This window comes from Pleurodeles waltl, chromosome 7 (genome assembly GCF_031143425.1).
Source record: "Pleurodeles waltl isolate 20211129_DDA chromosome 7, aPleWal1.hap1.20221129, whole genome shotgun sequence".
NCBI lineage: Eukaryota > Metazoa > Chordata > Amphibia > Caudata > Salamandridae > Pleurodeles > Pleurodeles waltl.
Window position 1 is genome coordinate 989535329 of NC_090446.1, and position 144179 is coordinate 989679507.

Sequence of the window (144179 nt, forward strand, 5' to 3'; positions counted from 1 at the left end):
ACCAAACCTGTGCATTTTTTAAAACTAGAGACCTAGGGGAATCCAAGATGGGGTGACTTGTGGGGCTCTGACCAGGTTCTGTTACCCAGAATCCTTTGCAAACCTCAAACTTTGGCTAAAAAAACACATTTTCCTCAAATTTCCGTGACAGAAAGTTCTGGAATCTGAGAGGAGCCACAAATTTCCTTCCATCCAGCGTTCCCCCAAGTCTCCCGATAAAAATGATACCTCACTTGTGTGGGTAGGCCTAGCGCCCGCGACCGGAAACACCCAAAAACACAATGTGGACAAATCAAATTTTTTGAAAGAAAACAGAGGTGTTTTTTGCAAAGTGCCAACCTGTAGATTTTGGCCTCTAGCTCAGCCGGCACCTAGGGAAACCTACCAAACCTGTGCATTTTTGAAAACTAGAGACCTAGGGGAATCCAAGATGGGGTGACTTGTGGGGCTCTGACCAGGTTCAGTTACCCAGAATCCTTTGCAAACCACAAACTTTGGCTAAAAAAACACATTTTCCTCACATTTCGGTGACAGAAAGTTCTGGAATCTGAGAGGAGCCACAAATTTCCTTCCATCCAGCGTTCCCCCAAGTCTCCCAATAAAAATGATACCTCACTTGTGTGGGTAGGCCTAGCGCCCGCGACAGGAGACGCCCCAAAACGCAACGTGGACACATCACATATTTTTAAAGAAAACAGAGGTGTATTTTGCAAAAGTGCCTACCTGTAGATTTTGGCCTCTAGCTCAGCCGGCACCTAGGGAAACCTACCAAACCTGTGCATTTTTGAAAACTAGAGACCTAGGGGAATCCAAGATGGGGTGACTTGTGGGGCTCTGACCAGGTTCTGTTACACAGAATCCTTTACAAACCTCAAACTTTGGCTAATAAAACACATTTTCCTCAAATTTTGGTAACAGAAAGTCCTGGAATCAGAGAGGAGCCACAAGTTTCCTTCCACCCAGCGTTCCCCCAAGTCTCCCGATAAAAATGATACCTCACTTGTGTGGGTAGGCCTAGCGCCCGCGACAGGAAACGCCCCAAAACGCAACATGGACACATCACATTTTTTTAAAGAAAACAGAGGTGTATTTTGCAAAGTGCCTACCTGTAGATTTTGGCCTCTAGCTCAGCCGGCACCTAGGGAAACCTACCAAACCTGTGCATTTTTGAAAACTAGGGACCTAGGGGAATCCAAGATGGGGTGACTTGTGGGGCTCTGACCATGTTCTGTTACACAGAATCCTTTGCAAACCTCAAACTTTGGCTAAAAAAACACATTTTCCTCAAATTTTGGTGACAGAAAGTCCTGGAATCAGAGAGGAGCCACAAATTTCATTCCACGCAGCGTTCCCCCAAGTCTCCTGATAAAAATGATACCTCACTTGTGTGGGTAGGCCTAGCGCCCGCGACAGGAAACACCCCAACTCGCAACGTGGACACATCACATTTTTTGAAAGAAAACAGAGGTGTATTTTGCAAAGTGCCTACCTGTAGATTTTGGCCTCTAGCTCAGCCGGCACCTAGGGAAACCTACCAAACCTGTGCATTTTTGAAAACTAGAGACCTAGGGGAATCCAAGATGGGGTGACTTGTGGGGCTCTGACCAGGTTCTGTTACACAGAATCCTTTGCAAACCTCAAACTTTGGCTAAAAAAACACATTTTCCTCAAATTTTGGTGACAGAAAGTCCTGGAATCAGAGAGGAGCCACAAATTTCCTTCCACCCAGCATTCCCCCAAGTCTCCCGATAAAAATGATACCTCACTTGTGTGGGTAGGGATAGCGCCCGCGACAGGAAACGCCCCAAAACGCAACGTGGACATATCACATTTTTTTAAAGAAAGCAGAAGTGTATTTTGCAAAGTGCCTACCTGTAGATTTTGGCCTCTAGCTCAGCCGGCACCTAGGGAAACCTACCAAACCTGTGCATTTTTTAAAACTAGAGACCTAGGGGAATCCAAGATGGGGTGACTTGTGGGGCTCTGACCAGGTTCTGTTACCCAGAATCCTATGCAAACCTCAAACTTTGGCTAAAAAAACACATTTTCCTCAAATTTCCGTGACAGAAAGTTCTGGAATATGAGAGGAGCCACAAATTTCCTTCCATCCAGCGTTCCCCCAAGTCTCCCGATAAAAATGATACCTCACTTGTGTGGGTAGGCCTAGCGCCCGCGGGAAACGCCCAAAAACACAATGTGGACAAATCAAATTTTTTGAAAGAAAACAGAGGTGTTTTTTGCAAAGTGCCAACCTGTAGATTTTGGCCTCTAGCTCAGCCGGCACCTAGGGAAACCTACCAAACCTGTGCATTTTTGAAAACTAGAGACCTAGGGGAATCCAAGATGGGGTGACTTGTGGGGCTCTGACCAGGTTCAGTTACCCAGAATCCTTTCCAAACCACAAACTTTGGCTAAAAAAACACATTTTCCTCACATTTCGGTGACAGAAAGTTCTGGAATCTGAGAGGAGCCACAAATTTCCTTCCATCCAGCGTTCCCCCAAGTCTCCCAATAAAAATGATACCTCACTTGTGTGGGTAGGCCTAGCGCCCGCGACAGGAGACGCCCCAAAACGCAACGTGGACACATCACATATTTTTAAAGAAAACAGAGGTGTATTTTGCAAAAGTGCCTACCTGTAGATTTTGGCCTCTAGCTCAGCCGGCACCTAGGGAAACCTACCAAACCTGTGCATTTTTGAAAACTAGAGACCTAGGGGAATCCAAGATGGGGTGACTTGTGGGGCTCTGACCAGGTTCTGTTACACAGAATCCTTTACAAACCTCAAACTTTGGCTAATAAAACACATTTTCCGCAAATTTTGGTAACAAAAAGTCCTGGAATCAGAGAGGAGCCACAAGTTTCCTTCCACCCAGCGTTCCCCCAAGTCTCCCGATAAAAATGATACCTCACTTGTGTGGGTAGGCCTAGCGCCCGCGACAGGAAACGTCCCAAAACGCAACATGGACACATCACATTTTTTTAAAGAAAACAGAGGTGTATTTTGCAAAGTGCCTACCTGTAGATTTTGGCCTCTAGCTCAGCCGGCACCTAGGGAAACCTACCAAACCTGTGCATTTTTTAAAACTAGGGACCTAGGGGAATCCAAGATGGGGTGACTTGTGGGGCTCTGACCATGTTCTGTTACACAGAATCCTTTGCAAACCTCAAACTTTGGCTAAAAAAAACACATTTTCCTCAAATTTTGGTGACAGAAAGTCCTGGAATCAGAGAGGAGCCACAAATTTCATTCCACGCAGCGTTCCCCCAAGTCTCCTGATAAAAATGATACCTCACTTGTGTGGGTAGGCCTAGCGCCCGCGACAGGAAACACCCCAACTCGCAACGTGGACACATCACATTTTTTTAAAGAAAACAGAGGTGTATTTTGCAAAGTGCCTACCTGTAGATTTTGGCCTCTAGCTCAGCCGGCACCTAGGGAAACCTACCAAACCTGTGCATTTTTGAAAACTAGAGACCTAGGGGAATCCAAGATGGGGTGACTTGTGGGGCTTTGACCAGGTTCTGTTACACAGAATCCTTTGCAAACCTCAAACTTTGGCTAAAAAAACACATTTTCCTCAAATTTCCGTGACAGAAAGTTCTGGAATCTGAGAGGAGCCACAAATTTCCTTCCATCCAGCGTTCCCCCAAGTCTCCCGATAAAAATGATACCTCACTTGTGTGGGTAGGCCTAGCGCCCGCGACCGGAAACGCCCAAAAACACAATGTGGACAAATCAAATTTTTTGAAAGAAAACAGAGGTGTTTTTTGCAAAGTGCCAACCTGTAGATTTTGGCCTCTAGCTCAGCCGGCACCTAGGGAAACCTACCAAACCTGTGCATTTTTGAAAACTAGAGACCTAGGGGAATCCAAGATGGGGTGACCTGTGGGGCTCTGACCAGGTTCTGTTACCCAGAATCCTTTGCAAACCTCAAACTTTGGCTAAAATAACACATTTTCCTCACATTTCGGTGACAGAAAGTTCTGCAATCTGAGAGGAGCCACAAATTTCCTTCCACCCAGCGTTCCCCCAAGTCTCCCGATAAAAATGATAACTCACTTGTGTGGGTAGAGCTAGCGCCCGCGACAGGAAACGCCCAAAAACACAACGTGGACAAATCAAATTTTTTGAAAGAAAACAGAGGTGTTTTTTGCAAAGTGCCTACCTGTAGATTTTGGCCTCTAGCTCAGCCGGCACCTGGGGAAACCTACCAAACCTGTGCATTTATGAAAACTAGAGACCTAGGGGAATCCAAGATGGGGTGACTTGTGGGGCTCTGACCAGGTTCTGTTACCCAGAATCCTTTGCAAACCTCAAACTTTGGCTAAAATAACACATTTTCCTCACATTTCTGTGACAGAAAGTTCTGGAATCTGAGAGGAGCCACAAATTTCCTTCCACCCAGCGTTCCCCCAAGTCTCCCGATAAAAATGATACCTCACTTGTGTGGGAAGACCTAGCGCCCGCGACAGGAAACGCCCAAAAACACAACGTGGACAAATCAAATTTTTTGAAAGAAAACAGAGGTGTTTTTTGCAAAGTGCCTACCTGTAGATTTTGGCCTCTAGCTCAGCCGGCAACTAGGGAAACCTACCAAACCTGGGCATTTTTGAAAACTAGAGACCTAGGGGAATCCAAGAAGGGGTGACTTGTGGGGCTCTGACCAGGTTCTGTTACCCAGAATCCTTTGCAAACCTCAAAATTTTGCTAAAAAAACACATGTTCCTGACATTTCTGTGACAGAAAGTTCTGGAATCTGAGAGGAGGCACAAATTTCCTTCCACCCAGCGTTCCCCCAAGTCTCCCGACACAAATGATACCTCACTTGTGTGGGTAGGCCTAGCGCCCGCGACAGGACATACCCCAAAGCACAACGTGCACACATCCCATTTTTTGAAAGAAAACAGAGGTGTTTTTTGCAAAGTGCCTACCTGTAGATTTTGGCCTCTAGCTCAGCCGGCACCTAGGGAAACCTACCAAACCTGTGCATTTTTGAAAACTAGAGACCTAGGGGAATCCAAGATGGGGTGACTTGTGGGGCTCTGACCAGGTTCTGTTACCCAGAATCCTTTGCAAACCTCAAACTTTGGCTAAAAAAAGACATTTTCCTCAAATTTCCGTGACAGAAAGTTCTGGAATCTGAGAGGAGCCACAAATTTCCTTCCATCCAGCGTTCCCCCAAGTCTCCCGATAAAAATGATACCTCACTTGTGTGGGTAGGCCTAGCGCCCGCGACCGGAAACGCCCAAAAACACAATGTGGACAAATCAAATTTTTTGAAAGAAAACAGAGGTGTTTTTTGCAAAGTGCCAACCTGTAGATTTTGGCCTCTAGCTCAGCCGGCACCTAGGGAAACCTACCAAACCTGTTCATTTTTTAAAACTAGAGACCTAGGGGAATCCAAGATGGGGTGACTTGTGGGGCTCTGACCAGGTTCAGTTACCCAGAATCCTTTGCAAACCACAAACTTTGGCTAAAAAAACACATTTTCCTCACATTTCGGTGACAGAAAGTTCTGGAATCTGAGAGGAGCCACAAATTTACTTCCATCCAGCGTTCCCCCAAGTCTCCCAATAAAAATGATACCTCACTTGTGTGGGTAGGCCTAGCGCCCGCGACCGGAAACGCCCCAAAACGCAACGTGGACACATCACATTTTTTTAAAGAAAACAGAGGTGTATTTTGCAAAGTGCCTACCTGTAGATTTTGGCCTCTAGCTCAGCCGGCACCTAGGGAAACCTACCAAACCTGTGCATTTTTGAAAACTAGAGACCTAGGGGAATCCAAGATGGGGTGACCTGTGGGGCTCTGACCAGGTTCTGTTACCCAGAATCCTTTGCAAACCTCAAACTTTGGCTAAAATAACACATTTTCCTCACATTTCGGTGACAGAAAGTTCTGCAATCTGAGAGGAGCCACAAATTTCCTTCCACCCAGCGTTCCCCCAAGTCTCCCGATAAAAATGATACCTCACTTGTGTGGGAAGACCTAGCGCCCGCGACAGGAAACGCCCAAAAACACAACGTGGACAAATCAAATTTTTTGAAAGAAAACAGAGGTGTTTTTTGCAAAGTGCCTACCTGTAGATTTTGGCCTCTAGCTCAGCCGGCACCTGGGGAAACCTACCAAACCTGTGCATTTATGAAAACTAGAGACCTAGGGGAATCCAAGATGGGGTGACTTGTGGGACTCTGACCAGGTTCTGTTACCCAGAATCCTTTGCAAACCTCAAACTTTGGCTAAAATAACACATTTTCCTCACATTTCTGTGACAGAAAGTTCTGGAATCTGAGAGGAGCCACAAATTTCCTTCCACCCAGCGTTCCCCCAAGTCTCCCGATAAAAATGATACCTCACTTGTGTGGGAAGACCTAGCGCCCGCGACAGGAAACGCCCAAAAACACAACGTGGACAAATCAAATTTTTTGAAAGAAAACAGAGGTGTTTTTTGCAAAGTGCCTACCTGTAGATTTTGGCCTCTAGCTCAGCCGGCAACTAGGGAAACCTACCAAACCTGGGCATTTTTGAAAACTAGAGACCTAGGGGAATCCAAGAAGGGGTGACTTGTGGGGCTCTGACCAGGTTCTGTTACCCAGAATCCTTTGCAAACCTCAAAATTTTGCTAAAAAAACACATGTTCCTGACATTTCTGTGACAGAAAGTTCTGGAATCTGAGAGGAGGCACAAATTTCCTTCCACCCAGCGTTCCCCCAAGTCTCCCGATACAAATGATACCTCACTTGTGTGGGTAGGCCTAGCGCCCGCGACAGGAGATACCCCAAAGCACAACGTGCACACATCCCATTTTTTGAAAGAAAACAGAGGTGTTTTTTGCAAAGTGCCTACCTGTAGATTTTGGCCTCTAGCTCAGCCGGCACCTAGGGAAACCTACCAAACCTGTGCATTTTTGAAAACTAGAGACCTAGGGGAATCCAAGATGGGGTGACTTGTGGGGCTCTGACCAGGTTCTGTTACCCAGAATCCTTTGCAAACCTCAAACTTTGGCTAAAAAAACACATTTTCCTCAAATTTCCGTGACAGAAAGTTCTGGAATCTGAGAGGAGCCACAAATTTCCTTCCATCCAGCGTTCCCCCAAGTCTCCCAATAAAAATGATACCTCACTTGTGTGGGTAGGCCTAGCGCCCGCGACAGGAGACGCCCCAAAACGCAACGTGGACACATCACATATTTTTAAAGAAAACAGAGGTGTATTTTGCAAAAGTGCCTACCTGTAGATTTTGGCCTCTAGCTCAGCCGGCACCTAGGGAAACCTACCAAACCTGTGCATTTTTGAACACTAGAGACCTAGGGGAATCCAAGATGGGGTGACTTGTGGGGCTCTGACCAGGTTCTGTTACACAGAATCCTTTACAAACCTCAAACTTTGGCTAATAAAACACATTTTCCTCAAATTTTGGTAACAGAAAGTCCTGGAATCAGAGAGGAGCCACAAGTTTCCTTCCACCCAGCGTTCCCCCAAGTCTCCCGATAAAAATGATACCTCACTTGTGTGGGTAGGCCTAGCGCCCGCGACAGGAAACGCCCCAAAACGCAACATGGACACATCACATTTTTTTAAAGAAAACAGAGGTGTATTTTGCAAAGTGCCTACCTGTAGATTTTGGCCTCTAGCTCAGCCGGCACCTAGGGAAACCTACCAAACCTGTGCATTTTTGAAAACTAGGGACCTAGGGGAATCCAAGATGGGGTGACTTGTGGGGCTCTGACCATGTTCTGTTACACAGAATCCTTTGCAAACCTCAAACTTTGGCTAAAAAAACACATTTTCCTCAAATTTTGGTGACAGAAAGTCCTGGAATCAGAGAGGAGCCACAAATTTCATTCCACGCAGCGTTCCCCCAAGTCTCCTGATAAAAATGATACCTCACTTGTGTGGGTAGGCCTAGCGCCCGCGACAGGAAACACCCCAACTCGCAACGTGGACACATCACATTTTTTGAAAGAAAACAGAGGTGTATTTTGCAAAGTGCCTACCTGTAGATTTTGGCCTCTAGCTCAGCCGGCACCTAGGGAAACCTACCAAACCTGTGCATTTTTGAAAACTAGAGACCTAGGGGAATCCAAGATGGGGTGACTTGTGGGGCTCTGACCAGGTTCTGTTACACAGAATCCTTTGCAAACCTCAAACTTTGGCTAAAAAAACACATTTTCCTCAAATTTTGGTGACAGAAAGTCCTGGAATCAGAGAGGAGCCACAAATTTCCTTCCACCCAGCATTCCCCCAAGTCTCCCGATAAAAATGATACCTCACTTGTGTGGGTAGGGATAGCGCCCGCGACAGGAAACGCCCCAAAACGCAACGTGGACATATCACATTTTTTTAAAGAAAGCAGAAGTGTATTTTGCAAAGTGCCTACCTGTAGATTTTGGCCTCTAGCTCAGCCGGCACCTAGGGAAACCTACCAAACCTGTGCATTTTTTAAAACTAGAGACCTAGGGGAATCCAAGATGGGGTGACTTGTGGGGCTCTGACCAGGTTCTGTTACCCAGAATCCTATGCAAACCTCAAACTTTGGCAAAAAAAACACATTTTCCTCAAATTTCCGTGACAGAAAGTTCTGGAATATGAGAGGAGCCACAAATTTCCTTCCATCCAGCGTTCCCCCAAGTCTCCCGATAAAAATGATACCTCACTTGTGTGGGTAGGCCTAGCGCCCGCGACCGGAAACGCCCAAAAACACAATGTGGACAAATCAAATTTTTTGAAAGAAAACAGAGGTGTTTTTTGCAAAGTGCCAACCTGTAGATTTTGGCCTCTAGCTCAGCCGGCACCTAGGGAAACCTACCAAACCTGTGCATTTTTGAAAACTAGAGACCTAGGGGAATCCAAGATGGGGTGACTTGTGGGGCTCTGACCAGGTTCAGTTACCCAGAATCCTTTGCAAACCACAAACTTTGGCTAAAAAAACAAATTTTCCTCACATTTCGGTGACAGAAAGTTCTGGAATCTGAGAGGAGCCACAAATTTCCTTCCATCCAGCGTTCCCCCAAGTCTCCCAATAAAAATGATACCTCACTTGTGTGGGTAGGCCTAGCGCCCGCGACAGGAGACGCCCCAAAACGCAACGTGGACACATCACATATTTTTAAAGAAAACAGAGGTGTATTTTGCAAAAGTGCCTACCTGTAGATTTTGGCCTCTAGCTCAGCCGGCACCTAGGGAAACCTACCAAACCTGTGCATTTTTGAAAACTAGAGACCTAGGGGAATCCAAGATGGGGTGACTTGTGGGGCTCTGACCAGGTTCTGTTACACAGAATCCTTTACAAACCTCAAACTTTGGCTAATAAAACACATTTTCCGCAAATTTTGGTAACAGAAAGTCCTGGAATCAGAGAGGAGCCACAAGTTTCCTTCCACCCAGCGTTCCCCCAAGTCTCCCGATAAAAATGATACCTCACTTGTGTGGGTAGGCCTAGCGCCCGCGACAGGAAACGCCCCAAAACGCAACATGGACACATCACATTTTTTTAAAGAAAACAGAGGTGTATTTTGCAAAGTGCCTACCTGTAGATTTTGGCCTCTAGCTCAGCCGGCACCTAGGGAAACCTACCAAACCTGTGCATTTTTGAAAACTAGGGACCTAGGGGAATCCAAGATGGGGTGACTTGTGGGGCTCTGACCATGTTCTGTTACACAGAATCCTTTGCAAACCTCAAACTTTGGCTAAAAAAACACATTTTCCTCAAATTTTGGTGACAGAAAGTCCTGGAATCAGAGAGGAGCCACAAATTTCATTCCACGCAGCGTTCCCCCAAGTCTCCTGATAAAAATGATACCTCACTTGTGTGGGTAGGCCTAGCGCCCGCGACAGGAAACACCCCAACTCGCAACGTGGACACATCACATTTTTTTAAAGAAAACAGAGGTGTATTTTGCAAAGTGCCTACCTGTAGATTTTGGCCTCTAGCTCAGCCGGCACCTAGGGAAACCTACCAAACCTGTGCATTTTTGAAAACTAGAGACCTAGGGGAATCCAAGATGGGGTGACCTGTGGGGCTCTGACCAGGTTCTGTTACCCAGAATCCTTTGCAAACCTCAAACTTTGGCTAAAATAACACATTTTCCTCACATTTCGGTGACAGAAAGTTCTGCAATCTGAGAGGAGCCACAAATTTCCTTCCACCCAGCGTTCCCCCAAGTCTCCCGATAAAAATGATAACTCACTTGTGTGGGTAGAGCTAGCGCCCGCGACAGGAAACGCCCAAAAACACAACGTGGACAAATCAAATTTTTTGAAAGAAAACAGAGGTGTTTTTTGCAAAGTGCCTACCTGTAGATTTTGGCCTCTAGCTCAGCCGGCACCTGGGGAAACCTACCAAACCTGTGCATTTATGAAAACTAGAGACCTAGGGGAATCCAAGATGGGGTGACTTGTGGGGCTCTGACCAGGTTCTGTTACCCAGAATCCTTTGCAAACCTCAAACTTTGGCTAAAATAACACATTTTCCTCACATTTCTGTGACAGAAAGTTCTGGAATCTGAGAGGAGCCACAAATTTCCTTCCACCCAGCGTTCCCCCAAGTCTCCCGATAAAAATGATACCTCACTTGTGTGGGAAGACCTAGCGCCCGCGACAGGAAACGCCCAAAAACACAACGTGGACAAATCAAATTTTTTGAAAGAAAACAGAGGTGTTTTTTGCAAAGTGCCTACCTGTAGATTTTGGCCTCTAGCTCAGCCGGCAACTAGGGAAACCTACCAAACCTGGGCATTTTTGAAAACTAGAGACCTAGGGGAATCCAAGAAGGGGTGACTTGTGGGGCTCTGACCAGGTTCTGTTACCCAGAATCCTTTGCAAACCTCAAAATTTTGCTAAAAAAACACATGTTCCTGACATTTCTGTGACAGAAAGTTCTGGAATCTGAGAGGAGGCACAAATTTCCTTCCACCCAGCGTTCCCCCAAGTCTCCCGACACAAATGATACCTCACTTGTGTGGGTAGGCCTAGCGCCCGCGACAGGACATACCCCAAAGCACAACGTGCACACATCCCATTTTTTGAAAGAAAACAGAGGTGTTTTTTGCAAAGTGCCTACCTGTAGATTTTGGCCTCTAGCTCAGCCGGCACCTAGGGAAACCTACCAAACCTGTGCATTTTTGAAAACTAGAGACCTAGGGGAATCCAAGATGGGGTGACTTGTGGGGCTCTGACCAGGTTCTGTTACCCAGAATCCTTTGCAAACCTCAAACTTTGGCTAAAAAAACACATTTTCCTCAAATTTCCGTGACAGAAAGTTCTGGAATCTGAGAGGAGCCACAAATTTCCTTCCATCCAGCGTTCCCCCAAGTCTCCCGATAAAAATGATACCTCACTTGTGTGGGTAGGCCTAGCGCCCGCGACCGGAAACGCCCAAAAACACAATGTGGACAAATCAAATTTTTTGAAAGAAAACAGAGGTGTTTTTTGCAAAGTGCCAACCTGTAGATTTTGGCCTCTAGCTCAGCCGGCACCTAGGGAAACCTACCAAACCTGTTCATTTTTGAAAACTAGAGACCTAGGGGAATCCAAGATGGGGTGACTTGTGGGGCTCTGACCAGGTTCAGTTACCCAGAATCCTTTGCAAACCACAAACTTTGGCTAAAAAAACACATTTTCCTCACATTTCGGTGACAGAAAGTTCTGGAATCTGAGAGGAGCCACAAATTTCCTTCCATCCAGCGTTCCCCCAAGTCTCCCAATAAAAATGATACCTCACTTGTGTGGGTAGGCCTAGCGCCCGCGACCGGAAACGCCCCAAAACGCAACGTGGACACATCACATTTTTTTAAAGAAAACAGAGGTGTATTTTGCAAAGTGCCTACCTGTAGATTTTGGCCTCTAGCTCAGCCGGCACCTAGGGAAACCTACCAAACCTGTGCATTTTTGAAAACTAGAGACCTAGGGGAATCCAAGATGGGGTGACCTGTGGGGCTCTGACCAGGTTCTGTTACCCAGAATCCTTTGCAAACCTCAAACTTTGGCTAAAATAACACATTTTCCTCACATTTCGGTGACAGAAAGTTCTGCAATCTGAGAGGAGCCACAAATTTCCTTCCACCCAGCGTTCCCCCAAGTCTCCCGATAAAAATGATACCTCACTTGTGTGGGTAGAGCTAGCGCCCGCGACAGGAAACGCCCAAAAACACAACGTGGACAAATCAAATTTTTTGAAAGAAAACAGAGGTGTTTTTTGCAAAGTGCCTACCTGTAGATTTTGGCCTCTAGCTCAGCCGGCACCTGGGGAAACCTACCAAACCTGTGCATTTATGAAAACTAGAGACCTAGGGGAATCCAAGATGGGGTGACTTGTGGGACTCTGACCAGGTTCTGTTACCCAGAATCCTTTGCAAACCTCAAACTTTGGCTAAAATAACACATTTTCCTCACATTTCTGTGACAGAAAGTTCTGGAATCTGAGAGGAGCCACAAATTTCCTTCCACCCAGCGTTCCCCCAAGTCTCCCGATAAAAATGATACCTCACTTGTGTGGGAAGACCTAGCGCCCGCGACAGGAAACGCCCAAAAACACAACGTGGACAAATCAAATTTTTTGAAAGAAAACAGAGGTGTTTTTTGCAAAGTGCCTACCTGTAGATTTTGGCCTCTAGCTCAGCCGGCAACTAGGGAAACCTACCAAACCTGGGCATTTTTGAAAACTAGAGACCTAGGGGAATCCAAGAAGGGGTGACTTGTGGGGCTCTGACCAGGTTCTGTTACCCAGAATCCTTTGCAAACCTCAAAATTTTGCTAAAAAAACACATGTTCCTGACATTTCTGTGACAGAAAGTTCTGGAATCTGAGAGGAGGCACAAATTTCCTTCCACCCAGCGTTCCCCCAAGTCTCCCGATACAAATGATACCTCACTTGTGTGGGTAGGCCTAGCGCCCGCGACAGGAGATACCCCAAAGCACAACGTGCACACATCCCATTTTTTGAAAGAAAACAGAGGTGTTTTTTGCAAAGTGCCTACCTGTAGATTTTGGCCTCTAGCTCAGCCGGCACCTAGGGAAACCTACCAAACCTGTGCATTTTTGAAAACTAGAGACCTAGGGGAATCCAAGATGGGGTGACTTGTGGGGCTCTGACCAGGTTCTGTTACCCAGAATCCTTTGCAAACCTTAAACTTTGGCTAAAAAAACACATTTTCCTCAAATTTCCGTGACAGAAAGTTCTGGAATCTGAGAGGAGTCACAAATTTCCTTCCATCCAGCGTTCCCCCAAGTCTCCCGATAAAAATGATACCTCACTTGTGTGGGTAGGCCTAGCGCCCGCGACCGGAAACACCCAAAAACACAATGTGGACAAATCAAATTTTTTGAAAGAAAACAGAGGTGTTTTTTGCAAAGTGCCAACCTGTAGATTTTGGCCTCTAGCTCAGCCGGCACCTAGGGAAACCTACCAAACCTGTGCATTTTTGAAAACTAGAGACCTAGGGGAATCCAAGATGGGGTGACTTGTGGGGCTCTGACCAGGTTCAGTTACCCAGAATCCTTTGCAAACCACAAACTTTGGCTAAAAAAACACATTTTCCTCACATTTCGGTGACAGAAAGTTCTGGAATCTGAGAGGAGCCACAAATTTCCTTCCATCCAGCGTTCCCCCAAGTCTCCCAATAAAAATGATACCTCACTTGTGTGGGTAGGCCTAGCGCCCGCGACAGGAGACGCCCCAAAACGCAACGTGGACACATCACATATTTTTAAAGAAAACAGAGGTGTATTTTGCAAAAGTGCCTACCTGTAGATTTTGGCCTCTAGCTCAGCCGGCACCTAGGGAAACCTACCAAACCTGTGCATTTTTGAAAACTAGAGACCTAGGGGAATCCAAGATGGGGTGACTTGTGGGGCTCTGACCAGGTTCTGTTACACAGAATCCTTTACAAACCTCAAACTTTGGCTAATAAAACACATTTTCCTCAAATTTTGGTAACAGAAAGTCCTGGAATCAGAGAGGAGCCACAAGTTTCCTTCCACCCAGCGTTCCCCCAAGTCTCCCGATAAAAATGATACCTCACTTGTGTGGGTAGGCCTAGCGCCCGCGACAGGAAACGCCCCAAAACGCAACATGGACACATCACATTTTTTTAAAGAAAACAGAGGTGTATTTTGCAAAGTGCCTACCTGTAGATTTTGGCCTCTAGCTCAGCCGGCACCTAGGGAAACCTACCAAACCTGTGCATTTTTGAAAACTAGGGACCTAGGGGAATCCAAGATGGGGTGACTTGTGGGGCTCTGACCATGTTCTGTTACACAGAATCCTTTGCAAACCTCAAACTTTGGCTAAAAAAACACATTTTCCTCAAATTTTGGTGACAGAAAGTCCTGGAATCAGAGAGGAGCCACAAATTTCATTCCACGCAGCGTTCCCCCAAGTCTCCTGATAAAAATGATACCTCACTTGTGTGGGTAGGCCTAGCGCCCGCGACAGGAAACACCCCAACTCGCAACGTGGACACATCACATTTTTTGAAAGAAAACAGAGGTGTATTTTGCAAAGTGCCTACCTGTAGATTTTGGCCTCTAGCTCAGCCGGCACCTAGGGAAACCTACCAAACCTGTGCATTTTTGAAAACTAGAGACCTAGGGGAATCCAAGATGGGGTGACTTGTGGGGCTCTGACCAGGTTCTGTTACACAGAATCCTTTGCAAACCTCAAACTTTGGCTAAAAAAACACATTTTCCTCAAATTTTGGTGACAGAAAGTCCTGGAATCAGAGAGGAGCCACAAATTTCCTTCCACCCAGCATTCCCCCAAGTCTCCCGATAAAAATGATACCTCACTTGTGTGGGTAGGGATAGCGCCCGCGACAGGAAACGCCCCAAAACGCAACGTGGACATATCACATTTTTTTAAAGAAAGCAGAAGTGTATTTTGCAAAGTGCCTACCTGTAGATTTTGGCCTCTAGCTCAGCCGGCACCTAGGGAAACCTACCAAACCTGCGCATTTTTTAAAACTAGAGACCTAGGGGAATCCAAGATGGGGTGACTTGTGGGGCTCTGACCAGGTTCTGTTACCCAGAATCCTATGCAAACCTCAAACTTTGGCAAAAAAAACACATTTTCCTCAAATTTCCGTGACAGAAAGTTCTGGAATATGAGAGGAGCCACAAATTTCCTTCCATCCAGCGTTCCCCCAAGTCTCCCGATAAAAATGATACCTCACTTGTGTGGGTAGGCCTAGCGCCCGCGACCGGAAACCCCCAAAAACACAATGTGGACAAATCAAATTTTTTGAAAGAAAACAGAGGTGTTTTTTGCAAAGTGCCAACCTGTAGATTTTGGCCTCTAGCTCAGCCGGCACCTAGGGAAACCTACCAAACCTGTGCATTTTTTAAAACTAGAGACCTAGGGGAATCCAAGATGGGGTGACTTGTGGGGCTCTGACCAGGTTCAGTTACCCAGAATCCTTTGCAAACCACAAACTTTGGCTAAAAAAACACATTTTCCTCACATTTCGGTGACAGAAAGTTCTGGAATCTGAGAGGAGCCACAAATTTCCTTCCATCCAGCGTTCCCCCAAGTCTCCCAATAAAAATGATACCTCACTTGTGTGGGTAGGCCTAGCGCCCGCGACAGGAGACGCCCCAAAACGCAACGTGGACACATCACATATTTTTAAAGAAAACAGAGGTGTATTTTGCAAAAGTGCCTACCTGTAGATTTTGGCCTCTAGCTCAGCCGGCACCTAGGGAAACCTACCAAACCTGTGCATTTTTGAAAACTAGAGACCTAGGGGAATCCAAGATGGGGTGACTTGTGGGGCTCTGACCAGGTTCTGTTACACAGAATCCTTTACAAACCTCAAACTTTGGCTAATAAAACACATTTTCCGCAAATTTTGGTAACAGAAAGTCCTGGAATCAGAGAGGAGCCACAAGTTTCCTTCCACCCAGCGTTCCCCCAAGTCTCCCGATAAAAATGATACCTCACTTGTGTGGGTAGGCCTAGCGCCCGCGACAGGAAACGCCCCAAAACGCAACATGGACACATCACATTTTTTTAAAGAAAACAGAGGTGTATTTTGCAAAGTGCCTACCTGTAGATTTTGGCCTCTAGCTCAGCCGGCACCTAGGGAAACCTACCAAACCTGTGCATTTTTGAAAACTAGGGACCTAGGGGAATCCAAGATGGGGTGACTTGTGGGGCTCTGACCATGTTCTGTTACACAGAATCCTTTGCAAACCTCAAACTTTGGCTAAAAAAACACATTTTCCTCAAATTTTGGTGACAGAAAGTCCTGGAATCAGAGAGGAGCCACAAATTTCATTCCACGCAGCGTTCCCCCAAGTCTCCTGATAAAAATGATACCTCACTTGTGTGGGTAGGCCTAGCGCCCGCGACAGGAAACACCCCAACTCGCAACGTGGACACATCACATTTTTTTAAAGAAAACAGAGGTGTATTTTGCAAAGTGCCTACCTGTAGATTTTGGCCTCTAGCTCAGGCGGCACCTAGGGAAACCTACCAAACCTGTGCATTTTTGAAAACTAGAGACCTAGGGGAATCCAAGATGGGGTGACTTGTGGGGCTCTGACCAGGTTCTGTTACACAGAATCCTATGCAAACCTCAAACTTTGGCTAAAAAAACACATTTTCCTCAAATTTCCGTGACAGAAAGTTCTGGAATCTGAGAGGAGCCACAAATTTCCTTCCATCCAGCGTTCCCCCAAGTCTCCCGATAAAAATGATACCTCACTTGTGTGGGTAGGCCTAGCGCCCGCGACCGGAAACGCCCAAAAACACAATGTGGACAAATCAAATTTTTTGAAAGAAAACAGAGGTGTTTTTTGCAAAGTGCCAACCTGTAGATTTTGGCCTCTAGCTCAGCCGGCACCTAGGGAAACCTACCAAACCTGTGCATTTTTGAAAACTAGAGACCTAGGGGAATCCAAGATGGGGTGACTTGTGGGGCTCTGACCAGGTTCAGTTACCCAGAATCCTTTGCAAACCACAAACTTTGGCTAAAAAAACACATTTTCCTCACATTTCGGTGACAGAAAGTTCTGGAATCTGAGAGGAGCCACAAATTTCCTTCCATCCAGCGTTCCCCCAAGTCTCCCAATAAAAATGATACCTCACTTGTGTGGGTAGGCCTAGCGCCCGCCACCGGAAACGCCCCAAAACGCAACGTGGACACATCACATTTTTTTAAAGAAAACAGAGGTGTATTTTGCAAAGTGCCTACCTGTAGATTTTGGCCTCTAGCTCAGCCGGCACCTAGGGAAACCTACCAAACCTGTGCATTTTTGAAAACTAGAGACCTAGGGGAATCCAAGATGGGGTGACCTGTGGGGCTCTGACCAGGTTCTGTTACCCAGAATCCTTTGCAAACCTCAAACTTTGGCTAAAATAACACATTTTCCTCACATTTCGGTGACAGAAAGTTCTGCAATCTGAGAGGAGCCACAAATTTCCTTCCACCCAGCGTTCCCCCAAGTCTCCCGATAAAAATGATAACTCACTTGTGTGGGTAGAGCTAGCGCCCGCGACAGGAAACGCCCAAAAACACAACGTGGACAAATCAAATTTTTTGAAAGAAAACAGAGGTGTTTTTTGCAAAGTGCCTACCTGTAGATTTTGGCCTCTAGCTCAGCCGGCACCTGGGGAAACCTACCAAACCTGTGCATTTATGAAAACTAGAGACCTAGGGGAATCCAAGATGGGGTGACTTGTGGGGCTCTGACCAGGTTCTGTTACCCAGAATCCTTTGCAAACCTCAAACTTTGGCTAAAATAACACATTTTCCTCACATTTCTGTGACAGAAAGTTCTGGAATCTGAGAGGAGCCACAAATTTCCTTCCACCCAGCGTTCCCCCAAGTCTCCCGATAAAAATGATACCTCACTTGTGTGGGAAGACCTAGCGCCCGCGACAGGAAACGCCCAAAAACACAACGTGGACAAATCAAATTTTTTGAAAGAAAACAGAGGTGTTTTTTGCAAAGTGCCTACCTGTAGATTTTGGCCTCTAGCTCAGCCGGCAACTAGGGAAACCTACCAAACCTGGGCATTTTTGAAAACTAGAGACCTAGGGGAATCCAAGAAGGGGTGACTTGTGGGGCTCTGACCAGGTTCTGTTACCCAGAATCCTTTGCAAACCTCAAAATTTTGCTAAAAAAACACATGTTCCTGACATTTCTGTGACAGAAAGTTCTGGAATCTGAGAGGAGGCACAAATTTCCTTCCACCCAGCGTTCCCCCAAGTCTCCCGACACAAATGATACCTCACTTGTGTGGGTAGGCCTAGCGCCCGCGACAGGAGATACCCCAAAGCACAACGTGCACACATCCCATTTTTTGAAAGAAAACAGAGGTGTTTTTTGCAAAGTGCCTACCTGTAGATTTTGGCCTCTAGCTCAGCCGGCACCTAGGGAAACCTACCAAACCTGTGCATTTTTGAAAACTAGAGACCTAGGGGAATCCAAGATGGGGTGACCTGTGGGGCTCTGACCAGGTTCTGTTACCCAGAATCCTTTGCAAACCTCAAACTTTGGCTAAAAAAACACATTTTCCTCAAATTTCCGTGACAGAAAGTTCTGGAATCTGAGAGGAGCCACAAATTTCCTTCCATCCAGCGTTCCCCCAAGTCTCCCGATAAAAATGATACCTCACTTGTGTGGGTAGGCCTAGCGCCCGCGACCGGAAACGCCCAAAAACACAATGTGGACAAATCAAATTTTTTGAAAGAAAACAGAGGTGTTTTTTGCAAAGTGCCAACCTGTAGATTTTGGCCTCTAGCTCAGCCGGCACCTAGGGAAACCTACCAAACCTGTTCATTTTTGAAAACTAGAGACCTAGGGGAATCCAAGATGGGGTGACTTGTGGGGCTCTGACCAGGTTCAGTTACCCAGAATCCTTTGCAAACCACAAACTTTGGCTAAAAAAACACATTTTCCTCACATTTCGGTGACAGAAAGTTCTGGAATCTGAGAGGAGCCACAAATTTCCTTCCATCCAGCGTTCCCCCAAGTCTCCCAATAAAAATGATACCTCACTTGTGTGGGTAGGCCTAGCGCCCGCGACCGGAAACGCCCCAAAACGCAACGTGGACACATCACATTTTTTTAAAGAAAACAGAGGTGTATTTTGCAAAGTGCCTACCTGTAGATTTTGGCCTCTAGCTCAGCCGGCACCTAGGGAAACCTACCAAACCTGTGCATTTTTGAAAACTAGAGACCTAGGGGAATCCAAGATGGGGTGACCTGTGGGGCTCTGACCAGGTTCTGTTACCCAGAATCCTTTGCAAACCTCAAACTTTGGCTAAAATAACACATTTTCCTCACATTTCGGTGACAGAAAGTTCTGCAATCTGAGAGGAGCCACAAATTTCCTTCCACCCAGCGTTCCCCCAAGTCTCCCGATAAAAATGATACCTCACTTGTGTGGGTAGAGCTAGCGCCCGCGACAGGAAACGCCCAAAAACACAACGTGGACAAATCAAATTTTTTGAAAGAAAACAGAGGTGTTTTTTGCAAAGTGCCTACCTGTAGATTTTGGCCTCTAGCTCAGCCGGCACCTGGGGAAACCTACCAAACCTGTGCATTTATGAAAACTAGAGACCTAGGGGAATCCAAGATGGGGTGACTTGTGGGGCTCTGACCAGGTTCTGTTACCCAGAATCCTTTGCAAACCTCAAACTTTGGCTAAAATAACACATTTTCCTCACATTTCTGTGACAGAAAGTTCTGGAATCTGAGAGGAGCCACAAATTTCCTTCCACCCAGCGTTCCCCCAAGTCTCCCGATAAAAATGATACCTCACTTGTGTGGGAAGACCTAGCGCCCGCGACAGGAAACGCCCAAAAACACAACGTGGACAAATCTAATTTTTTGAAAGAAAACAGAGGTGTTTTTTGCAAAGTGCCTACCTGTAGATTTTGGCCTCTAGCTCAGCCGGCAACTAGGGAAACCTACCAAACGTGGGCATTTTTGAAAACTAGAGACCTAGGGGAATCCAAGAAGGGGTGACTTGTGGGGCTCTGACCAGGTTCTGTTACCCAGAATCCTTTGCAAACCTCAAAATTTTGCTAAAAAAACACATGTTCCTGACATTTCTGTGACAGAAAGTTCTGGAATCTGAGAGGAGGCACAAATTTCCTTCCACCCAGCGTTCCCCCAAGTCTCCCGATACAAATGATACCTCACTTGTGTGGGTAGGCCTAGCGCCCGCGACAGGAGATACCCCAAAGCACAACGTGCACACATCCCATTTTTTGAAAGAAAACAGAGGTGTTTTTTGCAAAGTGCCTACCTGTAGATTTTGGCCTCTAGCTCAGCCGGCACCTAGGGAAACCTACCAAACCTGTGCATTTTTGAAAACTAGAGACCTAGGGGAATCCAAGATGGGGTGACTTGTGGGGCTCTGACCAGGTTCTGTTACCCAGAATCCTTTGCAAACCTCAAACTTTGGCTAAAAAAACACATTTTCCTCAAATTTCCGTGACAGAAAGTTCTGGAATCTGAGAGGAGCCACAAATTTCCTTCCATCCAGCGTTCCCCCAAGTCTCCCGATAAAAATGATACCTCACTTGTGTGGGTAGGCCTAGCACCCGCGACCGGAAACACCCAAAAACACAATGTGGACAAATCAAATTTTTTGAAAGAAAACAGAGGTGTTTTTTGCAAAGTGCCAACCTGTAGATTTTGGCCTCTAGCTCAGCCGGCACCTAGGGAAACCTACCAAACCTGTGCATTTTTGAAAACTAGAGACCTAGGGGAATCCAAGATGGGGTGACTTGTGGGGCTCTGACCAGGTTCAGTTACCCAGAATCCTTTGCAAACCACAAACTTTGGCTAAAAAAACACATTTTCCTCACATTTCGGTGACAGAAAGTTCTGGAATCTGAGAGGAGCCACAAATTTCCTTCCATCCAGCGTTCCCCCAAGTCTCCCAATAAAAATGATACCTCACTTGTGTGGGTAGGCCTAGCGCCCGCGACCGGAAACGCCCCAAAACGCAACGTGGACACATCACATTTTTTTAAAGAAAACAGAGGTGTATTTTGCAAAGTGCCTACCTGTAGATTTTGGCCTCTAGCTCAGCCGGCACCTAGGGAAACCTACCAAACCTGTGCATTTTTGAAAACTAGAGACCTAGGGGAATCCAAGATGGGGTGACTTGTGGGGCTCTGACCAGGTTCTGTTACCCAGAATCCTTTGCAAACCTCAAACTTTGCCTAAAATAACACATTTTCCTCACATTTCTGTGACAGAAAGTTCTGGAATCTGAGAGGAGCCACAAATTTCCTTCCACCCAGCGTTCCCCCAAGTCTCCCGATAAAAATGATACCTCACTTGTGTGGGAAGACCTAGCGCCCGCGACAGGAAACGCCCAAAAACACAACGTGGACAAATCAAATTTTTTGAAAGAAAACAGAGGTGTTTTTTGCAAAGTGCCTACCTGTAGATTTTGGCCTCTAGCTCAGCCGGCACCTAGGGAAACCTACCAAACCTGTGCATTTTTTAAAACTAGAGACCTAGGGGAATCCAAGATGGGGTGACTTGTGGGGCTCTGACCAGGTTCTGTTACCCAGAATCCTTTGCAAACCTCAAACTTTGGCTAAAAAAACACATTTTCCTCAAATTTCCGTGACAGAAAGTTCTGGAATCTGAGAGGAGCCACAAATTTCCTTCCATCCAGCGTTCCCCCAAGTCTCCCGATAAAAATGATACCTCACTTGTGTGGGTAGGCCTAGCGCCCGCGACCGGAAACGCCCAAAAACACAATGTGGACAAATCAAATTTTTTGAAAGAAAACAGAGGTGTTTTTTGCAAAGTGCCTACCTGTAGATTTTGGCCTCTAGCTCAGCCGGCACATAGGGAAACCTACCAAACCTGTGCATTTTTGAAAACTAGAGACCTAGGGGAATCCAAGATGGGGTGACTTGTGGGGCTCTGACCAGGTTCAGTAACCCAGAATCCTTTGCAAACCTCAAACTTTGGCTAAAAAAACACATTTTCCTCACATTTCGGTGACAGAAAGTTCTGGAATCTGAGAGGAGCCACAAATTTCCTTCCATCCAGCGTTCCCCCAAGTCTCCCAATAAAAATGATACCTCACTTGTGTGGGTAGGCCTAGCGCCCGCGACCGGAAACGCCCAAAAACACAATGTGGACAAATAAAATTTTTGGAAAGAAAACAGAGGTGTTTTTTGCAAAGTGCCTACCTGTAGATTTTGGCCTGTAGCTCAGCTGGCACCTAGGGAAAACTACCAAACCTGTGCATTTTTGAAAACTAGACACCTAGGGGAATCCAAGATGGGGTGACCTGTGGGGCTCTGACCAGGTTCTGTTACCCAGAATCCTTTGCAAACCTCAAACTTTGGCTAAAATAACAAATTTTCCTCACATTTCGGTGACAGAAAGTTCTGGAATCTGAGAGGAGCCACAAATTTCCTTCCACCCAGCGTTCCCCCAAGTCTCCCGATAAAAATGATACCTCACTTGTGTGGGAAGACCTAGCGCCCGCGACAGGAAACGCCCAAAAACACAACGTGGACAAATCAAATTTTTTGAAAGAAAACAGAGGTGTTTTTTGCAAAGTGCCTACCTGTAGATTTTGGCCTCTAGCTCAGCCGGCACCTAGGGAAACCTACCAAACCTGGGCATTTTTGAAAACTAGAGACCCTGGGGAATCCAAGAAGGGGTGACTTGTGGGGCTCTGACCAGGTTCTGTTACCCAGAATCCTTTGCAAACCTCAAAATTTTGCTAAAAAAACACATGTTCCTGACATTTCTGTGACAGAAAGTTCTGGAATCTGAGCGGAGGCACAAATTTCCTTCCACCCAGCGTTCCCCCAAGTCTCCCGATACAAATGATACCTCACTTGTGTGGGTAGGCCTAGTGCCCGCGACAGGAGATACCCCAAAGCACAACGTGCACACATCCCATTTTTTGAAAGAAAACAGAGGTGTTTTTTGCAAAGTGCCTACCTGTAGATTTTGGCCTCTAGCTCAGCCGGCACCTAGGGAAACCTACCAAACCTGTGCATTTTTGAAAACTAGAGACCTAGGGGAATCCAAGATGGGGTGACTTGTGGGGCTCTGACCAGGTTCTGTTACACAGAATCGTTTGCAAACCTCAAACTTTGGGTAAAAAAACAAATTTTCCTCAAATTTTGGTGACAGAAAGTCCTGGAATCAGAGAGGAGCCACAAATTTCCTTCCACCCAGCATTCCCCCAAGTCTCCCGATAAAAATGATACCTCACTTGTGTGGGTAGGCCTAGCGCCCGCGACAGGAAACGCCCCAAAACGCAACGTGGACATATCACATTTTTTTAAAGAAAGCAGAGGTGTATTTTGCAAAGTGCCTACCTGTAGATTTTGGCCTCTAGCTCAGCCGGCACCTAGGGAAACCTTCCAAACCTGTGCATTTTTGAAAACTAGAGACCTAGGGGAATCCAAGATGGGGTGACTTGTGGGGCTCTGACCAGGTTCTGTTACCCAGAATCCTTTGCAAACCTCAAACTTTGGCTAAAAAAACACATTTTCCTCAAATTTCCGTGACAGAAAGTTCTGGAATCTGAGAGGAGCCACAAATTTCCTTCCATCCAGCGTTCCCCCAAGTCTCCCAATAAAAATGATACCTCACTTGTGTGGGTAGGCCGAGCGCCCGCGACCGGAAACGCCCAAAAACACAATGTGGACAAATCAAATTTTTTGAAAGAAAACAGAGGTGTTTTTTGCAAAGGGCCTACCTGTAGATTTTGGCCTCTAGCTCAGCCGGCACCTAGGGAAACCTAGCAAACCTGTGCTTTTTTGAAAACTAGAGGAATAGGGGAATCCAAGATGGGGTGACTTGTGGGGCTCTGAACAGATTCTGTTATCCAGAATCCTTTGCAAACCTCAAAATTTGTCTAAAAAAACACGTGTTCCTGACATTTCTGTGACAGAAAGTTCTGGAATCTGAGAGGAGGCACAAATTTCCTTCCACCCAGCTTTTCCCCACGTCTCCCGATACAAATGATACCTCACTTGTGTGGGTATGCCTAGCGCCCGCGAAAGGAAATGCCCCAAAGCACAACGTGGACACATCCAATTGTTTGAAAGAAAACAGAGGTGTTTTTTGCAAAGTGCCTACCTGTAGATTTTGGCCTCTAGCTCAGCCGGCACCTAGGGAAACCTACCAAACCTGTGCATTTTTGAAAACTAGAGACCTAGAGGAATCCAAGATGGAGTGACTTGTGGGGCTCTGACCAGGTTCTGTTACCCAGAATCCTTTGCAAACCTCAAACTTTGGCTAAAAAAACACATTTTCCTCAAATTTTGGTGACAGAAAGTCCTGGAATCAGAGAGGAGCCACAAATTTCCTTCCACCCAGCGTTCCCCCAAGTCTCCCGATAAAAATGATACCTCACTTGTGTGGGTAGGCCTAGCGCCCGCGACAGGAGACGCCCCAAAACGCAACGTGGACAAATCACATATTTTTAAAGAAAACAGAGGTGTATTTTGCAAAGTGCCTACCTGTAGATTTTGGCCTCTAGCTCAGCCGGCACCTAGGGAAACCTACCAAACCTGTGCATTTTTGAAAACTAGAGACCTAGGGGAATCCAAGATGGGGTGACTTGTGGGGCTCTGACCATGTTCTGTTACACAGAATCCTTTACAAACCTCAAACTTTGGCTAAAAAAACACATTTTCCTCAAATTTTGGTAACAGAAAGTCCTGGAATCAGAGAGGAGCCACAAGTTTCCTGCCACCCAGCGTTCCCCCAAGTCTCCCGATAAAAATGATACCTCACTTGTGTGGGTAGGCCTAGCGCCCGCGACAGGAAACGCCCCAAAACGCAACATGGACACATCACATTTTTTTAAAGAAAACAGAGGTGTATTTTGCAAAGTGCCTACCTGTAGATTTTGGCCTCTAGCTCAGCCGGCACCTAGGGAAACCTACCAAACCTGTGCATTTTTGAAAACTAGAGACATAGGGGAATCCAAGATGGGGTGACTTGTGGGGCTCTGACCATGTTCTGTTACACAGAATCCTTTGCAAACCTCAAACTTTGGCTAAAAAAACACATTTTCCTCAAATTTTGGTGACAGAAAGTCCTGGAATCAAAGAGGAGCCACAAATTTCATTCCACCCAGCGTTCCCCCAAGTCTCCTGAAAAAAATGATACCTCACTTGTGTGGGTAGGCCTAGCGCCCGCGACAGGAAACACCCCAACACGCAACGTGGACACATCACATTTTTTTAAAGAAAACAGAGGTGTATTTTGCAAAGTGCCTACCTGTAGATTTTGGCCTCTAGCTCAGCCGGCACCTAGGGAAACCTACCAAACCTGTGCATTTTTGAAAACTAGAGACCTAGGGGAATCCAAGATGGGGTGACTTGTGGGGCTCTGACCAGGTTCTGTTACACAGAATCCTTTGCAAACCTCAAACTTTGGCTAAAAAAACACATTTTCCTCAATTCTTTTTTGACAGAAAGTCCTGGAATCAGAGAGGAGCCACAAATTTCCTTCCACCCAGCATTCCCCCAAGTCTCCCGATAAAAATGATACCTCACTTGTGTGGGTAGGCCTAGCGCCCGCGACAGGAGACGCCCCAAAACGCAACGTGGACACATCACATATTTTTAAAGAAAACAGAGGTGTATTTTGCAAAGTGCCTACCTGTAGATTTTGGCCTCTAGCTCAGCCGGCACCTAGGGAAACCTACCAAACCTGTGCATTTTTGAAAACTAGAGACCTAGGGGAATCCAAGATGGGGTGACTTGTGGGGCTCTGACCATGTTCTGTTACACAGAATCCTTTACAAACCTCAAACTTTGGCTAAAAAAACACATTTTCCTCAAATTTTGGTAACAGAAAGTCCTGGAATCAGAGAGGAGCCACAAGTTTCCTGCCACCCAGCGTTCCCCCAAGTCTCCCGATAAAAATTATACCTCACTTGTGTGGGTAGGCCTAGCGCCCGCGACTGGAAACGCCCCAAAACGCAATGTGGACACATCACATTTTTTGAAAGAAAACAGAGGTGTTTTTTGCAAAGTGCCAACCTGTAGATTTTGGCCTCTAGCTCAGCCGGCACCTAGGGAAACCTACCAAACCTGTGCATTTTTAAAAACTAGAGACCTAGGGGAATCCAAGATGGGGTGACTTGTGGGGCTCTGACCAGGTTCAGTTACCCAGAATCCTTTGCAAACCTCAAACTTTGGCTAAAAAAACACATTTTCCTCACATTTCGGTGACAGAAAGTTCTGGAATCTGAGAGGAGCCACAAATTTCCTTCCATCCAGCGTTCCCCCAAGTCTCCCAATAAAAATTATACCTCACTTGTGTGGGTAGGCCTAGCGCCCGCGACCGGAAACGCCCAAAAACACAATGTGGACAAATCAAATTTTTGGAAAGAAAACAGAGGTGTTTTTTGCAAAGTGCCTACCTGTAGATTTTGGCCTCTAGCTCAGCCGGCACCTAGGGAAACCTACCAAACCTGTGCATTTTTGAAAACTAGACACCTAGGGGAATCCAAGATAGGGTGACCTGTGGGGCTCTGACCAGGTTCTGTTACCCAGAATCCTTTGCAAACCTCAAACTTTGGCTAAAATAACAAATTTTCCTCACATTTCGGTGACAGAAAGTTCTGGAATCTGAGAGGAGCCACAAATTTCCTTCCACCCAGCGTTCCCCCAAGTCTCCCGATAAAAATGATACCTCACTTGTGTGGGTAGACCTAGTGCCCGCGACAGGAAACGCCCAAAAACACAACATGGACAAATCAAATTTTTTGAAAGAAAACAGAGGTGTTTTTTGCAAAGTGCCTACCTGTAGATTTTGGCCTCTAGCTCAGCCGGCACCTAGGGAAACCTACCAAACCTGGGCATTTTTGAAAACTAGAGACCTAGGGGAATCCAAGATGGAGTGACCTGTGGGGCTCTGACCAGGTTCTGTTACCCAGAATCCTTTGCAAACCTCAAACTTTGGCTAAGATAACACATTTTCCTCAAATTTTGGTGACAGAAAGTCCTGGAATCAGAGAGGAGCCACAAATTTCATTCCACCCAGCGTTCCCCCAAGTCTCCTGAAAAAAATGATACCTCACTTGTGTGGGTAGGCCTAGCGCCCGCGACAGGAAACACCCCAACACGCAACGTGGACACATCACATTTTTTGAAAGAAAACAGAGGTGTATTTTGCAAAGTGCCTACCTGTAGATTTTGGCCTCTAGCTCAGCCGGCACCGAGGGAAACCTACCAAACCTGTGCATTTTTGAAAACTAGAGACCTAGGGGAATCCAAGATGGGGTGACTTGTGGGGCTCTGACCACGTTCTGTTACACAGAATCCTTTGCAAACCTCAAACTTTGGCTAAAAAAACACATTTTCCTCAAATTTTGGTGACAGAAAGTCCTGGAATCAGAAAGGAGCCACAAATTTAATTCCACCCAGCGTTCCCCCAAGTCTCCTGAAAAAAATGATACCTCACTTGTGTGGGTAGGCCTAGCGCCCGCGACAGGAAACACCCCAACACGCAACGTGGACACATCACATTTTTTGAAAGAAAACAGAGGTGTATTTTGCAAAGTGCCTACCTGTAGATTTTGGCCTCTAGCTCAGCCGGCACCTAGGGAAACCTACCAAACCTGTGCATTTTTGAAAACTAGAGACCTAGGGGAATCCAAGATGGGGTGACTTGTGGGGCTCTGACCAGGTTCTGTTACACAGAATCCTTTGCAAACCTCAAACTTTGGCTAAAAAAACACATTTTCCTCAATTCTTTTTTGACAGAAAGTCCTGGAATCAGAGAGGAGCCACAAATTTCCTTCCACCCAGCATTCCCCCAAGTCTCCCGATAAAAATGATACCTCACTTGTGTGGGTAGGCCTAGCGCCCGCGACAGGAGACGCCCCAAAACGCAACGTGGACACATCAAATATTTTTAAAGAAAACAGAGGTGTATTTTGCAAAGTGCCTACCTGTAGATTTTGGCCTCTAGCTCAGCCGGCACCTAGGGAAACCTACCAAACCTGTGCATTTTTGAAAACTAGAGACCTAGGGGAATCCAAGATGGGGTGACTTGTGGGGCTCTGACCATGTTCTGTTACACAGAATCCTTTACAAACCTCAAACTTTGGCTAAAAAAACACATTTTCCTCAAATTTTGGTAACAGAAAGTCCTGGAATCAGAGAGGAGCCACAAGTTTCCTGCCACCCAGCGTTCCCCCAAGTCTCCCGATAAAAATTATACCTCACTTGTGTGGGTAGGCCTAGCGCCCGCGACTGGAAACGCCCCAAAACGCAATGTGGACACATCACATTTTTTGAAAGAAAACAGAGGTGTTTTTTGCAAAGTGCCAACCTGTAGATTTTGGCCTCTAGCTCAGCCGGCACCTAGGGAAACCTACCAAACCTGTGCATTTTTTAAAACTAGAGACCTAGGGGAATCCAAGATGGGGTGAATTGTGGGGCTCTGACCAGGTTCAGTTACCCAGAATCCTTTGCAAACCTCAAACTTTGGCTAAAAAAACACATTTTCCTCACATTTCGGTGACAGAAAGTTCTGGAATCTGAGAGGAGCCACAAATTACCTTCCATCCAGCGTTCCCCCAAGTCTCCCAATAAAAATGATACCTCACTTGTGTGGGTAGGCCTAGCGCCCGCGACCGGAAACGCCCAAAAACACAATGTGGACAAATCAAATTTTTGGAAAGAAAACAGAGGTGTTTTTTGCAAAGTGCCTACCTGTAGATTTTGGCCTCTAGCTCAGCCGGCACCTAGGGAAACCTACCAAACCTGTGCATTTTTGAAAACTAGACACCTAGGGGAATCCAAGATAGGGTGACCTGTGGGGCTCTGACCAGGTTCTGTTACCCAGAATCCTTTGCAAACCTCAAACTTTGGCTAAAATAACAAATTTTCCTCACATTTCGGTGACAGAAAGTTCTGGAATCTGAGAGGAGCCACAAATTTCCTTCCACCCAGCGTTCCCCCAAGTCTCCCGATAAAAATGATACCTCACTTGTGTGGGTAGACCTAGTGCCCGCGACAGGAAACGCCCAAAAACACAACGTGGACAAATCAAATTTTTTGAAAGAAAACAGAGGTGTTTTTTGCAAAGTGCCTACCTGTAGATTTTGGCCTCTAGCTCAGCCGGCACCTAGGGAAACCTACCAAACCTGGGCATTTTTGAAAACTAGAGACCTAGGGGAATCCAAGATGGAGTGACCTGTGGGGCTCTGACCAGGTTCTGTTACCCAGAATCCTTTGCAAACCTCAAACTTTGGCTAAGATAACACATTTTCCTCATATTTCGCTGACAGAAAGTTCTGGAATCTGAGAGGAGCCACAAATTTCCTTCCACCCAGCGTTCCCCCAAGTCTCCCGATAAAAATTATACCTCACTTGTGTGGGTAGACCTAGCGCCCGCGACAGGAAACGCCCAAAAACACAACGTGGACAAATCAAATTTTTTGAAAGAAAACAGAGGTGTTTTTTGCAAAGTGCCTACCTGTAGATTTTGGCCTCTAGCTCAGCCGGCACCTAGGGAAACCTACCAAACCTGTGCATTTTTGAAAACTAGAGACCTAGGGGAATCCAAGATGGGGTGACTTGTGGGGCTCTGACCAGGTTCTGTTACACAGAATCCTTTACAAACCTCAAACTTTGGCTAAAAAAACACATTTTCCTCAAATTTTGGTAACAGAAAGTCCTGGAATCAGAGAGGAGCCACAAGTTTCCTGCCACCCAGCGTTCCCCCAAGTCTCCCGATAAAAATTATACCTCACTTGTGTGGGTAGGCCTAGCGCCCGCGACTGGAAACGCCCCAAAACGCAATGTGGACACATCACATTTTTTGAAAGAAAACAGAGGTGTTTTTTGCAAAGTGCCAACCTGTAGATTTTGGCCTCTAGCTCAGCCGGCACCTAGGGAAACCTACCAAACCTGTGCATTTTTAAAAACTAGAGACCTAGGGGAATCCAAGATGGGGTGACTTGTGGGGCTCTGACCAGGTTCAGTTACCCAGAATCCTTTGCAAACCTCAAACTTTGGCTAAAAAAACACATTTTCCTCACATTTCGGTGACAGAAAGTTCTGGAATCTGAGAGGAGCCACAAATTTCCTTCCATCCAGCGTTCCCCCAAGTCTCCCAATAAAAATTATACCTCACTTGTGTGGGTAGGCCTAGCGCCCGCGACCGGAAACGCCCAAAAACACAATGTGGACAAATCAAATTTTTGGAAAGAAAACAGAGGTGTTTTTTGCAAAGTGCCTACCTGTAGATTTTGGCCTCTAGCTCAGCCGGCACCTAGGGAAACCTACCAAACCTGTGCATTTTTGAAAACTAGACACCTAGGGGAATCCAAGATAGGGTGACCTGTGGGGCTCTGACCAGGTTCTGTTACCCAGAATCCTTTGCAAACCTCAAACTTTGGCTAAAATAACAAATTTTCCTCACATTTCGGTGACAGAAAGTTCTGGAATCTGAGAGGAGCCACAAATTTCCTTCCACCCAGCGTTCCCCCAAGTCTCCCGATAAAAATGATACCTCACTTGTGTGGGTAGACCTAGTGCCCGCGACAGGAAACGCCCAAAAACACAACATGGACAAATCAAATTTTTTGAAAGAAAACAGAGGTGTTTTTTGCAAAGTGCCTACCTGTAGATTTTGGCCTCTAGCTCAGCCGGCACCTAGGGAAACCTACCAAACCTGGGCATTTTTGAAAACTAGAGACCTAGGGGAATCCAAGATGGAGTGACCTGTGGGGCTCTGACCAGGTTCTGTTACCCAGAATCCTTTGCAAACCTCAAACTTTGGCTAAGATAACACATTTTCCTCAAATTTTGGTGACAGAAAGTCCTGGAATCAGAGAGGAGCCACAAATTTCATTCCACCCAGCGTTCCCCCAAGTCTCCTGAAAAAAATGATACCTCACTTGTGTGGGTAGGCCTAGCGCCCGCGACAGGAAACACCCCAACACGCAACGTGGACACATCACATTTTTTGAAAGAAAACAGAGGTGTATTTTGCAAAGTGCCTACCTGTAGATTTTGGCCTCTAGCTCAGCCGGCACCTAGGGAAACCTACCAAACCTGTGCATTTTTGAAAACTAGAGACCTAGGGGAATCCAAGATGGGGTGACTTGTGGGGCTCTGACCACGTTCTGTTACACAGAATCCTTTGCAAACCTCAAACTTTGGCTAAAAAAACACATTTTCCTCAAATTTTGGTGACAGAAAGTCCTGGAATCAGAGAGGAGCCACAAATTTAATTCCACCCAGCGTTCCCCCAAGTCTCCTGAAAAAAATGATACCTCACTTGTGTGGGTAGGCCTAGCGCCCGCGACAGGAAACACCCCAACACGCAACGTGGACACATCACATTTTTTGAAAGAAAACAGAGGTGTATTTTGCAAAGTGCCTACCTGTAGATTTTGGCCTCTAGCTCAGCCGGCACCTAGGGAAACCTACCAAACCTGTGCATTTTTGAAAACTAGAGACCTAGGGGAATCCAAGATGGGGTGACTTGTGGGGCTCTGACCAGGTTCTGTTACACAGAATCCTTTGCAAACCTCAAACTTTGGCTAAAAAAACACATTTTCCTCAATTCTTTTTTGACAGAAAGTCCTGGAATCAGAGAGGAGCCACAAATTTCCTTCCACCCAGCATTCTCCCAAGTCTCCCGATAAAAATGATACCTCACTTGTGTGGGTAGGCCTAGCGCCCGCGACAGGAGACGCCCCAAAACGCAACGTGGACACATCACATATTTTTAAAGAAAACAGAGGTGTATTTTGCAAAGTGCCTACCTGTAGATTTTGGCCTCTAGCTCAGCCGGCACCTAGGGAAACCTACCAAACCTGTGCATTTTTGAAAACTAGAGACCTAGGGGAATCCAAGATGGGGTGACTTGTGGGGCTCTGACCATGTTCTGTTACACAGAATCCTTTACAAACCTCAAACTTTGGCTAAAAAAACACATTTTCCTCAAATTTTGGTAACAGAAAGTCCTGGAATCAGAGAGGAGCCACAAGTTTCCTGCCACCCAGCGTTCCCCCAAGTCTCCCGATAAAAATTATACCTCACTTGTGTGGGTAGGCCTAGCGCCCGCGACTGGAAACGCCCCAAAACGCAATGTGGACACATCACATTTTTTGAAAGAAAACAGAGGTGTTTTTTGCAAAGTGCCAACCTGTAGATTTTGGCCTCTAGCTCAGCCGGCACCTAGGGAAACCTACCAAACCTGTGCATTTTTTAAAACTAGAGACCTAGGGGAATCCAAGATGGGGTGACTTGTGGGGCTCTGACCAGGTTCAGTTACCCAGAATCCTTTGCAAACCTCAAACTTTGGCTAAAAAAACACATTTTCCTCACATTTCGGTGACAGAAAGTTCTGGAATCTGAGAGGAGCCACAAATTTCCTTCCATCCAGCGTTCCCCCAAGTCTCCCAATAAAAATGATACCTCACTTGTGTGGGTAGGCCTAGCGCCCGCGACCGGAAACGCCCAAAAACACAATGTGGACAAATCAAATTTTTGGAAAGAAAACAGAGGTGTTTTTTGCAAAGTGCCTACCTGTAGATTTTGGCCTCTAGCTCAGCCGGCACCTAGGGAAACCTACCAAACCTGTGCATTTTTGAAAACTAGACACCTAGGGGAATCCAAGATAGGGTGACCTGTGGGGCTCTGACCAGGTTCTGTTACCCAGAATCCTTTGCAAACCTCAAACTTTGGCTAAAATAACAAATTTTCCTCACATTTCGGTGACAGAAAGTTCTGGAATCTGAGAGGAGCCACAAATTTCCTTCCACCCAGCGTTCCCCCAAGTCTCCCGATAAAAATGATACCTCACTTGTGTGGGTAGACCTAGTGCCCGCGACAGGAAACGCCCAAAAACACAACGTGGACAAATCAAATTTTTTGAAAGAAAACAGAGGTGTTTTTTGCAAAGTGCCTACCTGTAGATTTTGGCCTCTAGCTCAGCCGGCACCTAGGGAAACCTACCAAACCTGGGCATTTTTGAAAACTAGAGACCTAGGGGAATCCAAGATGGAGTGACCTGTGGGGCTCTGACCAGGTTCTGTTACCCAGAATCCTTTGCAAACCTCAAACTTTGGCTAAGATAACACATTTTCCTCATATTTCGCTGACAGAAAGTTCTGGAATCTGAGAGGAGCCACAAATTTCCTTCCACCCAGCGTTCCCCCAAGTCTCCCGATAAAAATTATACCTCACTTGTGTGGGTAGACCTAGCGCCCGCGACAGGAAACGCCCAAAAACACAACGTGGACAAATCAAATTTTTTGAAAGAAAACAGAGGTGTTTTTTGCAAAGTGCCTACCTGTAGATTTTGGCCTCTAGCTCAGCCGGCACCTAGGGAAACCTACCAAACCTGTGCATTTTTTAAAACTAGAGACCTAGGGGAATCCAAGATGGGGTGACTTGTGGGGCTCTGACCAGGTTCTGTTACACAGAATCCTTTGCAAACCTCAAACTTTGGCTAAAAAAACACATTTTCCTCAAATTTTGGTGACAGAAAGTCCTGGAATCAGAGAGGAGCCACAAATTTCCTTCCACCCAGCATTCCCCCAAGTCTCCCGATAAAAATGATACCTCACTTGTGTGGGTAGGCCTAGCGCCCGCGACAGGAAACGCCCCAAAACGCAACGTGGACATATCACATTTTTTTAAAGAAAGCAGAGGTGTAATTTGCAAAGTGCCTACCTGTAGATTTTGGCCTCTAGCTCAGCCGGCACCTAGGGAAACCTACCAAACCTGTGCATTTTTGAAAACTAGAGACCTAGGGGAATCCAAGATGGGGTGACTTGTGGGGCTCTGACCAGGTTCTGTTACCCAGAATCCTTTGCAAACCTCAAACTTTGGCTAAAAAAACACATTTTCCTCAAATTTCGGTGACAGAAAGTTCTGGAATCTGAGAGGAGCCACAAATTTCCTTCCATCCAGCGTTCCCCCAAGTCTCCCGATAAAAATGATACCTCACTTGTGTGGGTAGGCCTAGCGCCCGCAACAGGAAACGGCCAAAACACAACATGGACACATCCCATTTTTTGAAAGAAAGCAGAGGTGTTTTTTGCAAAGTGCCTACCTGTAGATTTTGGCCTCTAGCTCAGCCGGCACCTAGGGAAACCTAGCAAACCTGTGCTTTTTTGAAAACTAGAAGAATAGGGGAATCCAAGATGGGGTGACTTGTGGGGCTCTGACCAGATTCTGTTACCCAGAATCCTTTGCAAACCTCAAAATTTGTTTAAAAAAACACGTGTTCCTGACATTTCTGTGACAGAAAGTTCTGGAATCTGAGAGGAGGCACAAATTTCCTTCCACCCAGCGTTTCCCCACGTCTCCCGATACAAATGATACCTCACTTGTGTGGGTATGCCTAGCGCCCGCGAAAGGAAATGCCCCAAAGCACAACGTGGACACATCCAATTTTTTGAAAGAAAACAGAGGTGTTTTTTGCAAAGTGCCTACCTGTAGATTTTGGCCTCTAGCTCAGCCGGCACCTAGGGAAACCTACCAAACCTGTGCATTTTTGAAAACTAGAGACCTAGAGGAATCCAAGATGGAGTGACTTGTGGGGCTCTGACCAGGTTCTGTTACCCAGAATCCTTTGCAAACCTCAAACTTTGGCTAAAAAAACACATTTTCCTCAAATTTTGGTGACAGAAAGTCCTGGAATCAGAGAGGAGCCACAAATTTCCTTCCACCCAGCGTTCCCCCAAGTCTCCCGATAAAAATGATACCTCAGTTGTGTGGGTAGGCCTAGCGCCCGCGACAGGAGACGCCCCAAAACGCAACGTGGACACATCACATATTTTTAAAGAAAACAGAGGTGTATTTTGCAAAGTGCCTACCTGTAGATTTTGGCCTCTAGCTCAGCCGGCACATAGGGAAACCTACCAAACCTGTGCATTTTTTAAAACTAGAGACCTAGGGGAATCCAAGATGGGGTGACTTGTGGGGCTCTGACCATGTTCTGTTACACAGAATCCTTTACAAACCTCAAACTTTGGCTAAAAAAACACATTTTCCTCAAATTTTGGTAACAGAAAGTCCTGGAATCAGAGAGGAGCCACAAGTTTCCTGCCACCCAGCGTTCCCCCAAGTCTCCCGATAAAAATGATACCTCACTTGTGTGGGTAGGCCTAGCGCCCGCGACAGGAAATGCCCCAAAACGCAACATGGACACATCACATTTTTTTAAAGAAAACAGAGGTGTATTTTGCAAAGTGCCTACCTGTAGATTTTGGCCTCTAGCTCAGCCGGCACCTAGGGAAACCTACCAAACCTGTGCATTTTTGAAAACTAGAGACCTAGGGGAATCCAAGATGGGGTGACTTGTGGGGGTCTGACCATGTTCTGTTACACAGAATCCTTTGCAAACCTCAAACTTTGGCTAAAAAAACACATTTTCCTCAAATTTTGGTGACAGAAAGTCCTGGAATCAGAGAGGAGCCACAAATTTCATTCCACCCAGCGTTCCCCCAAGTCTCCTGAAAAAAATGATACCTCACTTGTGTGGGTAGGCCTAGCGCCTGCGACAGGAAACACCCCAACACGCAACGTGGACACATCACATTTTTTGAAAGAAAACAGAGGTGTATTTTGCAAAGTGCCTACCTGTAGATTTTGGCCTCTAGCTCAGCCGGCACATAGGGAAACCTACCAAACCTGTGCATTTTTGAAAACTAGAGACCTAGGGGAATCCAAGATGGGGTGACTTGTGTGGCTCTGACCAGGTTCTGTTACACAGAATCCTTTGCAAACCTCAAACTTTGGCTAAAAAAACACATTTTCCTCAATTTTTTTTTGACAGAAAGTCCTGGAATCAGAGAGGAGCCACAAATTTCCTTCCACCCAGCATTCCCCCCAGTCTCCCGATAAAAATGATACCTCACTTGTGTGGGTAGGCCTAGCGCCCGCGACAGGAAACGCCCCAAAACGCAACGTGGACATATCACATTTTTTTAAAGAAAGCAGAGGTGTATTTTGCAAAGTGCCTACCTGTAGATTTTGGCCTCTAGCTCAGCCGGCACCTAGGGAAACCTACCAAACCTGTGCATTTTTGAAAACTAGAGACATAGGGGAATCCAAGATGGGGTGACTTGTGGGGCTCTGACCAGGTTCTGTTACCCAGAATCCTTTGCAAACCTGAAACTTTGGCTAAAAAAACACATTTTCCTCAAATTTCCGTGACAGAAAGTTCTGGAATCTGAGAGGAGCCACAAATTTCCTTCCATCCAGCGTTCCCCCAAGTCTCCCGATAAAAATGATACCTCACTTGTGTGGGTAGACCTAGCGCCCGCGACAGGAAACGCCCAAAAACACAACGTGGACAAATCAAATTTTTTGAAAGAAAACAGAGGTGTTTTTTGCAAAGTGCCTACCTGTAGATTTTGGCCTCTAGCTCAGCCGGCACCTAGGGAAACCTACCAAACCTGTGCATTTTTGAAAACTAGAGACCTAGGGGAATCAAAGATGGAGTGACCTGTGGGGCTCTGACCAGGTTCTGTTACCCAGAATCCTTTGCAAACCTCAAACTTTGGCTAAGATAACACATTTTCCTCATATTTCGCTGACAGAAAGTTCTGGAATCTGAGAGGAGCCACAAATTTCCTTCCACCCAGCGTTCCCCCAAGTCTCCCGATAAAAATTATACCTCACTTGTGTGGGTAGACCTAGCGCCCGCGACAGGAAACGCCCAAAAACACAACGTGGACAAATCAAATTTTTTGAAAGAAAACAGAGGTGTTTTTTGCAAAGTGCCTACCTGTAGATTTTGGCCTCTAGCTCAGCCGGCACCTAGGGAAACCTACCAAACCTGTGCATTTTTGAAAACTAGAGACCTAGGGGAATCCAAGATGGGGTGACTTGTGGGGCTCTGACCAGGTTCTGTTACACAGAATCCTTTGCAAACCTCAAACTTTGGCTAAAAAAACACATTTTCCTCAAATTTTGGTGACAGAAAGTCCTGGAATCAGAGAGGAGCCACAAATTTCCTTCCACCCAGCATTCCCCCAAGTCTCCCAATAAAAATGATACCTCACTTGTGTGGGTAGGCCTAGCGCCCGCGACAGGAAACGCCCCAAAACGCAACGTGGACATATCACATTTTTTTAAAGAAAGCAGAGGTGTATTTTGCAAAGTGCCTACCTGTAGATTTTGGCCTCTAGCTCAGCCGGCACCTAGGGAAACCTACCAAACCTGTGCATTTTTGAAAACTAGAGACCTAGGGGAATCCAAGATGGGGTGACTTGTGGGGCTCTGACCATGTTCTGTTACACAGAATCCTTTACAAACCTCAAACTTTGGCTAAAAAAACACATTTTCCTCAAATTTTGGTAACAGAAAGTCCTGGAATCAGAGAGGAGCCACAAGTTTCCTGCCACCCAGCGTTCCCCCAAGTCTCCCGATAAAAATGATACCTCACTTGTGTGGGTAGGCCTAGCGCCCGCGACAGGAAATGCCCCAAAACGCAACATGGACACATCACATTTTTTTAAAGAAAACAGAGGTGTATTTTGCAAAGTGCCTACCTGTAGATTTTGGCCTCTAGCTCAGCCGGCACCTAGGGAAACCTACCAAACCTGTGCATTTTTGAAAACTAGAGACCTAGGGGAATCCAAGATGGGGTGACTTGTGGGGGTCTGACCATGTTCTGTTACACAGAATCCTTTGCAAACCTCAAACTTTGGCTAAAAAAACACATTTTCCTCAAATTTTGGTGACAGAAAGTCCTGGAATCAGAGAGGAGCCACAAATTTCATTCCACCCAGCGTTCCCCCAAGTCTCCTGAAAAAAATGATACCTCACTTGTGTGGGTAGGCCTAGCGCCTGCGACAGGAAACACCCCAACACGCAACGTGGACACATCACATTTTTTGAAAGAAAACAGAGGTGTATTTTGCAAAGTGCCTACCTGTAGATTTTGGCCTCTAGCTCAGCCGGCACATAGGGAAACCTACCAAACCTGTGCATTTTTGAAAACTAGAGACCTAGGGGAATCCAAGATGGGGTGACTTGTGTGGCTCTGACCAGGTTCTGTTACACAGAATCCTTTGCAAACCTCAAACTTTGGCTAAAAAAACACATTTTCCTCAATTTTTTTTTGACAGAAAGTCCTGGAATCAGAGAGGAGCCACAAATTTCCTTCCACCCAGCATTCCCCCCAGTCTCCCGATAAAAATGATACCTCACTTGTGTGGGTAGGCCTAGCGCCCGCGACAGGAAACGCCCCAAAACGCAACGTGGACATATCACATTTTTTTAAAGAAAGCAGAGGTGTATTTTGCAAAGTGCCTACCTGTAGATTTTGGCCTCTAGCTCAGCCGGCACCTAGGGAAACCTACCAAACCTGTGCATTTTTGAAAACTAGAGACATAGGGGAATCCAAGATGGGGTGACTTGTGGGGCTCTGACCAGGTTCTGTTACCCAGAATCCTTTGCAAACCTGAAACTTTGGCTAAAAAAACACATTTTCCTCAAATTTCCGTGACAGAAAGTTCTGGAATCTGAGAGGAGCCACAAATTTCCTTCCATCCAGCGTTCCCCCAAGTCTCCCGATAAAAATGATACCTCACTTGTGTGGGTAGACCTAGCGCCCGCGACAGGAAACGCCCAAAAACACAACGTGGACAAATCAAATTTTTTGAAAGAAAACAGAGGTGTTTTTTGCAAAGTGCCTACCTGTAGATTTTGGCCTCTAGCTCAGCCGGCACCTAGGGAAACCTACCAAACCTGTGCATTTTTGAAAACTAGAGACCTAGGGGAATCAAAGATGGAGTGACCTGTGGGGCTCTGACCAGGTTCTGTTACCCAGAATCCTTTGCAAACCTCAAACTTTGGCTAAGATAACACATTTTCCTCATATTTCGCTGACAGAAAGTTCTGGAATCTGAGAGGAGCCACAAATTTCCTTCCACCCAGCGTTCCCCCAAGTCTCCCGATAAAAATTATACCTCACTTGTGTGGGTAGACCTAGCGCCCGCGACAGGAAACGCCCAAAAACACAACGTGGACAAATCAAATTTTTTGAAAGAAAACAGAGGTGTTTTTTGCAAAGTGCCTACCTGTAGATTTTGGCCTCTAGCTCAGCCGGCACCTAGGGAAACCTACCAAACCTGTGCATTTTTGAAAACTAGAGACCTAGGGGAATCCAAGATGGGGTGACTTGTGGGGCTCTGACCAGGTTCTGTTACACAGAATCCTTTGCAAACCTCAAACTTTGGCTAAAAAAACACATTTTCCTCAAATTTTGGTGACAGAAAGTCCTGGAATCAGAGAGGAGCCACAAATTTCCTTCCACCCAGCATTCCCCCAAGTCTCCCGATAAAAATGATACCTCACTTGTGTGGGTAGGCCTAGCGCCCGCGACAGGAAACGCCCCAAAACGCAACGTGGACATATCACATTTTTTTAAAGAAAGCAGAGGTGTATTTTGCAAAGTGCCTACCTGTAGATTTTGGCCTCTAGCTCAGCCGGCACCTAGGGAAACCTACCAAACCTGTGCATTTTTGAAAACTAGAGACCTAGGGGAATCCAAGATGGGGTGACTTGTGGGGCTCTGACCAGGTTCTGTTACCCAGAATCCTTTGCAAACCTCAAACTTTGGCTAAAAAAACACATTTTCCTCAAATTTTGGTGACAGAAAGTCCTGGAATCAGAGAGGAGCCACAAATTTCATTCCACCCAGCGTTCCCCCAAGTCTCCTGAAAAAAATGATACCTCACTTGTGTGGGTAGGCCTAGCGCCTGCGACAGGAAACACCCCAACACGCAACGTGGACACATCACATTTTTTGAAAGAAAACAGAGGTGTATTTTGCAAAGTGCCTACCTGTAGATTTTGGCCTCTAGCTCAGCCGGCACATAGGGAAACCTACCAAACCTGTGCATTTTTGAAAACTAGAGACCTAGGGGAATCCAAGATGGGGTGACTTGTGTGGCTCTGACCAGGTTCTGTTACACAGAATCCTTTGCAAACCTCAAACTTTGGCTAAAAAAACACATTTTCCTCAATTTTTTTTTGACAGAAAGTCCTGGAATCAGAGAGGAGCCACAAATTTCCTTCCACCCAGCATTCCCCCCAGTCTCCCGATAAAAATGATACCTCACTTGTGTGGGTAGGCCTAGCGCCCGCGACAGGAAACGCCCCAAAACGCAACGTGGACATATCACATTTTTTTAAAGAAAGCAGAGGTGTATTTTGCAAAGTGCCTACCTGTAGATTTTGGCCTCTAGCTCAGCCGGCACCTAGGGAAACCTACCAAACCTGTGCATTTTTGAAAACTAGAGACATAGGGGAATCCAAGATGGGGTGACTTGTGGGGCTCTGACCAGGTTCTGTTACCCAGAATCCTTTGCAAACCTGAAACTTTGGCTAAAAAAACACATTTTCCTCAAATTTCCGTGACAGAAAGTTCTGGAATCTGAGAGGAGCCACAAATTTCCTTCCATCCAGCGTTCCCCCAAGTCTCCCGATAAAAATGATACCTCACTTGTGTGGGTAGACCTAGCGCCCGCGACAGGAAACGCCCAAAAACACAACGTGGACAAATCAAATTTTTTGAAAGAAAACAGAGGTGTTTTTTGCAAAGTGCCTACCTGTAGATTTTGGCCTCTAGCTCAGCCGGCACCTAGGGAAACCTACCAAACCTGTGCATTTTTGAAAACTAGAGACCTAGGGGAATCAAAGATGGAGTGACCTGTGGGGCTCTGACCAGGTTCTGTTACCCAGAATCCTTTGCAAACCTCAAACTTTGGCTAAGATAACACATTTTCCTCATATTTCGCTGACAGAAAGTTCTGGAATCTGAGAGGAGCCACAAATTTCCTTCCACCCAGCGTTCCCCCAAGTCTCCCGATAAAAATTATACCTCACTTGTGTGGGTAGACCTAGCGCCCGCGACAGGAAACGCCCAAAAACACAACGTGGACAAATCAAATTTTTTGAAAGAAAACAGAGGTGTTTTTTGCAAAGTGCCTACCTGTAGATTTTGGCCTCTAGCTCAGCCGGCACCTAGGGAAACCTACCAAACCTGTGCATTTTTGAAAACTAGAGACCTAGGGGAATCCAAGATGGGGTGACTTGTGGGGCTCTGACCAGGTTCTGTTACACAGAATCCTTTGCAAACCTCAAACTTTGGCTAAAAAAACACATTTTCCTCAAATTTTGGTGACAGAAAGTCCTGGAATCAGAGAGGAGCCACAAATTTCCTTCCACCCAGCATTCCCCCAAGTCTCCCGATAAAAATGATACCTCACTTGTGTGGGTAGGCCTAGCGCCCGCGACAGGAAACGCCCCAAAACGCAACGTGGACATATCACATTTTTTTAAAGAAAGCAGAGGTGTATTTTGCAAAGTGCCTACCTGTAGATTTTGGCCTCTAGCTCAGCCGGCACCTAGGGAAACCTACCAAACCTGTGCATTTTTGAAAACTAGAGACCTAGGGGAATCCAAGATGGGGTGACTTGTGGGGCTCTGACCAGGTTCTGTTACCCAGAATCCTTTGCAAACCTCAAACTTTGGCTAAAAAAACACATTTTCCTCAAATTTCCGTGACAGAAAGTTCTGGAATCTGAGAGGAGCCACAAATTTCCTTCCATCCAGCGTTCCCCCAAGTCTCCCGATAAAAATGATACCTCACTTGTGTGGGTAGGCCTAGCGCCCGCGACCGGAAACGCCCAAAAACACAATGTGGACAAATCAAATTTTTTGAAAGAAAACAGAGGTGTTTTTTGCAATGGGCCAACCTGTAGATTTTGGCCTCTAGCTCAGCCGGCACCTAGGGAAACCTATCAAACCTGTGCATTTTTGAAAACTAGAGACCTAGGGGAATCCAAGATGGGGTGACTTGTGGGGCTCTGACCAGGTTCAGTTACCCAGAATCCTTTGCAAACTTCAAACTTTGGCTAAAAAAACACATTTTCCTCACATTTCGGTGACAGAAAGTTCTGGAATCTGAGAGGAGCCACAAATTTCCTTCCATCCAGCGTTCCCCCAAGTCTCCCAATAAAAATGATACCTCACTTGTGTGGGTAGGCCTAGCGCCTGCGACCGGAAACGCCCAAAAACACAATGTAGACAAATCAAATTTTTGGAAAGAAAACAGAGGTGTTTTTTGCAAAGTGCCTACCTGTAGATTTTGGCCTCTAGCTCAGCCGGCACCTAGGGAAAACTACCAAACCTGTGCATTTTTTAAAACTAGACACCTAGGGGAATCCAAGATGGGGTGACCTGTGGGGCTCTGACCAGGTTCTGTTACCCAGAATCCTTTGCAAACCTCAAACTTTGGCTAAAATAACACATTTTCCTCACATTTCGGTGACAGAAAGTTCTGGAATCTGAGAGGAGCCACAAATTTCCTTCCACCCAGCGTTCGCCAAGTCTCCCGATAAAAATGATACCTCACTTGTGTGGGTAGACCTAGCGCCCGCGACAGGAAACGCCCAAAAACACTACGTGGACAAATCAAATTTTTTGAAAGAAAACAGAGGTGTTTTTTGCAAAGTGCCTACCTGTAGATTTTGGCCTCTAGCTCAGCCGGCACCTAGGGAAACCTACCAAACCTGTGCATTTTTGAAAACTAGAGACCTAGGGGAATCCAAGATGGAGTGACCTGTGGGACTCTGACCAGGTTCTGTTACCCAGAATCCTTTGCAAACCTCAAACTTTGGCTAAGATAACACATTTTCCTCATATTTCGCTGACAAAAAGTTCTGGAATCTGAGAGGAGCCACAAATTTCCTTCCACCCAGCGTTCCCCCAAGTCTCCCGATAAAAATTATACCTCACTTGTGTGGGTAGACCTAGCGCCCGCGACAGGAAACGCCCAAAAACACAACGTGGACAAATCAATTTTTTTAAAGAAAACAGAGGTGTTTTTTGCATAGTGCCTACCTGTAGATTTTGGCCTCTAGCTCAGCCGGCACCTAGGAAAACCTACCAAACCTGTGCATTTTTGAAAACTAGAGACCTAGGGGAATCCAAGATTGGGTGACTTGTGGGGCTCTGACCAGGTTCTGTTACCCAGAATCCTTTGCAAACCTCAAACTTTGGCTAAAAAAACACATTTTCCTCAAATTTTGGTGACAGAAAGTCCTGGAATCAGAGAGGAGCCACAAATTTCCTTCCACCCAGCGTTCCCCAAAGTCTCCCGATAAAAATGATACCTCACTTGTGTGGGTAGGCCTAGCGCCCGCAACAGGAAACGCCCCAAAACGCAACGTGGACACATCACATTTTGTTAAAGAAAACAGAGGTGTATTTTGCAAAGTGACTACCTGTAGATTTTAGCCTCTAGCTCAGCCGGCACCTAGGAAAACATACCAAACCTGTGCATTTTTGAAAACTAGAGACCTAGGGGAATCCAAGATGGGGTGACTTGTGCGCCTCTGACCAGGTTCTGTTACCCAGAATCCTTTGCAAACCTCAAAATTTGGCTAAAAAAACACATTTTCCTCAAATTTTGGTGACAGAAAGTCCTGGAATCAGAGAGGAGCCACAAATTTCCTTCCACCCAGCGTTCCCCCAAGTCTCCCGATAAAAATGATACCTCACTTGTGTGGGTAGGCCTAGCGCCCGCGACAGGAAACGCCCCAAAACGCAATGTGGACACATCACATTTTTTGAAAGAAAACAGAGGTGTATTTTGCAAAGTGCCTACCTGTAGATTTTGGCCTCTAGCTCAGCCGGCACCTAGGGAAACCTACCAAACCTGTGCATTTTTGAAAACTAGAGACCTAGGGGAATCCAAGATGGGGTGACTTGTGGGGCTCTGACCATGTTCTGTTACACAGAATCCTTTGCAAACCTCAAACTTTGGCTAAAAAAACAAATTTTTCTCAAATTTTGGTGACAGAAAGTCCTGGAATCAGAGAGGAGCCACAAATTTCATTCCACCCAGTGTTCTCCCAAGTCTCCTGATAAAAATGATACCTCACTTGTGTGGGTAGGCCTAGCGCCCGCGACAGGAAACACCCCAACACACAACGTGGACATATCACATTTTTTTAAAGAAAACAGAGGTGTATTTTGCAAAGTGCCTACCTGTAGATTTTGGCCTCTAGCTCAGCCGGCACCTAGGGAAACCTACCAAACCTGTGCATTTTTTAAAACTAGAGACCTAGGGTAATCCAAGATGGTGTGACTTGCGGGGCTCTGACCAGGTTCTGTTACCCAGAATCCTTTGCAAACCTCAAACTTTGGCTAAAAAAACACATTTTCCTCACATTTCGGTGACAGAAAGTTCTGGAATCTGAGAGGAGCAACAAATTTCCTTCCACCCAGCGTTCCCCCAAGTCTCCCGATAGAAATGATACCTCACTTGTGTGGGTAGGCCTAGCGCCCGCGACCGGAAACGCCCAAAAACACAATGTGGACAAATCAAATTTTTGGAAAGAAAACAGAGGTGTTTTTTGCAAAGTGCCTACCTGTAGATTTTGGCCTCTAGCTCAGCCGGCACCTAGGGAAACCTACCAAACCTGTGCATTTTTGAAAACTAGAGACCTAGGGGAATCCAAGATGGGGTGACCTGTGGGGCTCTGACCAGGTTCTGTTACCCAGAATCCGTTGCAAACCTCAAACTTTGGCTAAAATAACACATTTTCCACACATTTCGGTGACAGAAAGTTCTGGAATCTTAGAGGAGCCACAAATTTCCTTCCACCCAGCGTTCCCCCAAGTCTCCCGATAAAAATGATACCTCACTTGTGTGGGTAGAGCTAGCGCCCGCGACAGGAAACGCCCAAAAACACAACGTGGACAAATCAAATTTTTTGAAAGAAAACAGAGGTGTTTTTTGCAAAGTGCCTACCTGTAGATTTTGGCCTCTAGCTCAGCCGGCACCTGGGGAAACCTACCAAACCTGTGCATTTTTGAAAACTAGAGACCTAGGGGAATCCAAGATGGGGTGACCTGTGGGGCTCTGACCAGGTTCTGTTACCCAGAATCCTTTGCAAACCTCAAACTTTGGCTAAAATAACACATTTTCCTCACATTTCGGTGACAGAAAGTTCTGGAATCTAAGAGGAGCCACAAATTTCCTTCCACCCAGCGTTCCCCCAAGTCTCCCGATAGAAATGATACCTCACTTGTGTGGGTAGGCCTAGCGCCCGCAACCGGAAACGCCCAAAAACACAATGTGGACAAATCAAATTTTTGGAAAGAAAACAGAGGTGTTTTTTGCAAAGTGCCTACCTGTAGATTTTGGCCTCTAGCTCAGCCGGCACCTAGGGAAACCTACCAAACCTGTGCATTTTTGAAAACTAGAGACCTAGGGGAATCCAAGATGGGGTGACCTGTGTGGCTCTGACCAGGTTCTGTTACCCAGAATCCGTTGCAAACCTCAAACTTTGGCTAAAATAACACATTTTCCTCACATTTCGGTGACAGAAAGTTCTGGAATCTGAGAGGAGCCACAAATTTCCTTCCACCCAGCGTTCCCCCAAGTCTTCCGATAAAAATGATACCTCACTTGTGTGGGAAGACCTAGCGCCCGCGACAGGAAACGCCCAAAAACACAACGTGGACAAATCAAATTTTTTGAAAGAAAACAGAGGTGTTTTTTGCAAAGTGCCTACCTGTAGATTTTTGCCTCTAGCTCAGCCGGCACCTAGGGAAACCTACAAAACCTGTGCATTTATGAAAACAAGAGATCTAGGGGAATCCAAGAAGGGGTGACTTGTGGGGCTCTGACCAGGTTCTGTTACCCAGAATCCTTTGCAAACCTCAAAATTTTGCTAAAAAAACACATGTTCCTGACATTTCTGTGACAGAAAGTTCTGGAATCTGAGAGGAGGCACAAATTTCCTTCCACCCAGCGTTCCCCCAAGTCTCCCGATACAAATGATACCTCACTTGTGTGGGTAGGCCTAGCGCCCGCAACAGGAGATACCCCAAAGCACAACGTGCACACATCCCATTTTTTGAAAGAAAACAGAGGTGTTTTTTGCAAAGTGCCTACCTGTAGATTTTGGCCTCTAGCTCAGCCGGCACCTAGGGAAACCTACCAAACCTGTGCATTTTTTAAAACTAGAGACCTGGGGGAATCCAAGATGGGGTGACTTGTGGGGTTCTGACCAGGTTCTGTTACCCAGAATCCTTTGCAAACCTCAAAATTTGGCTAAAAAAACACATTTTCCTCACATTTCGGTGACAGAAAGTTCTGGAATATGAGAGGAGCCACAAATTTCCTTCCACCCAGTGTTCCCCCAAGTCTCCCGATACAAATACCTCACTTGTGTGGGTATGCCTAGCGCCCGCGAAAGGAAATGCCCCAAAGCACAACGTGGACACATCCAATTTTTTGAAAGAAAACAGAGGTGTTTTTTGCAAAGTGCCTACCTGTAGATTTTGGCCTCTAGCTCAGCCGGCACCTAGGGAAACCTACCAAACCTGTGCATTTTTGAAAACTAGAGACCTAGAGGAATCCAAGATGGGGTGACTTGTGGGGCTCTGACCAGGTTCTGTTACCCAGAATCCTTTGCAAACCTCAAACTTTGGCTAAAAAAACACATTTTCCTCAAATTTTGGTGACAGAAAGTCCTGGAATCAGAGAGGAGCCACAAATTTCCTTCCACCCAGCGTTCCCCCAAGTCTCCCGATAAAAATGATACCTCACTTGTGTGGGTAGGCCTAGCGCCCGCGACAGGAGACGCCCCAAAACGCAACGTGGACACATCACATATTTTTAAAGAAAACAGAGGTGTATTTTGCAAAGTGCCTACCTGTAGATTTTGGCCTCTAGCTCAGCCGGCACCTAGGGAAACCTACCAAACCTGTGCATTTTTGAAAACTAGAGACCTAGGGGAATCCGAGATGGGGTGACTTGTGGGGCTCTGACCATGTTCTGTTACACAGAATCCTTTACAAACCTCAAACTTTGGCTAAAAAAACACATTTTCCTCAAATTTTGGTAACAGAAAGTCCTGGAATCAGAGAGGAGCCACAAGTTTCCTTCCACCCAGCGTTCCCCCAAGTCTCCCGATAAAAATGATACCTCACTTGTGTGGGTAGGCCTAGCGCCCGCGACAGGAAACGCCCCAAAACGCAACATGGACACATCACATTTTTATAAAGAAAACAGAGGTGTATTTTGCAAAGTGCCTACCTGTAGATTTTGGCCTCTAGCTCAGCCGGCACCTAGGGAAACCTACCAAACCTCTGCATTTTTGAAAACTAGAGACCTAGGGGAATCCAAGATGGGGTGACTTGTGGGGCTCTGACCATGTTCTGTTACACAGAATCCTTTGCAAACCTCAAACTTTGGCTAAAAAAACACATTTTCCTCAAATTTTGGTGACAGAAAGTCCTGGAATCAGAGAGGAGCCACAAATTTCATTCCACCCAGCGTTCCCCCAAGTCTCCTGAAAAAAATGATACCTCACTTGTGTGGGTAGGCCTAGCGCCCGCGACAGGAGACACCCCAACACGCAACGTGGACACATCACATTTTTTGAAAGAAAACAGAGGTGTATTTGCAAAGTGCCTACCTGTAGATTTTGGCCTCTAGCTCAGCCGGCACCCAGGGAAACCTACCAAACCTGTGCATTTTTGAAAACTAGAGACCTAGGGGAATCCAAGATGGGGTGACTTGTGGGGCTCTGACCAGGTTCTGTTACACAGAATCCTTTGCAAACCTCAAACTTTGGCTAAAAAAACACATTTTCCTCAATTTTTTTTTGACAGAAAGTCCTGGAATCAGAGAGGAGCCACAAATTTCCTTCCACCCAGCATTCCCCCAAGTCTCCCGATAAAAATGATACCTCACTTGTGTGGGTAGGCCTAGCGCCCGCGACAGGAAACGCCCCAAAACGCAACATGGACACATCACATTTTTTGAAAGAAAACAGAGGTGTATTTTGCAAAGTGCCTACCTGTAGATTTTGGCCTCTAGCTCAGCCGGCACCTAGGGAAACCTACCAAACCTGTGCATTTTTGAAAACTAGAGACCTAGGGGAATCCAAGATGGGGTGACTTGTGGGGCTCTGATCAGGTTCTGTTACACAGAATCCTTTGCAAACCTCAAACTTTGGCTAAAAAAACACATTTTCCTCACATTTCGGTGACAGAAAGTTCTGGAATATGAGAGGAGCCACAAATTTCCTTCCACCCAGCGTTCCCCAAAGTATCCCGATAAAAATGATACCTCACTTGTGTGGGTAGGCCTAGCGCCCGCGACAGGAGACACCCCAAAGCACAACATGGACACATCACATTTTTTGAAAGAAAACAGAGGTGTATTTTTTGCAAAGTGCCTACCTGTGGATTTTAGCCTCTAGCTCAGCCGGCACCTAGGGAAACCTAGCAAACCTGTGCTTTTTTTAAAACTAGAGACCTAGGGGAATCCAAGATGGGGTGACTTGTGGGGCTCTGACCAGATTCTGTCACCCAGAATCCTTTGCAAACCTCAAAATTTGGCTAAAAAAAACACATTTTCCTCACATTTCGGTGACAGAAAGTTCTGGAATATGAGAGGAGCCACAAATTTCCTTCCACCCAGCGATCCCCCAAGTCTCCCGATAAAAATGATACCTCACTTGTGTGGGTAGGCCTAGCGCCCGCGACAGGAAAAGCCCCAAAACACAACATGGACACATCCCATTTTTTGAATGAAAGCAGATGTGTTTTTTGTAAAGTGCCTACCTGTAGATTTTGGCCTCTAGCTCAGCCGGCACCTAGGGAAACCTACCAAACCTGTGCATTTTTTAAAACTAGAGACCTGGGGGAATCCAAGATAGGATGACTTGTGGGGTTCTGACCAAGTTCTGTTACCCAGAATCCTTTGCAAACCTCAAAATTTGGCTAAAAAAACACATTTCCTCACATTTCGGTGACAGAAAGTTTTGGAATCTGAGAGGAGGCACAAATTTCCTTCCACCCAGCGTTCCCCCACGTCTCCCGATACAAATGATACCTCACTTGTGTGGGTAGGCCTAGCGCCCGCGACAGGAAACGCCCCAAAACACAACATGGACACATCCCATTTTTTGAAAGAAAACAGAGGTGTTTTTTGCAAAGTGCCTACCTGTAGATTTTAGCCTCTAGCTCATCCGGCACCTAGGGAAACCTAGCAAACCTGTGCTTTTTTGAAAACTAGAGACCTAGGGGAATCCAAGATGGGGTGACTCGTGGGGCTCTGACCAGATTCTGTTACCCAGAATCCTTTGCAAACCTCAAAATTTGGCCAAAAAAAAACACATTTTCCTCACATTTCGGTGACAGAAAGTTCTGGAATATGAGAGGAGCCACAAATTTCCTTCCACCCAGCGTTCCCCCAAGTCTCCCGATAAAAATGATACCTCACTTGTGTGGGTAGGCCTAGCGCCCGCGACAGGAAACGCCCCAAAACACAACATGGACACATCCCATTTTTTTTAAGAAAGCAGAGGTGTTTTTTGCAAAGTGCCTACCTGTAGATTTTGGCCTCTAGCTCAGCCGGCACCTAGGGAAACCTACCAAACCTGTGCATTTTTTAAAACTAGAGACCTGGGGGAATCCAAGATGGGATGACTTGTGGGGTTCTGACCAGGTTCTGTTACCCAGAATCCTTTGCAAACCTCAAAATTTGGTTAAAAAAACACATTTCCTCACATTTCGGTGACAGAAAGTTCTGGAATCTGAGATGAGCCACAAATTTCCTTCCACCCAGCGTTCCCCCACGTCTCCCGATACAAATGATACCTCACTTGTGTGGGTAGGCCTAGCGCCCGCGACAGGAAACGCCCCAAAACACAACATGGACATATCCCATTTTTTAAAGAAAACAGAGGTGTTTTTTGCAAAGTGCCTACCTGTAGATTTTAGCCTCTAGCTCATCCGGCTCCTAGGGAAACCTAGCAAACCTGTGCTTTTTTGAAAACTAGAGACCTAGGGGAATCCAAGATGGGGTGACTTGTGGGGCTCTGACCAGATTCTGTTACCCAGAATCCTTTGCAAACCTCAAAATTTGGCTAAAAAAAACACATGTTTCTGAAATTTCTGTGACAGAAAGTTCTGGAATCTGAGAGGAGGCTCAAATTTCCTTTCACCCAGCGTTCCCCCAAGTCTCCCGATAAAAATGATACCTCACTTGTGTGGGTAGGCCTAGCGCCCGCGACAGGAAACGCCCCAAAACACAACATGGACACATCCCATTTTTTGAAAGAAAGCAGAGGTGTTTTTTGCAAAGTGCCTACCTGTAGATTTTGGCCTCTAGCTCAGCCGGCACCTAGGGAAACCTACCAAACCTGTGCATTTTTTAAAACTAGAGACCTGGGGGAATCCAAGATGGGACGACTTGTGGGGTTCTGACCAGGTTCTGTTACCCAGAATCCTTTGCAAACCTCAAAATTTGGCTAAAAAAACACATTTCCTCACATTTCGGTGACAGAAAGTTCTGGAATCTGAGAGGAGGCACAAATTTCCTTCCACCCAGCGTTCCCCCACGTCTCCCGATACAAATGATACCTCACTTGTGTGGGTAGGCCTAGCGCCCGCGACAGGAAACGCCCCAAAACACAACATGGACACATCCCATTTTTTGAAAGAAAACAGAGGTGTTTTTTGCAAAATGCCTACCTGCAGATTTTGGCCTCTAGCTCAGCCGGCACCTAGGGAAACCTAGCAAACCTGTGCTTTTTTGAAAACTAGAGACCTAGGGGAATCCAAGATGGGGTGACCTGTGGGGCTCTGACCAGGTTCTGTTTCCCAGAATCCTTTGCAAACCTCAAACTTTGGCTAAAATAACACATTTTCCTCACATTTCGGTGACAGAAAGTTCTGGAATCTGAGATGAGCCACAAATTTACTTCCACCCAGCGTTCCCCCACGTCTCCCGATAGAAATGATACCTCACTTGTGTGGGTAGGACTAGCGCCCGCGACAGGAAACGCCCCAAAACACAACATGGACACATCCCATTTTTGAAAGAAAACAGAGGTGTTTTTTGCAAAGTGCCTACCTGTAGATTTTAGCCTCTAGCTCATCCGGCACCGAGGGAAACCTAGCAAACCTGTGTTTTTTTTAAAACTAGAGACCTAGGGGAATCCAAGATGGGGTGACTTGTGGGGCTCTGACCAGATTCTGTTACCCAGAATCCTTTGCAAACCTTAAAATTTGGCTTAAAAAAACACATGTTTCTGACATTTCTGTGACAGAAAGTTCTGGAATCTGAGAGGAGGCACAAATTTCATTTCACCCAGCGTTCCCCCAAGTCTCCCGATAAAAATGATACCTCACTTGTGTGGGTAGGCCTAGCGCCCGCGACAGGAAACGCCCCAAAACACAACATGGACACATCCCATTTTTTGAAAGAGAACAGAGGTGTTTTTTGCAAAATGCCTACCTGTAGATTTTGGCCTCTAGCTCAGCCGGCACCTAGGGAAACCTAGCAAACCTGTGCTTTTTTGAAAACTAGAGACCTAGGGGAATCCAAGATGGGGTGACCTGTGGGGCTCTGACCAGGTTCTGTCTCCCAGAATCCTTTGCAAACCTCAAAATTTGGCTAAAAAAAACACATTTTCCTCACATTTCGGTGACAGAAAGTTCTGGAATATGAGAGGAGCCACAAATTTCCTTCCACCCAGCGTTCCCCCAAGTCTCCCGATAAAAATGATACCTCACTTGTGTGGGTAGGCCTAGCGCCCGCGACAGGAAAAGCCCCAAAACACAACATGGACACATCCCATTTTTTGAAAGAAAGCAGAGGTATTTTTTGTAAAGTGCCTACCTGTAGATTTTGGCCTCTAGCTCAGCCGGCACCTAGGGAAACCTACCAAACCTGTGCATTTTTTAAAACTAGAGACCTGGGGGAATCCAAGATGGGGTGACTTGAGGGGTTCTGACCAGGTTCTGTTACCCAGAATCCTTTGCAAACCTCAAAATTTGGCTAAAAAAAACACATGTTTCTGAAATTTCTGTGACAGAAAGTTCTGGAATCTGAGAGGAGGCTCAAATTTCCTTTCACCCAGCGTTCCCCCAAGTCTCCCGATAAAAATGATACCTCACTTGTGTGGGTAGGCCTAGCGCCCGCGACAGGAAACGCCCCAAAACACAACATGGACACATCCCATTTTTTGAAAGAAAGCAGAGGTGTTTTTTGCAAAGTGCCTACCTGTAGATTTTGGCCTCTAGCTCAGCCGGCACCTAGGGAAACCTACCAAACCTGTGCATTTTTTAAAACTAGAGACCTGGGGGAATCCAAGATGGGATGACTTGTGGGGTTCTGACCAGGTTCTGTTACCAAGAATCCTTTGCAAACCTCAAAATTTGGCTAAAAAAACACATTTCCTCACATTTCGGTGACAGAAAGTTCTGGAATCTGAGAGGAGGCACAAATTTCCTTCCACCCAGCGTTCCCCCACGTCTCCCGATACAAATGATACCTCACTTGTGTGGGTAGGCCTAGCGCCCGCGACAGGAAACGCCCCAAAACACAACATGGACACATCCCATTTTTTGAAAGAAAACAGAGGTGTTTTTTGCAAAATGCCTACCTGCAGATTTTGGCCTCTAGCTCAGCCGGCACCTAGGGAAACCTAGCAAACCTGTGCTTTTTTGAAAACTAGAGACCTAGGGGAATCCAAGATGGGGTGACCTGTGGGGCTCTGACCAGGTTCTGTTTCCCAGAATCCTTTGCAAACCTCAAACTTTGGCTAAAATAACACATTTTCCTCACATTTCGGTGACAGAAAGTTCTGGAATCTGAGATGAGCCACAAATTTCCTTCCACCCAGCGTTCCCCCACGTCTCCCGATAGAAATGATACCTCACTTGTGTGGGTAGGCCTAGCGCCCGCGACAGGAAACGCCCCAAAACACAACATGGACACATCCCATTTTTGAAAGAAAACAGAGGTGTTTTTTGCAAAGTGCCTACCTGTAGATTTTAGCCTCTAGCTCATCCGGCACCGAGGAAAACCTAGCAAACCTGTGTTTTTTTGAAAACTAGAGACCTAGGGGAATCCAAGATGGGGTGACTTGTGGGGCTCTGACCAGATTCTGTTACCCAGAATCCTTTGCAAACCTTAAAATTTGGCTTAAAAAAACACATGTTTCTGACATTTCTGTGACAGAAAGTTCTGGAATCTGAGAGGAGGCACAAATTTCATTTCACCCAGCGTTCCCCCAAGTCTCCCGATAAAAATGATACCTCACTTGTGTGGGTAGGCCTAGCGCCCGCGACAGGAAACGCCCCAAAACACAACATGGACACATCCCATTTTTTGAAAGAAAACAGAGGTGTTTTTTGCAAAATGCCTACCTGTAGATTTTGGCCTCTAGCTCAGCCGGCACCTAGGGAAACCTAGCAAACCTGTGCTTTTTTGAAAACTAGAGACCTAGGGGAATCCAAGATGGGGTGACCTGTGGGGCTCTGACCAGGTTCTGTCACCCAGAATCCTTTGCAAACCTCAAAATTTGGCTAAAAAAAACAAATTTTCCTCACATTTCGGTGACAGAAAGTTCTGGAATATGAGAGGAGCCTCAAATTTCCTTCCACCCAGCGTTCCCCCAAGTCTCCCGATAAAAATGATACCTCACTTGTGTGGGTAGGCCTAGCGCCCGCGACAGGAAAAGCCCCAAAACACAACATGGACACATCCCATTTTTTGAAAGAAAGCAGAGGTGTTTTTTGTAAAGAGCCTACCTGTAGATTTTGGCCTCTAGCTCAGCCGGCACCTAGGGAAACCTACCAAACCTGTGCATTTTTTAAAACTAGAGACCTGGGGGAATCCAAGATGGGGTGACTTGAGGGGTTCTGACCAGGTTCTGTTACCCAGAATCCTTTGCAAACCTCAAAATTTGGCTAAAAAAACTCATTTTTCTCACATTTCGGTGACAGAAAGTTCTGGAATATGAGAGGAGCCACAAATTTCCTTCCACCCAGCGTTCCCCCAAGTCTCCCGATAAAAATGATACCTCACTTGTGTGGGTAGGCCTAGCGCCCGCGACAGGAAACGCCCTAAAACACAACATGGACAGATCCCATTTTTTTAAAGAAAACAGAGGTGTTTTTTTTGCAAAGTGCCTACCTGTAGATTTTAGCCTCTAGCTCAGCCGGCACTTATGGAAAACCTAGCAAACCTGTGCTTTTTTGAAAACTAGAGACCTAGGGGAATCCAAGATGGGGTGACTTGTGGGGCTCTGACCAGATTCTGTTACCCAAAATCCTTTGCAAACCTTAAAATTTAGCTTAAAAAAACACATGTTTCTGACATTTCTGTGACAGAAAGTTCTGGAATCTGAGAGGAGGCACAAATTTCCTTTCACCAAGCGTTCCCCCAAGTCTCCCGATAAAAATGATACCTCACTTGTGTGGGTAGGCCTAGCGCCCGCGACAGGAAACGCCCCAAAACACAACATGGACACATCCCATTTTTTTAAAGAAAACAGAGGTGTTTTTTGCAAAATGCCTACCTGTAGATTTTGGCCTCTAGCTCAGCCGGCACCTAGGGAAACCTAGCAAACCTGTGCTTTTTTGAAAACTAGAGACCTAGGGGAATCCAAGATGGGGTGACCTGTGGGGCTCTGACCAGGTTCTGTTACCCAGAATCCTTTGCAAACCTCAAACTTTGGCTAAAATAACACATTTTCCTCACATTTCGGTGACAGAAAGTTCTGGAATCTGAGATGAGCCACAAATTTCCTTCCACCCAGCGTTCCCCCAAGTCTCCCGATAAAAATGATACCTCACTTGTGTGGGTAGACCTAGCGCCCGCGACAGAAAACGCCCAAAAACACAACGTGGACAAATCACAGTTTTTTAAAAAAAACAGAGGTGTATTTTGCAAAGTGCCTACCTGTAGATTTTGGCCTCTAGCTCAGCCGGCACCTAGGGAAACCTACCAAACCTGTGCATTTTTTAAAACTAGAGACCTGGGGGAATCCAAGATGGGGTGACTTGTGGGGTTCTGACCAGGTTCTGTTACCCAGAATCCTTTGCAAACCTCAAACTTTGGCTAAAAAAACACATTTTCCTCACATTTCGGTGACAGAAAGTTCTGGAATCTGAGAGGAGCAACAAATTTCCTTCCACCCAGCGTTCCCCCAAGTCTCCCGATAGAAATGATACCTCACTTGTGTGGGTAGGCCTAGCGCCCGCGACCGGAAACGCCCAAAAACACAATGTGGACAAATCAAATTTTTGGAAAGAAAACAGAGGTGTTTTTTGCAAAGTGCCTACCTGTAGATTTTGGCCTCTAGCTCAGCCGGCACCTGGGGAAACCTACCAAACCTGTGCATTTTTGAAAACTAGAGACCTAGGGGAATCCAAGATGGGGTGACCTGTGGGGCTCTGACCAGGTTCTGTTACCCAGAATCCTTTGCAAACCTCAAACTTTGGCTAAAATAACACATTTTCCTCACATTTCGGTGACAGAAAGTTCTGGAATCTAAGAGGAGCCACAAATTTCCTTCCACCCAGCGTTCCCCCAAGTCTCCCGATAGAAATGATACCTCACTTGTGTGGGTAGGCCTAGCGCCCGCGACCGGAAACGCCCAAAAACACAATGTGGACAAATCAAATTTTTGGAAAGAAAACAGAGGTGTTTTTTGCAAAGTGCCTACCTGTAGATTTTGGCCTCTAGCTCAGCCGGCACCTAGGGAAACCTACCAAACCTGTGCATTTTTGAAAACTAGAGACCTAGGGGAATCCAAGATGGGGTGACCTGTGGGGCTCTGACCAGGTTCTGTTACCCAGAATCCGTTGCAAACCTCAAACTTTGGCTAAAATAACACATTTTCCTCACATTTCGGTGACAGAAAGTTCTGGAATCTGAGAGGAGCCACAAATTTCCTTCCACCCAGCGTTCCCCCAAGTCTTCCGATAAAAATGATACCTCACTTGTGTGGGAAGACCTAGCGCCCGCGACAGGAAACGCCCAAAAACACAACGTGGACAAATCAAATTTTTTGAAAGAAAACAGAGGTGTTTTTTGCAAAGTGCCTACCTGTAGATTTTGGCCTCTAGCTCAGCCGGCACCTAGGGAAACCTACAAAACCTGTGCATTTATGAAAACTAGAGACCTAGGGGAATCCAAGAAGGGGTGACTTGTGGGGCTCTGACCAGGTTCTGTTACCCAGAATCCTTTGCAAACCTCAAAATTTTGCTAAAAAAACACATGTTCCTGACATTTCTGTGACAGAAAGTTCTGGAATCTGAGAGGAGGCACAAATTTCCTTCCACCCAGCGTTCCCCCAAGTCTCCTGATACAAATGATACCTCACTTGTGTGGGTAGGCCTAGCGCCCGCAACAGGAGATACCCCAAAGCACAACGTGCACACATCCCATTTTTTGAAAGAAAACAGAGGTGTTTTTTGCAAAGTGCCTACCTGTAGATTTTGGCCTCTAGCTCAGCCGGCACCTAGGGAAACCTACCAAACCTGTGCATTTTTTAAAACTAGAGACCTGGGGGAATCCAAGATGGGGTGACTTGTGGGGTTCTGACCAGGTTCTGTTACCCAGAATCCTTTGCAAACCTCAAAATTTGGCTAAAAAAACACATTTTCCTCACATTTCGGTGACAGAAAGTTCTGGAATATGAGAGGAGCCACAAATTTCCTTCCACCCAGTGTTCCCCCAAGTCTCCCGATACAAATGATACCTCACTTGTGTGGGTATGCCTAGCGCCCGCGAAAGGAAATGCCCCAAAGCACAACGTGGACACATCCAATTTTTTGAAAGAAAACAGAGGTGTTTTTTGCAAAGTGCCTACCTGTAGATTTTGGCCTCTAGCTCAGCCGGCACCTAGGGAAACCTACCAAACCTGTGCATTTTTGAAAACTAGAGACCTAGAGGAATCCAAGATGGGGTGACTTGTGGGGCTCTGACCAGGTTCTGTTACCCAGAATCCTTTAAAAACCTCAAACTTTGGCTAAAAAAACACATTTTCCTCAAATTTTGGTGACAGAAAGTCCTGGAATCAGAGAGGAGCCACAAATTTCCTTCCACCCAGCGTTCCCCCAAGTCTCCCGATAAAAATGATACCTCACTTGTGTGGGTAGGCCTAGCGCCCGCGACAGGAGACGCCCCAAAACGCAACGTGGACACATCACATATTTTTAAAGAAAACAGAGGTGTATTTTGCAAAGTGCCTACCTGTAGATTTTGGCCTCTAGCTCAGCCGGCACCTAGGGAAACCTACCAAACCTGTGCATTTTTGAAAACTAGAGACCTAGGGGAATCCGAGATGGGGTGACTTGTGGGGCTCTGACCATGTTCTGTTACACAGAATCCTTTACAAACCTCAAACTTTGGCTAAAAAAACACATTTTCCTCAAATTTTGGTAACAGAAAGTCCTGGAATCAGAGAGGAGCCACAAGTTTCCTTCCACCCAGCGTTCCCCCAAGTCTCCTGATAAAAATGATACCTCACTTGTGTGGGTAGGCCTAGCGCCCGCGACAGGAAACGCCCCAAAACGCAACATGGACACATCACATTTTTATAAAGAAAACAGAGGTGTATTTTGCAAAGTGCCTACCTGTAGATTTTGGCCTCTAGCTCAGCCGGCACCTAGGGAAACCTACCAAACCTGTGCATTCTTGAAAACTAGAGACCTAGGGGAATCCAAGATGGGGTGACTTGTGGGGCTCTGACCATGTTCTGTTACACAGAATCCTTTGCAAACCTCAAACTTTGGCTAAAAAAACACATTTTCCTCAAATTTTGGTGACAGAAAGTCCTGGAATCAGAGAGGAGCCACAAATTTCATTCCACCCAGCGTTCCCCCAAGTCTCCTGAAAAAAATGATACCTCACTTGTGTGGGTAGGCCTAGCGCCCGCGACAGGAGACACCCCAACACGCAACGTGGACACATCACATTTTTTTAAAGAAAACAGAGGTGTATTTGCAAAGTGCCTACCTGTAGATTTTGGCCTCTAGCTCAGCCGGCACCTAGGGAAACCTAGCAAACCTGTGCTTTTTTGAAAACTAGAGACCTAGGGGAATCCAAGATGGGGTGACCTGTGGGGCTCTGACCAGGTTCTGTTACCCAGAATCCTTTGCAAACCTCAAACTTTGGCTAAAAAAACACATTTTCCTCACATTTCGGTGACAGAAAGTTCTGGAATCTGAGAGGAGCAACAAATTTCCTTCCACCCAGCGTTCCCCCAAGTCTCCCGATAAAAATGATACCTCACTTGTGTGGGTAGACCTAGCGCCCGCGACAGAAAACGCCCAAAAACACAACGTGGACAAATCACAGTTTTTTAAAGAAAACAGAGGTGTATTTTGCAAAGTGCCTACCTGTAGATTTTGGCCTCTAGCTCAGCCGGCACCTAGGGAAACCTACCAAACCTGTGCATTTTTTAAAACTAGAGACCTGGGGGAATCCAAGATGGGGTGACTTGTGGGGTTCTGACCAGGTTCTGTTACCCAGAATCCTTTGCAAACCTCAAACTTTGGCTAAAAAAACACATTTTCCTCACATTTCGGTGACAGAAAGTTCTGGAATCTGAGAGGAGCAACAAATTTCCTTTCACCCAGCGTTCCCCCAAGTCTCCCGATAGAAATGATACCTCACTTGTGTGGGTAGGCCTAGCGCCCGCGACCGGAAACGCCCAAAAACACAATGTGGACAAATCAAATTTTTGGAAAGAAAACAGAGGTGTTTTTTGCAAAGTGCCTACCTGTAGATTTTGGCCTCTAGCTCAGCCGGCACCTGGGGAAACCTACCAAACCTGTGCATTTTTGAAAACTAGAGACCTAGGGGAATCCAAGATGGGGTGACCTGTGGGGCTCTGACCAGGTTCTGTTACCCAGAATCCTTTGCAAACCTCAAACTTTGGCTAAAATAACACATTTTCCTCACATTTCGGTGACAGAAAGTTCTGGAATCTAAGAGGAGCCACAAATTTCCTTCCACCCAGCGTTCCCCCAAGTCTCCCGATAGAAATGATACCTCACTTGTGTGGGTAGGCCTAGCGCCCGCGACCGGAAACGCCCAAAAACACAATGTGGACAAATCAAATTTTTGGAAAGAAAACAGAGGTGTTTTTTGCAAAGTGCCTACCTGTAGATTTTGGCCTCTAGCTCAGCCGGCACCTAGGGAAACCTACCAAACCTGTGCATTTTTGAAAACTAGAGACCTAGGGGAATCCAAGATGGGGTGACCTGTGGGGCTCTGACCAGGTTCTGTTACCCAGAATCCGTTGCAAACCTCAAACTTTGGCTAAAATAACACATTTTCCTCACATTTCGGTGACAGAAAGTTCTGGAATCTGAGAGGAGCCACAAATTTCCTTCCACCCAGCGTTCCCCCAAGTCTTCCGATAAAAATGATACCTCACTTGTGTGGGAAGACCTAGCGCCCGCGACAGGAAACGCCCAAAAACACAACGTGGACAAATCAAATTTTTTGAAAGAAAACAGAGGTGTTTTTTGCAAAGTGCCTACCTGTAGATTTTGGCCTCTAGCTCAGCCGGCACCTAGGGAAACCTACAAAACCTGTGCATTTATGAAAACTAGAGACCTAGGGGAATCCAAGAAGGGGTGACTTGTGGGGCTCTGACCAGGTTCTGTTACCCAGAATCCTTTGCAAACCTCAAAATTTTGCTAAAAAAACACATGTTCCTGACATTTCTGTGACAGAAAGTTCTGGAATCTGAGAGGAGGCACAAATTTCCTTCCACCCAGCGTTCCCTCAAGTCTCCCGATACAAATGATACCTCACTTGTGTGGGTAGGCCTAGCGCCCGCAACAGGAGATACCCCAAAGCACAACGTGCACACATCCCATTTTTTGAAAGAAAACAGAGGTGTTTTTTGCAAAGTGCCTACCTGTAGATTTTGGCCTCTAGCTCAGCCGGCACCTAGGGAAACCTACCAAACCTGTGCATTTTTTAAAACTAGAGACCTGGGGGAATCCAAGATGGGGTGACGTGTGGGGTTCTGACCAGGTTCTGTTACCCAGAATCCTTTGCAAACCTAAAAATTTGGCTAAAAAAACTCATTTTCCTCACATTTCGGTGACAGAAAGTTCTGGAATATGAGAGGAGCCACAAATTTCCTTCCACCCAGTGTTCCCCCAAGTGTCGCGATACAAATGATACCTCACTTGTGTGGGTATGCCGAGCGCCCGCGAAAGGAAATGCCCCAAAGCACAACGTGGACACATCCAATTTTTTGAAAGAAAACAGAGGTGTTTTTTGCAATGTGCCTACCTGTAGATTTTGGCCTCTAGCTCAGCCGGCACCTAGGGAAACCTACCAAACCTGTGCATTTTTGAAAACTAGAGACCTAGAGGAATCCAAGATGGGGTGACTTGTGGGGCTCTGACCAGGTTCTGTTACCCAGAATCCTTTGCAAACCTCAAACTTTGGCTAAAAAAACACATTTTCCTCAAATTTTGGTGACAGAAAGTCCTGGAATCAGAGAGGAGCCACAAATTTCCTTCCACCCAGCGTTCCCCCAAGTCTCCCGATAAAAATGATACCTCACTTGTGTGGGTAGGCCTAGCGCCCGCGACAGGAGACGCCCCAAAACGCAACGTGGACACATCACATATTTTTAAAGAAAACAGAGGTGTATTTTGCAAAGTGCCTACCTGTAGATTTTGGCCTCTAGCTCAGCCGGCACCTAGGGAAACCTACCAAACCTGTGCATTTTTGAAAACTAGAGACCTAGGGGAATCCGAGATGGGGTGACTTGTGGGGCTCTGACCATGTTCTGTTACACAGAATCCTTTACAAACCTCAAACTTTGGCTAAAAAAACACATTTTCCTCAAATTTTGGTAACAGAAAGTCCTGGAATCAGAGAGGAGCCACAAGTTTCCTTCCACCCAGCGTTCCCCCAAGTCTCCCGATAAAAATGATACCTCACTTGTGTGGGTAGGCCTAGCGCCCGCGACAGGAAACGCCCCAAAACGCAACATGGACACATCACATTTTTATAAAGAAAACAGAGGTGTATTTTGCAAAGTGCCTACCTGTAGATTTTGGCCTCTAGCTCAGCCGGCACCTAGGGAAACCTACCAAACCTGTGCATTTTTGAAAACTAGAGACCTAGGGGAATCCAAGATGGGGTGACTTGTGGGGCTCTGACCATGTTCTGTTACACAGAATCCTTTGCAAACCTCAAACTTTGGCTAAAAAAACACATTTTCCTCAAATTTTGGTGACAGAAAGTCCTGGAATCAGAGAGGAGCCACAAATTTCATTCCACCCAGCGTTCCCCCAAGTCTCCTGAAAAAAATGATACCTCACTTGTGTGGGTAGGCCTAGCGCCCGCGACAAGAGACACCCCAACACGCAACGTGGACACATCACATTTTTTGAAAGAAAACAGAGGTGTATTTGCAAAGTGCCTACCTGTAGATTTTGGCCTCTAGCTCAGCCGGCACCTAGGGAAACCTACCAAACCTGTGCATTTTTGAAAACTAGAGACCTAGGGGAATCCAAGATGGGGTGACTTGTGGGGCTCTGACCAGGTTCTGTTACACAGAATCCTTTGCAAACCTCAAACTTTGGCTAAAAAAACACATTTTCCTCAATTTTTTTTTGACAGAAAGTCCTGGAATCAGAGAGGAGCCACAAGTTTCCTTCCACCCAGCATTCCCCCAAGTCTCCCGATAAAAATGATACCTCACTTGTGTGGGTAGGCCTAGCGCCCGCGACAGGAAACGCCCCAAAACGCAACATGGACACATCACATTTTTTTAAAGAAAACAGAGGTGTATTTTGCAAAGTGCCTAACTGTAGATTTTGGCCTCTAGCTCAGCCGGCACCTAGGGAAACCTACCAAACCTGTGCATTTTTGAAAACTAGAGACCTAGGGGAATCCAAGATGGGGTGACTTGTGGGGCTCTGATCAGGTTCTGTTACACAGAATCCTTTGCAAACCTCAAACTTTGGCTAAAAAAACACATTTTCCTCACATTTCTGTGACAGAAAGTTCTGGAATATGAGAGGAGCCACAAATTTCCTTCCACCCAGCGTTCCCCAAAGTATCCCGATAAAAATGATACCTCACTTGTGTGGGTAGGCCTAGCGCCCGCGACAGGAAACGCCCCAAAGCACAACATGGACACATCACATTTTTTTAAAGAAAACAGAGGTGTTTTTTTTGCAAAGTGCCTACCTGTGGATTTTAGCCTCTAGCTCAGCCGGCACCTAGGGAAACCTAGCAAACCTGTGCTTTTTTTAAAACTAGAGACCTAGGGGAATCCAAGATGGGGTGACTTGTGGGGCTCTGACCAGATTCTGTCACCCAGAATCCTTTGCAAACCTCAAAATTTGGCTAAAAAAAACACATTTTCCTCACATTTCGGTGACAGAAAGTTCTGGAATATGAGAGGAGCCACAAATTTCCTTCCACCCAGCGTTCCCCCAAGTCTCCCGATAAAAATGATACCTCACTTGTGTGGGTAGGCCTAGCGCCCGCGACAGGAAAAGCCCCAAAACACAACATGGACACATCCCATTTTTTGAAAGAAAGCAGAGGTGTTTTTTGTAAAGTGCCTACCTGTAGATTTTGGCCTCTAGCTCAGCCGGCACCTAGGGAAACCTACCAAACCTGTGCATTTTTTAAAACTAGAGACCTGGGGGAATCCAAGATGGGGTGACTTGTGGGGTTCTGACCAGGTTCTGTTACCCAGAATCCTTTGCAAACCTCAAAATTTGGCTAAAAAAACTCATTTTCCTCACATTTCGGTGACAGAAAGTTCTGGAATATGAGAGGAGCCACAAATTTCCTTCCACCCAGTGTTCCCCCAAGTCTCCCGATACAAATGATACCTCACTTGTGTGGGTATGCCAACGCCCGCGAAAGGAAATGCCCCAAAGCACAACGTGGACACATCCAATTTTTTGAAAGAAAACAGAGGTGTTTTTTGCAAAGTGCCTACCTGTAGATTTTGGCCTCTAGCTCAGCCGGCACCTAGGGAAACCTACCAAACCTGTGCATTTTTGAAAACTAGAGACCTAGAGGAATCCAAGATGGGGTGACTTGTGGGGCTCTGACCAGGTTCTGTTACCCAGAATCCTTTGCAAACCTCAAACTTTGGCTAAAAAAACACATTTTCCTCAAATTTTGGTGACAGAAAGTCCTGGAATCAGAGAGGAGCCACAAATTTCCTTCCACCCAGCGTTCCCCCAAGTCTCCCGATAAAAATGATACCTCACTTGTGTGGGTAGGCCTAGCGCCCGCGACAGGAGACGCCCCAAAACGCAACGTGGACACATCACATATTTTTAAAGAAAACAGAGGTGTATTTTGCAAAGTGCCTACCTGTAGATTTTGGCCTCTAGCTCAGCCGGCACCTAGGGAAACCTACCAAACCTGTGCACTTTTGAAAACTAGAGACCTAGGGGAATCCGAGATGGGGTGACTTGTGGGGCTCTGACCATGTTCTGTTACACAGAATCCTTTACAAACCTCAAACTTTGGCTAAAAAAACACATTTTCCTCAAATTTTGGTAACAGAAAGTCCTGGAATCAGAGAGGAGCCACAAGTTTCCTTCCACCCAGCGTTCCCCCAAGTCTCCCGATAAAAATGATACCTCACTTGTGTGGGTAGGCCTAGCGCCCGCGACAGGAAACGCCCCAAAACGCAACATGGACACATCACATTTTTATAAAGAAAACAGAGGTGTATTTTGCAAAGTGCCTACCTGTAGATTTTGGCCTCTAGCTCAGCCGGCACCTAGGGAAACCTACCAAACCTGTGCATTTTTGAAAACTAGAGACCTAGGGGAATCCAAGATGGGGTGACTTGTGGGGCTCTGACCATTTCTGTTACACAGAATCCTTTGCAAACCTCAAACTTTGGCTAAAAAAACACATTTTCCTCAAATTTTGGTGACAGAAAGTCCTGGAATCAGAGAGGAGCCACAAATTTCATTCCACCCAGCGTTCCCCCAAGTCTCCTGAAAAAAATGATACCTCACTTGTGTGGGTAGGCCTAGCGCCCGCGACAGGAGACACCCCAACACGCAACGTGGACACATCACATTTTTTGAAAGAAAACAGAGGTGTATTTGCAAAGTGCCTACCTGTAGATTTTGGCCTCTAGCTCAGCCGGCACATAGGGAAACCTACCAAACCTGTGCATTTTTGAAAACTAGAGACCTAGGGGAATCCAAGATGGGGTGACTTGTGGGGCTCTGACCAGGTTCTGTTACACAGAATCATTTGCAAACCTCAAACTTTGGCTAAAAAAACACATTTTCCTCAATTTTTTTTTGACAGAAAGTCCTGGAATCAGAGAGGAGCCACAAATTTCCTTCCACCCAGCATTCCCCCAAGTCTCCCGATAAAAATGATACCTCACTTGTGTGGGTAGGCCTAGCGCCCGCGACAGGAAACGCCCCAAAACGCAACATGGACACATCACATTTTTTGAAAGAAAACAGAGGTGTATTTTGCAAAGTGCCTAACTGTAGATTTTGGCCTCTAGCTCAGCCGGCACCTAGGGAAACCTACCAAACCTGTGCATTTTTGAAAACTAGAGACCTAGGGGAATCCAAGATGGGGTGACTTGTGGGGCTCTGATCAGGTTCTGTTACACAGAATCCTTTGCAAACCTCAAACTTTGGCTAAAAAAACACATTTTCCTCACATTTCGGTGACAGAAAGTTCTGGAATATGAGAGGAGCCACAAATTTCCTTCCACCCAGCGTTCCCCAAAGTATCCCGATAAAAATGATACCTCACTTGTGTGGGTAGGCCTAGCGCCCGCGACAGGAAACGCCCCAAAGCACAACATGGACACATCACATTTTTTTAAAGAAAACAGAGGTGTTTTTTTTGCAAAGTGCCTACCTGTGGATTTTAGCCTCTAGCTCAGCCGGCACCTAGGGAAACCTAGCAAACCTGTGCTTTTTTTAAAACTAGAGACCTAGGGGAATCCAAGATGGGGTGACTTGTGGGGCTCTGACCAGATTCTGTCACCCAGAATCCTTTGCAAACCTCAAAATTTGGCTAAAAAAAACACATTTTCCTCACATTTCGGTGACAGAAAGTTCTGGAATATGAGAGGAGCCACAAATTTCCTTCCACCCAGCGTTCCCCCAAGTCTCCCGATAAAAATGATACCTCACTTGTGTGGGTAGGCCTAGCGCCCGCGACAGGAAAAGCCCCAAAACACAACATGGACACATCCCATTTTTTGAAAGAAAGCAGAGGTGTTTTTTGTAAAGTGCCTACCTGTAGATTTTGGCCTCTAGCTCAGCCGGCACCTAGGGAAACCTACCAAACCTGTGCATTTTTTAAAACTAGAGACCTGGGGGAATCCAAGATGGGGTGACTTGTGGGGTTCTGACCAGGTTCTGTTACCCAGAATCCTTTGCAAACCTAAAAATTTGGCTAAAAAAACTCATTTTCCTCACATTTCGGTGACAGAAAGTTCTGGAATATGAGAGGAGCCACAAATTTCCTTCCACCCAGTGTTCCCCCAAGTCTCCCGATACAAATGATACCTCACTTGTGTGGGTATGCCTAGCGCCCGCGAAAGGAAATGCCCCAAAGCACAACGTGGACACATCCAATTTTTTGAAAGAAAACAGAGGTGTTTTTTGCAAAGTGCCTACCTGTAGATTTTGGCCTCTAGCTCAGCCGGCACCTAGGGAAACCTACCAAACCTGTGCATTTTTGAAAACTAGAGACCTAGAGGAATCCAAGATGGGGTGACTTGTGGGGCTCTGACCAGGTTCTGTTACCCAGAATCCTTTGCAAACCTCAAACTTTGGCTAAAAAAACACATTTTCCTCAAATTTTGGTGACAGAAAGTCCTGGAATCAGAGAGGAGCCACAAATTTCCTTCCACCCAGCGTTCCCCCAAGTCTCCCGATAAAAATGATACCTCACTTGTGTGGGTAGGCCTAGCGCCCGCGACAGGAGACGCCCCAAAACGCAACGTGGACACATCACATATTTTTAAAGAAAACAGAGGTGTATTTTGCAAAGTGCCTACCTGTAGATTTTGGCCTCTAGCTCAGCCGGCACCTAGGGAAACCTACCAAACCTGTGCATTTTTGAAAACTAGAGACCTAGGGGAATCCGAGATGGGGTGACTTGTGGGGCTCTGACCATGTTCTGTTACACAGAATCCTTTACAAACCTCAAACTTTGGCTAAAAAAACACATTTTCCTCAAATTTTGGTAACAGAAAGTCCTGGAATCAGAGAGGAGCCACAAGTTTCCTTCCACCCAGCGTTCCCCCAAGTCTCCCGATAAAAATGATACCTCACTTGTGTGGGTAGGCCTAGCGCCCGCGACAGGAAACGCCCCAAAACGCAACATGGACACATCACATTTTTATAAAGAAAACAGAGGTGTATTTTGCAAAGTGCCTACCTGTAGATTTTGGCCTCTAGCTCAGCCGGCACCTAGGGAAACCTACCAAACCTGTGCATTTTTGAAAACTAGAGACCTAGGGGAATCCAAGATGGGGTGACTTGTGGGGCTCTGACCATGTTCTGTTACACAGAATCCTTTGCAAACCTCAAACTTTGGCTAAAAAAACACATTTTCCTCAAATTTTGGTGACAGAAAGTCCTGGAATCAGAGAGGAGCCACAAATTTCATTCCACCCAGCGTTCCCCCAAGTCTCCTGAAAAAAATGATACCTCACTTGTGTGGGTAGGCCTAGCGCCCGCGACAGGAGACACCCCAACACGCAACGTGGACACATCACATTTTTTGAAAGAAAACAGAGGTGTATTTGCAAAGTGCCTACCTGTAGATTTTGGCCTCTAGCTCAGCCGGCACCTAGGGAAACCTACCAAACCTGTGCATTTTTGAAAACTAGAGACCTAGGGGAATCCAAGATGGGGTGGCTTGTGGGGCTCTGACCAGGTTCTGTTACACAGAATCATTTGCAAACCTCAAACTTTGGCTAAAAAAACACATTTTCCTCAATTTTTTTTTGACAGAAAGTCCTGGAATCAGAGAGGAGCCACAAATTTCCTTCCACCCAGCATTCCCCCAAGTCTCCCGATAAAAATGATACCTCACTTGTGTGGGTAGGCCTAGCGCCCGCGACAGGAAACGCCCCAAAACGCAACATGGACACATCACATTTTTTGAAAGAAAACAGAGGTGTATTTTGCAAAGTGCCTAACTGTAGATTTTGGCCTCTAGCTCAGCCGGCACCTAGGGAAACCTACCAAACCTGTGCATTTTTGAAAACTAGAGACCTAGGGGAATCCAAGATGGGGTGACTTGTGGGGCTCTGATCAGGTTCTGTTACACAGAATCCTTTGCAAACCTCAAACTTTGGCTAAAAAAACACATTTTCCTCACATTTCGGTGACAGAAAGTTCTGGAATATGAGAGGAGCCACAAATTTCCTTCCACCCAGCGTTCCCCAAAGTATCCCGATAAAAATGATACCTCACTTGTGTGGGTAGGCCTAGCGCCCGCGACAGGAAACGCCCCAAAGCACAACATGGACACATCACATTTTTTGAAAGAAAACAGAGGTGTTTTTTTTGCAAAGTGCCTACCTGTGGATTTTAGCCTCTAGCTCAGCCGGCACCTAGGGAAACCTAGCAAACCTGTGCTTTTTTTAAAACTAGAGACCTAGGGGAATCCAAGATGGGGTGACTTGTGGGGCTCTGACCAGATTCTGTCACCCAGAATCCTTTGCAAACCTCAAAATTTGGCTAAAAAAAACACATTTTCCTCACATTTCGGTGACAGAAAGTTCTGGAATATGAGAGGAGCCACAAATTTCCTTCCACCCAGCGTTCCCCCAAGTCTCCCGATAAAAATGATACCTCACTTGTGTGGGTAGGCCTAGCGCCCGCGACAGGAAAAGCCCCAAAACACAACATGGACACATCCCATTTTTTGAAAGAAAGCAGAGGTGTTTTTTGTAAAGTGCCTACCTGTAGATTTTGGCCTCTAGCTCAGCCGGCACCTAGGGAAACCTACCAAACCTGTGCATTTTTTAAAACTAGAGACCTGGGGGAATCCAAGATGGGGTGACTTGTGGGGTTCTGACCAGGTTCTGTTACCCAGAATCCTTTGCAAACCTAAAAATTTGGCTAAAAAAACTCATTTTCCTCACATTTCGGTGACAGAAAGTTCTGGAATATGAGAGGAGCCACAAATTTCCTTCCACCCAGTGTTCCCCCAAGTCTCCCGATACAAATGATACCTCACTTGTGTGGGTATGCCTAGCGCCCGCGAAAGGAAATGCCCCAAAGCACAACGTGGACACATCCAATTTTTTGAAAGAAAACAGAGGTGTTTTTTGCAAAGTGCCTACCTGTAGATTTTGGCCTCTAGCTCAGCCGGCACCTAGGGAAACCTACCAAACCTGTGCATTTTTGAAAACTAGAGACCTAGAGGAATCCAAGATGGGGTGACTTGTGGGGCTCTGACCAGGTTCTGTTACCCAGAATCCTTTGCAAACCTCAAACTTTGGCTAAAAAAACACATTTTCCTCAAATTTTGGTGACAGAAAGTCCTGGAATCAGAGAGGAGCCACAAATTTCCTTCCACCCAGCGTTCCCCCAAGTCTCCCGATAAAAATGATACCTCACTTGTGTGGGTAGGCCTAGCGCCCGCGACAGGAGACGCCCCAAAACGCAACGTGGACACATCACATATTTTTAAAGAAAACAGAGGTGTATTTTGCAAAGTGCTTACCTGTAGATTTTGGCCTCTAGCTCAGCCGGCACCTAGGGAAACCTACCAAACCTGTGCATTTTTGAAAACTAGAGACCTAGGGGAATCCGAGATCGGGTGACTTGTGGGGCTCTGACCATGTTCTGTTACACAGAATCCTTTACAAACCTCAAACTTTGGCTAAAAAAACACATTTTCCTCAAATTTTGGTAACAGAAAGTCCTGGAATCAGAGAGGAGCCACAAGTTTCCTTCCACCCAGCGTTCCCCCAAGTCTCCCGATAAAAATGATACCTCACTTGTGTGGGTAGGCCTAGCGCCCGCGACAGGAAACGCCCCAAAACGCAACATGGACACATCACATTTTTATAAAGAAAACAGAGGTGTATTTTGCAAAGTGCCTACCTGTAGATTTTGGCCTCTAGCTCAGCCGGCACCTAGGGAAACCTACCAAACCTGTGCATTTTTGAAAACTAGAGACCTAGGGGAATCCAAGATGGGGTGACTTGTGGGGCTCTGACCATGTTCTGTTACACAGAATCCTTTGCAAACCTCAAACTTTGACTAAAAAAACACATTTTCCTCAAATTTTGGTGACAGAAAGTCCTGGAATCAGAGAGGAGCCACAAATTTCATTCCACCCAGCGTTCCCCCAAGTCTCCTGAAAAAAATGATACCTCACTTGTGTGGGTAGGCCTAGCGCCCGCGACAGGAGACACCCCAACACGCAACGTGGACACATCACATTTTTTGAAAGAAAACAGAGGTGTATTTGCAAAGTGCCTACCTGTAGATTTTGGCCTCTAGCTCAGCCGGCACCTAGGGAAACCTACCAAACCTGTGCATTTTTGAAAACTAGAGACCTAGGGGAATCCAAGATGGGGTGGCTTGTGGGGCTCTGACCAGGTTCTGTTACACAGAATCATTTGCAAACCTCAAACTTTGGCTAAAAAAACACATTTTCCTCAATTTTTTTTTGACAGAAAGTCCTGGAATCAGAGAGGAGCCACAAATTTCCTTCCACCCAGCATTCCCCCAAGTCTCCCGATAAAAATGATACCTCACTTGTGTGGGTAGGCCTAGCGCCCGCGACAGGAAACGCCCCAAAACGCAACATGGACACATCACATTTTTTGAAAGAAAACAGAGGTGTATTTTGCAAAGTGCCTAACTGTAGATTTTGGCCTCTAGCTCAGCCGGCACCTAGGGAAACCTACCAAACCTGTGCATTTTTGAAAACTAGAGACCTAGGGGAATCCAAGATGGGGTGACTTGTGGGGCTCTGATCAGGTTCTGTTACACAGAATCCTTTGCAAACCTCAAACTTTGGCTAAAAAAACACATTTTCCTCACATTTCGGTGACAGAAAGTTCTGGAATATGAGAGGAGCCACAAATTTCCTTCCACCCAGCGTTCCCCAAAGTATCCCGATAAAAATGATACCTCACTTGTGTGGGTAGGCCTAGCGCCCGCGACAGGAAACGCCCCAAAGCACAACATGGACACATCACATTTTTTGAAAGAAAACAGAGGTGTTTTTTTTGCAAAGTGCCTACCTGTGGATTTTAGCCTCTAGCTCAGCCGGCACCTAGGGAAACCTAGCAAACCTGTGCTTTTTTTAAAACTAGAGACCTAGGGGAATCCAAGATGGGGTGACTTGTGGGGCTCTGACCAGATTCTGTCACCCAGAATCCTTTGCAAACCTCAAAATTTGGCTAAAAAAAACACATTTTCCTCACATTTCGGTGACAGAAAGTTCTGGAATATGAGAGGAGCCACAAATTTCCTTCCACCCAGCGTTCCCCCAAGTCTCCCGATAAAAATGATACCTCACTTGTGTGGGTAGGCCTAGCGCCCGCGACAGGAAAAGCCCCAAAACACAACATGGACACATCCCATTTTTTGAAAGAAAGCAGAGGTGTTTTTTGTAAAGTGCCTACCTGTAGATTTTGACCTCTAGCTCAGCCGGCACCTAGGGAAACCTACCAAACCTGTGCATTTTTTAAAACTAGAGACCTGGGGGAATCCAAGATGGGATGACTTGTGGGGTTCTGACCAGGTTCTGTTACCCAGAATCCTTTGCAAACCTCAAAATTTGGCTAAAAAAACACATTTCCTCACATTTCGGTGACAGAAAGTTCTGGAATCTGAGAGGAGGCACAAATTTCCTTCCACCCAGCGTTCCCCCACGTCTCCCGATACAAATGATACCTCACTTGTGTGGGTAGGCCTAGCGCCCGCGACAGGAAACGCCCCAAAACACAACATGGACACATCCCATTTTTTTAAAGAAAACAGAGGTGTTTTTTGCAAAGTACCTACCTGTAGATTTTAGCCTCTAGCTCATCCGGCACCTAGGGAAACCTAGCAAACCTGTGCTTTTTTGAAAACTAGAGACCTAGGGGAATCCAAGATGGGGTGACTTGTGGGGCTCTGACCAGATTCTGTTACCCAGAATCCTTTGCAAACCTCAAAATTTGGCTAAAAAAAACACATGTTTCTGACATTTCTGTGACAGAAAGTTCTGGAATCTGAGAGGAGGCACAAATTTCATTTCACCCAGCGTTCCCCCAAGTCTCCCGATAAAAATGATACCTCACTTGTGTGGGTAGGCCTAGCGCCCGCGACAGGAAACGCCCCAAAACACAACATGGACACATCCCATTTTTTTAAAGAAAACAGAGGTGTTTTTTGCAAAATGCCTACCTGCAGATTTTGGCCTCTATCTCAGCCGGCACCTAGGGAAACCTAGCAAACCTGTGCTTTTTTGAAAACTAGAGACCTAGGGGAATCCAAGATGGGGTGACCTGTGGGGCTCTGACCAGGTTCTGTTACCCAGAATCCTTTGCAAACCTCAAACTTTGGCTAAAATAACACATTTTCCTCACATTTCGGTGACAGAAAGTTCTGGAATCTGAGATGAGCCACAAATTTCCTTCCACCCAGCGTTCCCCCACGTCTCCCGATACAAATGATACCTCACTTGTGTGGGTAGGCCTAGCGCCCGCGACAGGAAACGCCCCAAAACACAACATGGACACATCCCATTTTTGAAAGAAAACAGAGGTGTTTTTTGCAAAGTGCCTACCTGTAGATTTTAGCCTCTAGCTCATCCGGCTCCTAGGGAAACCTAGCAAACCTGTGCTTTTTTGAAAACTAGAGACCTAGGGGAATCCAAGATGGGGTGACTTGTGGGGCTCTGACCAGATTCTGTTACCCAGAATCCTTTGCAAACCTCAAAATTTGGCTAAAAAAAACACATGTTTCTGAAATTTCTGTGACAGAAAGTTCTGGAATCTGAGAGGAGGCTCAAATTTCCTTTCACCCAGCGTTCCCCCAAGTCTCCCGATAAAAATGATACCTCACTTGTGTGGGTAGGCCTAGCGCCCGCGACAGGAAACGCCCCAAAACACAACATGGACACATCCCATTTTTTGAAAGAAAGCAGAGGTGTTTTTTGCAAAGTGCCTACCTGTAGATTTTGGCCTCTAGCTCAGCCGGCACCTAGGGAAACCTACCAAACCTGTGCATTTTTTAAAACTAGAGACCTGGGGGAATCCAAGATGGGATGACTTGTGGGGTTCTGACCAGGTTCTGTTACCCAGAATCCTTTGCAAACCTCAAAATTTGGCTAAAAAAACACATTTCCTCACATTTCGGTGACAGAAAGTTCTGGAATCTGAGAGGAGGCACAAATTTCCTTCCACCCAGCGTTCCCCCACGTCTCCCGATACAAATGATACCTCACTTGTGTGGGTAGGCCTAGCGCCCGCGACAGGAAACGCCCCAAAACACAACATGGACACATCCCATTTTTTGAAAGAAAACAGAGGTGTTTTTTGCAAAATGCCTACCTGCAGATTTTGGCCTCTAGCTCAGCCGGCACTTGGGAAACCTAGCAAACCTGTGCTTTTTTGAAAACTAGAGACCTAGGGGAATCCAAGATGGGGTGACCTGTGGGGCTCTGACCAGGTTCTGTTACCCAGAATCCTTTGCAAACCTCAAACTTTGGCTAAAAAAACACATTTTCCTCACATTTCGGTGACAGAAAGTTCTGGAATCTGAGATGAGCCACAAATTTCCTTCCACCCAGCGTTCCCCCACGTCTCCCGATAGAAATGATACCTCACTTGTGTGGGTAGGCCTAGCGCCCGCGACAGGAAACGCCCCAAAACACAACATGGACACATCCCATTTTTGAAAGAAAACAGAGGTGTTTTTTGCAAAGTGCCTACCTGTAGATTTTAGCCTCTAGCTCATCCGGCACCTAGGGAAACCTAGCAAACCTGTGTTTTTTTTAAAACTAGAGACCTAGGGGAATCCAAGATGGGGTGACTTGTGGGGCTCTGACCAGATTCTGTTACCCAGAATCCTTTGCAAACCTTAAAATTTGGCTTAAAAAAACACATGTTTCTGACATTTCTGTGACAGAAAGTTCTGGAATCTGAGAGGAGGCACAAATTTCATTTCACCCAGCGTTCCCCCAAGTCTCCCGATAAAAATGATACCTCACTTGTGTGGGTAGGCCTAGCGCCCGCGACAGGAAACGCCCCAAAACACAACATGGACACATCCCATTTTTTGAAAGAAAACAGAGGTGTTTTTTGCAAAATGCCTACCTGTAGATTTTGGCCTCTAGCTCAGCCGGCACCTAGGGAAACCTACCAAACCTGTGCATTTTTTAAAACTAGAGACCTGGGGGAATCCAAGATGGGGTGACTTGTGGGGTTCTGACCAGGTTCTGTTACCCAGAATCCTTTGCAAACCTCAAAATTTGGCTAAAAAAACTAATTTTCCTCACATTTCGGTGACAGAAAGTTCTGGAATATGAGAGGAGCCACAAATTTCCTTCCACCCAGCGTTCCCCCAAGTCTCCCGATAAAAATGATACCTCACTTGTGTGGGTAGGCCTAGCGCCCGCGACAGGAAACGCCCCAAAACACAACATGGACAGATCCCATTTTTTTAAAGAAAACAGAGGTGTTTTTTTTGCAAAGTGCCTACCTGTAGATTTTAGCCTCTAGCTCAGCCGGCACTTATGGAAAACCTAGCAAACCTGTGCTTTTTTTAAAACTAGAGACCTAGGGGAATCCAAGATGGGGTGACTTGTGGGGCTCTGACCAGATTCTGTTACCCAAAATCCTTTGCAAACCTTAAACTTTAGCTTAAAAAAAACACATGTTTCTGACATTTCTGTGACAGAAAGTTCTGGAATCTGAGAGAAGGCACAAATTTCCTTTCACCAAGCGTTCCCCCAAGTCTCCCGATAAAAATGATACCTCACTTGTGTGGGTAGGCCTAGCGCCCGCGACAGGAAACGCCCCAAAACACAACATGGACACATCCCATTTTTTTAAAGAAAACAGAGGTGTTTTTTGCAAAATGCCTACCTGTAGATTTTGGCCTCTAGCTCAGCCGGCACCTAGGGAAACCTAGCAAACCTGTGCTTTTTTGAAAACTAAAGACCTAGGGGAATCCAAGATGGGGTGACCTGTGGGGCTCTGACCAGGTTCTGTTACCCAGAATCCTTTGCAAACCTCAAACTTTGGCTAAAATAACACATTTTCCTCACATTTCGGTGACAGAAAGTTCTGGAATCTGAGATGAGCCACAAATTTCCTTCCACCCAGCGTTCCCCCAAGTCTCCCGATAAAAATGATACCTCACTTGTGTGGGTAGACCTAGCGCCCGCGACAGAAAACGCCCAAAAACACAACGTGGACAAATCACATTTTTTTAAAGAAAACAGAGGTGTATTTTGCAAAGTGCCTACCTGTAGATTTTGGCCTCTAGCTCAGCCGGCACCTAGGGAAACCTACCAAACCTGTGCATTTTTTAAAACTAGAGACCTGGGGGAATCCAAGATGGGGTGACTTGTGGGGTTCTGACCAGGTTCTGTTACCCAGAATCCTTTGCAAACCTCAAAATTTGGCTAAAAAAACTCATTTTCCTCACATTTCGGTGACAGAAAGTTCTGGAATATGAGATGAGCCACAAATTTCCTTCCACCCAGCGTTCCCCCAAGTCTCCCGATAAAAATGATACCTCACTTGTGTGGGTAGGCCTAGCGCCCGCGACAGGAAACGCCCCAAAACACAACATGGACAGATCCCATTTTTTTAAAGTAAACAGAGGTGTTTTTTTTGCAAAGTGCCTACCTGTAGATTTTAGCCTCTAGCTCAGCCGGCACTTATGGAAAACCTAGCAAACCTGTGCTTTTTTTAAAACTAGAGACCTAGGGGAATCCAAGATGGGGTGACTTGTGGGGCTCTGACCAGATTCTGTTACCCAAAATCCTTTGCAAACCTTAAAATTTAGCTTAAAAAAAACACATGTTTCTGACATTTCTGTGACAGAAACTTCTGGAATCTGAGAGAAGGCACAAATTTCCTTTCACCAAGCGTTCCCCCAAGTCTCCCGATAAAAATGATACCTCACTTGTGTGGGTAGGCCTAGCGCCCGCGACAGGAAACGCCCCAAAACACAACATGGACACATCCCATTTTTTGAAAGAAAACAGAGGTGTTTTTTGCAAAATGCCTACCTGTAGATTTTGGCCTCTAGCTCAGCCGGCACCTAGGGAAACCTAGCTAACCTGTGCTTTTTTGAAAACTAGAGACCTAGGGGAATCCAAGATGGGGTGACCTGTTGGGCTCTGCCAGGTTCTGTTACCCAGAATCCTTTGCAAACCTCAAACTTTGGCTAAAATAACACATTTTCCTCACATTTCGGTGACAGAAAGTTCTGGAATCTGAGATGAGCCACAAATTTCCTTCCACCCAGCGTTCCCCCAAGTCTCCCGATAAAAATGATACCTCACATGTGTGGGTAGACCTAGCGCCCGCGACAGAAAACGCCCAAAAGCACAACGTGGACAAATCACATTTTTTTAAAGAAAACAGAGGTGTATTTTGCAAAGTGCCTACCTGTAGATTTTGGCCTCTAGCTCAGCCGGCACCAAGGGAAACCTACCAAACCTGTGCATTTTTTAAAACTAGAGACCTGGGGGAATCCAAGATGGGGTGACTTGTGGGGTTCTGACCAGGTTCTGTTACCCAGAATCCTTTGCAAACCTCAAAATTTGGCTAAAAAAACTCATTTTCCTCACATTTCGGTGACAGAAAGTTCTGGAATATGAGAGGAGCCACAAATTTCCTTCCACCCAGCGTTCCCCCAAGTCTCCCAATAAAAATGATACCTCACTTGTGTGGGTAGACCTAGCGCCCGCGACAGAAAACGCCCAAAAACACAACGTGGACAAATCAAATTTTTTTAAAGAAAACAGAGGTGTATTTTGCAAAGTGCCTACCTGTAGATTTTGGCCTCTAGCTCAGCCGGCACCTAGGGAAACCTACCAAACCTGTGCATTTTTTAAAACTAGAGACCTGGGGGAATCCAAGATGGGGTGACTTGTGGGGTTCTGACCAGGTTCTGTTACCCAGAATCCTTTGCAAACCTCAAAATTTGGCTAAAAAAACACATTTCCTCACATTTCGGTGACAGAAAGTTCTGGAATCTGAGAGGAGGCACAAATTTCCTTCCACCCAGCGTTCCCCCACGTCTCCCGATACAAATGATACCTCACTTGTGTGGGTAGGCCTAGCGCCCGCGACAGGAAACGCCCCAAAACACAACATGGACACATCCCATTTTTTGAAAGAAAACAGAGGTGTTTTTTGCAAAATGCCTACCTGTAGATTTTGGCCTCTAGCTCAGCCGGCACCTAGGGAAACCTACCAAACCTGTGCATTTTTTAAAACTAGAGACCTGGGGGAATCCAAGATGGGGTGACTTGTGGGGTTCTGACCAGGTTCTGTTACCCAGAATCCTTTGCAAACCTCAAAATTTGGCTAAAAAAACTCATTTTCCTCACATTTCGGTGACAGAAAGTTCTGGAATATGAGAGGAGCCACAAATTTCCTTCCACCCAGCGTTCCCCCAAGTCTCCCGATAAAAATGATACCTCACTTGTGTGGGTAGGCCTAGCGCCCGCGACAGGAAACGCCCCAAAACACAACATGGACAGATCCCATTTTTTTAAAGTAAACAGAGGTGTTTTTTTTGCAAAGTGCCTACCTGTAGATTTTAGCCTCTAGCTCAGCCGGCACTTATGGAAAACCTAGCAAACCTGTGCTTTTTTTTAAACTAGAGACCTAGGGGAATCCAAGATGGGGTGACTTGTGGGGCTCTGACCAGATTCTGTTACCCAAAATCCTTTGCAAACCTTAAAATTTAGCTTAAAAAAAACACATGTTTCTGACATTTCTGTGACAGAAAGTTCTGGAATCTGAGAGAAGGCACAAATTTCCTTTCACCAAGCGTTCCCCCAAGTCTCCCGATAAAAATGATACCTCACTTGTGTGGGTAGGCCTAGCGCCCGCGACAGGAAACGCCCCAAAACACAACATGGACACATCCCATTTTTTTAAAGAAAACAGAGGTGTTTTTTGCAAAATGCCTACCTGTAGATTTTGGCCTCTAGCTCAGCCGGCACCTAGGGAAACCTAGCAAACCTGTGCTTTTTTGAAAACTAAAGACCTAGGGGAATCCAAGATGGGGTGACCTGTGGGGCTCTGACCAGGTTCTGTTACCCAGAATCCTTTGCAAACCTCAAACTTTGGCTAAAATAACACATTTTCCTCACATTTCGGTGACAGAAAGTTCTGGAATCTGAGATGAGCCACAAATTTCCTTCCACCCAGCGTTCCCCCAAGTCTCCCGATAAAAATGATACCTCACTTGTGTGGGTAGACCTAGCGCCCGCGACAGAAAACGCCCAAAAACACAACGTGGACAAATCACATTTTTTTAAAGAAAACAGAGGTGTATTTTGCAAAGTGCCTACCTGTAGATTTTGGCCTCTAGCTCAGCCGGCACCTAGGGAAACCTACCAAACCTGTGCATATTTTAAAACTAGAGACCTGGGGGAATCCAAGATGGGATGACTTGTGGGGTTCTGACCAGGTTCTGTTACCCAGAATCCTTTGCAAACCTCAAAATTTGGCTAAAAAAACACATTTCCTCACATTTCGGTGACAGAAAGTTCTGGAATCTGAGAAGAGGCACAAATTTCTTTCCACCCAGCGTTCCCCCACGTCTCCCGATACAAATGATACCTCACTTGTGTCGGTAGGCCTAGCGCCCGCGACAGGAAACGCCCCAAAACACAACATGGACACATCCCATTTTTTTAAAGAAAACAGAGGTGTTTTTTGCAAAGTGCCTACCTGTAGATTTTAGCCTCTAGCTCATCCGGCACCTAGGGAAACCTAGCAAACCTGTGCTTTTTTGAAAACTACAGACCTAGGGGAATCCAAGATGGGGTGACTTGTGGGGCTCTGACCAGATTCTGTTACACAGAATCCTTTGCAAACCTCAAAATTTGGATAAAAAAAACACATTTTCCTCACATTTCGGTGACAGAAAGTTCTGGAATATGAGAGGAGCCACAAATTTCCTTCCACCCAGCGTTCCCCCAAGTCTCCCGATAAAAATGATACCTCACTTGTGTGGGTAGGCCTAGCGCCCGCGACAGGAAACGCCCCAAAACACAACATGGACACATCCCATTTTTTGAAAGAAAACAGAGGTGTTTTTTGTAAAGTGCCTACCTGTAGATTTTAGCCTCTAGCTCATCCGGCACCTAGGGAAACCTAGCAAACCTGTGCTTTTTTTTAAACTAGAGACCTGGGGGAATCCAAGATGGGATGACTTGTGGGGTTCTGACCAGGTTCTGTTACCCAGAATCCTTTGCAAACCTCAAAATTTGGCTAAAAAAACACATTTCCTCACATTTCGGTGACAGAAAGTTCTGGAATCTGAGAGGAGGCACAAATGTCCTTCCACCCAGCGTTCCCCCACGTCTCCCGATACAAATGATACTCACTTGTGTGGGTAGGCCTAGCGCCCGCGACAGGAAACGCCCCAAAACACAACATGGACACATCCCATTTTTTGAAAGAAAACAGAGGTGTTTTTTGCAAAGTGCCTACCTGTAGATTTTAGCCTCTAGCTCATCCGGCACCTAGGGAAACCCAGCAAACCTGTGCTTTTTTGAAAACTAGAGACCTAGGGGAATCCAAGATGGGGTGACTTGTGGGGCTCTGACCAGATTCTGTTACCCAAAATCCTTTGCAAACCTTAAAATTTGGCTTAAAAAAACACATGTTTCTGACATTTCTGTGACAGAAAGTTCTGGAATCTGAGAGGAGGCACAAATTTCCTTTCACCCAGCGTTCCCCCAAGTCTCCCGATAAAAATGATACCTCACTTGTGTGGGTAGGCCTAGCGCCCGCGACAGGAAACGCCCCAAAACACAACATGGACACATCCCATTTTTTGAAAGAAAACAGAGGTGTTTTTTGCAAAATGCCTACCTGTAGATTTTGGCCTCTAGCTCAGCCGGCACCTAGGGAAACCTAGCAAACCTGTGCTTTTTTGAAAACTAGAGACCTAGGGGAATCCAAGATGGGGTGACCTGTGGGGCTCTGACCAGGTTCTGTTACCCAGAATCCTTTGCAAACCTCAAACTTTGGCAAAAATAACACATTTTCCTCACATTTCGGTGACAGAAAGTTCTGGAATCTGAGATGAGCCACAAATTTCCTTCCACCCAGCGTTCCCCCAAGTCTCCCGATAAAAATGATACCTCACTTGTGTGGGTAGACCTAGCGCCCGCGACAGAAAACGCCCAAAAACACAACGTGGACAAATTACATTTTTTTAAAGAAAACAGAGGTGTATTTTGCAAAGTGCCTACCTGTAGATTTTGGCCTCTAGCTCAGCCGGCACCTAGGGAAACCTACCAAACCTGTGCATTTTTTAAAACTAGAGACCTGGGGGAATCCAAGATGGGGTGACTTGTGGGGTTCTGACCAGGTTCTGTTACCCAGAATCCTTTGCAAACCTCAAAATTTGGCTAAAAAAACTCATTTTCCTCACATTTCGGTGACAGAAAGTTCTGGAATATGAGAGGAGCCACAAATTTCCTTCCACCCAGCGTTCCCCCAAGTCTCCAGATAAAAATGATACCTCACTTGTGTGGGTAGGCCTAGCGCCCGCGACAGGAAACGCCCCAAAACACAACATGGACACATCCCATTTTTTTAAAGAAAGCAGAGGTGTTTTTTGCAAAGTGCCTACCTGTAGATTTTGGCCTCTAGCTCAGCCGGCACCTAGGGAAACCTACCAAACCTGTGCATATTTTAAAACTAGAGACCTGGGGGAATCCAAGATGGGATGACTTGTGGGGTTCTGACCAGGTTCTGTTACCCAGAATCCTTTGCAAACCTCAAAATTTGGCTAAAAAAACACATTTCCTCACATTTCGGTGACAGAAAGTTCTGGAATCTGAGAAGAGGCACAAATTTCCTTCCACCCAGCGTTCCCCCACGTCTCCCGATACAAATGATACCTCACTTGTGTGGGTAGGCCTAGCGCCCGCGATAGGAAACGCCCCAAAACACAACATGGACACATCTCATTTTTTGAAAGAAAACAGAGGTGTTTTTTGCAAAGTGCCTACCTGTAGATTTTAGCCTCTAGCTCATCCGGCACCTAGGGAAACCTAGCAAACCTGTGCTTTTTTGAAAACTAGAGACCTAGGGGAATCCAAGATGGGGTGACTTGTGGGGCTCTGACCAGATTCTGTTACCCAGAATCCTTTGCAAACCTCAAAATTTGGCTAAAAAAAACACATTTTCCTCACATTTCGGTGACAGAAAGTTCTGGAATATGAAAGGAGCCACAAATTTCCTTCCACCCAGCGTTCCCCCAAGTCTCCCGATAAAAATGATACCTCACTTGTGTGGGTAGGCCTAGCGCCCGCGACAGGAAACGCCCCAAAACACAACATGGACACATCCCATTTTTTGAAAGAAAACAGTGGTGTTTTTTGTAAAGTGCCTACCTGTAGATTTTAGCCTCTAGCTCATCCGGCACCTAGGGAAACCTAGCAAACCTGTGTTTTTTTGAAAACTAGAGACCTAGGGGAATCCAAGATGGGGTGACTTGTGGGGCTCTGACCAGATTCTGTTACCCAGAATCCTTTGCAAACCTCAAAATTTGGCTAAAAAAAACACATTTTCATCACATTTCGGTGACAGAAAGTTCTGGAATATGAGAGGAGCCACAAATTTCCTTCCACCCAGCGTTCCCCCAAGTCTCCCGATAAAAATGATACCTCACTTGTGTGGGTAGGCCTAGCGCCCGCGACAGGAAACGCCCCAAAACACAACATGGACACATCCCATTTTTTGAAAGAAAGCAGAGGTGTTTTTTGCAAAGTGCCTACCTGTAGATTTTGGCCTCTAGCTCAGCCGGCACCTAGGGAAACCTACCAAACCTGTGCATTTTTTAAAACTAGAGACCTGGGGGAATCCAAGATGGGATGACTTGTGGGGTTCTGACCAGGTTCTGTTACCCAGAATCCTTTGCAAACCTCAAAATTTGGCTAAAAAAACACATTTCCTCACATTTCGGTGACAGAAAGTTCTGGAATCTGAGAGGAGGCACAAATTTCCTTCCACCCAGCGTTCCCCCACGTCTCCCGATAAAAATGATACCTCACTTGTGTGGGTAGGCCTAGCGCCCGCGACAGGAAACGCCCCAAAACACAACATGGACACATCCCATTTTTTGAAAGAAAACAGTGGTGTTTTTTGTAAAGTGCCTACCTGTAGATTTTAGCCTCTAGCTCATCCGGCACCTAGGGAAACCTAGCAAACCTGTGTTTTTTTGAAAACTAGAGACCTAGGGGAATCCAAGATGGGGTGACTTGTGGGGCTCTGACCAGATTCTGTTACCCAGAATCCTTTGCAAACCTCAAAATTTGGCTAAAAAAAACACATTTTCATCACATTTCGGTGACAGAAAGTTCTGGAATATGAGAGGAGCCACAAATTTCCTTCCACCCAGCGTTCCCCCAAGTCTCCCGATAAAAATGATACCTCACTTGTGTGGGTAGGCCTAGCGCCCGCGACAGGAAACGCCCCAAAACACAACATGGACACATCCCATTTTTTTAAAGAAAACAGAGGTGTTTTTTGCAAAATGCCTACCTGCAGATTTTGGCCTCTAGCTCAGCCGGCACCTAGGGAAACCTAGCAAACCTGTGCTTTTTTGAAAACTAGAGACCTAGGGGAATCCAAGATGGGGTGACTTGTGGGGCTCTGACCAGATTCTGTTACCCAGAATCCTTTGCAAACCTCAAAATTTGGCTAAAAAAAACACATGTTTCTGACATTTCTGTGACAGAAAGTTCTGGAATCTGAGAGGAGGCACAAATTTCCTTTCACCCAGCGTTCCCCCAAGTCTCCCGATAAAAATGATACCTCACTTGTGTGGGTAGGCCTAGCGCCCGCGACAGGAAATGCCCCAAAACACAACATGGACACATCCCATTTTTTGAAAGAAAACAGAGGTGTTTTTTGTAAAGTGCCTACCTGTAGATTTTAGCCTCTAGCTCATCCGGCACCTAGGGAAACCTAGCAAACCTGTGCTTTTTTGAAAACTAGAGACCTAGGGGAATCCAAGATGGGGTGCCTTGTGGGGCTCTGACCAGATTCTGTTACCCAGAATCCTTTGCAAACCTCAAAATTTGGCTAAAAAAAACACATTTTCATCACATTTCGGTGACAGAAAGTTCTGGAATATGAGAGGAGCCACAAATTTCCTTCCACCCAGCGTTCCCCCAAGTCTCCCGATAAAAATGATACCTCACTTGTGTGGGTAGGCCTAGCGCCCGCGACAGGAAACGCCCCAAAACACAACATGGACACATCCCATTTTTGAAAGAAAACAGAGGTGTTTTTTGCAAAGTGCCTACCTGTAGATTTTAGCCTCTAGCTCATCCGGCTCCTAGGGAAACCTAGCAAACCTGTGCTTTTTTGAAAACTAGAGACCTAGGGGAATCCAAGATGGGGTGACTTGTGGGGTTCTGACCAGGTTCTGTTACCCAGAATCCTTTGCAAACCTCAAAATTTGGCTAAAAAAACTCATTTTCCTCACATTTCGGTGACAGAAAGTTCTGGAATATGAGAGGAGCCACAAATTTCCTTCCACCCAGCGTTCCCCCAAGTCTCCCGATAAAAATGATACCTCACTTGTGTGGGTAGGCCTAGCGCCCGGACAGGAAACGCCCCAAAACACAACATGGACAGATCCCATTTTTTTAAAGAAAACAGAGGTGTTTTTTTTGCAAAGTGCCTACCTGTAGATTTTAGCCTCTAGCTCAGCCGGCACTTATGGAAAACCTAGCAAACCTGTGCTTTTTTTAAAACTAGAGACCTAGGGGAATCCAAGATGGGGTGACTTGTGGGGCTCTGACCAGATTCTGTTACCCAAAATCCTTTGCAAACCTTAAAATTTAGCTTAAAAAAAACACATGTTTCTGACATTTCTGTGACAGAAAGTTCTGGAATCTGAGAGAAGGCACAAATTTCCTTTCACCAAGCGTTCCCCCAAGTCTCCCGATAAAAATGATACCTCACTTGTGTGGGTAGGCCTAGCGCCCGCGACAGGAAACGCCCCAAAACACAACATGGACACATCCCATTTTTTGAAAGAAAACAGAGGTGTTTTTTGCAAAATGCCTACCTGTAGATTTTGGCCTCTAGCTCAGCCGGCACCTAGGGAAACCTAGCAAACCTGTGCTTTTTTGAAAACTAGAGACCTAGGGGAATCCAAGATGGGGTGACCTGTGGGGCTCTGACCAGGTTCTGTTACCCAGAATCCTTTGCAAACCTCAAACTTTGGCTAAAATAACACATTTTCCTCACATTTCGGTGACAGAAAGTTCTGGAATCTGAGATGAGCCACAAATTTCCTTCCACCCAGCGTTCCCCCAAGTCTCCCGATAAAAATGATACCTCACTTGTGTGGGTAGACCTAGCGCCCGCGACAGAAAACGCCCAAAAGCACAACGTGGACAAATCACATTTTTTTAAAGAAAACAGAGGTGTATTTTGCAAAGTACCTACCTGTAGATTTTGGCCTCTAGCTCAGCCGGCACCTAGGGAAACCTACCAAACCTGTGCATTTTTTAAAACTAGAGACCTGGGGGAATCCAAGATGGGGTGACTTGTGGGGTTCTGACCAGGTTCTGTTACCCAGAATCCTTTGCAAACCTCAAAATTTGGCTAAAAAAACTCATTTTCCTCACATTTCGGTGACAGAAAGTTCTGGAATATGAGAGGAGCCACAAATTTCCTTCCACCCAGCGTTCCCCCAAGTCTCCCGATAAAAATGATACCTCACTTGTGTGGGTAGGCCTAGCGCCCGCGACAGGAAACGCCCCAAAACACAACATGGACAGATCCCATTTTTTTAAAGAAAACAGAGGTGTTTTTTTTGCAAAGTGCCTACCTGTAGATTTTAGCCTCTAGCTCAGCCGGCACTTATGGAAAACCTAGCAAACCTGTGCTTTTTTGAAAACTAGAGAGCTAGGGGAATCCAAGATGGGGTGACTTGTGGGGCTCTGACCAGATTCTGTTACCCAAAATCCTTTGCAAACCTTAAAATTTAGCTTAAAAAAACACATGTTTCTGACATTTCAGTGACAGAAAGTTCTGGAATCAGAGAGGAGGCACAAATTTCCTTTCACCAAGCGTTCCCCCAAGTCTCCCGATAAAAATGATACCTCACTTGTGTGGGTAGGCCTAGCGCCCGCGACAGGAAACGCCCCAAAACACAACATGGACAGATCCCATTTTTTTAAAGAAAACAGAGGTGTTTTTTTTGCAAAGTGCCTACCTGTAGATTTTAGCCTCTAGCTCAGCCGGCACTTATGGAAAACCTAGCAAACCTGTGCTTTTTTGAAAACTAGAGAGCTAGGGGAATCCAAGATGGGGTGACTTGTGGGGCTCTGACCAGATTCTGTTACCCAAAATCCTTTGCAAACCTTAAAATTTAGCTTAAAAAAACACATGTTTCTGACATTTCTGTGACAGAAAGTTCTGGAATCTGAGAGGAGGCACAAATTTCCTTTCACCAAGCGTTCCCCCAAGTCTCCCGATAAAAATGATACCTCACTTGTGTGGGTAGGCCTAGCGCCCGCGACAGGAAACGCCCCAAAACACAACATGGACACATCCCATTTTTTGAAAGAAAACAGAGGTGTTTTTTGCAAAATGCCTACCTGTAGATTTTGGCCTCTAGCTCTGCCGGCACCTAGGGAAACCTAGCAAACCTGTGCTTTTTTGAAAACTAGAGACCTAGGGGAATCCAAGATGGGGTGACCTGTGGGGCTCTGACCAGGTTCTGTTACCCAGAATCCTTTGCAAACCTCAAACTTTGGCTAAAATAACACATTATCCTCACATTTCGGTGACAGAAAGTTCTGGAATCTGAGATGAGCCACAAATTTCCTTCCACCCAGCGTTCCCCCAAGTCTCCCGATAAAAATGATACCTCACTTGTGTGGGTAGGCCTAGCGCCCGCGACAGGAAACGCCCCAAAACACAACATGGACACATCCCATTTTTTTAAAGAAAGCAGAGGTGTTTTTTACAAAGTGCCTACCTGTAGATTTTGGCCTCTAGCTCAGCCGGCACCTAGGGAAACCTACCAAACCTGTGCATATTTTAAAACTAGAGACCTGGGGGAATCCAAGATGGGATGACTTGTGGGGTTCTGACCAGGTTCTGTTACCCAGAATCCTTTGCAAACCTCAAAATTTGGCTAAAAAAACACATTTCCTCACATTTCGGTGACAGAAAGTTCTGGAATCTGAGAAGAGGCACAAATTTCCTTCCACCCAGCGTTCCCCCACGTCTCCCGATACAAATGATACCTCACTTGTGTCGGTAGGCCTAGCGCCCGCGACAGGAAACGCCCCAAAACACAACATGGACACATCCCATTTTTTTAAAGAAAACAGAGGTGTTTTTTGCAAAGTGCCTACCTGTAGATTTTAGCCTCTAGCTCATCCGGCACCTAGGGAAACCTAGCAAACCTGTGCTTTTTTGAAAACTAGAGACCTAGGGGAATCCAAGATGGGGTGACTTGTGGGGCTCTGACCAGATTCTGTTACCCAGAATCCTTTGCAAACCTCAAAATTTGGCTAAAAAAAACACATTTTCCTCACATTTCGGTGACAGAAAGTTCTGGAATATGAGAGGAGCCACAAATTTTCTTCCACCCAGCGTTCCCCCAAGTCTCCCGATAAAAATGATACCTCACTTGTGTGGGTAGGCCTAGCGCCCGCGACAGGAAACGCCCCAAAACACAACATGGACACATCCCATTTTTTGAAAGAAAACAGAGGTGTTTTTTGTAAAGTGCCTACCTGTAGATTTTAGCCTCTAGCTCATCCGGCACCTAGGGAAACCTAGCAAACCTGTACTTTTTTTAAAACTAGAGACCTGGGGGAATCCAAGATGGGATGACTTGTGGGGTTCTGACCAGGTTCTGTTACCCAGAATCCTTTGCAAACCTCAAAATTTGGCTAAAAAAACACATTTCCTCACATTTCGGTGACAGAAAGTTCTGGAATCTGAGAGGAGGCACAAATGTCCTTCCACCCAGCGTTCCCCCACGTCTCCCGATACAAATGATACCTCACTTGTGTGGGTAGGCCTAGCGCCCGCGACAGGAAACGCCCCAAAACACAACATGGACACATCCCATTTTTTGAAAGAAAACAGAGGTGTTTTTTGCAAAGTGCCTACCTGTAGATTTTAGCCTCTAGCTCATCCGGCACCTAGGGAAACCCAGCAAACCTGTGCTTTTTTGAAAACTAGAGACCTAGGGGAATCCAAGATGGGGTGACTTGTGGGGCTCTGACCAGATTCTGTTACCCAAAATCCTTTGCAAACCTTAAAATTTGGCTTAAAAAAACACATGTTTCTGACATTTCTGTGACAGAAAGTTCTGGAATCTGAGAGGAGGCACAAATTTCCTTTCACCCAGCGTTCCCCCAAGTCTCCCGATAAAAATGATACCTCACTTGTGTGGGTAGGCCTAGCGCCCGCGACAGGAAACGCCCCAAAACACAACATGGACACATCCCATTTTTTGAAAGAAAACAGAGGTGTTTTTTGCAAAATGCCTACCTGTAGATTTTGGCCTCTAGCTCAGCCGGCACCTAGGGAAACCTAGCAAACCTGTGCTTTTTTGAAAACTAGAGACCTAGGGGAATCCAAGATGGGGTGACCTGTGGGGCTCTGACCAGGTTCTGTTACCCAGAATCCTTTGCAAACCTCAAACTTTGGCTAAAATAACACATTTTCCTCACATTTCGGTGACAGAAAGTTCTGGAATCTGAGATGAGCCACAAATTTCCTTCCACCCAGCGTTCCCCCAAGTCTCCCGATAAAAATGATACCTCAGTTGTGTGGGTAGACCTAGCGCCCGCGACAGAAAACGCCCAAAAACACAACGTGGACAAATTACATTTTTTTAAAGAAAACAGAGGTGTATTTTGCAAAGTGCCTACCTGTAGATTTTGGCCTCTAGCTCAGCCGGCACCTAGGGAAACCTACCAAACCTGTGCATTTTTTAAAACTAGAGACCTGGGGGAATCCAAGATGGGGTGACTTGTGGGGTTCTGACCAGGTTCTGTTACCCAGAATCCTTTGCAAACCTCAAAATTTGGCTAAAAAAACTCATTTTCCTCACATTTCGGTGACAGAAAGTTCTGGAATATGAGAGGAGCCACAAATTTCCTTCCACCCAGCGTTCCCCCAAGTCTCCAGATAAAAATGGTACCTCACTTGTGTGGGTAGGCCTAGCGCCCGCGACAGGAAACGCCCCAAAACACAACATGGACACATCCCATTTTTTTAAAGAAAGCAGAGGTGTTTTTTGCAAAGTGCCTACCTGTAGATTTTGGCCTCTAGCTCAGCCGGCACCTAGGGAAACCTACCAAACCTGTGCATATTTTAAAACTAGAGACCTGGGGGAATCCAAGATGGGATGACTTGTGGGGTTCTGACCAGGTTCTGTTACCCAGAATCCTTTGCAAACCTCAAAATTTGGCTAAAAAAACACATTTCCTCACATTTCGGTGACAGAAAGTTCTGGAATCTGAGAAGAGGCACAAATTTCCTTCCACCCAGCGTTCCCCCACGTCTCCCGATACAAATGATACCTCACTTGTGTGGGTAGGCCTAGCGCCCGCGACAGGAAACGCCCCAAAACACAACATGGACACATCTCATTTTTTGAAAGAAAACAGAGGTGTTTTTTGCAAAGTGCCTACCTGTAGATTTTAGCCTCTAGCTCATCCGGCACCTAGGGAAACCTAGCAAACCTGTGTTTTTTTGAAAACTAGAGACCTAGGGGAATCCAAGATGGGGTGATTTGTGGGGCTCTGACCAGATTCTGGAACCCAGAATCCTTTGCAAACCTCAAAATTTGGCTAAAAAAAAAACACATGTTCCTCACATTTCTGTGACAGAAAGTTCTGGAATCTGAGAGGAGGCACAAATTTCTTTCCACCCAGCGTTCCCCCAAGTCTCCCAATAAAAATGATACCTCACTTGTGTGGGTAGGCCCAGCGCCCACGACAGGAAACACCCCAAAACACAACATGGACACATCCCATTTTTTTAAAGAAAACAGAGGTGTTTTTTGCAAAGTGCCTACCTGTAGATTTTGGCCTCTAGCTCAGCCGGCACCTAGGGAAACCTTGCAAACCTGTGCTTTTTTTAAAACTAGAGACCTAGGGGAATCCAAGATGGGGTGATTTGTGGGGCTCTGACCAGATTCTGGAACCCAGAATCCTTTGCAAACCTCAAAATTTGGCTAAAAAAAAAACACATGTTCCTCACATTTCTGTGACAGAAAGTTCTGGAATCTGAGAGGAGGCACAAATTTCTTTCCACCCAGCGTTCCCCCAAGTCTCCCGATAAAAATGATACCTCACTTGTGTGGGTAGGACTAGCGCCCGCGACAGGAAACGCCCCAAAACACAACATGGACACATCCCATTTTTTTAAAGAAAGCAGAGGTGTTTTTTGCAAAGTGCCTACCTGTAGATTTTGGCCTCTAGCTCAGCCGGCACCTAGGGAAACCTACCAAACCTGTGCATTATCTAAAACTAGAGACCTGGGGGAATCCAAAATGGCGTGACTTGTGGGGCTCTGACCAGGTTCTGGAACCCAGCATCCTTTGCAAACCTCAAAATTTGGCTAAAAAAAACACATGTTTCTGACATTTCTGTGACAGAAAGTTCTGGAATCTGAGAGGAGGCACAAATTTCCTTTCACCCAGCGTTCCCCCAAGTCTCCCGATAAAAATGATACCTCACTTGTGTGGGTAGGCCTAGCGCCCGCGACAGGAAACGCCCCAAAACACAACGTGGACACATCCCATTTTTTGAAAGAAAACAGAGGTGTTTTTTGCAAAATGCCTACCTGTAGATTTTGGCCTCTAGCTCAGCCGGCACCTAGGGAAACCTAGCAAACCTGTGCTTTTTTGAAAACTAGAGACCTAGGGGAAACCAAGATGAGGTGACCTGTGGGGCTCTGACCAGGTTCTGTTACCCAGAATCCTTTGCAAACCTCAAACTTTGGCTAAAATAACACATTTTCCTCACATTTCGGTGACAGAAAGTTCTGGAATCTGAGAGGAGCCACAAATTTCCTTCCACCCAGCGTTCCCCCAAGTCTCCCGATAAAAATGATACCTCACTTGTGTGGGTAGACCTAGCGCCCGCGACAGTAAACGCCCAAAAACACAACGTGGACAAATCACATTTTTTGAAAGAAAACAGAGGTGTATTTTGCAAAGTGCCTACCTGTAGATTTTGGCCTCTAGCTCAGCCGGCACCTAGGGAAACCTACCAAACTTGTGCATTTTTTAAAACTAGAGACCTGGGAGAATCCAAGATGGGGTGACTTGTGGGGTTCTGACCAGGTTCTGTTACCCAGAATCCTTTGCAAACCTCAAAATTTGGCTAAAAAAACAAATTTGCCTCACATTTCGGTGACAGAAAGTTCTGGAATATGAGAGGAGCCACAAATTTCCTTCCACCCAGCGTTCCCCCAAGTCTCCCGATAAAAATGATACCTCACTTGTGTGGGTAGGCCTAGCGCCCGCGACAGGAAACGCCCCAAAATACAACATGGACACATCCCATTTTTTTAAAGAAAACAGAGGTGTTTTTTGCAAAGTGCCTACCTGTATATTTTGGCCTCTAGCTCAGCCGGCACCTAGGGAAACCTACCAAACCTGTGCTTTTTTGAAAACTAGAGACCTAGGGTAATCCAAGATGGGGTGATTTGTGGGGCTCTGACCAGGTTCTGGAACCCAGATTCCTTTGCAAATCTCAAAATTTGGCTAAAAAAAAACACATGTTCCTCACATTTCTGTGACAGAAAGTTCTGGAATCTGAGAGGAGCCACAAATTTCCTTCCACCCAACGTTCCCCCAATTCTCCCGATAAAAATGATACCTCACTTGTGTGGGTAGTCCTAGCACCCGCGACAGGAAACGCCCAAAAACACAACGTGGACACATCCCATTTTTTTAAAGAAAACAGAGGTGTTTTTGCAAAGTGCCTACCTGTAGATTTTGGCCTCTAGCTCAGCCGGCACCTAGGGAAACCTAGGAAACCTGTGCATTTTTTAAAACTAGAGACCTGGGGGAATCCAAAATGGGGTGACTTGTGGGGTTCTGACCCGGTTCTGTTACCCAGAATCCTTTGGAAACCTCAAAATTTGGCTAAAAAAACACATTTTCCTCACATTTCGGTGTCAGAAAGTTCTGGAATATGAGAGGAGCCACAAATTTCCTACCACCCAGCGTTCCCCCAAGTCTCCCGATAAAAATGATACCTCACTTGTGTGGGTAGGCCTAGCACCCACGACAGGAAACGCCCCAAAACACAACATGGACACATCCCATTTTTTGAAAGAAAACAGAGGTTTTTTTTGCAAAGTGCCTACTTGTAGATTTTGGCCTCTAGCTCAGCCGGCACCTAGGGAAACCTAGCAAACCTGTGCTTTTTTGAGAACTAGAGACCTAGGGGAATCCAAGATGGGGTGACTTGCGGGGCTCTGACCAGATTCTGTTACCCAGAATCCTTTGCAAACCTCAAAATTTGGCTAAAAAAACACATGTTCCTGACATTTCTGTGACAGAAAGTTCTGGAATCTGAGAGGAGGCACAAATTTCCTTCCACCCAGCGTTCCCCCAAGTCTCCCGATACAAATGATACCTCACTTGTGTGGGTAGGCCTAGCGCCCGCGACAGGAAACGCCCCAAAACATAACATGGACACATCCCATTTTTTGAAAGAAAACAGAGGTGTTTTTTGCAAAGTGCCTACCTGTAGATTTTAGCCTCTAGTTCAGCCGGCACCTACGGAAAACTAGCAAACCTGTGCTTTTTTGAAAACTAGAGACCTATGGGAATCCAAGATGGGGTGACTTGTGGGGCTCTGACCAGATTCAGTTACCCAGAATCCTTTGCAAACCTCAAAATTTGGCTAAAAAAAACACATTTTCCTCACATTTCGGTGACAGAAAGTTCTGGAATATGAGAGGAGCCACAAATTTCCTTCCACCCAGCGTTCCCCCAAGTCTCCCGATAAAAATGATACCTCACTTGTGTGGGTAGGCCTAGCGCCCGCGACAGGAAACGCCCCAAAACACAACATGGACACATCCCATTTTTTGAAAGAAAGCAGAGGTGTTTTTTGCAAAGTGCCTAACTGTAGATTTTGGCCTCTAGCTCAGCCGGCACCTAGGGAAACCTACCAAACCTGTGCATTTTCTAAAACTAGAGACCTGGGGGAATCCAAAATGGGGTGACTTGTGGGGCTCTGACCAGGTTCTGTTACCCAGAATCCTTTGGAAACCTCAAAATTTGGCTAAAAAAACACATTTTCCTCACATTTCGGTGACAGAAAGTTCTGGAATATGAGAGGAGCCACAAATTTCCTTCCACCCAGCGTTCCCCCAAGTCTTTCGATAAAAATGATACCTCACTTGTGTGGGTAGGCCTAGCGCCCCCGACAGGAAACACCCCAAAACACAACATGGACACTTCCCATTTTTTGAAAGAAAACAGAGGTGTTTTTTGCAAAGTGCCTAACTGTAGATTTTGGCCTCTAGCTCAGCCGGCACCTAGGGAAACCTAGCAAACCTGTGTATTTTTGAAAACTAGAGACCTAGGGGAATCCAAGATGGGGTGACTTGTGGGGTTCTGAGCAGATTCTGTTACCCAGAATCGTTTGCAAACCTCAAAATTTTGCTAAAAAAAACACATTTTCCTCACATTTCGGTGACAGAAAGTTCTGGAATATGAGAGGAGCCACAAATTTCTTTCCACCCAGCGTTCCCCCAAGTCTCCCAATAAAAATGATACCTCACTTGTGTGGGTAGGCCTAGCGCCCACGACAGGAAACACCCTAAAACACAACATGGACACATCCCATTTTTTGAAAGAAAACAGAGGTGTTTTTTGCAAAGTGCCTACCTGTAGATTTTGGCCTCTAGCTCAGCCGGCAACTAGGGAAACCTACCAAACCTGTGCTTTTTTGAAAACTAGAGACCCAAGGGAATCCAAGATGGGGTGATTTGTGGGGCTCTGACCAGGTTCTGGAACCCAGAATCCTTTGGAAACCTCAAAATTTGGCTAAAAAAAAACACATGTTCCTCACATTTCGGTGACAGAAAGTTCTGGAATCTGAGAGGAGCCACAAATTGCCTTCCACCCAGCGTTCCCCCAAGTCTCCTGATAAAAATGATACCTCACTTGTGTGGGTAGGCCTAGCGCCCGCGACAGGAAACGCCCAAAAACACAACGTGGACACATCCCATTTTTTGAAAGAAAACAGAGGTGTTTTTTGCAAAGTGCCTACCTGTAGATTTTGGCCTCTAGCTTAGCCGGCACCTAGGGAAACCTACCAAACCTGTGCATTTTTTAAAACTAGAGACCTGGGGAAATCCAAGATGGGGTGACTTGTGGGGTTCTGACCCGGTTCTGTTACCCAGAATCCTTTGGAAACCTCAAAATGTGGCTAAAAAAACACATTTTCCTCACATTTCGGTGACAGAAAGTTCTGGAATATGAGAGGAGCCACAAATTTCCTTCCACCCAGCGTTTCCCCAAGTCTCCCGATAAAAATGATACCTCACTTGTGTGGGTAGGGCTAGCGCCCGCTACAGGAAACGCCCCAAAACACAACGTGCACACATCCCATTTTTTTAAAGAAAACAGAGGTGTTTTTTGCAAAGTGCCTACCTGTAGATTTTGGCCTCTTGCTCAGCCGGCACCTAGGGAAACCTACCAAACCTGTGCATTTTTTAAAACTAGAGACCTAGGGGAATCCAAGATGGGGCGACTTGTGGGGTTCTGACCAGGTTCTGTTACCCAGAATCCTTTGCAAACCTCAAAATGTGGCTAAAAAAACACATGTTCCTCACATTTCTGTGACAGAAAGTTCTGGAATATGAGAGGAGGCACAAATTTCCTTCCACCCAGCGTTCCCCCAAGTCTCCCGATTAAATGATACCTCACTTGTGTGGGTAGGCCTAGTGCCCGCGACAGGATATGCCCCAAAACACAACGTGGACACATCCCATTTTTCAAAAGAAAACAGAGCTGTTTTTTGCAAAGTGCCTACCTGTAGATTTTGGCCTCTAGCTCAGCCGGCACCTAAAGAAACCTACCAAACCTGTGCATTTTTTAAAAATAGAGACCTAGGGGAATCCAAGATGGGCTGACTTGTGGGGCTCTGACCAGGTTCTGTTACCCAGAATCCTTTGCAAACCTCAAAATTTGGCTAAAAAGCTCATTTTTCTCACATTATGGTGACAGAAAGTTCTGGAATCTGAGAGGAGCCACAAATTTCCTTCCACCCAGTGTTCCCCCAAGTCTCCCGATAAAAATGTTACCTCACTTGTGTGGGTAGGCCTAGCGCCTGCGACAGGAAAAGGCCCAAAATACAACGTGGACACATCAAATTCTTTCATTGAAAACAGTGCCTACCTGTGGATTTTGGCCTCTAGCTCAGCCAGCACCTAGGGAAACCTACCAAACCTGTGCATTTTTGAAAACTAGAGACCTAGGGGAATCCAAGATGGGGTGACTTGTGGGGCTCTGACAAGGTTCTGTTACCCAGAATCCTTTGGAAACCTCAAAATTTGGCTAAAAAAACACATTTTCCTCACATTTCGGTGACAGAAAGTTCTGGAATATGAAAGGAGCCACAAATTTCCTTCCACCCAGCGTTCCCCCAAGTCTCCTGATAAAAATGATACCTCACTTGTGTGGGTAGGCCTAGCGCCCGCGACAGGAAACGCCCCAAAACACAACATGGACACATCCCATTTTTCAAAAGAAAACAGAGGTGTTTTTTGCAAAGTGCCTACCTGTAGATTTTGGCCTCTAGCTCAGCCGGCAGCTAAAGAAACCTACCAAACCTGTGCATTTTTGAAAAATAGAGACCTAGGGGAATCCAAGATGGGCTGACTTGTGGGGCTCTGACCAGGTTCTGTTACCCAGAATCCTTTGCAAACCTCAAAATTTGGCTAAAAAGCACATTTTTCTCACATTATGGTGACAGAAAGTTCTGGAATCTGAGAGGAGCCACAAATTTCCTTCCACCCAGTGTTCCCCCAAGTCTCCCGATAAAAATGGTACCTCACTTGTGTGGGTAGGCCTAGCGCCTGCGACAGGAAATGCCCCAAAACACAACATGGACACATCCCATTTTTTGAAAGAAAACAGAGGTTTTTTTTGCAAAGTGCCTACTTGTAGATTTTGGCCTCTAGCTCAGCCGGCACCTAGGGAAACCTAGCAAACCTGTGCATTTTTGAAAACTAGAGACCTAGGGGAATCCAAGATGGGGTGACTTGTGGGGCTCTGACCAGGTTCTGTTACCCAGAATCATTTGCAAACCTCAAAATGTGGCAAAAGAAACACATGTTCCTGACATTTCGGTGACAGAAAGTTCTGGAATATGAGAGGAGCCACAAATTTCCTTCCACCCAGCGTTCCCCCAAGTCTCCCGATAAAAATGATACCTCACTTGTGTGGGTAGGCCTAGCACCCACGACAGGAAACGCCCCAAAACACAACATGGACACATCCCATTTTTTGAAAGAAAACAGAGGTTTTTTTTGCAAAGTGCCTACTTGTAGATTTTGGCCTCTAGCTCAGCCGGCACCTAGGGAAACCTAGCAAACCTGTGCTTTTTTGAGAACTAGAGACCTAGGGGAATCCAAGATGGGGTGACTTGCGGGGCTCTGACCAGATTCTGTTACCCAGAATCCTTTGCAAACCTCAAAATTTGGCTAAAAAAACACATGTTCCTGACATTTCTGTGACAGAAAGTTCTGGAATCTGAGAGGAGGCACAAATTTCCTTCCACCCAGCGTTCCCCCAAGTCTCCCGATACAAATGATACCTCACTTGTGTGGGTAGGCCTAGCGCCCGCGACAGGAAACGCCCCAAAACATAACATGGACACATCCCATTTTTTGAAAGAAAACAGAGGTGTTTTTTGCAAAGTGCCTACCTGTAGATTTTAGCCTCTAGTTCAGCCGGCACCTACGGAAAACTAGCAAACCTGTGCTTTTTTGAAAACTAGAGACCTATGGGAATCCAAGATGGGGTGACTTGTGGGGCTCTGACCAGATTCAGTTACCCAGAATCCTTTGCAAACCTCAAAATTTGGCTAAAAAAAACACATTTTCCTCACATTTCGGTGACAGAAAGTTCTGGAATATGAGAGGAGCCACAAATTTCCTTCCACCCAGCGTTCCCCCAAGTCTCCCGATAAAAATGATACCTCACTTGTGTGGGTAGGCCTAGCGCCCGCGACAGGAAACGCCCCAAAACACAACATGGACACATCCCATTTTTTGAAAGAAAGCAGAGGTGTTTTTTGCAAAGTGCCTAACTGTAGATTTTGGCCTCTAGCTCAGCCGGCACCTAGGGAAACCTACCAAACCTGTGCATTTTCTAAAACTAGAGACCTGGGGGAATCCAAAATGGGGTGACTTGTGGGGCTCTGACCAGATTCAGTTACCCAGAATCCTTTGCAAACCTCAAAATTTGGCTAAAAAAAACACATTTTCCTCACATTTCGGTGACAGAAAGTTCTGGAATATGAGAGGAGCCACAAATTTCCTTCCACCCAGCGTTCCCCCAAGTCTCCCGATAAAAATGATACCTCACTTGTGTGGGTAGGCCTAGCGCCCGCGACAGGAAACGCCCCAAAACACAACATGGACACATCCCATTTTTTGAAAGAAAGCAGAGGTGTTTTTTGCAAAGTGCCTAACTGTAGATTTTGGCCTCTAGCTCAGCCGGCACCTAGGGAAACCTACCAAACCTGTGCATTTTCTAAAACTAGAGACCTGGGGGAATCCAAAATGGGGTGACTTGTGGGGCTCTGACCAGGTTCTGTTACCCAGAATCCTTTGGAAACCTCAAAATTTGGCTAAAAAAACACATTTTCCTCACATTTCGGTGACAGAAAGTTCTGGAATATGAGAGGAGCCACAAATTTCCTTCCACCCAGCGTTCCCCCAAGTCTTTCGATAAAAATGATACCTCACTTGTGTGGGTAGGCCTAGCGCCCCCGACAGGAAACACCCCAAAACACAACATGGACACTTCCCATTTTTTGAAAGAAAACAGAGGTGTTTTTTGCAAAGTGCCTAACTGTAGATTTTGGCCTCTAGCTCAGCCGGCACCTAGGGAAACCTAGCAAACCTGTGTATTTTTGAAAACTAGAGACCTAGGGGAATCCAAGATGGGGTGACTTGTGGGGTTCTGAGCAGATTCTGTTACCCAGAATCCTTTGCAAACCTCAAAATTTTGCTAAAAAAAACACATTTTCCTCACATTTCGGTGACAGAAAGTTCTGGAATATGAGAGGAGCCACAAATTTCTTTCCACCCAGCGTTCCCCCAAGTCTCCCAATAAAAATGATACCTCACTTGTGTGGGTAGGCCTAGCGCCCACGACAGGAAACACCCTAAAACACAACATGGACACATCCCATTTTTTGAAAGAAAACAGAGGTGTTTTTTGCAAAGTGCCTACCTGTAGATTTTGGCCTCTAGCTCAGCCGGCAACTAGGGAAACCTACCAAACCTGTGCTTTTTTGAAAACTAGAGACCCAAGGGAATCCAAGATGGGGTGATTTGTGGGGCTCTGACCAGGTTCTGGAACCCAGAATCCTTTGGAAACCTCAAAATTTGGCTAAAAAAAAACACATGTTCCTCACATTTCTGTGACAGAAAGTTCTGGAATCTGAGAGGAGCCACAAATTTCCTTCCACGCAGCGTTCCCCCAAGTCTCCTGATAAAAATGATACCTCACTTGTGTGGGTAGGCCTAGCGCCCGCGACAGGAAACGCCCAAAAACACAACGTGGACACATCCCATTTTTTGAAAGAAAACAGAGGTGTTTTTTGCAAAGTGCCTACCTGTAGATTTTGGCCTCTAGCTTAGCCGGCACCTAGGGAAACCTACCAAACCTGTGCATTTTTTAAAACTAGAGACCTGGGGAAATCCAAGATGGGGTGACTTGTGGGGTTCTGACCCGGTTCTGTTACCCAGAATCCTTTGGAAACCTCAAAATGTGGCTAAAAAAACACATTTTCCTCACATTTCGGTGACAGAAAGTTCTGGAATATGAGAGGAGCCACAAATTTCCTTCCACCCAGCGTTTCCCCAAGTCTCCCGATAAAAATGATACCTCACTTGTGTGGGTAGGGCTAGCGCCCGCTACAGGAAACGCCCCAAAACACAACGTGCACACATCCCATTTTTTTAAAGAAAACAGAGGTGTTTTTTGCAAAGTGCCTACCTGTAGATTTTGGCCTCTTGCTCAGCCGGCACCTAGGGAAACCTACCAAACCTGTGCATTTTTTAAAACTAGAGACCTAGGGGAATCCAAGATGGGGCGACTTGTGGGGTTCTGACCAGGTTCTGTTACCCAGAATCCTTTGCAAACCTCAAAATGTGGCTAAAAAAACACATGTTCCTCACATTTCTGTGACAGAAAGTTCTGGAATATGAGAGGAGGCACAAATTTCCTTCCACCCAGCGTTCCCCCAAGTCTCCCGATTAAATGATACCTCACTTGTGTGGGTAGGCCTAGTGCCCGCGACAGGATATGCCCCAAAACACAACGTGGACACATCCCATTTTTCAAAAGAAAACAGAGCTGTTTTTTGCAAAGTGCCTACCTGTAGATTTTGGCCTCTAGCTCAGCCGGCACCTAAAGAAACCTACCAAACCTGTGCATTTTTTAAAAATAGAGACCTAGGGGAATCCAAGATGGGCTGACTTGTGGGGCTCTGACCAGGTTCTGTTACCCAGAATCCTTTGCAAACCTCAAAATTTGGCTAAAAAGCTCATTTTTCTAACATTATGGTGACAGAAAGTTCTGGAATCTGAGAGGAGCCACAAATTTCCTTCCACCCAGTGTTCCCCCAAGTCTCCCGATAAAAATGTTACCTCACTTGTGTGGGTAGGCCTAGCGCCTGCGACAGGAAAAGGCCCAAAATACAACGTGGACACATCAAATTCTTTCATTGAAAACAGTGCCTACCTGTGGATTTTGGCCTCTAGCTCAGCCAGCACCTAGGGAAACCTACCAAACCTGTGCATTTTTGAAAACTAGAGACCTAGGGGAATCCAAGATGGGGTGACTTGTGGGGCTCTGACAAGGTTCTGTTACCCAGAATCCTTTGCAAACCTCAAAATTTTGCTAAAAAAAACACATTTTCCTCACATTTCGGTGACAGAAAGTTCTGGAATATGAGAGGAGCCACAAATTTCTTTCCACCCAGCGTTCCCCCAAGTCTCCCAATAAAAATGATACCTCACTTGTGTGGGTAGGCCTAGCGCCCACGACAGGAAACACCCTAAAACACAACATGGACACATCCCATTTTTTGAAAGAAAACAGAGGTGTTTTTTGCAAAGTGCCTACCTGTAGATTTTGGCCTCTAGCTCAGCCGGCAACTAGGGAAACCTACCAAACCTGTGCTTTTTTGAAAACTAGAGACCCAAGGGAATCCAAGATGGGGTGATTTGTGGGGCTCTGACCAGGTTCTGGAACCCAGAATCCTTTGGAAACCTCAAAATTTGGCTAAAAAAAAACACATGTTCCTCACATTTCTGTGACAGAAAGTTCTGGAATCTGAGAGGAGCCACAAATTTCCTTCCACGCAGCGTTCCCCCAAGTCTCCTGATAAAAATGATACCTCACTTGTGTGGGTAGGCCTAGCGCCCGCGACAGGAAACGCCCAAAAACACAACGTGGACACATCCCATTTTTTGAAAGAAAACAGAGGTGTTTTTTGCAAAGTGCCTACCTGTAGATTTTGGCCTCTAGCTTAGCCGGCACCTAGGGAAACCTACCAAACCTGTGCATTTTTTAAAACTAGAGACCTGGGGAAATCCAAGATGGGGTGACTTGTGGGGTTCTGACCCGGTTCTGTTACCCAGAATCCTTTGGAAACCTCAAAATGTGGCTAAAAAAACACATTTTCCTCACATTTCGGTGACAGAAAGTTCTGGAATATGAGAGGAGCCACAAATTTCCTTCCACCCAGCGTTTCCCCAAGTCTCCCGGTAAAAATGATACCTCACTTGTGTGGGTAGGGCTAGCGCCCGCTACAGGAAACGCCCCAAAACACAACGTGCACACATCCCATTTTTTTAAAGAAAACAGAGGTGTTTTTTGCAAAGTGCCTACCTGTAGATTTTGGCCTCTTGCTCAGCCGGCACCTAGGGAAACCTACCAAACCTGTGCATTTTTTAAAACTAGAGACCTAGGGGAATCCAAGATGGGGCGACTTGTGGGGTTCTGACCAGGTTCTGTTACCCAGAATCCTTTGCAAACCTCAAAATGTGGCTAAAAAAACACATGTTCCTCACATTTCTGTGACAGAAAGTTCTGGAATATGAGAGGAGGCACAAATTTCCTTCCACCCAGCGTTCCCCCAAGTCTCCCGATTAAATGATACCTCACTTGTGTGGGTAGGCCTAGTGCCCGCGACAGGATATGCCCCAAAACACAACGTGGACACATCCCATTTTTCAAAAGAAAACAGAGCTGTTTTTTGCAAAGTGCCTACCTGTAGATTTTGGCCTCTAGCTCAGCCGGCACCTAAAGAAACCTACCAAACCTGTGCATTTTTTAAAAATAGAGACCTAGGGGAATCCAAGATGGGCTGACTTGTGGGGCTCTGACCAGGTTCTGTTACCCAGAATCCTTTGCAAACCTCAAAATTTGGCTAAAAAGCTCATTTTTCTAACATTATGGTGACAGAAAGTTCTGGAATCTGAGAGGAGCCACAAATTTCCTTCCACCCAGTGTTCCCCCAAGTCTCCCGATAAAAATGTTACCTCACTTGTGTGGGTAGGCCTAGCGCCTGCGACAGGAAAAGGCCCAAAATACAACGTGGACACATCAAATTCTTTCATTGAAAACAGTGCCTACCTGTGGATTTTGGCCTCTAGCTCAGCCAGCACCTAGGGAAACCTACCAAACCTGTGCATTTTTGAAAACTAGAGACCTAGGGGAATCCAAGATGGGGTGACTTGTGGGGCTCTGACAAGGTTCTGTTACCCAGAATCCTTTGGAAACCTCAAAATTTGGCTAAAAAAACACATTTTCCTCACATTTCGGTGACAGAAAGTTCTGGAATATGAAAGGAGCCACAAATTTCCTTCCACCCAGCGTTCCCCCAAGTCTCCCGATAAAAATGATACCTCACTTGTGTGGGTAGGCCTAGCGCCCGCGACAGGAAACGCCCCAAAACACAACATGGACACATCCCATTTTTCAAAAGAAAACAGAGGTGTTTTTTGCAAAGTGCCTACCTGTAGATTTTGGCCTCTAGCTCAGCCGGCAGCTAAAGAAACCTACCAAACCTGTGCATTTTTGAAAAATAGAGACCTAGGGGAATCCAAGATGGGCTGACTTGTGGGGCTCTGACCAGGTTCTGTTACCCAGAATCCTTTGCAAACCTCAAAATTTGGCTAAAAAGCACATTTTTCTCACATTATGGTGACAGAAAGTTCTGGAATCTGAGAGGAGCCACAAATTTCCTTCCACCCAGTGTTCCCCCAAGTCTCCCGATAAAAATGGTACCTCACTTGTGTGGGTAGGCCTAGCGCCTGCGACAGGAAATGGCCCAAAACACAACGTGGACACATCACATTTTTTCATTGAAAACAGTGCCTACCTGTGGATTTTGGCCTCTAGCTCAGCCGGCACCTAGGGAAACCTACCAAACCTGTGCATTTTTGAAAACTAGAGACCTAGGGGAATCCAAGATGGGGTGACTTGTGGGGCTCTGACCAGGTTCTGTTACCCAGAATCATTTGCAAACCTCAAAATGCGGCAAAAGAAACACATTTTCCTCACATCTCGGTGACAGAAAGTTCTGGAATATGAGAGGAGCCACAAATTTCCTTCCACCCAGCGTTCCCCCAAGTCTCCCGATAAAAATGATACCTCACTTGTGTGGGTAGGCCTAGCACCCACGACAGGAAACGCCCCAAAACACAACATGGACACATCCCATTTTTTGAAAGAAAACAGAGGTTTTTTTTGCAAAGTGCCTACTTGTAGATTTTGGCCTCTAGCTCAGCCGGCACCTAGGGAAACCTAGCAAACCTGTGCTTTTTTGAGAACTAGAGACCTAGGGGAATCCAAGATGGGGTGACTTGCGGGGCTCTGACCAGATTCTGTTACCCAGAATCCTTTGCAAACCTCAAAATTTGGCTAAAAAAACACATGTTCCTGACATTTCTGTGACAGAAAGTTCTGGAATCTGAGAGGAGGCACAAATTTCCTTCCACCCAGCGTTCCCCCAAGTCTCCCGATACAAATGATACCTCACTTGTGTGGGTAGGCCTAGCGCCCGCGACAGGAAACGCCCCAAAACATAACATGGACACATCCCATTTTTTGAAAGAAAACAGAGGTGTTTTTGCAAAGTGCCTACCTGTAGATTTTAGCCTCTAGTTCAGCCGGCACCTACGGAAAACTAGCAAACCTGTGCTTTTTTGAAAACTAGAGACCTATGGGAATCCAAGATGGGGTGACTTGTGGGGCTCTGACCAGATTCAGTTACCCAGAATCCTTTGCAAACCTCAAAATTTGGCTAAAAAAAACACATTTTCCTCACATTTCGGTGACAGAAAGTTCTGGAATATGAGAGGAGCCACAAATTTCCTTCCACCCAGCGTTCCCCCAAGTCTCCCGATAAAAATGATACCTCACTTGTGTGGGTAGGCCTAGCGCCCGCGACAGGAAACGCCCCAAAACACAACATGGACACATCCCATTTTTTGAAAGAAAGCAGAGGTGTTTTTTGCAAAGTGCCTAACTGTAGATTTTGGCCTCTAGCTCAGCCGGCACCTAGGGAAACCTACCAAACCTGTGCATTTTCTAAAACTAGAGACCTGGGGGAATCCAAAATGGGGTGACTTGTGGGGCTCTGACCAGGTTCTGTTACCCAGAATCCTTTGGAAACCTCAAAATTTGGCTAAAAAAACACATTTTCCTCACATTTCGGTGACAGAAAGTTCTGGAATATGAGAGGAGCCACAAATTTCCTTCCACCCAGCGTTCCCCCAAGTCTTTCGATAAAAATGATACCTCACTTGTGTGGGTAGGCCTAGCGCCCCCGACAGGAAACACCCCAAAACACAACATGGACACTTCCCATTTTTTGAAAGAAAACAGAGGTGTTTTTTGCAAAGTGCCTAACTGTAGATTTTGGCCTCTAGCTCAGCCGGCACCTAGGGAAACCTAGCAAACCTGTGTATTTTTGAAAACTAGAGACCTAGGGGAATCCAAGATGGGGTGACTTGTGGGGTTCTGAGCAGATTCTGTTACCCAGAATCCTTTGCAAACCTCAAAATTTTGCTAAAAAAAACACATTTTCCTCACATTTCGGTGACAGAAAGTTCTGGAATATGAGAGGAGCCACAAATTTCTTTCCACCCAGCGTTCCCCCAAGTCTCCCAATAAAAATGATACCTCACTTGTGTGGGTAGGCCTAGCGCCCACGACAGGAAACACCCTAAAACACAACATGGACACATCCCATTTTTTGAAAGAAAACAGAGGTGTTTTTTGCAAAGTGCCTACCTGTAGATTTTGGCCTCTAGCTCAGCCGGCAACTAGGGAAACCTACCAAACCTGTGCTTTTTTGAAAACTAGAGACCCAAGGGAATCCAAGATGGGGTGATTTGTGGGGCTCTGACCAGGTTCTGGAACCCAGAATCCTTTTGAAACCTCAAAATTTGGCTAAAAAAAAACACATGTTCCTCACATTTCTGTGACAGAAAGTTCTGGAATCTGAGAGGAGCCACAAATTTCCTTCCACCCAGCGTTCCCCCAAGTCTCCTGATAAAAATGATACCTCACTTGTGTGGGTAGGCCTAGCGCCCGCGACAGGAAACGCCCAAAAACACAACGTGGACACATCCCATTTTTTGAAAGAAAACAGAGGTGTTTTTTGCAAAGTGCCTACCTGTAGATTTTGGCCTCTAGCTTAGCCGGCACCTAGGGAAACCTACCAAACCTGTGCATTTTTTAAAACTAGAGACCTGGGGAAATCCAAGATGGGGTGACTTGTGGGGTTCTGACCCGGTTCTGTTACCCAGAATCCTTTGGAAACCTCAAAATGTGGCTAAAAAAACACATTTTCCTCACATTTCGGTGACAGAAAGTTCTGGAATATGAGAGGAGCCACAAATTTCCTTCCACCCAGCGTTTCCCCAAGTCTCCCGATAAAAATGATACCTCACTTGTGTGGGTAGGACTAGCGCCCGCTACAGGAAACGCCCCAAAACACAACGTGCACACATCCCATTTTTTTAAAGAAAACAGAGGTGTTTTTTGCAAAGTGCCTACCTGTAGATTTTGGCCTCTTGCTCAGCCGGCACCTAGGGAAACCTACCAAACCTGTGCATTTTTTAAAACTAGAGACCTAGGGGAATCCAAGATGGGGCGACTTGTGGGGTTCTGACCAGGTTCTGTTACCCAGAATCCTTTGCAAACCTCAAAATGTGGCTAAAAAAACACATGTTCCTCACATTTCTGTGACAGAAAGTTCTGGAATATGAGAGGAGGCACAAATTTCCTTCCACCCAGCGTTCCCCCAAGTCTCCCGATTAAATGATACCTCACTTGTGTGGGTAGGCCTAGTGCCCGCGACAGGATATGCCCCAAAACACAACGTGGACACATCCCATTTTTCAAAAGAAAACAGAGCTGTTTTTTGCAAAGTGCCTACCTGTAGATTTTGGCCTCTAGCTCAGCCGGCACCTAAAGAAACCTACCAAACCTGTGCATTTTTTAAAAATAGAGACCTAGGGGAATCCAAGATGGGCTGACTTGTGGGGCTCTGACCAGGTTCTGTTACCCAGAATCCTTTGCAAACCTCAAAATTTGGCTAAAAAGCTCATTTTTCTCACATTATGGTGACAGAAAGTTCTGGAATCTGAGAGGAGCCACAAATTTCCTTCCACCCAGTGTTCCCCCAAGTCTCCCGATAAAAATGTTACCTCACTTGTGTGGGTAGGCCTAGCGCCTGCGACAGGAAAATGCCCAAAATACAACGTGGACACATCAAATTCTTTCATTGAAAACAGTGCCTACCTGTGGATTTTGGCCTCTAGCTCAGCCAGCACCTAGGGAAACCTACCAAACCTGTGCATTTTTGAAAACTAGAGACCTAGGGGAATCCAAGATGGGGTGACTTGTGGGGCTCTGACCAGGTTCTGTTACCCAGAATCCTTTGGAAACCTCAAAATTTGGCTAAAAAAACACATTTTCCTCACATTTCGGTGACAGAAAGTTCTGGAATATGAAAGGAGCCACAAATTTCCTTCCACCCAGCGTTCCCCCAAGTCTCCCGATAAAAATGATACCTCACTTGTGTGGGTAGGCCTAGCGCCCGCGACAGGAAACGCCCCAAAACACAACATGGACACATCCCATTTTTCAAAAGAAAACAGAGGTGTTTTTTGCAAAGTGCCTACCTGTAGATTTTGGCCTCTAGCTCAGCCGGCAGCTAAAGAAACCTACCAAACCTGTGCATTTTTGAAAAATAGAGACCTAGGGGAATCCAAGATGGGCTGACTTGTGGGGCTCTGACCAGGTTCTGTTACCCAGAATCCTTTGCAAACCTCAAAATTTGGCTAAAAAGCACATTTTTCTCACATTATGGTGACAGAAAGTTCTGGAATCTGAGAGGAGCCACAAATTTCCTTCCACCCAGTGTTCCCCCAAGTCTCCCGATAAAAATGGTACCTCACTTGTGTGGGTAGGCCTAGCGCCTGCGACAGGAAATGGCCCAAAACACAACGTGGACACATCACATTTTTTCATTGAAAACAGTGCCTACCTGTGGATTTTGGCCTCTAGCTCAGCCGGCACCTAGGGAAACCTACCAAACCTGTGCATTTTTGAAAACTAGAGACCTAGGGGAATCCAAGATGGGGTGACTTGTGGGGCTCTGACCAGGTTCTGTTACCCAGAATCATTTGCAAACCTCAAAATGTGGCAAAAGAAACACATTTTCCTCACATCTCGGTGACAGAAAGTTCTGGAATCTGAGAGGAGCCACAAATTTCCTTCCACCCAGCGTTTTCCCAAGTCTCCCGGTAAAAATGATACCTCACTTGTGTGGGTGGGCCAGGTGCCTGCAACAGAATAAGGCCCAAAACTTGCAGAGATAGAGGGGATAGCACAGCGAGTTTATAAGGACATGGGGCGAGATGTATCAAGCGATTTCGCATTTGCAAAAGGTGCGAATCGCAAATTTCGGCCGTTTGCGAATGCAAAAATGCCTTTCAGAATGTATGAAAGGCATTCGCAGTGCAATTTTAAGGAATCGCTAAAATAGCGATTCCTTAAAATTGCGACCCCATTTAGAGAATCGCAAAGTGCGATTCTCTAAATAGGAAATCGCAAATAAGGAATCCTTATTTGCAATTTCTTAAGCACATGTATCAAGCATTTCCTAAATGCGAATTGGGCATTTAGGAAATGCAATTACCACCAACAAAAGTTTGGTGGTAACCATGTGCAAATTTTAAAAATGCATTTTAAATGCATTTTTCAAATTGACATGTAGCGCACACATGCCCCTAAGGCATGTGTGTGCTTCACATGTCCGTAAAAATATTTTTGGGGTGCAGCAGAGGAGCCCCCAGCACCCTGGGATTTGCATTTCCTAAATTGCGAATTCCTAACATTAATGCGCAATTTAGGAAATGCAAAACCATTCGCAGCAGGCCCATAGGTGCAAATGGAGTTGGATTCTCTATTTGCGACTCGGTAATAGCATTTGCGAATTTTAAGAAATCGCTATTACCGAATCGCAAAAATCATACATACCATTTTGCATTTCTTAAATAGCGATTTCTTAAAATTTGCTATTTAAGAAATGCAATTTGGTTTTTTGATACATCTGGCCCATATTCTTTTATACATCTTTAGACTGACTCTGCTTTGGGGACCCACATAAGTGGGGTGTCATTTCACTTGGGAGACTGAGGGGAACACTGGGGAGTAGGAATTTTGTACTGGAGCAGTGATCGTACAAACAAAACTCAGGAAAATATGCTTTTTTAAGCAAATTTTGCGGTTTGCAGAGGCGTCTGGGTAAGAAAATGTTGGGGGATCCACGCAAGCCACATTTCCCTGCACTCCTTGAGGTGTCTAGTTTAAAAAAATGTCTGGGTTTGGTAGGTTTCCCTAGATGAAGGCCGCACCCAGGATCAAAAACACAGGTGGCCCCTCCCCCCCAAACACAAGTAGTTTTGTAATATATCATTTTGATGTGTCCACATACGTCTGTGATGTGCCAAACACTAAAATTGTGAAAAGAAACGCACTTAGGTTATGTGAAAAAGACCCCTCACCCACCAACCAAGTTGGTGGCATGCTTCATCATCGGGGTCCCACCTGAGACACCTAGCGTGTCTCAAGTGTGCTGCGACGCCTGATTGCAGCAGAGCAGGTTTTGTCATTTGTACCACACATACTGGTTGGATTTGGCACGAGGGTGAGTGATGGTTCAGTAGATCAAATTTTATTAACAAGAGATTTCACAAAAGTGAAATGCACTGGTAATAACTGAAAGGCCAAAAAACTGAACCAATGACTCACAGCTCGTGAGCTGTAAAGCCACGACAAGGCACCAACCGCTTTACAGTCCATTCACACACCTTTCATACATGACATGCACAAGACCATTCACGCCGCCAGCCACGGGCCCAGCACATTACAAGACTCGCATCCACAGACAGCGCCAGTCAAGGGCCTATCACTTTCATACGCCCACATGCCTGATACAGCAATCACACCAGCTGATGAGTGTGTGGACTGGCGTTTGGCTGGCACCGCCAGCCAAGCCCCACCCTACCCACACCACCAGCCAAGCCCCACGCACACCGCCAGCCAAGCGCCATCCCACCCACCCACACCGCCAGCCAAGCACCACCCCACCCACACCTCCAGCCAAGCGCCACCCCACGCACACCGCCAGCCAAGCGCCACCCCACACACAGCACCAGCCAAGCGCCACCCCGCGCACACCGCCAGCCAAGCGCCACCCCACACATACCATCCCTTTTTTTTTGTTTTTAAACAACAAAGAAACCACTAATCATAAATAAGTACAAAACTACAAACACAAAAGCTCTAACTGAATACATGACTAATGCCAACCATGAAACTGAACATATAAAAATATAAAACAGCAGTTTACGCTCACGGAATTTCCCAATAATTCTTCTGTGTGTGGTAGCTCCTGAAACAGCCACCCACACACAGCCCAGGCTTTGAAGAACAATCAGGGCAGTACATCCTAGTATCCTTCCTGATACCTCTTCGAGCTCAGACTCTACATCTCTTAGCAGGAAAGTTTTTTTGGGCTGTGGGAGGAATGTGCTCAGCAAAGTGACGATCTTTCAATCTAGCCACATCCTCCACCACTGCTTCTCTAGGAACTCTTGCCTGTTCCAGCACAACAAGGCTAGCTATGATAGACTCCTGAAATTTCACAAATGTCATCCTTGACTCTGGAGAACTATCCTTGAACACAACAAAAGCATCAAAAGTTGCCAAGTGGAACAAGTGAACCGCTTATTTCTTATACCACACATAAGACTTACGAGCAGCAGTGCAAGGTTCTAACCTCTTATCTACTCTATCAACACCACCAATGTGCTTATTATAGTCTAAGATGCACACAGGTTTGCGCACTTCGGCAACCTGACCACAAACAGCCACAGGTGAAGTACTCTCATCATGGATGGTGCTTAGCATGTATACATCCCTCTTGTCTACAAATTTCAGAGCTAGCAGCTCATCATTCCGCAAGGCACTGCACTGTCCCTTCTCCAGATTTCTGGGAATCCACCGGCTAGCTCTAGAGTGTGGCCTAAGTCTGGCAGCGTTGTCCCTCAAAAACAGCTCTGCATACAAATTAGTCTGCTCAACAATCTCTTCCAAAAATATATCGTCCATAAACAACTCAAAAAAGTTGACGGGCAAAAAGTTTTCCGTATTAACCCGACACCCTGGAAAACCAGTAAACGCAGGCAACTGTGGCTGCTCCATGTTTGGTACAACCCACGTGTCAGGTCTTCCAATGGGAAGCCTTTCAGCCGCTGGCTCCTGCACCATTGGCACAGCACTGTCCTCCTCTAAAACATGCCCTTCATCAGCACTGAGAGTGGCTTCATCATCAGATGATTCATCTCTGACAGAAAATGAACTTCCAGAATCCTGCACTTCCTCCTCTGCCTCAGATGCAGAGTCAGTCTCATATTCATGGTCAGAAGATGACTCAAAAAGCACACTAACAACCTGCTGAGCGGTCATCCTATGGCTAGCCATGATCCTTCCTACAAAAATTAACTGGACAAATACACCACCAACAACCAGCACTGTGTAAGATAAGTAACAATGTATAGCTTTATCACTAAGAGTTATAAACTCAAAAACTATACTGCTCACTTGCCTGAAAAAGCTTGACTCACCAGCAACTACTCTGCACAGCCACAGCAATCACCAATGATATCCCACTAAAAAGAGAAAAAAAAAAAAAGCATATTAGACATAAGACAACACAATAATCATTGTGCATAAATCTAAGGACAATTTCACACACAATCCTGCATTCAGTACACCACCTACAAACATGTCATTCATGCATGGCAACAATACTCACTTGGAGTACATTTATTTACTTACCTAAAACATGCAACTAGACAAACCGCAGGACAACTACTGCCAAAACTGCAACAAGCCACAGCAAAGTCAGCAAAAGCTTTGAACTAGAACAAAAAGGAGAAAAACTGTTATTATCATAAAAGCAAATACTTCGCCAGTTGACAAACACTCCGCCACCAACCATTTTTAAATTTTCCCTTGTGTCTAGTGTTCTCTGCTTGGGGGAAGATGGGCCTAAAAAAAATAGGCCAATCTACCCCCAAGGGGGGTGGGAGCAGAAATCGCCCAGATTACATTGCACCCTTTGGGGGGGGCGACCCTTGCCCAAGGGGCCTCACCCCCACTCAAAGCACACACACACACACACATATAGTATTCCTGGCGCTATGGGGATTCTGCCCCCAAGGGGGGCAGAAAGGCCTAAAAAAAATAGGCCTATCTGCCCCCAAGGGGGGCAGAACTACCCAATAATACATACGGGCCCCTGGGGGCGACCCTTGCCCAAGGGGCCACCCCCCAACACAAAAAAAACAACAATAAAATCCCTGGTGTCTAGTGGCTTTCTGCCCCCCTTGGGGCAGATCGGCCTAAAAATAAGGCCAATCTGCCCCCAAGGGGGGCAGAAACGGCAATAAATACATTGGCCCCCCAGGGGGAGCGACCCTTCCCCAAGGGGCCACCCCCCAACACAAAGCACACATACACACATAATATTTCTGGCGCTATTGGGATTCTGCCCCCCTTGGCAGCAGAAAGGTCTAAAAAAAATAGGCCTATCTGCCCCCAAGGGGGGCAGAACTGCCCAAAAATACATGTGGGCCCCTGGGGGTGACCCTTGCCCAAGGGGCCGCCCCCCAACACAAAAAAAAACCAACAATAAAATCCCTGGTGTCTAGTGGCTTTCTGCCCCCATTGGGGGCAGATCGGTGTGAAAATAGGGCCAATCTGTCCTCCAGGGGGGCAGAAACGACGAAAAATACATTTTCCCCCAAAGGGGAGCGACCCTTGCCCAAGGGGTCGCTCCCCCACACTAATAACACACACATAGAAAAATCCCTGGTGTCTAGTGGGCATTCCTGCTGCGATCGGGCAGCAGGAATGCTCAAAGAGACATCGAGGGAAAGGAAAACCCTTTCCTTTCCCTCGATGCCTCTTTCAGAGGCATCCCCCCCCGCACGAAGGTGAAAAACTCACCTTCTCCTTTAGACTTGCTGGAAGCAAATGGCTTCCAGCGCGTCTTTCCCCCTTTCATGAAATCAGCGCGTGATCGCGCGCTGACGTCATGGGGGGGTGGGGGCAGTGGGGGTGAAAGGGGAAGGGATTCCCCTTTCAGCCCTGGCCTGTGGGTTGGAGGGGCTGCCCTCGGGGGAAGAGCTAGCGCTTCCCCCGACTGCCAGTCCCAGGACGTAATGGTTACGTCCACGGCGCCACACGGGCGCTGCCATGGACGTAACCATTACGTCCATGGCGGGGAAGGGGTTAAGGGGAGCTGTAAATGTAAACGCACAGAAAAAACATGTTTGTCTCAGGTTGCAAAAAACACTGTGAAAGACAGTCACAGTAGTTAATTTATCTAGAAAAACTAACATAATCTGAGTGCTCGAGTGATCCTCGGACGAACTTTATAAGCAACCGTTCATTTTATATGTACTGTGTCTCATTTGCCAATGACATTGAGAATGTATACTCACATGATCGACTCTAAGGTGTAGGGCATAAAGAATGGAGGAAGTAAGAGTGGATGAGCCATTGAGAGGAAGATTGAAGAACCTGTTTTTGGAGGCCATATGAGTCTGGGGAGAGGGACGGTGTGGCAGACATGTCATTCTAGGGAGTGAGGCTCGGAGTATTGAAGGAGTATGGGAGCTGGAGTAGCGAATGGGTGGTGGTATGGGGAGAGGAGCAACCCCTGTGAGTGGGGAAGGGAAGGAGCTGTTAGCCAGGCATGAAGGGATGGATACTGGAAGTTCTGTGAATGCTATCCAGGCATGAAAAGGAGGGTGGATAGCATAAAGCTAGGGAGCGCAGAATAAGAGTGAGCGCTATGTGGTTTCATGGCTGTGCATCTACGATGTAGCTATATCTCTTGATTTCGGTGTTGTTTACTTTCTTGTACATTGGGTGTGGTCGTAGGTAGATATCTGTACGTGGACGAATTAACTTGTACTGGGAACTCTGGTGTATTTAGTCAGTATATGAAGAAAAGCATTGGGTAATGTGAATCTGTTTAAGAGTGTCTCTAGTCTTATTGGTGATCATTGTTGACCAGAGGGTTTATTATGCCCCACGATATTAACAAATGTGATTAAAAGTCAAGTTTTTTATTTTTTTCTGACAAGTTGTCTTGTATTGCTTGTAACCATACGTCATTTAATTCCATTCTTTCGCATAACCACATGACTCATATTCATTCTTCTTGAATGGTATTTTTTGTGGCAAGGAGGGTTTTGCTAGCTGTCATAGCTGCTACAGGCGTTTGGGAAGTTGTTTTTTGGAGGAACTCCAGACCTGTGTCATGAAAGGTTGTGAGTGAGAAACACTTAGGAGCACAACTGTAAACAAGGTGGCATATTTACAAGCCCCTTACACTTCATTGCGCTGCCCTAGCACAATTTCTTTTTACCACTAAGGAGGCATTAAGGAAGCCACCACCATGGGCCATATTCATAATGCATCCATTGTACCACTTCGTAACCCCTAGCGCCACATATGCCTGTGCCAGGTATAATGTATGCAAGGGGGGCATTCCACACAGTGAGGCCAAAAAAATGGTGCAGTGAAATCTACAAGATTCCACTGTGCCATTTCTCAGGGCAGGTGTTAAACTGATGCTCCCATAATAACCTAAGTGCCTCCCGGTGCTTTGCTGGACATAATTTATGGCGCTAATCCAGCAAAGTGCTACAATAGTGTCATAAATTATGATGCTATTGTGCTAACATGCACCATGGTGTGCTGTATAGCAAATACAGCACTACTGTGGTGAGGCTAAGAGGAGCAGGGTGACGCAAGAAAAGTGGAGCATCAGAACTGATGCGCCACTTTCTTGTAAATGTGCCCCAAAATCTCTCATTGGACAACGCAGTGGAGTAAATAGCTAAGCAGACATTATGATACGAAATATCATGAAGGGACCTGCAGAGCATACTGAAAACCATAAAACTGCATGTGTATCTCTTACACTTCCTCATCCAACACATTGCTGGGCATTGCGTCCCCTAACCCTATAACTGCAGCTCTGTAGTTATTACTTCCCACATAGGATCAAACACAAAAACAACAACCTTCCAACCACATGTGCTCCATGGTAAAGTATACTACTCATGTAGGTAATCACTTCTGTGGCCCATATAGGAGTAGTAAGTGCTATTTCACTGTGCGCGACAAGCTGTAATCCAGTGTTTTATACAATCTCTCCCTTACCTGGAAAGTATACTCAGCTAGCTTGGAAGTGTGGATTCAGCCTGTCTGTATCCGAGGAGATTCTGAATAGAGCAGCAGCTCCTTCCTCCCTTCCCACAGGGGCTGGGCCTAGCTGACTGGCTCTTTGAGTCCCAGGCAACCTGAGCCCTCCTACCAAACCTGCTATGGCCGCTTAGGTTTGTGGAGGGATCCCCAAGACAGCCACCTCCATATTCTGAGCCCAGCATTTTCCCTGTGCCCAAATACAGCCCAGTGATCAAGGATTCCTAAGAGACCTAGGTAAGGAGACTCCAGACTTTTCTGGGAAATCTTATTATTTGTTCAAAAGAGTTTTTTACTGATACCCGGGCCAGTTTACTGTAGACTCTCAGTGTTTCAGGCAGCTTGGATTTTTAAAGTGCTGTTTTTTTAGCTGTGACTGTTTGAAATTTTCCTCCTAGTTTGTGGCACAAGACTGCATAAAGCCCCCCCACTTTTCTACGTAAAAAGTCTACATACATCTTCCAGAGTGTGTTTAGGAGACTGCTTAATCTGTTTCTATGATTTAGAATGTGTTTAGAAACTGTGTGCATCCCCTGTTTTTGCCTTAAAAAAGCCACATTTCAGAGTGCGCAACAAGCAGTATTTCAGTGTTTTTTACAATCTCTCCCTTATCTGGAAAGTAGACTCTGCTTCCTTGGAAGTGTGGATTTAGCCTGTCTGTATCCAAGGAGATTCTGGATAGAGCAGCAGCTCCCTCCTTCCTTCCCACAGGGGCTGGGTCTCGCTGATTGGCTCTCTGAGCCCCAGGCAACCTGAGCCCTCCTCCCACACTTGCTCTGGCCCCTTAAGTTTGCGGTGAGAACCCCAAGACAGCCACCTCCATTTTGTGAGCCCAGCATTTTCCCTGTGCCCTAATACAGCCCAGTGATCAAAGATTCTTAAGAGACCTAGGTAAGGAGCCCCCAGACTTTTCTGGGAAATCTTATTATTTGTTTAAAAGTGTTTTTTACTGCTACCCGTGCCTGTTTACTGTAGACTCTCTGTGTTTCAGGCAGCTTGGCCTTTGAAAGAGCTGTTTTTTTAGGCGTGACTGTTTGACATTTCCCTCCTAGTTTGTGGCACAAGACTGCCTAAAGCCCCCCTCCTTTTCTAAGTAAAAAGGCTACATACATCTTCCAGAGTGTGTTTGAGAGACTGCTTAATCTGTTTCTGTGATTTAAATTGTGTTTAGAAACTGTCTGCACACCCTGGTTTTGCCTTAAAAAAGCCACATTTCAGAGTGCGCGACAAGCAGTATTTCAGTGTTTTTTACAATCTCTCCCTTACCTGGAAAGTAGACTCTGCTAGCTTGGAAGTGTGGATTCAGCCTGTCTGTATCTAAGGAGATTCTGAATAGAGCAGAAGCTCCCTCCTCCCTTCCCACAGGGACTGGGCATCAGTTAACTCGGCCCTTATATAAGTTTCAATTTGTTATTGCATATGGTGTTGTGATAGGTTGTTGGAGGCTGGTCTTTCTATTGTCTTACGGATTAGAGTTGGGCTTGTGGTTGGTAGTAGAGCTGAGATTCTGATTAGTTCTTCGTTTTTAGGGCTGGGCTTGTGATTGGTGGTAGGGCCAAGATTCTGAATGGTTCCTGTTTTTTAGGGCTGGGCTTGTTATTGGTAGTAGGGCTGAGATTCTGATTGGTTCTTGGTTCTAGGATTGGGGTTGTGATTGGTTGTCAGGATTAGGGGTATGATTGGTGATTAGGGCTGGGGCTCCCATTGGATGTTTGAATTAGGGGTACAAATCTGATTGGTTAGGGTTAGGACTAGGTTTCTATTGACCAGTAGGGCTATTTAAGCCTAGGGCTCAGGGCGTCTCAGCCTGGTCGTCTACACTGAAGGTGGATAGGACAAGGGCAGCTGCCTGTTTGGTCCTGTTCTGGACTGGTCGGGCCTTGGGCCAGAAATGCTGCCCAATTTCCCGTTTATCAGGAAGGACCTTACTCCCTACACCTCCATCAACATGCAAACACATTATCTGCAAAGACATCTAACTCCTGCATCACAAACTGACCTCATACAGATTGCAATGTCTCATCAACAAACAGGATACCCCATATACAACACCTATACACATATCCCCCACAACTACAACAGTAAAACACCTTCATTCTCACAGCAAAAACTACTCTGTCCACTCCCTCTAACACAACCTGCCATTACACACACAACACAAAACCACACTGTACATTACTTTCTGCCTTCCAGATACACATTCCTTGTTCATACAAACCAAAAACACTATCCTCTATTTGCTCCACATAGACCACATTTCATCATGACAATTCCTAAACCCAGCCTTCCAACTCACCATCTACAAACACCCTTCCTGTCTCTTCACCAATTATATTCAACCATACAATCCTCACACTCCAATCCACAACACATATTACCTCTTCCAGTCATCAAAACTAACACAAACTCCCCTGACACACATTCATAACCTCTTACACAACCCATACGTTCATCTCCAAAACACATCAACAACCCCTATAATACTCTAATTCCACTCACCAGCACTAACTCACATACAAATCCCTCACCAAAAACCACTATTCCACAAAAACAATACAGAACATACACATCAGCACATCAAATCAACACAAACTTTCATTATACTTATCGTCACACCCACTCCCACCCTCATGACTACACAAAGAATACAAATCCCATCCAAACTTTACCCCTACATTCTCACTCTTCACAAACATCTACCACAAGTCCCCAACACAGCAACATTCATTCACCCGCCTCTCATCCATTGCACAATTTAGAGACTTACATCATGATCCACATGCTCCTCCACCCCCCTAACCAATACTCGATCAACACGAAACAGACGCAAACAAAATAAACAACATGCCACTCTTAACAACTTTACATCACCTTGCCTATTACATAATTAGGCTACCTTACAAAACACAGTTCACTTTTCATGTCTCTCTCAGCCACCAACTCCACCCCCCCACACACAGACCCAACAAAATGGCTCCTAAACATGCTAGAAGAGGAACACAATTTTGAAAAACAGGACTATTGTGACCCTCACACAGTTATCACAACTAACAACACACCTGCTACAAGCTCAAAATATACTGCTCACCCTTCTACTAAACAAAACAACACTGCCACTAACACACTTTTTCTAAACTGCCAGCTCATAAATGCTCGGTCACTCTCAAAAAACAAGCACTACATCTACGACCTGCTCACAGACACACAAACTGACTTAATATTCATAACAGAATCATGGTTGGGAGATGACATGGCCCCAGTGTTGCATGAAGCCCCTCCTCTGGTCTATCAAAACAACACACAAAACCATATAGGCAAGAGAGGAGGAGGACTAGCTATTATATTCAAACAGGCAATACATCTCAGTAAAACAGACAACATTTCCATACAAGGTTGTGAAGCCCTCCTCACCAGATGCCACCCTACTCCAACTTCCTCCTGTAACTTTCTCCTCCTTTACAGACCTCCACCTAACAACTCAACATTCCCAGATGCTTTTCTAGATACAGTCTCAAACCTTATTACATTATACTAAAACCTATGCATTCTAGGGGACCTAAACATTTGGTTTGACAAACCCAATATGCCCCATCCAAAAGCTATCACCACTGGCCTAGTCACATTGAACCTATATCAGATTGTACACAATCCCACACACATCACTGGACACATCCTAGATGTCATTTTTTCTAAGCCTGAACTAGTTACCATTCATAGCATCACGCCAATCACATGGTCAGACCACCATTTGATAAGTTTCCGACATAAAACAACACAAATCAACACATCCCACAACTATTTACATACATGCACCTATCGACCTTGGAACAAACTCAATTTTGATGTCTTAGAAACACAACTAACAGCCAACACATTTCTAGATACAATTAATTATTTTCCAAAGCTTTATGAGTGGCTACAGGGAGCTTTTGATATCCTAATACCACTCAGAAAAACTAAACACAACAAAAGAAAACCAACACCTTGGAGAAACACAGAACTTAAAAAGATAAAACAACAAATCAGAAAGTTGCAGCGGACCTGGCTCAAAACAAACAACAGTCAAGACAAACTGCAGCTACACAAACTTAACAGAATATGCAAATCATCAATCAAAAAAGCTAAAAAAAGGGACTACTCCAACAGAATTCAAAATGCTAAATCTGCAACCAAAGAATTTGATAAAATTCTCAATTAATCTTGAAAACCTACATGCATGGAAGGAAGTCATCCCACTGCTCAAGATTTCACAAACAAACTGGCAACTCATTACACAACCAAGGCAGAAACATTGGACTCCCATTTAAAACAGAAGAAAACCATCAGCACCAACCCCTTTCCTAAAATACCCTCTAAGAATAAGCCAACACAGCTTCTACAGTCCTTCAAACAAATATCACAAGGTGATTTTTTGGATTTGGTCAGAGCAAGCAAACCTTCCAATTGCCCTTCTGCCCCTTGCCCACCACACATCTTCAAGAACATTCTTTTATCTACTTCTGCTGCCACACCTGTAAGAAGAATCATCAACATCTCTTTCACTACAGGAACTTTTCCTGTAGTCCTGAAAAAGGCATACATACGACGGTTATTAAAGAAAACAAACCTAGACCCGCAAGACTCCCAACAACTACAGACCAATCACAAATGGATCTTTCCTGGGCAAACTGATAGAAAGAGCAGCATTCACCCAGATGTCACAGTTCATTGAAGACAATTCTATAGTTTCAGACTACCAAACTGGATTCCGCCCAGGAAGAGGCACTGAATCGGAACTCATAGCAATCTGGGATGATCTTAAACACACGGTCGACTGAAATGGAGTTGCTGCACTACTTCTCTTGGTCCTCTTGGCTGCCTTTGATACAGTTGACCATGACACCCTAATTCAAAGACTCCACGAAGCTGGCATAGAAGGGACTGCTCTCGACTGGATTACATCCTAACTTCAAAAAAGAACTAACATCACCTATTCTCCCCCCTTTTCGTCCAAACCCTACCTCACAAAAGCAGGGGTCCCCCAAGGATCAATCATCTCACCTTTGCTTTTCAACATCTACATGATATCATTACCAGAACTGATCAATGATTTTCATCTCACATGCCACAACTATGCAAATGACACACAAATACTACATAAATTGGAATGCCCCAAAAACATTGAAAACTCACTAATCTTCAGTTGCCTCAGAGCCGTTGATCAGTGGATGACTTGGAGCCATCTCAAACTAAATACAGAGTAGCTAGAAATCAGAAATCATTTTAAGTCTCAAATGAACAGCAAAATTAAGAAAAGGTTGGACAGCAACCCCACTAACAGCTAGGAAAGTTACAAAATCTCCGTCTGGTTCACCCCCAGACCCACAGGTTCTTCTATACAATTTTTGCACAGATTCACCATGGCATGATTCCATGTAACAATTATTTGGTAAATCAGAATAACCCACGTCAACAGCATTACACCTTAGCACTACCACATTTTCTAAGCTAGCATCCTGTTTTTCTGGAACACTGTCATTGGGAGATGCTTTGAATAAAATATACAACATTAAACAAAGGTAATTTGTGAACGTGCAAAACTGAACTGAGCTATGGAAACACAGCAGAAAAAAGCTTGAATGTTGCAATCTACCTAGTACACCACAAGTTTCATTAATAAGCATTTGTATTCACGACATATTTGAAAAACATTACATCAGCTGTCTCTGCTTTTGTGGATCCCGTAGGGAGAAGACATGTGCAGGGGAACCTGATTGGAAGGGCTAAAAGCAGGAGTAGAAAACAGGGATAGAAACTGCATCCATTTTATTCAATATGGAGTTTTCACCAAAATGTGGCATAGCTAAACCATGTTAAAAAACATACTACTAAACCTCATATTAAACTTGTTTTAACTATATACATATTTATTTCATATTGGATCCAACATAAAAAATCTATTGTACTCAATATTATTTGTCATGCAAGAATATGAACTTTTACAAAAACTCTAACACAGCCTTGATATTCAGCGTCTTGATCTTCAATAGCGTCAGCTGCAGGCTTCTGAGCAAAACTTTGGGCCTGGGCACTTACTCTTTTACAAATGAATCACTGTGTTGGACAGTGGGGAGAGCAGTGTGGAGCCCTGACAGACACTTCTAGTTACTGGGTCTACAATCACATCAACAGTGCAACTGTGAGGCATTATTCTTATCATTAGTAGTAGTAGTAGTAAAGTCCTATATAGTGTGAACCAGATCCCCAGGGTTATCAGAGAATTTTACAAATCATGTCTGATGAGTTGTCTCTGAAAGGAAGAAAGAGAATAAGAAGCATGCAATGCACACTACATCTAATTCTAATTCTTTTGGTCTGTTGACAACGGTCTAATGGTTCACAGTGTTAAAGGCTGTTGGGCTGAGGATATTTCTTGTGCTGTGGAATCAGGGTCCCAGAGTTATTGCCATCAGCAATGGCTTTTAAGTCATTCCATTCATTACTTAATTATGTATTTATCTGCAGTCTTATACAGCGCAAACCAGACCCCGGGAGGTATCAGAGTGCTTTACATAGTCCATCAGCAGAAACATTGATAGTGATACAATAGGATTAGTGACAAATTAAACCTTATTGCTGGAGAAATAAAAGCAAGTTAGCATATATTAACGATTTGTGGTACATAACATTTCTAAGGTGAGAGATGCTGTTGAAGGAAAATAAGTTTATATATATTTTTTAATGAAGCATGGGAGGGGCTGGCAGGTGGGATTCATTCCATATTTCTAGACCTTACCCTGAGAAGGACTGTTTCAAAGTTCTAGTTTTTTTTAAGCAGGGGTTTCCAGAAGTAAGAATTTGGAACTTTCCGAGAGAGCAGGTACATCCTAGGATGGTTAGTTTGCTTTTAAGGTAATTTTCTAAGCCTATTTGTAGAGCTTTATGGATGGTGCTGGTGAAGGAAAAAGACGTTTTTCTTTTTTTCTTAATCATGAGAGTGGTTGGTCCTGATAGCAGGTGGGATGTATTCCATATCTTGGGAGCCCTGAAAAGTCTTGCTTCTAAGTTCTAGTTTGTTTGAAAGCATGGGTTTCCAGAAATAAGGAATTAGATCTTCAGAGGGGATGTGAGCCTCTTGCGACAGTTAGTTTGATTGTAAAATAGTTTTCTAATCCTTCCTGTAGAGATTTGTGGATGATGCAGGTCAACATGTAGGTGCTCTTTGTTTCAATATGGAGCCGGTTGAGTGTGGTCAGAACAGGGGTGGGTTGATCGGTTTGTCTTGTGCTGCAGTCTAAGTAGGCAGCAAAGGTGAGGGCTGCCTTCGGAGGGGGTAGGTCAATTTGGCAAATGTCCATTAGAAGTGAGTTGCTGTCATCTAGTTTTGAGAGGACCATTGATTCAACTACTGTTTCAACGTCATCAGCAAGAAATAAGAGGGGGATCTCTCAAAGAAGCTTGATTTGAAATTGGGCACTCTTTGCAATGGTGTTGTAATGAATGTATAGATTAAGGTTAATGTGCAGTGTAAAGCCCAAGGATTTCACCTTGTCCACAAACAATGGACTACAGTCAAGTAGGGTTGAGGAGGCTAGGCTGGTCTGTGCAGGTGGGTTGCAGTGTGATGAAGAGAGTAGAATGAACTCTGTTTTCTATGTGTTAAGTGTGAATTGGCAGAGCTACATTCACGATTGGAGATACTTAACGATTCTTGATAAGGGTGCTAAGGAGAGGAGGCTTTTAAGTATAGCTGGGTGATGTCAGCATAGAGATGAAAGTAAGTTTTGGAATTTTCTAAGTAGAGCAAAAGGTAGGCTCAAATGTGAATAATGAATAGCATTGGTGTTATGATGGAGCCTTTGGGTACTCCTTGGTGAAGTGGCAGGAAGTTGAAGACAGTGTTAGAAAGGTTGACCTTTTGGGAGCAGTGATTTGAGAGATAGGATTTGAACCATTTTTAGTATTGTGCCTTTGAATCCCATTTGAGCTTCTAAGATTCTTAAGAGGTATAAGTAGTTGGTTGCGCCAAATGCTGAAGATAGATCAAAGAGAACAAGAAAAAAGGAATCTCCATTGCCCATAATGTCAATATTGTGAACACTGAAGTCTATTATGGGTAGCATTGTGGTCTCTGTGAAGCAGCCTGATCTGAATCCTGACTGAAGGTAATTGAAGAGAGTGTTTTTCTTTATGCACATGTTAAGCTGGTTAGCCATCGAGCTTACCAGTAATGAGGCTAGGAAAAGGAGGTTGGAGAAAGGGCTGAAGTTGTTGTGGTCAGTAGGAGTTATGTCAGGTTTCTTAAACAGAGAAGCAACCAGGCACAATTTCAGGCATTTGGGCACCATTACTTGGTTGAGGTAGGAGCGGACTTCTTGGATGACGTCAGGGATGAGGAATGAAACACTATTTGTTACCCTCTTGACTGAAGTGGGGCACAGTGAGAGGATGAACTGATTGCTGAGATCATGTTTTCCAGTTCTGTTCGATTATCTGCTTCAAGTGGGACCATTCTTCTTTAGATTTGCAAGATAGTGTTTCTAGAGAAAGAGTGTCTTTGGGGAGAGAAAGCTCAATTTTATCTACGTTGTCTATGAAGAGGTTCGAGACGCTGTCACAATTTTCTTTGTAGGTTGGGAGACTGGGAAGGGGCCAGTGGGAGACAGACTCCCTAACTAAACCATCCTTATTTCGCTTCTGAATAATTTGACTTTTGATTTGAAGATGTCTCTATTGTATTCTATACACTTACGCCAAAGATCTTCTAGGGGTTCCTTTGATGGGTTTTGTCACCGTGAGCATTCGATGGGTCTGCTAATTTTTCCATTCCTCTAGGAATTGTGTAGAGAAATGTTTCAATAAGGGGAAGTTGTTGAGTTTGAGTTGGGCATATTTCTGATATTATGGTGTTGTAGTTCTTTACAAGGTTTGCAGTGACTTAGTTGTTTGTGAGGGCAAGAGATTTGTTGTTATTTTGGAGCTTAGAAGGGACTGGTTGACATTGATAAAGTTCCTGACTCATGCCCTTGGTTTCTTAGTTTGTCCACTTGAGGAGTTTTTAGTACAGAGAAGGGAAAAGGGTAAAAGAAAGTTTGTCTAATCAGTCAAGTGGTGTCGGGGGAGTGTCATTCAATTAGATCTTTTGTTTTATTTACTCATTATGAGGTCGAGTCTGGAACCTTTCGTATGGGTAAGAGTGCAACAGAATTGTTGGAGATCATTGTTGTTCCCCAAAGGTTGATCTACAATGTGCAATATTGTGGGATTCTAGTGGGATGTCTTTGACTTAACAGAAACATAGGTAAATAAGGATCTGCAAAATATCTGACAATTAGGAGCCCCTCAAAGAGCTGTCTGCACAGGTCCACTCCAAGTAGAAATCCTTTCACACAGATTGCCGCTACAGTTATGCTACCCAATAAGGCCTTACCAGCTGCTGGTAGAGGTTCAGAAAAGGCCTGGGGCCAAGCTGCGGTGACCTAACTCAGACAGGAGGTCCAGCCTCACTGTTTCAGGAGGTGAGAGACACTTCCTGGCCTCACTTGAATTTTGTTGAAACAGTATGGGCTGGCCCGCATCTACTACAAGGCAGCACTTCCAAGGCACTTTTATGGTTGACTCCCATCAAGGCTGCTAGTGAAGGGAGCTCCCACTCTGACGTTTATGATGCTTTCTGTGGGGCTCATTTCTACCCAAGCAGAATCATTTTCGCTCCTGGCACAGGTGCTTGTCTGACTTGCGCTGTATTAGGACAAGTACATGCTGATCCGGGAGTGGTTCCTATTGCTACCGTTCTCTCTGCCAGACTAGTGCTTGGGGGACTCCCTGCTTATCCTCTCTGGGTGCCATTTAAATAATTAATGTGCACCATTTTCGCGACGGGGCTTGGGAATCCTGAATCCCCTTTTGTGGCCTCATGCTCACACGTTTAACCAATAGAAACGATAAAAAGACATTGATTGGCGGAAAGTGAGTCATTTAGGGAATGACTCTCTAACTTCCTAGGGTTTTTCTGGTAATGTCAAACTGGAAACTCAAAGAGGACTCACACATCCGGCCTGAGCCTATGTTGTGACGGACTCTCAAGCTGACAGCTCAATTTGACTTGTTCCGAAGTCGGGCACACAAGAAAAAAATCTGTGTACTGGAACACGGCACAGACGCTTTTTCTATCAATTCCATATTTTATAAGTTACCTCGTGTTAAAGTCAGAAATCATCACCAGACACACTGAGGAGCATTGTCAATGAAACTGACAAGACAACTTGGTCGATTTTGCACCCACTGCAGATATTAGGGTGCAAGGTAAGGGTCACAGGTTTCGATCTCGGCAAGTACAATTTTACCTTTCGAGTTACAACACCGATAAAATGAGCTTCCTTCAGTTGGCCAATTTTATTAGCTGTTAATTCGGTGATTCGGGAAACAAGATATTTTGTACAGGAGCCACTGCATAAAAAAGAGACTATCATTAGGCCCATGTGAATGGGGAATGTAGCTGTCTTCGGAGACATCTAGTCTCCATCCGTTCACTGCCCCTGGGCACACAGAGGGTGTAAAAGGCAGTGCAGTTTCCTTTCTGCCCCAGCTGCATACATAGGGTGCACACCTTCCAACCTGCTGGCCATCTTTTCTCCTACTCAGAGTTTAAAGTGGACAGGATCCGAGGGGAATGAGTGTCCATACATTATTCATTTAGTAAAAACATGTATCCTACTGTTTAGGGTTCAGCACGCAAGCGCTCTGGCCTGTTGTAATCTCTTTTTGGCCTTTTAACCACTCCCACTCTTGCAATTCATTCTCTGTTGTACGTGTCTTAAATGCTTGATTTTTATTGGTGCATTTTGTGAAATGTCCCTCCTATATGTGCTGAATTCCAACCCAGGTAATTTCATTAGGTGAACATTTTTGTTGGCCATCACACTACCTCACTCTTCCTCCTGTTAAGGCAGTGATGACCCCTCCTCCAGTTTCGGTTTGCCTTTTGTCCCAGCCACCATCCTTTCTAGACATTCACGCAGGAAGAAAATAACTCTTGCTCTCAAGCTCATAGCGCCAGTGGCACTTTGAACTGACTTGCGCCTGTCAAGTGTTTGACTTTTCATTTCAATGTATGCGGCAAGAAAAGTCCAGTTAGGAATTTTCAACGCTAATATCTCTAACTCGAGCAAACGCTGGAACCATTGCATTGCAAATGCTTGTTGTTAAAAGGCAATTCCCACATTTGAGATGCCATTTGAAAATCGGAAGGAGCAGGGTCTCCTGTGCTGTGGATCCAAGAAACAGACAGTGAGCTAAAGAAAAAGCAAGCTTTTAAGCCAGGCTACCTGAAAGAAATGCAAATATCTGCAATTGGTTAAACTGCAAATGTGAAGACTGCTTGGAAGCCAGCCCAGACTTTAATTGATTGAGCCACTTAAATCACCATGATGACAAAGATTTATTCTTTTTGAGAGGTAATATACGGGTTCTGCTGTGCATTTTTTGTAATGGACACACAAAATCTGTTTGCACTAGGCTCGGTCTGGTTACTAATAGCAAAATTGATGTTTTAAAAGCACTTTTTTAACTTAAAGCTAAATATTTTCGAGCTCTCTGCAGCAGTCTGTTTTGTACTGTGTTTAGTAGTGTTTTTCTCACTCAGTAGTTTAACTTGCATTTGTTTGTCACTTGTTTTATATGCGTTACCTTGAATACCTACGAAATAGTCACCAAATACTTTTCATTTTCAGCCACGCCGTTGACAATACCCACTGAGAGCGCCCCCGTTGCCTTCAGGATCACAGATCCCATGCTTTTTAATGCACTACGACCACTACACCCGCCCCACCCTTTGCCAGCTCTAAAATATTTGAATTCTCAAATGTGTGTGCATGCTAGGATGCAGGTGGAGGATGCAGGGCAGCGCATAAAACGGCGCATGCCAAACTGTAAATATTGGTATGGGAAAACCAGACGAAGAAATACAGCGACATCAAGGTTATGTAGTCCCAGCCTGTCAGGGCGCCTCACCCCGGGTGATCCATCATGCTCCGGGCTTCCGAGCTATTGGATATTTTTCTTTAAAGAAAACATTCTTTAGCAGCTTAATAACAGGAGTGGGATGTTGTAAAAGCCAACTGCATGATCTATCATGCTCACCATGCTCCGCCTGATAAAATGAGGATTTGGGCGATAGAGGCCGAGTGACCTTGAGGAGACAGAATTAAAGTGAGGCTGCTGCACAAGCTTTTATCTGATCCCGGCTGTTAAGAATACATTGGTGAGATGGGACCTCATGCAAATAGATGTCACACTTCAAAAGTGGCATCTCTCCTCCGGCAGCTACACAGCGGGGTGAACGGAGGAAGAGTGAAGATACTGATGTGCTATTGGGTTCACCACTCAAGTAAAGCACATCATGGGGCCGTTTTGGCAAGGAGAATGGGTAGCATTTAACTGATAAAGATAGCTCTAAAGGTTGGGCTCCTGCTACGGAAATCAGTGTTTAAAATCCTGTTTTCAGAAATGATTCCAAGCAGTGTCTACTGACATCTTCATCATCCCAAGTCTTTATAACCAACATCAAACAGTTGGGTGATCATGATTCCTATTGCTGAACCAGTAGGAGCAGGGACGTAGCTTCAAGGGCGGGCGGGGCTATGGGGTGTTACAGCCCCCTAAAAATGTATTTTGTAATAATTAGTTGGATGCAAGCGCTTTCAGTTGGGTATGGTGTTGCCTGTATCGGATTTCACCTGGAAGTTTCCGATACACACAAATACACACACATAGATTTAAGCACACACCCACACTCTCTCTGTTGTCTCTGAACCTGATTGACTTTCATTCAAACTTGAGGGCTAAAGTTGTACCATAGTTTAGGCCCCTGGACTCCTCTGGTCCTTTCACCACATTTTAGATTCTTCCGTACTGTTGTCAACCCCCAGCTCTTCACCGCATTATTATGAAAGTTGTTGAAGGGAACCTGGACTTATACCCTCAACATGTTTTGTGCTAATCCAAAGTATTTAACCCTAATTTGAGCTGAGGAGTAATGGGCATCTTCCAACTGCTGGGTTAGTCAGCACAGGCACACTCTGGTTCTATGAATTTGCGCTCTTTAAGTTCTGAAAATGAGTTCTGGTGAGGGTAATTTAAAATAAGATGACTTCAATTTTATGTTCAGTTTAGATAAAAGGATCCTTTCTTCATCTACACATAAACATGATTGAGGCACTAAACTTTCTTAAAGTGCTTCTCTACTCTATTCGCTAGGCGGTTAAGGATATGGGTATCATCTGCGTACATCCCAAATGAACGCCTTTAGTGGCAGTTGATGGGGATAACCCCATTTATATTTGTTGGTTCTGGATGTGGGGAAATTCTTCAAATCCACATGAGGGCCACCCCTCATTCCACCCTTCCTCCCATTTCTTAAACTTGTCCAATAGGGTGTTATGGTTCATTCTGTTGCTAGCAGCGAAGAGATCAAGGAGGATTTTTTTATGTTTGAGGTACCTTCTTTGAGAAATGTCATTATTGTTCCCATACTTCAAGAAGCACTGAAACTGGAAAGGTAATTATTTGGGATGAAGCTGTGCCCAACATATTCAGTAAGTTCTCTTTCCAAAAATGTCCTTTGGTAATGGAGGTATGATATTTAATGTTAGTGGGGGTCTGCCACTGGTGTCTTTAAAAGAGTGGTGACGGTTGCATGTTTGAAAGAGTCAGAAACTGTGACACTTAGAAAGGAAGTATTTTGTTACAAAAGTTCATTACAAAGGTTGGAAGGAAGTTCTTCATAAATGCAAAGCTCCATTGGGAGGATGGAGGCTTTGATTTTATTTGCTAAATTGATCACCTGCTCATAAGACATGCTCATTGCATGAAAGACATGTTTGGAGAGGATGCCAATTAATACATTGAGAAAGTGACTGTGATAGTTTCTTAATGATGGTGTAGAAAAGCTGCCTCTTCTGCATGACCACCCTACATTTTTCTCATTTTGCTGAACCCTATATTTTTTGCTTGCGTTACAACTCTGTTCACTTTAACCCTGGTAACCAGTGGTAACATGCCTGTGCTCTCCCTTTAAAAATGGTTGAATAGGTATATTCCTATTTGGTATATTTAACATACATGTAAGTTACTAGTTTATAGTACAGACTGCACCTAGGGCCAGTAAATTAAATGCCACTAATGGACTGCAGTTGCTATTGTGCCATCTACAGAGACAGAGTAAAATATGGCTTCAGCTGTAACATTGTAGCATGACTATGGCTGTTTAAACATTGCAAGTCGACTTGTAAAGAAAACACATTTTTATAGGTCCAATATTAATAAGTCACCCTATGTAGGCCTTGTAGCTACCAAGTCAGGGTGCTTGGTATTCAAATGTAAAATGTGTAGAAATGTAATATTATTATCAAGATGTCTTCCTAGCAACTAGCACCCAAAAGCTATTTTTTACATTGGCCAGCCAACTTGCTCTATGTAGACAATCAGAGAACATATTAAAATCCTAATTCTGGATCTCAGGGACGGGATTAGCTAAAACAAATTAAACAACTATTTTAATAGTTTAAAAAAATATAATTCAAAGGTGGATTTTAGTCAATATCAAGGAAGAGAACCCTTTTATTACCTGAGGTTGTGTAGTGTAGATTTGCATCTGCTCTTCCACTTCTGCCACCAATAATTAGCATTTGAATAGGTGCAAAAAACATGAAAAGTGCCTCCCAATAGAAAACAATCGACCAACCTGACAGGGCAGATATTACTCTTTTGAACATCCCAGAATGTGCAGGTTCGGGGCTGTGAGCATCCTTTTTGACATTTCAGTGTTAAATCCTGCTTGACAAGTCTGCTGGATTTACATATTCGACATGGGGGAGCACTTGAAAGGAAGGGAAATAGGTTGTCAAAACCATTCTTGTGTATCCTGATTTGGTTTCTCAAAAGATCTACCTTTGTTCTATCAGACTTCTGCCTCTGGGATTTCCAAATGTCACACAGGGACATAGTTAAAAGGAAGGGGACAATTCTTGTGTCTGGTTGCTGGAAAACCTACTTTTTTCTACCATACGTCAGTCTATAGGTTTGTGAAAGGTAATGGCCGCCTCAAACTGGAGTTTGATGTTAGATGTAGGAGCACACTAGGAATACATGGTGCCATGGTACACACCCCACACACATCTCCTGCCCTTAGAGTACAAGTTTACTGTGGCCGAAGACTTCTGCCATCTTGAAAATGGTCAAAGTGGGTAAGGCTTGTCCCTAGACCTTCTTCCCCATTAGTGTGGCATGCCCAGGAGTCATCCTTACCCTCTAGTTTGTGCCAGGCATAAATGTGGCATCTCCAAACATCAACTTCAGAACACTCCTAAACCTGAGGAAAATCAGAAGAGATCTGACCTACTGTATGACTCCTGCTAAGAGCCCTGAAGGACTGGGACTTCTCTCTCCTGTACCAAAGACTAAGAAGTGGTCTCCAAGGGCCGTAAGGCTGACCTCCAGTTCAAGCTACAGGGACACAAGAAGAAGCCTTTCCAGCAACTGCCCAACTGATCAGTGACTAGTGGGCCTGGACTGGGCCCTGTTGCTGATCTCAGCCTGACACCCTGTGAGTCTATAAGTAACTCCCCTGAGGTCCTGGGGAGGTTTATACATGCACTCCTGCAGTGGATTATATCACAAAGGACTAAAGTTAGAAGGTGACATGGTTGGTGTATTCGACCTGCACTTCATCAGGCCAGTGTCAAATTGATCCTAGTTTCTGGACTACCATGAACATTGACTATCCTTGGAAATGTGTGCCTACTTAAAACTTAAAAAAATCATATCTCAATTGCCCCATATTGGATTTTTGCCTTTTTGATGCCTTTTCTTTATTTAATTGTACCCTTTCTTTCTAATTCAACTTGAAATTGTTATTGTTTTGCATTTTGGCTTCATTACTGTTTTGGTACTGAATATATATTTTAAACAGTGTCCTACATTATGTATGTGTGCTCTATGCGATAGCTACCAGGGGGTTGATCTTGGATTAATTTGGTGACTTTGAGGGTTCAACCTGACAAGGGATGTGATTGTTCCTTGAGGTGGGTAGTCACAAGCCACAAATAATAATCCAGTTTCTTACAGATGACATTCAGATGTCTCCATGGTGTTGCTAAGAGGTGCCAGGTAACGTTTTCATCCCTTTCCTGTTGGTGTTCCATGGTGTAAGGAAATACACCTTTTTGCATGTTCACCCCCCACTTTTTGGGATTGATGCTGCTGATTTTTCGATTGTGAGGGTGCCCTGAAGCCTGCTAACTAGAGTGCCAATGTTCAAGCCTATACAAAAGTGTGTTTAATTGGCTTTACCCAATTGGCAAGCACTGTTGTACTTATAGGTCCCTAGTATATGGTACCCAGGCATACAAGGTATGTAAGGCAGAGTGCCCACATAAGATTGCAGCACTGTGTGTGCCATCCTACATGTATAAAACATGAAAGACATGTCAGCCTGCCACTACAGACTGAAAGATTAGTGTTCCATACTGCTAGCTTGACTTTGCCCTTTCCCCTAATGGCAAAGCAACCACTTCCATTAAGTTTATATGTCAAACTCCTCTCAAACTGTTCAACCGAGTCAGTTAGAGACACAATTGTATATGTCTTTCCAGCAACACTTCCAAATTGTTGTTTTGCTGGGGAATGTTAGGACAGGGTTAAACGGTTTGCACTTAAACGTAACTAACTTTTGAATGGGACCACCTAACCAGGTAAAGTAAGGTATCAAATGAATGGGAACATGAAACTTGATCTGATGGGCAGATGAGATTTAATGTCCAAATTATTTTTAAGCAACTTCTACAAAATTGCTTCCATGCACTCCAGCTAGTACTGTGGCCTCTCAAAGTCCATTCCCACATAAATGTGACCACCTGGAGAGACTTGTGAATGACTCCTAGGCCTGTGAAGAAAAGCATTAACCGTGGAAAGAGGTGTGACCTTCTGCCCAAGGAAGGCTGCAAAGGGAATTGGCCCAAAGAGCGAGCTTCGAAGGTGAAGCTGCCTTTGAAGATCCACTGGTAACAACACTCCTTAGCAGGATGCCTTTTGTTCCCACAGCCATCTAGGAGACAATGTTAGAATCGTTTTTCTCATGGGGCTGTAGCTCACTGGTAGCTACACCCCGAAGATAGGCTACCCTGCTCCTTACAAGCAAGGAAGAGTTGGCAATTTTGTAAGGTGCACACTCTGGATGGAACACTCTGGGATTGCCAGCTGACACCCATCACAGGAACTGTATCACTGCAGAGGAGGGGACCCAATAGTCCATTTGCTTGTGACTGCGTGATCCCTTGGGCATGATTCTAAGATATAATGGGCACCCCTACTGTTAGTTCACAATTGGAAAAGAAGAGAGGACTGAAAAAGGATTGTCCTGCTGGCTTTTTTATTGAAGAAAGAGAGGCTGCACTGCCCAGAGGACTACACCTGCTAATGAGCTGGTACCCTGCCTGTGGTTCCTGACCACAGTAAAACTTAGTTTCCCTCCTTCACTAACTCCAGTGACTTCAAGGATCAGGTAGCTGGTCCCCTGGAACTCAATAAGGGACACAAGAGCGGAAAGAGACCAACAAAAAAAAAGCGATAGCCCCCATGGAAGTTTCCCTCCTACCAGTTGCCGGCACACCAACAAAGGTATTCGAGCTAGCCAAAGTCTGCACCGAGTCTGCGGATCGTGGAGAGCAGTCAGTGACTGGATTCATTGGACTACAATGGCACAAGCCCTCACCAAAGGTTTTGGTTCCACCCACGGTGGCAAATCAACAGAGGAATCTGAGATAGCCAATGTCCGCAACTAAGTCTGCTGGACCTGAAAAAGCTGTCAGTCACTGGATTTGTTGGACAACAAGGGCAGAAGCCCCCACAAAAGGTTTTACCTCCAACCGGAGTGTATAGTCGCAAGTAGTACAGCTGCAGTTCAGCAACTACTGGAAAAAAGAGGACTTTAGGGACACAGATCTACATTACCAAGTTTGCCCCACATCATCCGTGGACTTAGGAACCACCACAGAGATGCCCTTGTCGACCGCACCAAAAACAATCCAGCCTTGACAGCATCTTTGCCTGTATCTCTCAACATTAGGACCATTCTTTTGTTTCCTATTGGGGTCTTGTGTGAAAGTTAGGATCTTGTTTTGAAATCACTCTGGTGGCTAGGTAACTATGCAAAGTATCCTATCTGGTGCCCAAGACCTCAACCCTGTCGGATTTGGTTTCCCCAAGCCTGGCTGGAATATTCTAACTTTTTCGAACTTTACACATTTTTTTCAAACTTTACGTTTACCAATGCTTGTTTGCAGATGCATTTAAAGGTATTTAAAAGTTATAAAATGTATAACTCAGAAACCTCCTGGTTGATTTTGATGACCAAGGACTCTAAACATTCATATAAATATGCTTTATTGTTTATACATTTATGTTGTGTTGTTTTTATTGGTGTGTGCTTTTCTTATTCTGCTATGTGTTGCTGTTAAATGCTTTACACTAAGGGCCAGATGTAGGTAAGTCACAAATTGCGACTTGCAATTTGCGAGTCATAGCGACTCGCAAATTGCAACTTGCAATTCGCGATGCAGAAAGGTGTCTCAGACACCTTCTGCGACTCGCTATGGGGTCCCTAAGACCCACCTCATAATTATTTTTTAGGTGGGTCGCAGTTTGCGACCCCATAGCGAGTCTAGGCACTCACGGGGATGGTGGCCTGCTGGAGACAGCAGACCACCATGTCCGTGACTGCTTTCTGAATAAAGCAGTTTTTTTTTCTCTTTGCAGCCCGTTTTCCTTAAAGGAAAACGAGCTGCAAATAGAAAAAATACCGAAACCTTTTTGTTTCTTTTTTTTCAGAGAAAAAATAATTTTGTGAGCATTCACAAAGGGGAAGGGGTCCCACGGGGACCCCTTCCCGTTTGCGAATGAGTTACCATCCACTTCAAGTGGATGGTAACTACGAGTTGATTCGCGACCGCTTTCGCGGTCACAAATCAACTCTACATCGTGGTGCGAATCGCAAATAGGAAGGGAACACCACTTCCTATTTGCGAGTCGGAAACACATTTTGCGAGTCGGTACCGACTCGCAAAATGTGTTTCTGCATCGCGTAAGGGCTTTTGCGCCTCGCAAACGGCATTTTTTGCTGTTTGCGAGGCGCAAAAGCCTTCCTACATCTGGCCCTTTGTTCCTTTACTGAGCCTTACTGCTTGCAGCCACAGCTACCTGGCAGTTTAGCTAGGGGTCAAGTAAATAATACTGTTCTTTCCCAAAAAGGTCTCTGCATCTGTACTCCACAATAAGGATACCTAGTCCAATCACAGAGTGCACCCAAGTCCTCACACTTAGAATATGATGAAGATTCCGTTCTTCAAATTTGAAGTCTGACTGATGTGTTTGTTGATTTGATTAAGTGTTTCACCCTTTACGGACACCTTTCTCTTAATTCTGCAGGCATATGTTTTCTGCCAACTAATTAAGACAATGTTCCATTTGTATGAATACCGTGGAGTGCGCATTTTTATCAACTCTAAAGTTGATTTCCTGTTTAGGCAGTCCATCCACAGGTTTAAGGATCCAATGAGTATATTTTTTGAGGCAGCAGATTAGTTGTGCACAGACAACTTGAGTACCTCCAGAAATGATTACAGACAGGTGGTTAGTAGATGACATGTAGAGTGAATGGTGTGATTGGGTTAAAAATCTAAGACTAGGCATTCAGAGGAGGAAAAACTCAGATCAATGACTTCCGTGCACGTCAAATTACTGTCACCCCTCCAACTTTATTGGAACATCATCTTTCATGATTTACATTGAACTATGAAATTAACTGATTATTAAAATTGGTGATTGAGTAGTCTCTGAACCGGGTCTCTATCAGCCCAAGAAGAAAGACGTCCCAGTAAGTTCAAACTTCCTGTGTGTCAAATGAATGTTTGGTGGCTGAGTGTGCATTGATGAGACCTTAACTAAAGAGGAGAATTGCGACCGGTTTTGATTTTGGAGAGAGAACGGAATGATTATGCTACATTTTTTAGATATTTACATTTGAATAGGTTAGTTGTTCTTTCTTTCATTAATATTTTGTCTTTTTTATCCTGGGTATTCCCCTGCTTGAGTTACGCATGTTAGCCAATTAAAAGTGAATATGTCTGATTAATACAAAGCACATATAATGTTTTTTCTGCAACTAATAATCAAGCATTGCTTGAATATATTTACAGTATTTAATGTCAGTGCTGACTGTTCTGTGTTGCATTATTTGGTATTAGTTTAAGATGAGTTTCTAGAGGATGGTAACTGTCTGTCTCATTTATTGTTGTGGTTCAAAGAACACCATCTCACAAAATTAAAAGAAGTGAAAGGGCATCGAACCACTCTCTGATATATGTTTATTAAGAGAGTTTCTCTAACAGTAAAATAATGTTATCAAAGCCAAAGTCAGAGAGAAAGGTTGGAGAGGATCACTTCCTAGAAGGCAACACTGGGACGGGCTGTGCAAAATCATAGCACAGATTCTAACTGAAGGCTATGGGGGGGTAACCTATCAGTGCTGCCAGCCTTGAGCGACAAAATTAGCACACCTTGCTATTATATTGAACGCAAGTCTTATTGTTCAAAAAGGTATGCAGGTGTACACCATCTATGAAGCTCAAAATAATTCTTATTTTCTGCTGTGCTAGAATTAGCAGATAGGACAGAATCTCTATAAACGTGCAACCACAATCATGGAGTATTTCCTCTTGTTCACATTTAGCTAAACTTTTCTGGCTTCTCTTTATTTTGGATATATTGAGTGCAGGTTTTGATTAAAAAAATCTTTCAAGATGCATTCCTCATTTTCTAGTGTCCTTGAGTGTGTTATTCTTTAATGAAAGAAGGCTCGGGGTTCTTCTACTTATCCCTGTAATGTATCATGGGATTAATCATTACCAGAAACATACCTCACTCAAATATTTTGCAGTGTTTTGTGGGGTGGATGCAGTTCAACTGATTTTCTGCTTTAGGACAGCACATTTGGTGCCAGGGTATCCAGAAAAATGCACAGTGCGTTTCTAGAAAATCTAGAAACATATAATTTGACACCCGGCCACAGATAACACATTTCCTACATCCTTGAGTAATTTTAGATAAAAAGAAAGATACAATACCTTGATCACTGGTTCCCACAAAGGCTGACCTTTCTATGCAGTCAGTGGGTGCAGACCCAAAGGCAATCTTTCATGAGCTAGTGGACTCACTGACGAATAAACTGCTTTCTAAGCTGGAGGAACAAATCTCTTGTGACTATGCAGGCAGCCTGTCTGATATTGAAAAGTCTCCAGGGGTAACCATGTGCCGTGCCAAGAGCCTCCGGACACAATAGGGCTCGGTTTCCCAGATTCAATTGCTGCTACTTCCAATGAAGATGCACCACATTTCTTTGTGGCAGGTTCTGGCAACCCCCTTGGAAGGAACCCTTGTTTTAATCCTCTTGCCTCACTACCTAGACCCATGCGAGAAATCTGCCATCGGTCTCCCCCAGAGGCCACCCTCTTTGTTCTGTTATCAAGAAAAGTTTAACTTGTTAAGCCAGGTCGTAAGAAGATTTTTTCCAGCTTAAAAAAAGAGTAATCCATTGGATCGGTTCCCACCTAAGAGCAGGTCCACTCTTTGCCCAAAGCATCATAATGATGACAAGAGTGAGTTGGTTAGGTAGTTCACCCAAGCCATTGATGGGAGCTTGTGTTGTGGTTAATTATTTGTCATCTGGACTATGTGCTCCCCTACTTTTTTTCTTTTGTAAGGCATTACATGTGTTTCCTTTGTTAACCCATTAATAGCCTCATTCCTTGCTGGTAGCGGGAAATTGGGTGTTACTCTCTTGCCAGCTTACAACAGGTTTGACAACCTCAGCACTTTAAATACCAGTGATTGACGGTCGGACATATGGGATAATTCGCTGTTTGCCTCCTACTTTCTTGTCACTTTTAAGGTACAAGAATCATCAAAGCACCAAGTGATGCTTTATTCTCCCATTTTTATTGATTCCCCTCTTTCCGTAGCAGTTAACATGCTGTTAACAACTTCCACCACACAATCTCCCAGTCCTTTTGCCTTCCCAGTAGTTTTTTTGTTGGATATTGTTACTGATAGGTCGTTAGAAGCTTTCAAGTCCAATGAGTCTCCTTCTTCCTCTATTTCAATTGATCTCCCACTCTCTGATACTGTAGTTAATGCACAGACAACAACTTCCACTGTAAATTCCATGAGCCAATCTACTACCCGGACATGGAATATTGGGCGGTTAAGAAGTAAGACTACTGCATGTTCTTTAACTGGTTACTTGAAAACATTTGACGTCCAGGAGGCACGGGGCTAGGAGGAATTTTTATTTTCTATGGTTGTAGAACTTTCCTCTTGTTGGCCTGCCTTCAAACAGATTAACTACCAAATCAATGAGTTGCTCTCGTATCGCAGGAATACAAAGGTAAGATGTCTCCTAGATGGTTTGATTCACAATGTTCCAAGACCCATACATTGAACTGATTCAGGCTGTTAAGGCTCAACGTAAGGATAGGTTCTTAGTCATTTAATGTCGTGCGGCACATAAACAGGCTTTGAAAGTCACAAAGCTCCGATTAAAGTGTGGGAGGAGGTTTGTGATGCTTGTCAGTTATGGGATAGTTCTTATTTTTGGAAGGTGGCCACTTGCCAGCTATTTACTGAAAGTCCCACATCCCTGTCGATTTCTGGGTCTCTCATTTTGAAAGTATCTACGGGGAGAGAGACGCATTAACAGTAGAGGACGTAGTGTTCACTGTCTTTCCAGGTGCAAACATAAGGTTTTGCCTGGAAGAGGTGTAAGAAGCAATCAGATGGCTCTCCCCTACCAAAGGCCCTGGCCTGGATAGAGTCCCGACAGATTTTTATATTTCAAACTCTGTGATAAGGGTCCCTTTGCTGACTCTACTATTGAATGCTGCTGCTAAAGTATCTGTTCCCACTTCTTGGTCCCAACCAGTTATCAATCCATTATTCGAGAAAGGGGACAAATCACATTCCAGTGTTAATGGAGAAAAACTATATCTTGTCAAATCTACAATTTGTTTTTACACCTGACATAGCCACTAATGATCAGTGACTGAATCTTCACCCCTTAGTGAGTAAGTACTGTCTGTAAATCGGCTCCACCCTACTTGGCCTTTATGGGTCTCACCTTATCATTTGACTGAGTTAATAGAACAATATGTTTGAACATCCTTCTGTCTTTGGGCATTGACGCCAATATTGTCTATTTTCTGAGGGATTTGCATTTGAATATGACTGTCGTAGTACAATGCTGATGGGTTATGTACAAAGCCGTTTTCTGTTTAACTACTGAGTTAGGTAGGGCTGTATCCTCACTCTCTTTTTGTTTACCATTTATATTAACTGTACTCATCTCAAGTAATGTTGATTTCCCCGAAGTAAGCAACTGTGACTTCCCTGCATTATTGTGTGAAGATGACATTGTCTTGTTATCAAGAATGGCATTTGGACTACAACGTTTAATAGACAGTTCAATTTCTTTTATAAACTCATTGGCACTACAAACTAATTTCTCTAAGTCACACATAATGACAGCCAGTCCCAAACCACTTAAGATCCATAAGGTTTATGTAGAGGGCAGAAAGGTAGCACAGGGTGCTTTCTTCCTCTATTTCGCCATAATTTTTGATGGAAATGGTTCGTGATCACTCTTCCTGGAAGCTAAGAAAAATCCTTTCTAGGGTCTATTTTAGCCATTTTCCAATTCTCTTCAAATCTTGGAGACACTCTGATAAACCCAATAGTAGAGACAAATAAAGCAAAATATGTTTCCCTTGCCTTTTAAGGCTTGTGATGTGTGGAGCTATGTGAAGAGCGATTGCTTACACATTATTGTTATGTGTTGTGCTGCCAATAACCTTCCACCTGCCATGTGATCAGCTTGCTGCCCCTGACCACCTCCCATCTTTCCTCCATTGTCCGTGTACACATCCTTATAGCCTCCTTGTCACCCTGTATGGTGTGCTATGCTTAGACTGCCCATCTGCCTGCTCTGCATGGTCAGCTTTCTGCTCCTACCATGTCCCCTTCCCCCCTGGCCACCCATGTCTGTGTACAGGCCCCTGAAACCTCCCTCCTGCCCTCCATGGTCCGTTGTGCTGAAACTTCCTTTCTCGCCTGCCTTGTGTGGTAAGCTTGCTTTCTCTGTCCCCCCCACCGCCTTCTGCTGTGCAAATCTGTGCTCCTACCACCCATTTCCGTGTGAGAATTGATTTTCCTCATTGACGTAGATTGAAAAAGAAGCAATTTTAAGTGGGAGACTGCTAAAATAAAGTATTTTCGGCCGAAAAAATGTGGGATCTCGTACCTGAATCAGGGCTGTTAGGATGTATGGTTGTACTACCACTACCTTTTCATCCTGCCCTCAATAGTCTGTTGTGTTGCCACAGCCTCTCTCACATGTCCTGCATGGTTGGTTTGCTGCCACTGCCCCCTTTCCCGTGCCCTCTATGGTCAGTGGTTCTGCTACTACCTTTCCTTCTTGCAATGTCTGGTGCATTGTGCTGCCACTGCCCCTCCCGCCTACTTAGCGTGGCCAACTTCCTATCTGCTCCCCCCTTCTCCCTGCCCTCAATTGTCTGAATCCATGACCCTGACATCTGCCTCCCAACAGTGTTCTAATGACAAATTAGATCTCTAACACTCTGTATTTATTGCAAACGTGTGCCACATCTGCTGTCATCTTGATGGAATCAAATCTGTAAAACCTGAAGCATTTCCTTTAGAAATGATAAACATGAGGGGGGCTTTTTCCCATAGAAAGCATGGTAAGGGCCCTAAAAAACTAAAATGAGGACACATTTCTGAGTCCGCAAATTGTGGCAAAGAGCTTTTCAATTTTTTGCTATATTTTTTTTTGATCCAGTTGATAATTAGATTATGGGGGTCATTCTGACCCTGGCGGTTGACTACCGCCAGGGCCGGGGACCGCGGATGCACCGCCAACAGGCTGGCGGTGCATCCATGGGCATTCTGACCGCGGCGGTACAGCCGCGGTCAGAAACGGGAAACCGGCGGTGTCCCGCCGGTTTCCCGCTGCCCTAGGGAATCCTCCATCCGCCATGGGGATTCCGACCCCCTTACCGCCAGCCTGGTTCTGGCGGTTTTGACCGCCAGAACCTGGCTGGCGGTAACGGGTGTCGTGGGGCCCCTGGGGGCCCCTGTAGTGCCCATGCCAATGGCATGGGCACTGCAGGGGCCCCCTAACAGGGCCCCACCAATATTTTCAGTGTCTGCCAAGCAGACACTGAAAATCGCGACGGGTGCAACTGCACCCGTCGCACCACTTCCACTCCGCCGGCTCCATTCGGAGCCGGCATCCTCATGGAAGGGGGTTTCCCGCTGGGCTGGCGGGCGGCCTTCTGGCGGTCGCCCGTCAGCCCAGCGGGAAACTCAGAATTACCGCGGCGGTCTTTTGACCGCGGTACGGTATTCTGACGGCGGTACTTTGGCGGGCGGCCACCGCCGCCCGCCAAAGTCAGAATGACCCCCTATGTGTTGCACATAGGGGAGGGGATGTGGCGTGACAGCCAGAGCTGCTGACTTTGGAACTGAGAACCAGGTTTGAGCTTTGACTTTGGCTCAACATCCTCTGATTCTGGGCGAATCACATAATCTCCCCATGCATAAATCCAAAATGAATATGTTCTTGCGTAATGTAACTAATGCTCATGTAAAGTGCTCCCATATTTCAGGTCAGGCCCGCACTACATTAAACTGCAAAAAAAGGTAACCATTTTGCACGTCTGTCTTTTGCTATACTTGGGCTATGTGTGGGTGATATGTGGGCCACAGTTGGGCTCATTTGTCTCTGGTTCCTGAGTCTTGTGATGGCCGCCACAGCATATAGTTCAGGTTATGATCAACCAATCAGGATTGAATAGTTAATTTTAAATAGGCTAATCAAAGTATATCTGGACACCAACTTCCCAGATATCTAGAAATTCTGAACCTCAATTTCTCAGAAAATACTGAATGGGTTTACAGCACCTCCAAAGCAGCACCAAGTTCTAACTTTCTGGCAAATTTGGTGTAATTCTATTCAGCAGTTTTTATGGCATAGTGCTGCATGGGGATTTGAGTTGCTGGCCCCTCCCCCTTTTTTTGTCTCTCTTCCGGCTTGATGTATCATTCGAAACTTTGCATGCATAAACTAGTGATAAAAGAGCATTAAAACATTTTTTTTGAAGATTTGTTAAAAAGTTCCAGAGCTAACACAATCCTAATTATAACTACCTTGCAGAGATAAGTATATAAGATTGATGTTTTGGTCCTAAATATTTTTTATATTATAATATATCCTTACCTATGCAATGTTGGTGTTTTGCTCCATGACACTTTTGGAGGCCCAATACTATTTTCAAGCCAATGTTGGTGGACAAACGGGTAAGATGTATGAGCATATCATTTCTACACAGCTGAAGTAGGGTTGGCAGAGGAATAAAACAGGACACAAACATTTTACATTTCTGCCTAGAAATCGGTGTTGAAGTTATCAAAGTTTCAAATTGTAGCAGTTCATATAGAAACAATTTTAATTCCTGGAGAGGCTGAAATTGAGGCAAGGCATTACATTTTGAATCACTTAATAGCTAACACCAAATAGGATAGTCTTTTTAACAATATGTTGCCATTAGTAATTGCAAAATAGGCACTTATTGAGTCGCTTTAGATAATTGATTTTTATCAACATTAGCCATCCTCAAAAATGATTTTAAACTTTGCTAAGTGAAAGGTGGACAGCTTTGAGCCATAGAAATGATATAATGATTATCTCTATATTATCATCTTTAGCACATTGCTACACAATTCATGATTAGTGGTTAAGCACTATTACTTGTTGGCATGGAAATACTTGTATTATTTAGATTGGGGCAAACTAAAGTACATTTAATGAGTGGTCGTTACAGTCCTTACGAGAATATGTAGCAAGGCAGAAGGTGGAGTCTGTAAAAGGTATATCATTTGTCTAAGAAATGAGTTTCACTCAAGAGGAGATTGATCAGACTGTTTGTGTTAAAGGAGCATGTCATTTATTTCAACAGAGCCTGTAAAACAGATTTGTTTTTATACTTTCATGGATTTTGCTATGCAATTGTATGTTTAAAAGGATGTTTCTAGTGAAAATGAGGAAATGGGTTAGTTTGAAAGAATAATGGAATGTGTTGGAAACTGAGTTACTGGTTGTGGGGATGAAACCCTTCTCAAGCAGGAACCACGTTATTCCCAGGGTGTTGTCAGAAGCAAACTCTGAATTTACCAGGGACCACCCCTGAGGTGGACAGAGTAGTCAAACTTAACTCAGAGGCAATGTGAAAAGTATTTGTGCAACACTTCAAACAGAAATACAGTGAAAATATCGCAAAAGGAGCCCTCAACAGAGTTAGAAAGATAGAGTACCATTTAACAAATAAAACAAATCCAAAATGACTAAAATCCAATTAATAGAACTGGAGACATTGAATTCTAAAGCTTTTAGAGAAAATAGCACCAAAAGGCGTAAAGCAACAATTGTGGATGTTGCCGCTGTGCCGGACTGGGACAAAGTCACATATTCAGCTATGATGGAGTGTGGGCTAGTGGGACCCAGTTAGGCCCGCTGAAGAGAGAACCTTACATCCAGGTTTGCAGAACTTTGCATGGATCTGTGTCGGAGATGCTTCGCGCAGCCACATAGGTTCTGAAATGCGGTGAGGCTGCAATGAAAGGGCCGTCATCGTCATCGAGGATCCTGTCGACAGGATTGTGATGCAAAGTCTGGTGTTGAGAGTACGATGCGCAGTCGGGGGATACGTTGATTCAAAAGAGATGTGAGGCTGCAGTGTGGAGTTCTATATTGTTGTTGAGGCCACCACAGATGAGAGATGAGAGGCTCTACTCTGGATGCGTCATGCAATGGCTGTTCCAAAGGCGATGCGGGTTGCTATGGTTCTGCAGGTCTAATCCTTGCAGCAGCTGAGATGCATCAGTTCTGCTTGAGGTTGTGCCACACAGCAGAGGATTTACTTCAGTTCTGCTGGGGACACATTGCTGGAAATGCACCTTAAGCCCTGGGCAAAGGGTCCACGACTACGGTGGCACAACTTGGCAGAGTAGACTCAGGGATGACAGAGTCCAGGTGCAGATGTAGGGGTGTTGGAAACTTGTTATGGCACTGAGTCTTCAGCTCAGGAGGACAACCAACTAGCCCTTCAAGTCACTCTGTGTTCTATGTTCAAATACAGGTCCAGTCCTTCTCACCCAGGCAAGAAGGCAGCAGGCAGCAGGTCAGCAAAGCAGGAGTCTAGCAGAGTGGCAGTTCAGCAGAGTGGCAGTCGTTCAGTAGCATGGCAGTCCTTCTTTCTGGCAGAGTATCCACAGGTTCAATCGGCACACAAGACAATGGACAATCCTGCTCTGGGTATGGAGGCAGCCATTGGGACACCAGGGCCAATGCCTATGGATAGCCAAACACATGGATCATCAGGCACGATGCGTAGACTTCGCCGCACAATGCAGTCTGTGCGTAGGGAGGATGTTTCCGATGAGGATTTTGTGGGAATTGAGGCATCCTTATTGCAGAGTCAGCACCTGCAAAATAGACAAACAAGGTTAATGAACCGTAACTTCTCAAGACTGCAGACCACTATCACGCATGGTCTGGCAAATGTGGACAACCAGTTCACAACAATGAACAATGAACACTCACTTGGGTAACCTGACTACCTACATAGACAATTTGGTCAGGGAACTGGTGGCTGACAGGGCACAGGCACGGCGCAGGGAGCGCAACACTGCTGCCCTTTTAGACAGGCTAGGTGTGTCCATAGGGTGCCTGGAAACCAATACAACCTGCCTGTCAAGGTGCACTATCAGACTGCAAGTGGAACTGGGGCATTTTTCAGGAGATTTGGCAAGAGGACTTGGCCGCATCAGCCATGTGGTGGATCTGCTTGAGACCAGACAGGCTGCAAGGGGCATTGGGGATACCCCACAGGACAGTGAAGAGGTCTCCAGTGTGAGTAGTGTGTCTGCCACTGATGCACGTGTGTTGTGGAGTAGAAGTGCACAGCAGGGCTCAGGGGACCAAGCTGGAGTGAGCCATGGTGCCCTCAGTCACAGGAGGCTGTGAGCTACTGACACGTAGTGTTGCAGAGGCACATGGACATAATGTGTCAGATTACACTTGTTTTTTTGCATATTGTAGTATAGTTAACAAATATTTCAACCTTATAGTCCTGCAATAAAAGGGTTAGTTTGTTTGACTACAGAACTGGGCTACGTGTGAACTTGTCACAGTTGCTACATACCTGCCAAAGTAGTGGGTTGCAATGTGTTTCCGTCTCTGTCTGCCCTCCATTGTGATGCTTCTATCCCCAGGCTGTCGGTGGGGTAGCTCTTGCTCCTCATCCTCCGAATCTGTGTCTTCAGGGGTGAGATATAGCCCACGCCTGGTGGCAATGTTTTGTAGGATGGCACAGGTGGCAACTATCTTGCATGCAGTTTCTGGGGCATACTGAAGTGCTCCTCTGCTTTGTGCAGGCATCGGAATCGTGACTTCAACAAGCCAAACGTCCTCTCAACTACAGTTCTGGTCTGCCAATGTGCAATGTTGTATCGCCTCTCATTCTGATTGCCAGGTGTTAGGTATGGGGTGAGTATCCATGGTCTCAGGACATATACACTGTCACCAGTTTGACAAAAGAGGCAAATTTAGCAGGGCATCACAGGGTTACGCAGTGACATGTATGTAAGGCTTCAGAGTGTACTCGCCAGTACCTAATAAATATCCTTCTCCAAACTCCCCACGTTCTAGGCGTTGGTGCATCCCACTGTGCCTGAATATGTATGCATCATGTCCCTGGATATTTAGCCACGATGTCAGTAATGAGAACACCACATTGGACAATTCAAACTGCACACACCTGACACACATACACACACCACACCCACACACCCACACCACTTCAAAACACACACACACATTACCCACAACCCTTTACCACTACAAACAATTTACAACAGAGAGAGAGAGACACACCAGGAGCACCCACAGAACCAGAGCCACAGAACACCATCACCCATACACCATCCACACACGTCACAGCACACACCCCAACACATCACCCCACACACACTCACACACACTACTCACACTACACCGACGGCACCACAAAGACACCCCAGGTTCTCAGATGAGGAGCTAAGGGTCATGGTGGAGGAAATCATCCGGGTTGAGCCACAGCTATTCAGATCACAGGTGCAGCAGACATCCATTGCAAGGAAGATGGATCTATGACGGAGGATCGTGGACAGGCTCAACGCCATGGGACAGCACCCCAGAACAAGGGATGACATTAGGAAGAGGTGGAACAACCTACGGGGAAGGTATGTTCTGTGGTTGCAAGACACCAGATAGCTGTATAGAGGACTGGCGGTGGACTCCCACCTCCTCCCCCACAATTAACAACACAGGAGGAGCAAGTCTTGGCAATCATGCTTCCTGAGGGCCTGGCAGGAGTAACAGGAGGACTGGACTCTGGTAAATCAAATCTTTACTACTTTCACCCCCCTACCTGCATGCCATCACATACCCCCACGCCTACCCTCACCCACCATCACAACCCACCCATCCCAGTACCCAGCACTGCATGCAACAACAATGCATGGACACCACTCACAGCCCTGCATGGAGACCCATCACCACAGCATGCACACTAGTGACAAGCCCTCAGCCAACCAAATAACAACTCACACATGCCAAAGCTGCCTTGATAATAACAACCATAGATGGAAACATACTCATGCACAATATGTCACATGCAGAAACAATAACACTGCATTTACATCGCCACAGGACCCCCACACAACGTCACCGGAGAGGAGGTGCCAACAACATCCAGTCCCCCCCCCCCCAGAAGAGGCCCACAGTGATGACAGCAGCTCTACACGCCTGGATCAGGATGACCAACCTGACCCATGAGGGACCGCCGGACAGTCGGTTACCCAGCCACAGTCCCATACCACCACAGAGCCTCCCCCCTCAGGAAACACCACCACAGCACCCACCCTGAAGGCCCATCCCTCTGTCCCCAGGACACGTCAATCAGCAGTGTATCCACCACTACAGGGAACCCAGGCAACCCCACTAACACAGGACGATCAGGGACCTGGGGGCAGTGGGCACACGGTTCAGGGGAGAGAGGCACGGGGCAACAGGTAAGCTGGGAGGACTGCTGTGCGACAAGGGGAGGACAGGTCCAGGGAACCGACTCTCCACGAGGCACTCACCAACATCCTGGGAACATGCCACCATTCCCAGGAGACCATGGGCCAGATCCTGGCCAAATTGCAGGAGACCCAGCGGCTGCAGAAGGGACAGTACCTGGGGATCAGGGATGACCTGAGGGACATCCACACCACCCTGGTCACCATTGCAGGGGTGCTGACAGACATTGCCAACACCATGAGGGAGGCAATGGCATACCAACGGGCCCCTGACACTAGCCACACCGAAGAACAGCCTTCCACCTCCGCTGGCGCTAGTGGACAGGAGGCCCCGCCACAGGAACATCAGGCCACCTGCACTCCACCTCCTGCAGAAGGAGAACCACCCCGCAAACGGTCCCTGTGATCCAGGCAGAAGCCAGAGAACATTGCCAAGACCCCCGCCAGGAAATAAGACTCTCCTGATTGTCACCCTTGTGTCCCACTTTGTCACCTTGTCCACCTTGAACTGCCTTTGCTCCCCTTCTTATGCCCCCTTGGAGAATGCACCTGTGATACCAATAGACTGGACTCTGTCCTGGACTTTCCAAAACCATCACCCAAGCCCATTCAACATCCCCATTTACTTCTCAGCACTGAAACAAACACCCTTGGAAAAAACAAGTATGGAGTATGTCAAATGATTAAAGGATGTAGTTGTTTAACAATCTGTGGACATTGCAAGTAGACTGTACAGTGA